Source organism: Crocuta crocuta, unplaced genomic scaffold (assembly GCF_008692635.1).
Source record: "Crocuta crocuta isolate KB4526 unplaced genomic scaffold, BGI_CrCroc_1.0 scaffold130, whole genome shotgun sequence".
NCBI lineage: Eukaryota > Metazoa > Chordata > Mammalia > Carnivora > Hyaenidae > Crocuta > Crocuta crocuta.
Window position 1 is genome coordinate 8,964,493 of NW_027527920.1, and position 143,370 is coordinate 9,107,862.

The 143,370-nt window shown below is 44.1% G+C and overlaps 4 protein-coding genes and 1 pseudogene across 6 annotated transcripts in view; 2 read left to right on the forward strand and 3 right to left on the reverse strand.

Moving 5' to 3' along the window:
- SLC51B (SLC51 subunit beta) overlaps window positions 1-2,287 on the reverse strand; it is a 4,074-nt gene extending 1,787 nt beyond the window's left edge. Inside the window, exons 1-2 of the mRNA XM_077748700.1 lie at window positions 2,197-2,287; window positions 1,084-1,174 (exon numbers count right to left, since the gene is read on the reverse strand). Of these exons, the coding sequence (XP_077604826.1) occupies window positions 1,084-1,174; window positions 2,197-2,287 (182 nt within the window). The remainder of the gene's footprint in view (window positions 1-1,083; window positions 1,175-2,196) is intronic.
- A 19,948-nt stretch (window positions 2,288-22,235) lies between these two features.
- On the forward strand, window positions 22,236-45,153 carry MTFMT (mitochondrial methionyl-tRNA formyltransferase). The gene is made up of 9 exons (XM_077747103.1): window positions 22,236-22,491; window positions 24,357-24,566; window positions 27,293-27,415; window positions 28,933-29,035; window positions 30,140-30,215; window positions 35,091-35,182; window positions 41,341-41,419; window positions 42,156-42,238; window positions 44,564-45,153. The coding sequence occupies exons 1-9, from the start codon at window positions 22,271-22,273 to the stop codon at window positions 44,759-44,761; spliced, it is 1,185 nt and encodes a 394-aa protein (XP_077603229.1). The 5' UTR covers window positions 22,236-22,270; the 3' UTR covers window positions 44,762-45,153.
- A 2,331-nt stretch (window positions 45,154-47,484) lies between these two features.
- On the reverse strand, window positions 47,485-48,843 carry LOC144218746 (keratin, type I cytoskeletal 18 pseudogene; annotated as a pseudogene).
- Window positions 48,844-52,816: 3,973 nt separating this feature from the next.
- SPG21 (SPG21 abhydrolase domain containing, maspardin) lies at window positions 52,817-73,322 on the forward strand. Of its 3 annotated transcripts, none has more exons than XM_077747123.1 (9): window positions 52,817-52,969; window positions 56,464-56,550; window positions 59,234-59,395; window positions 63,238-63,318; window positions 64,801-64,946; window positions 67,390-67,498; window positions 68,243-68,350; window positions 70,416-70,556; window positions 72,609-73,322. In XM_077747123.1, exons 2-9 carry the CDS (start codon window positions 56,488-56,490, stop codon window positions 72,723-72,725), a joined length of 927 nt encoding a protein of 308 aa, XP_077603249.1. In that variant the 5' UTR covers window positions 52,817-52,969; window positions 56,464-56,487; the 3' UTR covers window positions 72,726-73,322. The 3 variants fall into 3 exon arrangements, with proteins under 3 accessions (XP_077603249.1, XP_077603262.1, XP_077603256.1); XM_077747136.1 differs by lacking the exon at window positions 56,464-56,550 and adding an exon at window positions 58,799-58,937; XM_077747130.1 differs by lacking the exon at window positions 52,817-52,969 and adding an exon at window positions 53,213-53,232.
- A 4,557-nt stretch (window positions 73,323-77,879) lies between these two features.
- On the reverse strand, window positions 77,880-112,320 carry ANKDD1A (ankyrin repeat and death domain containing 1A). Its single transcript, XM_077747115.1, has 14 exons — window positions 112,231-112,320; window positions 108,595-108,698; window positions 106,210-106,308; window positions 102,917-103,015; window positions 98,055-98,159; window positions 97,233-97,331; window positions 93,627-93,725; window positions 93,133-93,231; window positions 91,053-91,151; window positions 86,382-86,480; window positions 85,014-85,112; window positions 83,921-84,016; window positions 81,277-81,481; window positions 77,880-78,958 (listed from the first exon to the last, which is right to left on the reverse strand). The coding sequence occupies exons 1-14, from the start codon at window positions 112,259-112,261 to the stop codon at window positions 78,681-78,683; spliced, it is 1,611 nt and encodes a 536-aa protein (XP_077603241.1). The 5' UTR covers window positions 112,262-112,320; the 3' UTR covers window positions 77,880-78,680.
- Window positions 112,321-143,370: the final 31,050 nt, after the last annotated feature.

The window sequence follows — 143,370 nt, forward strand, 5'->3', positions numbered from 1 at the left end:
TCTCTTTGCGCTGAAGGCCCCAGATCCCAGCACTGTGCTCCCACTGCACCCTATATGTCCCACACTGAGCATCTGTCACTCTCAATTACACTTGTCCCCCAGCCAAACTGTAAATTCTATAAGGCAGGGGCTGAATCCTTGCCTGTGACTGTGGCTCCCACTCACAGAACAGAGCTTGGCACAGAGCAGGTGCTCAGCTCTTACCTGCGGAATGACCAGTGAATGAGGCCACGATAGTTCATATGGACAAGTTCTCAATGTGAACAAAGGGCACTGGGCTTGTTTTTTTGTTTTTTGTTTTTTTTACTTTATAGCAGAAGTATGAAGAAAATTCATGCATGATATAAAATATAGCAAAGAAGGAAGAGCATACAAGTTAGGCCAGCACCTCCTTGGATCCTCAATGACCTTATTCTGTACAATGGAAATAACTTGTGCCTGTCCTACCTTACAGGGCTGTCTTGAGGATCAAATGAGGGAATGTAAAGGTACTTTTTAAATTGTAAAACATGATATGGATATGAGGGAGGGATTCTCATTATTTTTGTTTGAAAGTTACTGATAGTGATGACTTGTGGGTATATAGTAATTGTTGAAAGAGAAATGAAGGAAGGAGGAAAGGAGGGAAGGAAGGAGGATAGATGAGTGAGCCAAGCATTTATTAAATCATTTCTAGAACCAGACACTGTGACAGTCGCTTGGGGAAACGAGTCAGATGTGGCCTCTGTCCTCAGGGAGCTCTCAAAAGTCAGCCCTGGAACTTTCTCATCCAGGGAATTTAGCAGAATTCCAGTGACTACCCCAGACCCTTTGTGTTAGAATCTCTCACTCACTTGTAGGAATGGCAGAGCTGGGATTTAAACCCAGGCCTATGTGACTCCAGAGCCAGAGATCCTGACCTATGATTGCTGGCCAGGGACAGGGGCAGTAATCAGGGACAGTTGCTAACTTTTCAACAGCTCTGTGTTTTTAGTGGACCCCGAAAGCTGCATTTTGCTGTCCCAGAAGGTGGCTAGCCAAGTATGTGACCCCCTCCCTAGATTTCCCCACCCCCCAGAGACCACCCCCAGACCAGCTCCTCACCTGTTTGCCTGGATGCTCCTGCTCAGGAGGACGATGCTTACCACGACCACCACGCCCACCAGGGCAAACATGGAATAATTCCAAGGAGACGCTAGGGAAGGACACACAGAACGGAGCCTTGAGGAGAGGCTGGGTGCCCCTCAGGCCCATCCACATTTGGGGCTTGGGCTCAGCCTCAGCCTCGGCTCACAGCACTAATCACGAACCCTGCTGTAGGCCAGGTGTTGTAGAGAGACCCCTGCCCTGCAGGGACTCAGTTGTTGGGGAGAGAGATTGGGAGGCACGATTTCTGCTTTACAGGAGCCCTAATCTAATGAGGGACAGCACTGCAGTTGGATAGTAGTGTGGAAAGGGGGGTGTGGGTGGAAATAAACTTCACACTCTTCAGAGTTGTGCCAGAGGGCTGTGCAAGGAGAGGAAGGAGAAGAGGCTGGGGGTGGGAAGGAAGGGGTGGCAGTGAAACTTTGTTCCACAAGTGCCGAAAGAGAATACCTGAGGTGGCTAATCTGAATTTGGATAATAAGGTCTGTCCACATGGTGCCAAAGGAAGGCAGGGTCCAGCCTCAAAGCTATTGCATTAGCTGTTCCTCCTTCCTGGAATGTTCTTCCCACACATAATCTGCGTGGCTAATCATTTCATGTCCTGCAAGCCTTTATGCAAATGGCAGCATCTTAGTGAGGCCTTCCTTGACCATAGTACCTATGCTTCTATTCCCTTGCTGTGCTTAGTTTTTCTCCTTAGTATCACCAACATACTATGCATTTTAGTTGTGTGTCCGGTTTATTTTCTCTTTCATTAGAATGTATGCTCCATGAGGGCAGAGATGTTTGTGCTTTATTCACTACTGTAACCCCAGTGCTGAGAGCAGTGCCTGCTGCACAGAAGGAACTTAATAAATACTTGTGAGTGATCGAATATATGAGTGAATGAATGACCGCACCCTGAGAAGAGGAGGGTGCAGTTGGGCCAAATCCCTCTGGGAATTAAGACCCCTCAGCCTCAGTCCCCACCTTGGAGGACATGTGCAGCCTGCAGGAGGAGGCTGTGTCAGCCAGAGTCCACTCTATGTTAAGGAGCAGACCCCCACCCCCCACCAGTCCCCTACCACTTACCATCTTCTACCCGAAAAAACCAAAGCATTTCTTCTAGCAGTTCCTGAGGCACCACGGTGCTAGCTTGGATGACCCCGTCACTTTGGTCCATGCCCTTGCTCACAGTTGGAATACGTTTCTGCCAATGAAATAGGCCCCTTTGCTCCGCAGCTGCCCGCCTGGCCTTCTAGGTTCCAGCCCTTGAGCAAAGCCCTGAAGACCCCTGGAAACACAGCAGAGAGCATGACTGGATATCCAACCCCAGTTTGACCTCCCATACTGCCCTAACCCCGCTCTCCTCTGCGCAAAGTCAAGGGACTCGGGGCAGGCAGAGTCTGGAGAGGCAGAACCCATAGAAGTGGGAGACACTCAAATCTTTATTAAGACTCATCAGGTGTGGAGAGGAGCACTGACCTGGGAGTGAGGAGGATTGAGTCACTGGCAGGCTGTGGGATCCTTGTAGGGAACATTTTTCATCGCTGCCTGCCCAGTATCCTCATCCAACTTCTGCAGCCCAACACACTAGGTCACCCTGGTTCCTTCGCAAATGGTCCCACTTCTCACCATTGATGCCATGTGATAGTCTGTCACAGGCTCTTGTCTCCCCACAAAGCCTGGGCCAGTCAGTCTCTCTCCTGGAGACCTGAGACCCAGAGCTGAGAATAGGAAAAGGTGCCAGAGCAAGGTAGTCGCCAGCTCCTGCTACAGAGAGCTGGGCTCTCCTCTTCCTCCACCACCATTCCTAGGCCCGTCCATCAGTCCTCCACAAACTTCTGATAACCTTTTTTTAATTTTTTGGACGTGTTATCAGAATTGTTTTTCTGTCATTTGCAACAGAAGAACCTGAACTCATGCTCCCTGGATAAATCCCTTCCGCAATTTGAGCCTGTTTCCATCCTACAAAACAAAGCATATTAAGCTAACTGTGTTCACCAAACCTCAGTAGTCTCAAAACAGTCACACATCTGCACATATTCTTGTACTACCTGTGCTATTACAACTCATATAAAAATTTCTTCTCTCCAGATTAAAATGAAAAGAAATAGGAGCAATTAACTTTGACAATATATTTTGTTTAATCCAACAAATCCCAAATAGTATCATTTCAATGTAATCAATATAAAAACGGCTGAGATATTTTACATTTTTTGTGCCAGGTCTTTGCAACTGAGTGTCAATTTTACATTGATTGCATTTCTCAGTTCTGACTAGCCCCATTTCAAGTGCTCAGTGGCCACATGAGGCTACTGGATGACACAGCACAGGTCTGTGTCCAGGCCAGGGTTGGGCTGTGGCAGATGACTCTCCCAGCTGTTCTGGGCTCCTGACAGGAGGACCTCAGGCCATGGGAAGTGAGCCTTGAGCTCAGAGCCAAGGAAATGGCCCTTCATCTGGCTCTGCCTCTGGTTACTTTACCTAGGCACATCCCTGGGTCCTCTGAAGAACCAAAAAGGAAATAATAAAAATAGAGGCAGAAATCAATGATATCAAGGGGGAAAATTGACAAGATGAACGAAACCAAAAACCTGTTTTTAAAATATATATTAATAAATAAATCTCTGGCAAGATTGATCCAGAAAAAGAGAAAAGATACAAATAGAACCAAAGCTAGACCCAAGATTTTAATATAGAAATGTGTTTTGAACAGGGGGGCACCTGGGTGACTCAGCTAGCTGGTTAAGCGTCCAACTCTTGATTTTGGCTCAGGTCATGATCTCACAGTTCGTGAGCTCAAGCCCTGTTTGGGAGTCTGCGCTGACAATGCAGAGCCTGCTTGGGATTCTCTCTCCTCCTTTCTTTGCCCCTCACCTGTTCTCTCACTCTCAAATAAAAATTTTTTAAAAATGTATTTGAACTATATACTAATAAACTTGACAAAGTAGATGAAATGGATGAATTATGCATTATATTGCTATGGGTTATTTACTACTAGTTGCAAGTTTGTACCCTTAAATAATATAAAGCTTATCTCCATCCCCCCCACCCCCTGCCGCCCACCNTTACAAGTTTGACTTTTAAAAAATTTTTTATTTTTATTTATTTATTTTTAAAGTTATTTATTTTGAGAGGAAGAGAGAACATAAGCAAGTTGGGGCAGGGAGAGAAAGAGGGAGAGAGAAAATCCCAGGCAGAGTCCATGCCTAGCATGGAGTCCAACGCAGTACTCAATCTCATGAACTGTGAGATCATGACCTGAGCCAAAACCAAGAATCAGATGCTTAACTGATTGAGCCAGATAACTGACTGAGTCACCCAGGTGCCCCTGCCTTTTTTTTTTTTTTTTTTTTTAATGATTCCACATAAAAGTTATAGCATACAAGTTTCTAATGTCAAACTGTCCTTCCATTCCTGGTAGTAAGCTTCCTTGGTAATGATTTTCTTAATACATTGTTGAATTTGGGTAACTAATACTTTATTTAGGATTTTTGCATCTATTTTCATAAGTGAGTAGGCCTATCATCTTTTCTTCTTGCATGGTCCTTATCTAGTTTTGAAACCAGTGTTAAATGAACAGCCCCATTGGTGCTGTTTTCTTTGAGGGACAACTTATTTAAAATAAGTTTATTTTTCTCAGAGTTTCAAGTATCTTCCTTATCTAATTTTGACATTTTCTATTTTCTGTTAGAACTAATAGAAGCATTTAATAAAATTTCTGTATACAAGGTCAATAGTATTTCACACAATATTAATGAAACTGGAAAAATTAAATAAAAATAAGATGTTATTCATAATAGCACAAAGTCATAAAGCATCTGTATAAACTTTTCCAAGCATAGAAAAGAATTCTATGGAGAAAATTTTAAAAACTCTAAGACAAAAAAAGGATAGGTGGTCTGAATAAATGGAGAGACATCTATGATTTTGGATAGGATAAATATATTATAAAAAATGTCTATCAAAATGTGGGTGGCTCAGTCACTTGAGTGTCCACCTCTTGATTTTGGCTGAGGTCATGATCCAAGGGTCATGGGATGGATCCTGGCATCAAGCCCTGAGCTGAGTGTGGAGCCCATTTAAGATTCTCTTTCTCTCTCTCCCTCTGCCCCTCACCCCTGCTCATGTGCTCTGTCAATCTCTCTATAAAATAAAATAAAAAAAAATTTTTAATTTGGTTTTGACACAAGACCCAATCACTGTACCAAGGAGTCAGAACAGAGATTTCATAGAGACCTATGTACACATGGGAACTGAATATACTAACCAGTAGGGAAAGGAGGAATTGTTTAGTGGATGGTGTCAGGGAAACTAGCTACTGTATGAAGAAAAGGAAGACTAGGTGCACATCTAACAAACAGCAAACTGAAATAGACTCCAAAATTAAAGACCTAATTGAAAAGGAATAAATATAAATTAATAGAAGCAAGGTAGGACTTCTTAAACAAAACCTTAAAAGCTCAAATCTTCAATAACAAAAAACTGATGAATTTGATTATATCAAAAATAAGATTATCTGTTCGATGAAGAATACCATCAATAAAGTAGCAAACACATTTCTAGTTGGGATAAGATACGATGCTTAAAATCAAGAAAAGACTGGTAGCTAGAGTATACAAAGAATTCTTGCAAATTAACAAGAAAAAGATAGGAACCATAATAAAGGATATAAACAGGCAACTTACAAAATTGGAAACCCAAAAGGCTAGCAAGCATATGAAAAAAAATGATCAATCTGCTTGGTAAACAAAAGAATGAAAATTAAAACAAAAGTGAAATAGTACTTGATGTCTATCGGATGGACATAGTTTAAATGGTAGATAATGCTGTATGTTGGTAGAGTTCTGGGGCTATAGCCTTAGGCACGAACAGAGGGAGTGTAGACAGGCCGCCATCTAGAGAGCAAATCAGCCAAAGTAAGTGTACCTGACCCACGACACAGCAGTTCTGCTCCTGAGTATGTATACATCCCAAAGAAGTTATCCCTAACAGATAAGGGGGCATACCATACCATTTATGAAAATTCAAAATATATGCACACAAAACTACACGTTTTATAAAAACACTTTTTAAAAAAGATACACATTACACATAATAGGATAGTTATCTCTGGCGGAAGAGGAAAAAGGAAGGAATGGAAATAAAGGTAACTGAAGAAGGAAAAGAGGAGAAAGGTTTTGAACAGGCCCACTGTGAAAACGTCATGGGGCTAAGAACAACAAACACAGAGAACAGGAGGTCTCCGAGGCAATCTCAAGCACCCCTTCTCCGATACGGTTTTCTGTAATAGCTCATAGACGCTCAGCCAGGAACATCCAAAAACAGCTGGATGGCAAACACCAAACAGAAAAAGCAAAGTACTAGTAAAAAGATTGACATCAGGGTTTTTTTTCCAACTCTAAATGCTCTGAGAAAAATAAAGAAGCATCTACAGATGTTGAGGGGAAATATTTTGACACAAATATAATACTGAGCTAAGTTTGGGGCACCTGCGTGGCTCAGTCAGTTCAGCCTCCAACTTTAGCTCAGGTCGTGAGCTCAAGGTTCATGGGTTCGAGCCCAGTGTCAGACTCTGTGCTGACAGCTCAGAACCTGGAGCCTGCTTCGGATTCTGTGTCTCCCTCTGTCTCTACCCCTCCCCTGCTTGTGCTCTGTCTCTCAAAAATAATAAACTTAAATATTTTTAAATACTGAGCTAAGTTTTTCATATATGAATGATCATTTGTGTGTTAAGATAGAGATGAAAGTCAAGGAGAAAGAAAGATCTTTTTTTTTTAATTAAAAAATTTTTTTAAGTAGGCTCCATGCCCAGAGTGGAGCCCAACATGGGGCTCGAACTCACAACCCTAAGGTCAAGACCTGAGCTGAGATCAAGAGTCTGACACTTAACCAAGTGAGCCACCGAGGCACACCCAAGAAAGATCTTTTTCAGACTTTTCTGGACTTGGAGGCTTACTACCTACTTACTCATTACTTAGTGAATGTCCGTTGAATAAAGAAAAGACAAAGTTACAAGAATGGCTAATATATATGATTTGCTGTTCCAGCTCCAGCTGTCTGTCCAGAGCACTTACTAAGAAGGGGTGTGATTTTCTATCCAGTCTCAGATGCAGGAGTGTCTGGATTAACTAGCAACATTGGCCATAGGCTCCTGTCACATATGCAGACCCCCCAGACCCACAGAGAAAAGAGTGTGAAGGTCAAGATAGCCAGCACTTACTCTCTCTGGGGAAGTGGATGGGGCCTGGACACATGGGACATTCACTTTGAACATTTCTGTACTGTATACATTTCTCATGAGTACACACTACCTTCATGTAATTATATTTTTTTAATATATGTATTTTTGTATGTATATTTTAAGTATGTTTTTGGTGTATTTGTGTGTATTTTTTTAGTGTTTATATATATTATACGTTTTGAGACAATAGTTCCAATTTTGGATGTTTAATTAATGCAACTAATAAGATGTTAGTTCTTCCCAGCATGATCTATGGATTCAATGCAATACCAATCCAAGATCCCAGAAAGTTATTTTTATGAATACGGACAAACTGATTCTAAAGTTTATACAGAGGGGCAAGACCCAGAGTAGTCAACATAACATTGAAGGAGAAGAGCAACGTCAGAGGACTGATGTTACCCGACTTCAAGACTTACTGTAAAGCCACAGTGGACAAGACAGAGTGGTATTGGAACTAATCAGAGACGCGTACAAATCTGCACGTGGACGGATGTCCACAGTGGAATGTGTGTTTTAAATATGTACAATACTGTTACAATAAACGCATGCCAACAAACAAATGACACATATCACAAAAATGACAACATGAATACAAGCCTAGAACTGAGAGCCAGCCCTCCCTGCTTGTGTTAGAAGCCACAGGAACACATTTCCTTCAGAGCGCTTATCCAGTTTCCTTCTAGAGTAAGCATCATAATATACCTGCTTTTAAAAAATTATTAACTAAACTTCATGATTAATTTGGCTTTCATTTTTCTGTGAATGTCTTCTTTCCTATTCCAGGGTCCCATCCAGGATATCCCATTGCATTTAGTTGTCATGTCTCCTTAGGCCCCTCTGGGAGATTCCTGTCTTTTACACAGGGCTTAACTATCGGCCATGGGATGCTTATTCCCACCAAAGAGCCCGAGTCACCCATCCCCATGGGAGGTTGAAGACACTCACCTGGGATCTGGCTTCCTGGGCCTGCCTCGATCTGCTGCTGGGAGTGGGGCTGCTGTGTGTGTCCTCCCCTTACCGGAGCCCTGGATGGTCTCTGCACCTGAGCGCCCTGCACAGCTGTCACCTGGGGGGCAGTGCTGCAGAGCCTGTGGCAGTGGGGCCCAGCTGGTAGCTCTGCCCTTAGCACACGCCCAGGCCTGGAACCTCCTTTGTCACTCCAAGGTGAATGACCTCTTGAATGAGTGGCCTTGGATGACAAACAGGCTCCACCCCGACTTTCATTATCTACAAGAGCAAGCAGCCCCATGCTTTCCTTCCTATATCTTGACCTCAAGTAAAGAGAAAACATCTGGACTGTCTTGCTAGCCCAGTCAAGGGACTGGGGAAGACCCTCAGTCTGGGAATTCTGTCACTGCAGGGAGATATGTGGTATGCCCACCCAAGGCCTCCATTTCCTGCTCTCATCAATATTTAACCACAGAGCAGGGAGCCAAGCCTGGCCTTTTATAGCCTGTGCTTTCTCACAGTGAAGGTCATGGCCTTGTGTAAATTCCCTACAAGAAGCTGTAAAATAAGACCTTTGGAGGGCTAGGGATTGGGGGAGACCAGGCAAGTGAGGCTGTGTGAGCGAACTCCACAGGCTAGGTTGAACACCATCAAGCAGGAAGGACTTGGTGAGGAAGCAGAGCAAGGCCAGATCCATTTGATTCTGATGGTCAGTGGGCTCTGGGCTTTCCTATCCACTGGCTCCTTACATCTCCAGCAATCTTTGGAGTTGGCTCAGCAAGGGGTTCTCATTTCACAAATGAGCAAACAAGCTGGTGACAGGTCAGGTGACAGGTCCAAGTTCCTTTCTGAGTTAATACTGGTTGATGGTGTGGATGACGGCACAGTGCAGAGGAAAGGAGACCCACCAGGGAACCTAGTCCTACATGGAACTCCAGCTGCTCATCATTTTGTAACTCATTCATTCATTCATTCAATAACTATTACTTGAGCACCTCCTGCATGGATACATGGTAAACGGGACAAGCAAAGACAGCAAAGACTCTGCTCTCCTGGAGCTCACTCTCCGGGGGGAGGGGGAGGGGGATGGATGGACAAGCAATAAAAAAGTAAGCAAAAACATTAGATAATTTCAGCTAGTGACAATTTATGTGAACAATTTAAACAACAAAGTGATATAGAGAGAAATGGGGTGGGGGATATGTGACTCCTGTATAACTATGCTAAAAACTGAATGCCAAGGACCATACAAAGATCTGGGACAGCAGGTACAAAAGCACTGAAGAAATAATAAATGTAACAAGTTTGAGAGGAAAAGGGGAGGAGGGAGTAAAGGAGCTGAGAGATAGTGATAAGGGGAAGTGACAGGAGATAAAGTTAGATAGAAGCAGATCACGCAGAGCCTTGTAAAACAGGATAGGTTTGGATGTGATGAGAAATCACTAGACAGGAAGTAATCTGGTCTGACTGACATTTATCTAAGATCACTTGGCCTGTTGGGTGGAGAATGGATTGTAAAAGATCAAGAGAGAAGCTGGAAGGCCGTTGCATTCATCCAGGCGAGAGACAGTGGTGGTTTGGGTCAGGATGGTGACCACGGAAACAATAAGAAGTGCTCTGATTCAGGGTGCATTTTGAGGAGAAAGGCAGCTGACAGTTTTCATGAGAGAGGAGCTCAACACTAACTCTCTTAAGCGCTAAAGGAATTCAAAAGGAATTTATTGGCTCATATAACTGGGAAAGGCAGGGTGGAGCTGGCCTTAGGGAGAGCTGGAACCAAGAGCCTGAAGAGCCTTAGCTCTTTCTCTCTCCAGCTCTCTCCCTGCTTCTCTCTGGATATCAGGCTCATCATTCCCACAGGCTAGTCACCTCCAAGAACCTGGACTAGGCTGCAGGAAATCCAGGCTGTCATCCTTATATCTGGAGGGGAAGGGGTCCCTTTCCTCAGATCCTGTTTGAGAGTTCCTGGGAAAAGACTCTATTTGTCTGGCCCAGATCACGTACCCATGTTTTGGATCAGTATTTATGGCCAGGAGGTGAGGTACCTTGGATGGCTCAAGTCTCATGCCCATCGCATAACCATGGCTGTAAGCTAGATAGCTACTCCAGTGTGGGTCCCTGGAGTGACTCCTTGACCCCGGTCTTCCACGATTCTCCCTGTCTGCCTTGGAGGAATGTCATGAGGGCCTTAAGAACTAGAGCATTGACAGAACTCAGAAGCCTTCTTGTGTCCGCTTCTAGTCACTCTCCCCCACCAAGGCAACCACTCTTCTGACTTCTAATACCATAGATTAGTTTGGTTTATTTTTACACTTTATATAAATTGAATCAATCAATATGCAATCTTTTGTGTTTGGCTTCTTTGGCTCAACATTATATTTGTGGTATTCATCCATGTTATTGTGTATAGTTGTGGTTCCTTCATTCTCATCTACATAGTATTCCGTTATGTGACTATGTCACAATATTTTTTATCTATGGATCTTGTTTTCATAAGAAAAACTCAACCCATCTACTTCTTTCCATTGTCTGGAACACAGATACAATGGTGAAAAGGACATCCAAGGACAGAAGTCATTATACTAAAACCCATGAGCCAAATTTGACCTGTGGCCTATTTCTGTAAATAAAATTTTATTGGAACATGGCCATGATGCATTTGCTTACATAATGTCTATGGCTGCTTTCACACTACACTGGCACGATCAAGCCGTTGTGACAATGATTGTATGCCCTGCAAAGCCTAAATGTTTACTCTTTGGCCCCTTACACAGAGAAAGTTTGTGGACCCAGGCAACGAAACAAAGGAATATGGGTCCCTGAATGACCTCATGGAGCAGAGCAGCCTAACTGTCCTGGACCAACTGACTACCTTTGGAGTGTTCTATGCGAGAGAAGTAAACTTTGATATGATTCAAGGCACTGTGCTTGGGATCTTTCCATTACGAAAACCTAGCCAGTACTATAACTAATACATACATTATTTGTGGCTAATAACTGCTGAATAAGTGAATACCATAGCCTCAGAAAAACTAAGTTCTAATCCTGTTCATCCTTGCTACAACCAGCCATGCACCCCTGAGCTAGTCGCGTGGACCTCTTTTTCTTATCAAACTATATAAGCTTCAAAATGAAGTAAAAAGGAAAGGTATTTTAGAAATTATTGTCAGGAAGAGCCAATTATGTGATGACAAAACCCAGGCACTTTAAACTCAGGAGATTTCCCCCTAGGCCCAACCAGTTAGCTTTTCTGTTTTAAAACAAAAACAACAAAAAAGAGGGCCTCCTGGGTGGCTCAGTTGGTTGAGCATCTGACTCTTGATTTTGGCTCAGGTCATGATCTCACAGTTCATAGTTAGAGCCCCAAGTTGGGCTCTGCACTGAGTGTGGAGCCTGCCTGGAATTCTCTCTCTCTCTCTCTCTCTCAAATTAAAAAAAAGAGTTAAAAACACACCATGAAAAAGAACAATGGGTGGTGAAAATAGGAAAATACACACTGGACTGTCCAAGGTCTCGACCCCTCCACTCAGGGCACTTTAATCTCCGCCCAGAGTTAAGGTGCCATGTAGGGTTCTGCCCTGAACTCCAGGGTCTAAGGATAAGCATCTTCCTGCTCCTCAGCCTCCTGCCTCTCACACTGAAGATGCAATGTCCACTAGGCTGACAGCCAGCAGAAGCATCATGGTGGTGGAGACTGCTCTGTATTTCCAGGTCAGCCTGTTCTGCTTCTGGAGTGGGCCATCTACCATCAGCTGATGCCAGGAAGGGCGAACAAGCCTTTGTTTGTTTTTACCTTCATTTTCACAAGCATCACTTATACTCAGAAGCCAATTGAATAATTAAGTTTGAACAACAATTCTGGAAAGTCCCCAGTAGCAGCACATTCTCTTATCAGTAAAGAAAACTTCATGGAAAATAAAATGAAATCTAGGGACGCCTGCGTGGTTCAGCTGGTTAAGCAACGGACTTCTGATTTTGGTTCGGGTCATGATCTCATAGTAGTGAGATTAAGCCCTGCTTTGGGCATTGAACCTACTTAGGATTCTCTATCCCTCTGACCCTCTCCCATTCACACACAAGCTTGCTCTCTCTCTCTCTCTCTCTCAAAATAAAAATAAATAAGAAAGAAAGAAAGCAAAGGAAATCTAAAAGTAGTGATATAAGGAAATGACAACACACGGGAGCTGAGATAGATGGACAAGGATGAAATGTTCAAGAACTGGGAAAGAGGTTAAATTATGGTACCAACAGAACCACATATTTCTTCTAGGGGCCAATTTTTATATTAAACCTGGAGGAAGGAAACATAGTAGAATCAGTGGGGGCACTTTTTTTTGAAAAGGTAGGGCAATTAAGTCCAAAATTATTGGTGCTTAAGCACTGACTTGATGTCTCCATCGGCAAGAAGGTGGTTGAGAAGAGAAATGGGTATCCAAAGGGAAGCCATCTTTATGCTGAAGTAAAATGATCTCAGAGAGCAAATCGTCTTTCAACAGACCCATAACTTGCTGGAAGCATTTCAGGAACATTTGCAAAGTATTGGAAGTTTGGGCAGAGACTGGTGTATAGCACTGGAACAAAGTATGTACTTTCTCCAAGAAAGGATTCTGCACCCACCACTTTCATCTTAGCTCAGCATTTGAAACTTTCTATGTCGCTGACCCTTCTTTATAATCCTCACTTCTCTGTCTTTGACCCTTTGCTCCTGGTTACAGTCTAACCGATTATCTCCTTCAGTTCCTGACTAAATCAAAGTCCAAGAGTAGAATAAAATCAGTCTCTCAGCCTTTCATTTTAATTATATGAGACATGTGAAGTTCCATTTGCAACTATGTGGATGGAACTAGAGGGTTTTATGCTAAGCGAAATTAATCAGAGAAAGACAAATATCATAGGACTTCGCTCATATGAGGACTTTAAGACACAGAACAGATGAACACAAGGGAAGTAAAGATGGTATGGAAACAGGGAGGGGGACAAAACATAAAAGACTCTTAAAAATGGAGAACAAACAGAAGGTTCCTGGAGGGGTTGTGGGAGGGGGGATGGGCTACATGGGTAAGAGGCATTAAGGAATCTACTCCTGAAATCATTGTTGCACTATATGCTAACTAACGTGGATGTAAATTTAAAAAAAGAAGACATGTGAAGTTTAATCATTCACGTACACAGCCCTTTGAAGATGAATTGCTAAATAATGTGAGGAATGTCTAACCACTTGGTAAGAATAAATTGTGTATTAATCTGAATTTTGTTGCTATTAACTTTCACAAGCAAGTAGATATTCTTTCAGGGGAACTGCATAGCATACAGTTGACACCAGCATTAAAGGAAACACTGTTTTTTAATGCTTATTTATTTTTGAGAGAGAGAGAGAAAGAGTGAGTGCGTGCTCATGAGTAGGGGAGCAGCAGAAAGAGAAGCAGAGAGAATCCCAAGCAGGCTCTGCCTGTCGCAGTGCAGACGCAATGCAGGGCTCCAATTCATAAACCATGTATGAGATCATGACTTGAGCTGAGATCAAGAGTCAGGTGCTTAACTGACTGAGCCACCCACGTGCCCCAAAGAAAACACTTTTGACAATTTAGTTAGGACCATTTAAAGTTTTATTACAATTTTGCTATAAAGGAAAAGGCCTCTGGCACTACTAGTTTACAAATTCACCTTTGGTGAATGGTTAGATAATCATTGTTAGACTAGATTTTTTAAAAGAGAAGAAGAATGTTTGATAAAAGGTCACTAAGATTCTTGACTGCTGTCAGTTGGGTGGGTGGGTGACTCATTTTCTAGAACAAGTCCTAACTGACTTAAATTTAGCAGAAAATTTTCTAGGCAATTTTTTTTAAACCAGGAATCATAATTTCTTTCCAGAAGGAAGTTGTGAATTAAATCATTAAAAAAGGAAAAAAGTTCTGTCCTCAACCAGGTTTGGGGCAATTTTTTTTTAATGCCTCTCGTTTTGGCTCAGATTATTTTTAATGGTCTGTCTTGGTCAAAAAAAGGGCTGTCTCTATGTTAATTATATTTCTTACCTAGTTGATCACTTTTTACCTTTTTAAGAGTTTATTTATTTATTTTGAGAGAGAGAGAGCACAAGCAGGGGAGGGACAGAGAGAGGATCCTAAGCCGTTTCTGTGTTGTCAGGGCTGTGAGGTCATGACCTGAGCTGAAATCAAGAAGTCAGACATATAACTGACTGAGCCACCTGGGTACCCCTACATTTTTTAAAAATGGAGGCATGTAGGCATGCAAAACATACACAATCATTGTTGCCAGAAGTATTCATGATTGCATTAATATTCCTTTCAACCAGCTTCCAAGAGTCGGACACTTAACCAACTGAGCCATCCAGGCAGCCCCTCTATGTGCCATGTTTTGATTTAGAGGTCCAGCAAGAGGCATCAATTAATGCACAAAGACCTTGCTGAATGGTGAGCCAAATTAGAGCCATAAGATTAGAAGAAGAAAAATAACTCTTCCCTGTAAATTTTATAAAGCCTTGGGGTAAGTTTCCATTCTTTCCATGGTGCCAGAAATGGTGTCTACTGACCTTATCAGTGTGCTTGCTCTGTGGCCAGAAACCAACCACCACCTAATTCACCTCACTAGGTTTGGTCATCAGTTTCCAAATCTCTTCTTCAGCTCCCTAAAGTTTGTCAGTGTTTCTGGCCTGCCCAGAAAAGGCCGCTTTTACTACCTGTAGGGTTATAATTCCATAAGCCATTTCCTTGGAGGGCTTTGTAGTGTCATTTGTATATTTGCAATGAAGAATCTCTTATCATTCTGCTTGCTTATCGTTGTTTGCAGATTTTATATTTCCAAAAGCTTCATGAAAGTTAATGAATTCTTTTAGTAGTCTATGTTTTGGAAAGTATGACAAAAAAATTTCTGTCATCTATGCAAAGGAAAAATAAAAAAGTATATTCACTGCCTCACTGATCACTCATGGTCAGGTACGTGATCAGTGTACTAAGTTGTGTTATTAGTACTCAATTACATATAAGTGTCCCAATTACTTAATTAATTGATATATGTATTACATGTGTATTTCAAATAAGTCTACTAAATATACCTCACTAAGTATACTAATATGCCTCATTACATATGTATTTTAAATAAGTGTACTAAATAATGATAGGCACAATATTGTTTAGAGCTTTAAATTTTGGTTTAAAAAATAAAATTAGCCTTGTAAAGTATATCTTAAGACGCTTTTTACTGCATTAATTTTATTCTTGTAACTTGAATATGAGGGGAAAAGTACATTTCATACAGACAAGAGTACATGAAAACAACTTTTAAACAGTTTATTGATTTTTTTACATAGCATAGCATGATTTTTTACATAGCATACAATTGATTGGTTACTTATATAACATACAATTCACTCACTTAAAGTGTACTTCAGGGGCACCTGCAGGGCTCAGTCAGTTAAGCTTCCACCTCTTTTAAAAAAATGTTTATTTATTAAAAAAATGTTTTAATGTTTTTATTCATTTTTGAGAGACAGAGTACTAGCAGGGGAGGGGCAGAGAGAGAGGGAGACACAATGTGAAGCAGGCCCCAGGCTGTGAGGTGTCAGCACAGAGCCCAAAGTGGGGTTGGAACTCGTGAACCATCAGATCGTGACCTGAGCTGAAGTTGGATGCTTAACCAACTGAGCCAGCCAGGCGCCCCCAGCCTCTGGCTATTGATTTCAGCTCAGATCATGATCTCTGTTTGTGAGATCAAGCCCTGTGCTGTCAGCACGGAGCCTCCTTGGGGATTCTCTCTCTCTCTTTCTCTCTCTCTCTCTCTCATAATAAATAAACTTAAAAAAAAGAAAAGAAAGTGTACTTCGATGGCTTTTAGTATGTTCGTAGAGTCATGTAGCCATCACCAACAATAAATTTCAAAGCATTTCATCCACCCCAAAAGGAACCTTGTGCTGAGTGGCAGGCACCCCTCATTTCTACGAACACCTACCCCTGCCCTACTTTCTGTCTCTGTAGATTTCCCTGTTCTGGACATTTCACATAGATGGAATCTTACATTTATTGGGTCTTTGTGACTGGTTGTAAAATGCATTGTGCGGTCTCCAATTATTTGTATTGTCTCATGCTACTCCTTTTAATTACTTAATTTTCTCCAGATAACCAAAAAATCATTTATTAATTATTTTAGATTAATATGCCTATGCTCTTAAAGTTAATTGATTATCTTGGAATTATTACTTAAATTGACATTAACTAATAAATGAAGAGATGTTGGTATTAGATACACATGCAAAATATTACTCAGGTAATGCAAGTAAGGTAATTCTGTGGTTCCAGATGGTTTACAACATTGCCTGAGGTTTACATACTACATGAGTTACTATAATTAAATTTAATTGAGACCCCCATGGTTATATCTACATAGTCTTATATTTTTAGGGTTAACAATTTTAATGGCCTGTAAAACAAGTATACAGTATAAGGAATTTGGAAATTTCAAATAATTAGGCTTATCAGAATATAAATCCAATCCTTACATGAGCTAAAATGGGTTGTTTTTTTTTTTTTGGCATTTTACTCATATTGTGACAAAATCAGAGTCTTTTTAAAAATTGGAGTCTACTGTACACACAGAATCCGGAAGTCTCAAAAGCATACCTTGATGAATTTTCACAACTGTGCAATCAGCCCCCAGACCAAGAAACGGAGTGTGACAAGCCACCTGGGAGCCCTCTTGTGTTCCCTTCCCGTCACTGCTACCAACCTCCCTACCAGGATAACAACTATCTTGATTCTAACACTGGATTCGTTTGTGTGTTTTGAACCTCATGTAAGTGGAACCGCACAGAACAAAGCCTTTCGTGTCTGGCTTCTTTGCCTCAGTATTATGTTGGTGATATCTATCCATGTTGTTGCCCGTAGGGATAGCTGGCTCATCCTCAGGGCTGTACGGCATTCCAATTTTTGACAAGTCCATAAGTTATTTATCCATTTGACTGCTTCCAGTTTGGGGCTATTACGAAGAGTCAGCGATAGCATTTGTGAACTTGTCATTTGGTGAGCATGTGTACACGAGGAGTGGAATTGCTGGGTCACAGTATACACATATTTTCAACCTTAGTAGATACTGCCAAATGATCTTCCCGAGTTCTCCCACCAATACTGTATGAGAATTCCAATTGTTCTACATAGGCGCCAAATTTTGGTATTATCTTTTTTGGGTTTTGGCCATTCTGACAGTCATGTGTTTATATCTCATTGTAGTTTTAATTTTCATTTCCTTGATGACTAATAGGCTTATTGGCCCTTTGGATATCCTCTTTTGTAGAATGTCTAGCTTTTTTCCCCACTGGGTTACCTGCCTTTTAAAATTGATTTATGGAAATTCTTTAATATTCTGAGTATAAGCCCTTTTCTAGATAGATGCAGTGGATTTCTTTTAAACCATATTTAACACATATTTAAAACACATTTAACTTGTCCAAGTACTTACCATAATCAAGAGTATTTTTTTTTTAAGTAGAGCACAAGCGGGGGAGATGGACAGAGGGAAAGAGAGAGAATCTTAAGCAGGCTCCAGGCTCAGCACAGAGCCAAACATGAGGCTGGATCCTATAACCCTGAGATCATGACCTGAGCTGAAATCAAGAGTCAGATGCTTAACTGACTGAGCCATCCTGGTGCCTCACCATAATCAAGAGTATTAAGTGAAATTGTAATTTTATATAATCTGTTCTAATGTTTATCAGGTATTAATACAACTTTTAAAACGTTGGTTTAAAAGTCATATACAGAAAGATTTCTTTGGACTGGCCTAATATCTACTTGGGCATCTTTCATTTCCTATATTGTCTTAGTAATCAGACACCTTCTATTAACAAAAATTCCATTGTTCTCTTTTTCTTTCTTTTATTTTCCCAGCAGTTCCTGAGATCCTTATTTTAAATTTTTGTAAATGGTTACCAGTCTCTAGACCAGTCAAATTATGAATTCCATGAACTGTGAGAGGTATTACTATCTTGTCAATTCCTTGCCGAGTGAGGCAAATGTACTTTATAAAAAAAGAAATACTCCTTCCTCTTGTTAATATTGTACAGCTCTTTACCTGGGGCAGGTGGTGGTGGGGGACCAAAGATTTTAAGATTTGATATCTTTGTGTCTATTTTGGTGTTTCCCTTGGTTTACTAGGTTATCTCTCCAGCAGCAAAGGAAAACTTCCTTATCCTTAGGCTGCTCCTTATTCCTGTAGTACCACATCTGTCTTCCTTTCCTGGGACTCTGATACTCATCAAATGTCATTTGACCTCTCCAATCCCTCTCCTCAAGGACACCCAGGCCTGTGGGCCCACGCTGCCTCTTAAGCTCTCCCCTGGGACGGAAAGACACTCAGGCTCCTAGTGGGGGATAGTCTGTTGCATAGAACAGCCTCCTTACTATTTGTGTCATCATCTGTAAGAGGTGGGTGGGAAGGCCTATCCCTGTCTGTCCCCAGCAGGTGGCCCTGCAGCTCCAGTCCTGCTTTACCGAGCAGCTGGACAGCTTGAAGAGGGACATCTCCTGAGACTAAAGAGGGCAGTAACAACACTGACAGCCAATCTAAGTGAAAAGCATGGGAGCTTGTGAATCAATTGTCCAAGTCTGAACTACAGGAAAGGTTGGTGAATTCCCCTCGTGGAATTCTAATGCAACCACAGGCAGGAAGTGGTAATGACGGAACTTCTCACTTAGGGGCTGGGATTACAAAAGGCTTCACCAGGCTGCACCCTGTGGTTGGGTTCCCAGATGCCTGTGTATGGTAGACCTTCTCCTGGTCACATGTGGCATGCTCCTCCCAGGCCACATTCAGGAATTCTTGTGGATTCAGGAATTGGCCATTTTACCAGAGTTCTGACCATTTTCCTCCTTGTGCCCCTTCTCCATCTCTCCCAGAGCTATTGCTGTTCTGCTGTTCCTTCTTTTTGACTCTCAGTGCCAAATGGCTGATTACACACACACACACACACACAGAGAGAGAGAGAGAGAGAGAGAGAGAGAAATTTAATCTGTAACAGGCCTCCCTACTCCTCAGAAATCAGAAATCAGATATACATAGGGTGAAATGATGGGAAACAGGGAGAGGAGATGTTTCCTGCTTCCTCTCCAGATCCACTCTCTCACCCTCCAGACATTAAGGGCAACCCCACATTCTAGATTTCCACCAAACATCTCCACTTAATTGTCATCACTTCCATTCCAAAGCATTTGAAGCTGAACCGTCGTCACAGTTACCACTGGGTAGTCTTCCTGTTTGTCAATGACCCCGCTCTTGTCTTGTCACTCAGACTCAGAACATGTAGTAATTTCATTGATTCAGCATACATACATATTCTACTCATCCAAAGAGAGAACTTTCTGGAAACTGGAGCACCAGGGTAATATTATAGCCCAGTCCTCTTGGATGTGCTTTCTGGACATCTTAAGTTATTACCTAAAACTCCTTGCCATTAGAGACTGGCATTCTCATCTTCTCTGTGTGCTTGATTGTAGCTCCAGCAATGGATTTTTTCTGGGCTTGGAAGTGGACTTCCCCATACATTCCTAAGTTAGTACCATGACTTTCAGAAATATTTCCATTTTTGCATCCTGGGAAAACTTCAGCCATTACAATCATATCATGTTCAGTTTTTTAAAAAGAAGTTTGCTGGAAGTCAAAAGACCATTCACTAAAGGGGCGCGTGAGTGGCTCATTCGGTTAAGAATCCAACTTCGGTTCAGGTCATGATCTGCTGGTTGATGGGTTTAAGCCCTACGTTGCACCAACAGCTCAGGGCCTGGAGCCTGCTTCTGATTCTGTGTCTCCCTCTCTCTCTCTGCCCTTCCCCAGCTCAAGCTCTCTCTCTCTCTCTCTTTTTTTCTCTCTCTCTCAAAAGTAAATAAATAAACTTAAAAAAAAAACCATCCACTAGAAAATAAGATGTCAATGGCAGGAGACAACCCTGTAGGGAAAAGAAACCAGACTGGCCTTAGCTCCGCAGACCGAGCAGTCTCTCTGTGGTCGGCAGAGGGCGCTGTGAGCAGCTCCTGCAACCCTAGAGAACAGGCCTAGCTGTGGAGACCTTGGACAGCAGAAAATTAATTGTAGCATAATGCAGGCTAGCTCAAGGAGAGAGACAACATAAACACGGAGTCACACATTAGAAGTGCCTCGGTGGCTCAGTCAGTTAAGCGCCCAACTCTTTATTTCAGCTCAGGTTACGATTTCACAGTTCATGGGTTTGAGCCCCACATCGGGCTCAGTGCTGACAGCATGGATCCTGCTTGGGATTCTCTCTCTCCCTCTCCCTCTCTCTCTCAAAATAAATAAATAAACTTTAAAAAAAAAAGAGTCACACTTTAGGCAGCAGCCAGATTCTAGGGTGGAAACCCAAATGACTCTGTGGGTTGCATTTATAGGTCATGTTGTATGGAAAAAGACCATTTTTATATATTAGAATCATATTTTGCTTACTTGCAGAGGATACTGGAACAAAACTAGATTGAAGGAACAGAAGGTTTGGGGTCCCAGCTCACCCTCCTCATATATGATCAGGAGCAGAATCATTGGAAATACAGTCTCTCACTTCCTCTTTGCTTTTCTCTTTTCTATTCAACACACAGATGAATTTGTAAATGTTTAGTCATAATAAGACAACTTCCATCAATAATTTCAAACTGTGGTGAGAAGCAGTGGTTCCCTCAGAACATGAAGGAAGCACATGGAAAAGCACATTAAATCTGTGCAGGCAAGAGCTAGAGGCTTCTGGGAGGATATCTGAATGGCATTGAATAATGGATATCATTTAGAGAGGAAGTGATGTGAGGATGGCAGTCTAGAAAAAATAGCAATCCAAAGGTACCGAAGTAGAGATGTGCAGAACTCATAATTTAGGAAGAAGGACTGATACAGAGTCACTGGGTCTAAGACTGTGTGATGGGAAAAGGTGTTAAGAGTTAGATTAGGAAGGAATATAATCTCCATTCTATAGCCATATACAAGATGTGTGATCATACATGAGAAAGCCACTGTGTGGGCCTCCAGAATACAGAATCTAAGCATACAGAATACAGAATACAGGTCTTCTGGAGATAGCTTCCCTGCTTTTTTCCCCTGAGAATCTCCCCTATGGTATCCTTCTGTGTGGGAGGGAACTCAGGATAGGGGCAAGAGTGGGGCCTTGGATTGATTAGAATGTGAGCAAATAGCTGAGCCTCAGTTTCCTCAGATACAAAATGGGGACATTGACTTGCCTAGTACATAGGATTGTGATGAAGACCAAATGGTTAGGATCACAGGCTTTGACGAACTAGCTGTCAGGACCTTAGATAGGTAATTCTCTTAACTTCACTGAGCCTCGCCAGGCCTCAGCCACTGTCCTCCACTAGTGAGCCCCGCTCTCTATTCCCAGTTCCCCGAGAACAGCCGCCAGCGAGGACCACCAATGACAGAAAGAGGGAGAAGTGGGTCAGGCAGGTGACCAGGAATGGNTAAACACACAGAGCCCGAAGAAGGGGAGTCATCAGCCATGCTGGGGACGGGAGCAGGGATATTTACCTTGTATGCTTGATATGAAAATTTAACCGACAATATGGATATAAAATGCTTAGCCAAAACATGGCATACAATAAATACTCAGTAAATATTAATTATCATAATTACTTAATACATGATATTGTAGTGTCTGAAAACACATGGTTTGTTCCCAAAAGCAGTCTTTTGGGAAGTTCCCAAAAGCCAGCCTTAAGACTAGCTAAATGGTGCAAACAAATGCAACAAAAATCACGGGGAAGTACCAGCCAGTAAATTCCTAGATGAGCTCCGACACAGGCAGGCCACGCCTCCAACCGTGCAGGCCACGCCCCCAGTCGCTAGCAAACCCCGCCCTTCAGCTCTCCTCCCCGGCCCCTCCCCTCTGGCCTAGCACGCGCCTTCCCTCATTCCGTCGCGCCTGCGCAGGTTAGGCTGCCTCCGGAGGCTATGAGGGTTCTGGTGCGGCGCTGCTGGAGGTCACTGCCGGTGGGTGGAGGTCCGGACGTAAGGCCTAGTCCCCAGTGCCGAGTGCTGGCCGGGCTTGGCGCGTCCTCTGGCGAGGAAGACGGCAGGGGCGTCCGAGTCCGCGAGAAGCCGCCCTGGCGGGTGCTCTTCTTCGGTACGGACCAGTTTGCCCGCGAGGCGCTGCGGGCGCTGCACGCCGCCAGGTACCGGGGCCGGGGCATGGGGGGCCCGGCTGCCGAAGCCGCTGCTGTCGAGCCACTGCGGCCGGTTTCGAGGGCTTGGACTCCTCGTCAGGGATAGCAGCGGCGCCGGAAGGCCGGGCCCAGACCTTGGTGTCTCCGGGAGCCCGGAAGGTGCACCGCTCCCGCCTGGTCCCTCCGGTCTACACTCCCGCTCCCGGCTCTGTCTATCCGTTCTCCTAGCGCAACCCGGCGTTCCACGGGGCCAAGCCCACGCTAGTCCTCAGCCACCTCACGGTCCACAGCCACCGCTCCCTTGCCGCATTTGTGTGTAGGGAAGCCGGAGCTCCGAGAGGTTAAGCGATTACCCAGGATCATCAAATGAACTGGTCTGGCCTTGAAACGGGGTCTGACTTCAAAGTCCTCTCCGTTCCACTTCCTCCTTCTGCCTCCTATTCATCTAATTTGTACCCTCCAATCCTTTGGGCTTCTTACCAGGCACAGGCATACCCGCGTCTCACTTCCCTGCGCCCCATCTCCTCCCTGTATACAACGGGACCCAGTTTTCTGGGGGCCGAAATGAGGACAGAGTCCAAAACCGAACTATTTTCAACTGAATAAATTTATAAATCAGAACTCTTATACATTTAGTATTTCTAAAATTGAACAAATCTTATTTACTGGGGGAAAAAATTTAGGTCCATCCTGTTTTGAAAGTTCATGGTATATGTTTGCACGTATAGGAGGATTAGGAGGAAGTTAACGGAGGACCGTAGGGGAGAAGAAGGGGAAAAATAGTTGGGGAGAGGGAGGGAGGCAAACTCTTGAATCAGAAACTCTTGAATGCCGAGAACTGAGGGCTGATGGGAGGGGGGGGGGGAAGAGGAGTGATGGGCATGGAGGAGGGCACTTGTGGGGCACTCCTTTCTGTCTTCTCCACCAAATCTTCCCTGCAGATTCTTCACAGCAGCCCTCCTATGGACTCCCCCGTCAATCCCCTTGTATCATATCCCTCCCTCCAGCGCTCTGCCCTGGCACCCTGAAACACTCCCTTCACACATGTTCCCCTTGCACATCCTCCCTGATGTACTTTCAGCATGCTGCTTTCCCCAGATTGCCTCAGAATCTCACTGCTTTTGTGCTGACCTTTCTGCGATGTTTCACTTGGCCATTCCATTATCCCTGTGCTTTGTCACTATATACTCCTTTCCTTATTACTTCTCCATACCTGATGCAATACTTGCTAAATAATTAACCCCACCCCCAGGTACTGGAATACTATACAGCAGGTAAAAAGAAAGTAGTAAATGTATTGTTATGAAATGATGCCCGTGTGTGTGTGTGTATAAAGTATTTATTGTTTGACTAACACATGGTTGTGGTACAAAATTCAAAAGGTTCAAAGGATATACAGTGAAAAGTCAGTTTCTTCTGCCTCTATCATTTCCCAGTTCCTCTCTTCAGAGACAGCTACTGTTTTCAGTTTTTTATTTTAGAAATGTTTGACAGATATACTAGCAAGTGTATATTTAACCCACTTTTTAAAAAGACTCGTATAATAGTATATATAGTGTTAGGAGGAAAAAACCAAAATGCAGAACAATAGGTATAATGTTCTAGCTGTGTAAAATGTACTGTATGTGTTTCTGTATGCACAGGAAATTTCTAGAACCAGGCTATCCAAACAGTAGCCACTAGCCACATGCAGCTCTTTAAAAATAATTTAAAATAAATACAAAATAAAACCTCAGTCTGTCAGTTGTACTAGCTTTAATCACTTACCCTTAAATGTTTTGTGAATTTAACCATAAAAATATGGTGGAGGTATGGGAAGTAGTTTAGCTTTGAGTCATTTTCTTAACATTTTCTTCCAATCTTTCTTTTTGTAGGGAAAACAAAGAGGAAGATTTAATCGAAAAATTGGAAGTGGTCACAGTGCCCTCCCCATCCCCAAAAGGACTGCCAGTGAAGCAATACGCTGTCCAGTCTCAGCTTCCCGTGTATGAGTGGCCAGATGTGGGATCTGGAGACTATGATGTTGGAGTGGTAGCTTCATTTGGCCGACTTTTGAGTGAGGCTCTTATTCTTAAATTTCCCTAGTAAGTTTTTTTTAAGGAAATAAAGTATAGAGGCCTTGGTTTTTACATATGGGCCTGGTGTCTAAAGTGCAATGACTTGAATTCTAATTCTTCTGTCTTTAGTATTTTCTCTTAAGGTAAAAAAATTGTGTTTGTGTCACAAATAGCTGAAATATACGATGCTCTTGATCTGTGTGCTCTCATTCACCCTCATTTAAATTCCTAGTATATGGGGGCTCCTCGGTGGTTCAGTGGATTCAGCTTCTGACTTCAGCTGAGGTCTGATCTCACAGCTTATGAGTTTGAGCCCCCCATTGGGCTCTGCTCCTGTCAGCACACAGCCTGATTCCAGTCCTCTATCCCCCTCTCTGTGCCTCTTCTCTGCTTGCATCTCTCTCTCTCAAAAATAGATAAACATTAACAAGAATAATAAAATAAATTCCATGTATATGCTGACAGCTCCCAGATTTATCCCTCCAGTTCAGATTTCACCTTGAACTCCAGGCCCCTGATGCACACTGCCTCCTCCCTAGTTCTGCTTGGTTGTCTGGTTGGCACCTTACACATAAGATATCCTAAACTGCTTTCCTGAACTTGTGCCTCAAACCTGGTTCTCCCCAGATCTTCGTCTCCGTAAATGGCAACTCCACTCTTCTAGTTGTTAAGACTCAAAACCTTTCTGTCATTCTTACTGCTTATCTCGCCCCACATATCCGGTCCATCCGGAAATCCTATTGGCTGTACCTTCAAATTCTATCTAGAATCTGACTGGCTCTCTCAACACTTTTACTGCTACTGATCTCATGGTCATTCTGCAGTAGCCCCCTAACTGGTGTCTATTCCTGTCCTTGGCCTTCTCAGTCTTTTACCAACCCAGCAGCTGAGCAGGGCAGAGGCAGAGGGAGAGAGAGAATCCTTAAGCAGGTTCCACATCTGTCGTGGAGCATGACCTGAGCCAAAATCAAGAGTTAGATGCTAACTGACTGAGCCACCCAGTCACCCCAAAGTGATCCTTTTAAAGCAGAAGTTGGATCATGTCACTCTACTCAAAATTCTCTGGTGTTTTCCCATCTCAGAAGAAGTCAGAGTCCTTATATGAGCCTGTATGGACCTACCTACTGGCTTTGGTCCCTTCCTGGCTGTTTTAGTGTTATTCCTCAGGTTTACTCCACTCCAGCCACACTGGCCTCTCTGCAATTTTTGAACTTGCCCAGCATTTACCTTCTTCAAGACCTCTATGCTTATGTTCCCTCTGCCTGGAATGTTTGCATGTCTTTTTTTTTTAATGTTTTATTTATTTCTAGGAGAGAGAGAGAGAGAGAGCGCGAGCAGGGGAGGGTCAGAGAGAGAGGGAGTCACAGACTGAAACAGGCTCCACGCTCTGAGCTGGCAGTCAGCACAGAGCCCGACGCGGGGCTCGAACCCACAAACCGCGAGATCATGACCTAAGCGAAAGTCGGACGCTTAACCGACTAAGCCACCCAGGCGCCCCTATGTTTGCATGTCTTATTCCCTCATCTCTTCATGTCTTACTGGTAAAATTTTCTGTGACTCCTATTAAAATTGTAGTCTCCCACCTAATACTCCTACCCCTTCTCTGCTTTATTTTTGCCCACAGCCCTTATAGAACCATCTGGCAACCTTTTTACACTTTTTTCTTTATTGCTTATCTCTCACCTTTGCATGTAAGCTCCCTGAGGGCAGAGTTTTTTCTCCTTTGGTTCAATGTTGTTTATATCCCCAGCACTTAGAACCATGCCAGCACATGAACTGTGCTCAGTAAATATTTGTTGGATGAGTGAGATTGGTCTGAACAGAGCTTTGAATATAAGACTCTCGTCTCATAGACATACACTCCCAAGTGCATCTTCCTGCAGTGGAGACATCATTAAACTAAGACAACTTACTTAGTAGATGAGTTAAATTGCTCATCTATGGGTGATAGGTGTGTTAGGATAAAAAAATAGACCATTGGATGGGGAGTCAAGAAGCTTGGTTTAGGCATTCTTTATGCACATTAAGTGAAACAAGGGTAATTATGAAACTAAACTATAAATATTCACATTGTCCATGAGATGCACAGTAGCGTTTGAGTGGTTCTTCTCATACAGTATAAAAGGTATTTTTTGCTCTTATTGAAAAGAAAAACTCCCAGGGGCACCTGGCTGGCTCAGTCGGTGGAGCATGTGATTCTTGGTCTTGGGGTTGTGAGTTCAAGCCCCAAGTTGAGTGTAGAGATGTCTTAAAAAAAAAAATCTTTAAAAACTCCCAGACATCACAGACTGTTGTGGACCATCTTTGGAATAGTGAGTTTGTTCTTGTTCTGTTTTTAATTGAGTTTCATTGGCCTCTTATGGTAAGAGAGTAAACTTAATCTCTGGCTCCCTTTACCGATGGTATAAGACTAGATTTTTTTTTTTTAATTTATTGTTGAGAAAGAGGCACGAGAAGGGAAGGAGCAGAGAGAGAGAAGACATAGAATCCCAAGCAGGCTCTGCACTGTCAGTGGAGAGCCCAACACAGGGCTCAAACTCACGAATGGTGAGATCATGACCTGAGCTGAAATCAAGAGTCGGGCCCTTAACCAACTGAGCCACCCAGGCATCCCGGGTATAAGACTAGATCTAACTTTGTTTTTCAAGCTTTCTAGGGAAGTATAGTGATAAAAAGCAGCATATTTGTTTAGGGAGCAGGAACTAAATGGTAAAGCCCATTTGCACACTAATTTCTGCCTCTTTCTGACTCAGTGGCATTTTGAATGTCCATCCCAGTTGCCTCCCAAGGTGGCGTGGTCCAGCGCCTATAATCCATACCGTGCTTCATGGAGACACAGTTACTGGAGTGACAATTATGCAAATTAGACCTAAAAGGTAGAAGATATTTTCTTTTCTCTAGATTTTGTGATTTTGAATGTTGCTGTCAGTCTGTTTGGAGGGGACATGGAAGTGGATGAGTGGATGGTGCTAATTCTTCTAACTCCAGATTGCCTTCCCTTTCTGTCTTTACCTGGTTTCTAACACAAACTATATGTGGTTTTGTATTACGAAGTATCTCTTTAAAGTCCTTGTGAAATGTTTGACTTATTAATTGAAAGAAATTATACCATTAACAAGTGAATTTCTTTAAAAGACGTTGTATAACTGAGAGGTGGATTTTTGTATATTAGTTGTTATGAATCTCGGTTCTCTTGGCCTGGGTTTCTGTGGTCAAAAATTTTTGGAACCTAGAGTAAGACTATATTGTATGCCAATGTGTAATATAATTGTCTTAAACATTTAATTTTTTAAAAATCATACTATGGTTTAAGAAACAGGATTATATTAAGGTGCTATCTGTTATCACCTAGTGTCCCCATAGAAAATAATTCAAAAGTTCACAAGAACAGATGCATATCTGGGATTTGCTTTAACTAACTTCAGAAAAAGGGAGGGACAGATGAAACAAGTTGCAAAACTTTGATGATTCTAAAATCTGGGTGATGTTTTTTGGGGATTCAAGTGACTGTCCACTCTGGTTTTATGGATGTTTATAATTTTTTATAGTAAGAACTTTATTAAAGCTCTTAGAGTAGAAATTAGATTGAAATTAGAATTGAAATTAAATTGAAACTAGAATTAACAACCACAAAGTGAAATATTTAAAATCATGTTTCTAATAAAGTTGGTAGCCAGTATTTACAGACCTGGATGTAAAAATGTAAGACTATGGGAATGCAAATACACTTGTACCTACTTTTAATCACCAGTGATTATAATCCAGGCAAAATTCTTGTCCTTTGAGAAAGGAAACATAGGAAGAAATCATCATGAATTTAATTGTACTTCCTTGGAAAATCAATTTTTCGTTCTATGCCTTCGTTGTATAAATAGAAACTTTTAAAATACTATTTATTACTAAAGGTGAAATTATTATTATAATTTTTAATGTTTTTATTATTTATTTTTGAGAGAGAGACAGAGTGTGAGCAGGGGAGGGGCAGAGAGAGAAGGAGTCACAGAATCCAAAGCAGGCTCCAGGCTCTGAGCTGTTAGCACAGAGCCCGAAGCAGGGTTCGAACCCACGAACAGTGAGATCACAACCTGAGCTGAGGGATGGACGCTTAACAGCATCCTGAGCCACCCAGGAGCCCCAATGTGGAATTATTTGTAACTACAATTAAATCCCTCATGTGCACCTTCATACTTTTTGCCTTTGGGAAAACAGATTTAAAATCTAAGTACAGGTGAGATTTTGCTTCTTTCACACAGACATTTCTCTTTTGCTAATGGCTAACCATCAGATTCACAGCCATGGTTAAACTGTTCTTGTGGTGTGTAAATCATCATGTAGACAAACATACTGATCTTAAAAAGTAGTAATGTTATCATTTGCTTTTGCTTTTTGGTAGGTTTGATGTAGGCCCAATTCTCAAACAGGAAACAGTTCCTGTGCCACCTAACAGCACCGCAAAGGAACTGGAGGCAGTGCTGTCAAGACTGGGTGCCAACATGGTATGGTTCTCCCACATCCCACTGCTTTCTACTCTTTCAGCAGGTCTCCTGTTTATGATGAAAGAAACACTTCTGTGATGTGAAATTTTCAGCTTTTTTTCTTTTAATTGATTTCTGTCCCTGGCTTCCTAAAATTTAGGTTGGCATTTCTCATGTAAGTCTTTGAGAAATTTATAGAGTAAGTGCTTAATAAAGGCTCTCAAATGAAACACATGCCTTTCTGTGGTCCACCACACCACGTTTCAGTGAGGCCATTAGTCTTTCCCTCATTCTTATCGACTCACCTGGCGCCCCCGTCAGGCTGGCCAGTGGACATTCCCTCAGTGACTGGGCCCTTCTGTGCCTGCGTGGCTGCCATCGCCTCTACGTACACTGGAGCCCTGCGGACCCATATATGAGCTCTTCAGCTTTGTATAGCTTGAGTCTGCATGTAGTAGGTCTGAGTGAATACTTAATGACCACATTAATGATTTTCACCTGAACTAGTTAATTTTCTGTTTTCCCCCATTTAGATGGTGCTTTCTAATCTAGGCGCTCGCCTCGGAAGTGTTTTTGTAATAGGGCTCTCATTTATTGAGCACTGGTTCATGTGCCAGGACTATTCTAGAAACTCTGTGGAGCTTTTTTTTTTGAGGTAGCTGTTACTGTCACCTATTTTACAGATGATGATGTTGAAGGCCACACAAGTCCAAATAACTTTTCCACAATGACTCAGTAGTAGGTGGTGGAATCGGGATTTGAACCCAGAACTGTGTGACCCCAGAGTACATTCTCCTTCATTGAGGCTCCACTGCCTTCCCTCCCTCAGGGTCAGAGTGTGAATTCTGGAGCACATGCTATCTTGACACCAGAGCGTGCAGAGCCAGGCAAAGCTCAGCGTTCTCTAAAAGCAAAACATTGCCCCATACTCTGCTGAGAGCGACATCTACATTTGAACTCCACTGAGTAAACGTGTCATCACAGCTTAAGCCAGTTTATTGCCCTGCCACACAGCTCCTTCAAAACACCATGACCATGATAGTGTCATGGTACTAAATTATAATGTATTTCTGTTTTTTTCTTCTCATCTTGAATATGTTGCTCTCTCTCTTTTTTTTTTTTAAGCTTATTTCAGTTTTGAAAAATTTGCCTGAGAGTTTGAGCAATGGAAGGCAGCAGCCAACTGAGGGAGTGACACATGGTGAGTGAGGGCTGCGGAGACCCTTCCACCCTCCCTGAGGTTTTGTCTGTCATGATAGCACCCAAACGCTCCAACTTCTTCACTTGCGTTATTTCCCTTAATTTTGACTAACGGTTTAGTGCCCACTTGTATGTCCCTTTCCAAAAAATGGTTGGTATGGTTTCCCTTTCTCTCTTACCATGTAGCCTCCTGAAGGATTAGAAATTTTTTCCTACTTCTTCATATTGAAAAGTAGCCAACATAGAGAAGTTAAAAGATGGTGAATCCTGTTTTACCCAGCGTCAACAATTATTAATATTGTTAAAAATATTTCGCCATATTTTCTGTGTGCGTGTGTGTGTGTGTGTATTTAGTACATATTTAAAATTTTTTTTAATGTTTATTTTGTTTTTGAGAGAGACAGTGTGAGTGGGGTAGGGGCAGAGAGAGGGAGACACAGGATCTGAAGCAGGTTCTAGGCTCTGAGCTGTCAGCACAGAGCCTGATGCAGGGCTTTGAAGTCGTGAACTGTGAGATCATGACCTGAGCTGAAGTCTGACTCTTAACTGACTGAGCCACCCATGTGCCCCTATTTAGTACATATTTTAAAATTTCTGCTTAATTCTGTTTGTGTGTATGTGTGTTTATTTAATATATATATTTTTTATTTTTTTTAATGTTTTATTTACTTCTGAGAGAGAGAGAGAGAGAGCAGGGGAGGGTCAAAGAGAGAGGGAGACATAGAACCGAAGCAGGCTCCAGGCTCTGAGCTGGCTGTCAGCACAGAGCCTGACGTGGGGCTCAAACCCACGAACCATGAGATCATGACCTGAGCAGAAGTCAGACGCCCAACCGACTGAACCACCCAGGTGCCCCTATTTAGTATATATTTTTAAATTTCTGCTTAATCCTTTGGAAGTATGCATCATAACCTTTTAGCCCTAAATACTTTAGTATGCATCTCCTTTTTTTTTTTTTTTAATTATTTATTTCTAGGAGAGAGAGAGAGACAGCGTGAGCAGGGGAGGGTCAGAGAGAGAGGGAGACACAGACTCTGAAACAGGCTGCAGGCTCTGAGTTGGCAGTCAGCACAGAGCCCGACGCAGGGCTCGAACCCACGAACTGCGAGATCATGACCTAAGCGAAAGTCGGACGCTTAACCGACTAAGGCACCCAGGCGCCCCAGTATGCATCTCTTAAGAGAAACGAACAGTTCCCTAATAGCATCTAATACCCAATGCATATTTAAATGTTTCTAATTGTCTAAAAAGTTATTTTTTACATATATTTTTCAAAATAATATCTGATTGTAATTAGTTGATAGGTCTCTTTACTCTAGAGTAATTCCTCCACTATTTTTTTCCCTCCATGTCATTGACTTTTTGAAGAGACCAGGCTAGTCGTCTTTCCTTCCAGTGTTGCTTAATTTGTTTTTCTAGCCCTTAGATTTCTTGTGAATTGGAAGTTCTAAAGGCTTGAAGTTTTTGGAAAGAGTATTTCATAGATGATGTTGTTTTCCAATGATATTTGTTTCAGTTTAATTTTAATTTTAAGGATTCCCTTTTATTTTTATTTATGATATATTTCTTCAACATGTAAGACATTTACATGATTCAGAAGTCAAACTATTTAAAAGGATATACTCAGAGAAGTGTTGCCTCTGTCTACTCCAGTCTTTGGATGTCAGATCAGTGAGGCATAATACTAGGTTGTATCGAGGCTAGTGAGGTTATATTGGATCATTCGGTCGAATCCAGTACAAAGATTTGTTTCTCCCTTTGCAGTTGGCAGGTAATTTGTGGGGTAACGCCAATATTCTGTTCTCTAACAACCTTTCATATAATAATTTTGGGATGGGTTGATGCTTCTTCGTTAAATGAATTATATCATTAGGGATTGCAAAGTGGTGATTTTCCAATTCCTTTTACTTTTAATATTTGGCATTATCCTATAAAGAAGAGCTTTTCCTCATTAACTGAAGATGAATTTTTATTCATCCAAAAATGGTAGGATCAGTGCTTGATTCTTTCTCTACCAATTTTTAGAGGAAGAAGTTGGTGCCATAATCACCTTTGATTATGGTAGCTAATTAGGTTGGGTTTTTTTTTTTATGTTTTTTATTTATTTCTGAGAGAGAGAGAGAGACACAGCATGAACAGGGGAGGGTGAGAGAGGGAGACACAGAATCCAAAACAGGCTCCAGGCTCTGAGCTAGCTGTCAGCACAGAGCCTGACGCAGGGCTTGAACCCACGAACCATGAGATCATGACCTGAGCCGAAGTCAGATGCTTAACCGACTGAGCCACACAGGCGCCCTGCAAATTAGTTTTTTAAATTATCATTTGATTTGTGGATTTTCACTTATTGTGTTTTATTATTAATTTATAATTTTTTGTGCTGCTCAAGTCATCCCAGATTTGGCCAGTGGGAGCCCCTTAAAGTTGGGTCCTGTATCCTTTATTTTATTTTTATTAAAAATTTTTTTTTAATGTTTATTTGTTTTTGAGAGAGAGAGAAAGGACAGAGCACAAGCAGGGGAGGGGCAGAGAGAGAGGCAGACACAGATTCCAAAGCAGGTTCCAGGCTCTGAGCTGTCAGCAGAGAGCCGGACACTAGGCTTGAACTTGCTAACTGTAAGATTATGACCTGAGCCGAAGTTAGATGCTTAACTGAAGTTAGATGCCTGAGCCATGCAAGCACCCCTGGTTCTGTATCCTTTTGACAACCCCAGCTAGTTTTTTAGTGCTTCCTTTTCTAGGATGTCCCAGGCTCACCTTGTGAATTCTGTGTCCCATGTTGGAATCAGCCAGCTCTCCCTTGTTCATTTTAGCAGGGGGTGATATTTAGAAACTGGTACAACTGCGGTTCGAGGTTAAGATGTCAGTAAACAAGGTGAGACATTATATATATATTTTTAATGTTTGTTTATTTTTGAAAGAGAGAGAGAAAGACAGACAACATGAGCAGGGGAGGGGCAGAGAGAGACGGAAACACAGAATCTGAAATAGGCTCCAGGCTCTGAGCTGTCACCACTGTCACCACTGACGCAGGGCTCAAAGTCTGAACAGCTGGATCATGACCTGAGCTGAAGTCAGACACTTAACTGACTGAGCAACCCAGGGGCCCTCAGGAATTATGCTTTTTAAATAATTTTTGAGTTCATACTGTTACTGATTTAAATTTTAATTTCAGAATTTTTCTTATATTTTCTTTTAAACTGAGTATCTTTTCAGAAATTAACACTGACGTATTTATTTAATTGCTGGGCATAAAATAGTTTCAAAATTATAACACCAGTATGACTACAAACAGTGAAACTACTGAGTAATATTTCAGATTTCTCTGCAGGTTTTTTTTGTCCATAAACTATATCGTGCTAAGAGCAGGCAATCAGAGTACTGTGTTCAAAACTTACAGAAGATAATTACTTTTTCCATTTGGTTTTGTTATCTAGTTTGATATATAGTTAAATTTATTTGCTTCAGTTTGTTTTCAATTTTCAGAGTTGCTTTTTTTGCCTCTTTTTGATTAAATTTGATTTTTTGAATCATATAAAACATCTATAGGATTAAAAAATTTAAGCCATTTGAGAAATTAGAGAAGTTTCACTTCCATCCCTAGTTCCTCCTTCCGGTTTCCCTCCCTCTATGAGTAATTTTATGAGTTTCTGATTGAGCCTTCCAGTTGTTTCCTTTTATCAAAATAAGCAAAGCCATGTATTTTTTATTGATTTTTCCTCTTTTCTTTCACAAAAGGTGGCATAAAATATACACTCTTTTGTACCTCTGGGTTTTTGTTTTTGTTTTTTAACTTAGCAATGTACCCTGGAAACCCTTTCCTATCAGTAAGAAGAGATTTTCCTTGTTCCTTTTTATGGCAGCATGGTTCTCACGTGTGTGGATAGATCATAATTTATTCAACAGATCCCCTATTGATGGACACTTTGGTTATTTCCAAACTTTTGCTATTTCAAATAATGCCATTATAGATAACTTGGGGCATATTTTACTTCCTAATCAAATAAATGAGAAGCATCTTGGAGTAGTTTTAGTTTACATTACTTAGGTTTAAGGACTAATTGCATTTCTTTTTTCCGGGAAAGGACATTATATCTTTTGCCCTTTTTTCTATCACATTTTTGGTTTTTTTCTTCTTAGCTTTTAGGAGTACTTTACAGAATAGATTTAAACAAATTTTTTAAATGTTTATTTAATTTTGAGAGAGAGACAGAGCACAGAGGAGGGGCAGAGAGAGCAAGAGACACAGAACCTGAAGCAGGCTCCAGGCTCCAGGCCGTCAGCACAGAGCCTGATGTGGGGCTTGAACTCAGGAACTGTGAGATCATGACTTAAGCCAAAGGTGGACTTCGCTTAACTGACTGAGTCACCCAGGTGCCCCTATAAAATAGATTTAAATAAATCTATATGATATATAGTACTCCTAGATATATTAACATTATAATATTGCATAGATATAAATTAGCATATAATTTATATTTGTTATAAATAGATCTAAAGTATTGTGATAAAAATTACAGATACTTTCAGTTTGTCATTTGTCTTTTGATTTATGACCTTTCTTTTTGTCCTACAAAAGGTTATTTTATTAAAAGCTTATTTTTATGTAGTCATATTTATCATTCTTTAATTGCTTCTGGATTTTGAGTCATTGTTAAAAGGGCTTTTTCTACTCCCACGTTATAAAGAGTTCTACCCATTTTTCTTCTAGTATTTGTATAATTGATTTATTTTTACTTTATATTATGAAAAGTTTCAAACATATTCAAAAATTGAGAAAATTATGTAAGTTTTCTTTATCTATCACTTAGCATCAATAGTTATCAATTCGTGGCCCTAGAACCTGATATTTATTCTTGCTGTTGGCTTTATCTTGTAGCCCCTAAGATTTCTGCTGGTACCAGCTGTATAAAATGGGAGGAACAAACTTCAGAGCAAATATTCAGACTGTATCGTGCCATTGGAAATACAGTAAGTTGGAAGTCAGGTTGCAGTTTTACTTAATTGTCTGTGTGTGTGTGTGTGTGCGCGCGCGCGCGCACACTGTAAATATTTTTATTTAGGGATGAATCTCAAACCAAAAAAACCTGAAATTCATTTTATTTTTAAAACTTTTTAAATTTTTGGTAAAATATACATAAATTTACCATTTGAACAATTTCTTTAAGTGTATAAATCAGTAGCATTTACATTCATATCATTGTGCAAACCATTGCCACTGTCAGTCCCCAGAACTTGTTCATCATTCCATACTGAAACTCGGTACCCACTGAACACTGATTCTGCCATCTCCCCTTCCCACAGTCTCTGGTAACCACTGTCCTACTTTCTGTGTCTTAGAACTTGCTTATTCTAGGTACCTCATATAAATGGAGTCATACAGTATTTGTCCTTTTGTGTCTGGCTTGTTTCACTTAGCATAATGTCTTCAAGGTTCATCCATGTTGTAGCATGTATCAGAATGTCATTCCTTTAAGTTTTTATATGGGCCTTAGAATTACAAAGCACTTTCGAGAATATATATATATATATACACACACATATATATATGTTGCAGTTTCCCATAACCAAAGTTTATTACCAATTTCATGGATGAGGGGAATGATGACTGTCCTGTCACTAAATAATGAATCTAAATCTTCTCATTCCTAATCCAGTGCTTTTTCTAGTATGTCTTTCTGTCTGTAGCCAACTTTTTACAACTGAATTCTTAAATCCTCAGTTTCTACAGATGGTACACAAGATGGAGTTATAACTTTAAATTGTTTACTTATTACATAACTCTTTATGTATATGTATAGTATTTATTAAATACTTATTAAAATACCTGGGGCGCCAGGATGCCTCAATTAGTGGAGTATTTGACTCATTCTTGGGGTTGTGAGTTCAAACCCCACATTGAGGGTGTAGAGATTACTTAAAATCTTTTTTAAAAAATAAAAATAAATATTTATTAAAATACCTGAGTTAAATTCTCAGTTCTTTGAAAATTCACTGTTTTTCCCCCTCTTCATTTTGATAGCCTCTTGTGTTGTTTGAAATCTCGGCCTACCAAGTGTGGGATTTTTAATGGACTACCTGTTAGTAATGTTGGTTCAAAAGGAGAGCTGTGTCACTGAATAGCTCTAGCATGCCAAGTTCTTCAGTGAGGATCACAACCTCACATTATGGGTATTTTCTGATTTTAAGTTGATGAAATTGAGGCTTGAAGTAGAGAATGGATGGTTATTTAATGTTGCACAAGGTCACATTTTTAGTTAGTGAGAGTCAGATTATGAACCATATCTGTCTCACTGTAAACCTTGTACTTTCCCCATTGCAGCAGAATGGCATAGGGAAAGGACATGGACTTTAGAGCCAGACAGAGCTGACTTCCTTCTTGTCTCTGCCACTTCCTAGTTTGGTAGACTTGGGAAAGTAACTTAACCTCTGAGCTTTAGTTTGTTCATCTGAAAATTAGGGCTGATACAATGTATATAAAGCATCTAGTATAGTTTCTGGCAAAGAATAGGTACTCATTAAATGTTAACTGCTATTATTCATGCATTCATTAAACAAAATAGTTTTTGAAAGCCTACTATGTGTCAAGCATTGTTCTGGGTACTAGAGATACAGATGATGTGAGAAGATGGAAACAAATAAATAAATAAGAAAAATATCAGATGGTGTGATAAATTCTTTGATGAAAATTAAAACAAGATAATGTGATAGATTAACTGGAGGTTATTTTAGATTAGGTAGATGGAGAACGCATCTCTGAACTGACATTTAAGTTTCGATCTGAAAGACAGTAAGGAGCCAGTTATGCCAAAATCCGGAAAAGAGCATTCCAGGCAGAGGGAGCAGCTAGTATAAAACCTAAGGAAGCCTAACAAGATAAAGACCTCACAAGAAAAGAAAGCCACATGAATACAGTGGCTTCACAAAAAAAGACTTCACAAGAAAATAGGCTTCACAGGAATATAGACTTTATAAGAAAAGAAAACCACCTTATGAATGTAGCAGCAAAGGTCCTCAGCAGAATTACCAAGCTAAATCAAACAACTTATAAAAAAGGATTATATTCCACGACCAAGTGGGATTTATCTGAGGAATGCAAGGTTGAATCAACATACAAAACTCAGTCCATTAATACACCATATTAATAGAATAAAGGGCATATAACTTACTCAATAGAAGCAGAAAAAGCATTTGACAAAATCCCACACCATTTCAGGATAAAAATATTCAACAAACTAAGAATAGAAGGGAACTTCCTCAACCTGACAAAAACCCACAGCTAACATATTTAATGGTGAAAGCCTGAAAGATTTCCCTCTAAGATCAGGAATGAAACAAAAATTTCCACTCTTACTACTTCTATTCAACATTGTACTGGAGGTTCTAACCAAGGCTATCAGGCCAGAAAAAAGAAAATATGGAATCAGACTGGAAAGGAATAACTAAAGCTCTATGTACAGATGACATGATGTTATATATAGAAAATCATAAAAGAATCCACAAAAGAAACTTTTAGAGCTAATAAGCAGTAAAGAAGACCTAAGTAAATGGAGAGACCTTGTTGTTCATGGATTGGAAGACGTAATATTGTTAAGATGGCACTATTCCCCAATTGATCCACAGTTTCAACACAATTCCTATAAAAATCCCAGTTGATGTCTTTGCAGAAATTGACATGCTTATCCTAAAATTCATATGGGATCCCAAGAGACCCAGAATAGCCAAAAAAAATCTTGAACAAGAGGGACAGTGTTAAAGAACTCATCTTTCCTAATTTCATAACTTAGTACAAAGCTACAGTAATGAAGACAGTAGGGTACTGACATAAAAATAGACCTATTTCTCAATGGGACAGAATTGAGAGCCCAGAAATAAACCTTCACATTTATGGCTAATCGATTGTTGATAAGGGTACCACCATAATTTGGTAGGAAAAGAATAGTCTTTTTAAAAAATTTTTTTTAAAGTTTACTTATTTTGAGACAGAAAGTGCGAGCAGGGGAGGGGCAGAGAGAGAGAGAGAGAGGAAGAGAGCCCAGCAGGCTGTCTGCTGTCAGTGCAGAGCCTGATATGGCTCAAACTTGAGATCATGACCTGAGCTAAAACCAAGAGTCAGACACTTAACCAACTTATCCACCCAGGCATCCGGCAAAGAATAGTCTTTTTAACACATGGTACTCAGACAACTGGACATCCACATTCAAAAGAAATGAATTTGGATTCCTACCTCACACCATGTATAAAAATAAACTCCAAATGGATAAGAGACCTAAATATAAGAGCTGAAATTATAAGACTCTTAGAAGAAAACCTATGGGTAAATCTTCATGATCTCGAATTAGGCAATGGCTCTTAGATATGTTACCTAAAGCTTAAGTAACCAAACTAAAAATAGAGAAATTAGACTTTAAAATTAAAACCTATTGGGGCTTCAAAGAACACTATCAAGAATATGAAAAGACAGCTTATAGAGTGGAAGAAAATATTTGCAAATCACATATCTGATAATGGTCTAATATCAAGAATATATAAATATCTCTTACAACTCCACAACAAAAAGACAAACATCATGATTAGAAAATGGGCCAAGCATCTGAAAAGTTACTTCTTCCAAGAAGATCTGTAAATGGCCACTAAAACCATGAAAAGATGATCATTTTCATTAGTTGCTATAAGAATGAAATCAAAACTGTACAGAGATTCCGCTTCATACCCACTAGTATTGCTATAATTAAAAAAACACAATAACAAGTGTTGACGTGAATAGGGAGAAATTGGGAACCTTCATAAATTATTCATAGGAATATAAATGGGTACAAATGCTATGGAAAATATTTGACAGTTCCTTAAAAAATTAAACACAGTTACATTACTATATAATGGCCCTTATCTTCTGTAATTCACCTTTCCTCTCTACTTAGAACAAGCTTGTGCTATAACAGAATGAGAACTTAGGAGCCAGGGGGTGAAATTTGATTCCTAGAGCTGCCATTTGCTAACCAGGAGCAAAACTCAAATATTTTCTGGATTTCTGCTTTTTTACCTCTAATATGGGGTTAATAACCATGTCCATAACTGCCAAGATCAAAGAAGATAAACCTTGTGAAGTAAATCCGAGCAAACATATGATTTTGACAGTAATGATGGTGGATACTGAAATGACTATATTCTTACCATCCCTTTGCTTTCTGCAATCCTTTGATGATTAGGTGAAGATGACCTTAACCCTCCTCAAGAGGAAAAAGAATATCTTCTGAACAAGAACTATATGCCTAGCATGTTTATAACTCTCAGTAAACATATACCTTTTTTCAGTCAGCATGCTTCAAAAGTATTTTGAGTTCTTTGAAAGAAAAAGAGGTACACACATGAAAATTATTTCATAACTCTTACTGGAAGTGAGTGAAAAAAAAATAAGCCAGCAAATTTGAGAAGAGGATATTGTACCAGAGAGCCTCAGTCGGTTAAGTGTCTGACTGTTGATCTCAGCTTAGATATCGATCTCAGGGTTGTGAGATCAAGCCCCAAATTAGGCTCCACACTGGGCATGAAGCCTACTTAAAAAAAAATAAAATAAAAAATTGGGGCGCCTGGGTGGCTCAGTTGGTTGAGCGTCCAACTTTGGCTCGGGTCATGATCTCGCGCTTCATGGGTTCAAGCCCTATGCTGGGCTCTGTGCTGACAGCTAGCTCAGAGCTTGGAGCCTGTTTCGGATTCTGTGTCTCCCTCTCTCTCTCTGACCCTCCCCCACTCATTTTCTGTCTCTCTCTGTCTCAAAAATAAATAAGCTATAAAAAAATTTTTTTTAATTAAAAAAAGAGGATATTGTACTAAGATATGTCACATTGAAGATCATGAACACCTATGAATCAAATGTATTTAATTCTTTGATGCAATGTTCAAATCTTTGCAACAACCTAATTCTTCTGAAAATTAAATGTCCTCTTTAGGGGATGTCATAAAAAAGAGCATTGAGCTGAGAATGAGAAAGCACAGATTCCGGTCCTTGGCTCTACTAACTAACTGTGTCTAAACTTGGGAAAATAGCTGCATTTCTCTGGGCCTTACTTTCCTGATATGAAATGGAGTATTGAACTACAGTCTGAAAATCAATTTATTTACTTCAGAAATTTGAGAGAACTTATGTTCTGGTACGTGTTAATTTTTATGAGTCTAAAATCAAAATATAACAAAAGTGGCATTTCACATTGTGGGGAAGGGTGAGATGGATTGTCCAGTAAATAGGTTTGGGACAATTGAACTAATTAGCCATTAGAGGAGGAAGCCCTCAAATCCTGCCTTTCAGAGTCAACATAAAATGTAGATGGATCAAGCATTTAAATGTAAAAGAGTAAAGCCACAAAGTTGAATAATTTTATAATATTAGTAATCTTAAAGTGTGGGTTAGCCCTTTTAAGTTTGACATGAACCACTGGAGTCATGAGAGAAAAGACTGGCTAATATTACTACATAAAGCTAAAAAATTTACACACAGAAAAAAAATTACTATACCCAAGATTAAACATCCACACACTAGGAAAAAATTACTATTAAGAGTAAGAAACTGAAAATAATTGAAATGTCCATCATAAAGGTTTTGGTTGCATAAATTATGGTATAATCATAAAATGTAATATTGTACAGCAGATAAAGAGTGAAATAGACATACATGCACTGATGAAAGTTGCCCAAGCTTATAGTTAAACAAAAAAGTCCCTTGTAAAACAGTACGTTTTTTTATTTATTGACTTTGAGAGAGAGAGCAAGCTGGGAAGGGGCAGGGAGAGAGAGAGAGAGAGAGAGAGAGAGAGAGAGAGAATCCAAAGCAGGCTCTACACTGCCAACATGGAGATCGTGACCGGAGCCAAAATCCAGAGTTGGACGCTTAACCAACTGAGCCACCCAGGCACCCCTAAACACTGATTTTTAAGAGTGTTTAAGGTCTTAAAATCTTGGAGACTGATGTGGAGGGACACACCTGGGTTCTGTTTTCTAAGGTTCAGAGACTTAGCTCCCAATTTCTCTGTAATTGGGAGAGAAGTCAGACCAAATTAATATAAAATAGTAGTTGAAAAGGGTTTGGGGTTGAGTGTATTCCTTTATCATACCTTCTTTAATTTTATTTGCAGATTCCGTTGCAGACACTCTGGATGGATAATACCATTAAACTTCTGGAACTGGTAGAAGTTAATAGTTCAATCCTCACTGGTACTAACTTTTGAATAGCTGATGTGGAAAATTTTCACATTTGAAAATATGTCTTTTACCACAGGTTACAGTTAGTAAAAATAAGGGTTCTTTTAGTTTGTGTCAGTTCAATAATGATTATAATTTATATTCATTTACTGTCTTACTCTTTGCAGTGTCCATTCACAAGTATTTTTTCCATTCAGTCATCATAAGAATGTGGGAAGTAGGCAAAGCAGTGTTACTATCCTATTTTAAGCTCTGATTCCTTATACTAAGGTTTTCAGGGAGTGCAAAATGTCTTGGTTAGTTTCATTCTGGTGAGTATCTTAATGAGAATCCTAGGCCAGGGTATAGCATTTTATGACACAGTCTGTTCGTTCTAAAGCCTATCAGTGCCCTCCAAATGTGGACTGAAGGAGTGTGAGTCACAGAGGGAGCTGGCCAAGCTCAGAAAGAGTCACAGTTCCCCAGGAATCTAAGAATTGGGACTTGTGTGGTCATGGATGGAAGGGCCAGCTTAGATCCTAAGCTTCTTGTATACCTCTCCACTCGTAGCTAGTTATTTCCCCCAAATGGTCAAAACTCCTAAATTCAGCATTATGGCTCCATCATAAGTTTGGATTATAAAGTCAGGGCATCAGCAGGTATGCCCTCTCTAGTATTCGTACTGCCTCCTAGGATGCTCTTTTTTTTATTTTTCAGAAGCACCATGAAGTTACATAATTATTCTCTCCCCCCCACCCCCATCTTTTAGATCCAAAATTAACAGGACAACCTGTTATTCCAGGATCAGTAATATATCACAAACAGTCACAAATACTGCTGGTTTGTTGCAAGGTACGTTTTCCTTTAGTTTTATATTGTACTTGTTTTACTGAGTTTAATCATTTTTAGTTAAGATTTCAATCAACTGTTTATCCATCAGATTGAGCAGTGGCTCAATCTGGGCAGTTTAATTTTTCTTAAGAAATAGTAGAGTCTTAGGGCGCCTGGGTGGCTCAGTTGGTTAAGTGTCTGACTTCCGCTCAGATCATGATCTCACGGTTCATGGATTCGAGCCCCGCATCAGGCTCTGTGCTGACAGCTCAGAGCCTGGAGCCTGCCTTAGATTCTGTGTCTCCCTCTCTCTCTGACCCTCCCATGCTCATGTTGTCTCTCTTCTCTCTCTCTCTCAGAAATAAATAAAAACATTTAAAAAAAAATAGTCTCTAGTATAATTTTTTTTTAATGTTTTATTTATTTCTAGGAGAGAGAGAGACCGCGTGAGCAGGGGAGGGTCAGAGAGAGAGGGAGTGACAGACTCTGAAACAGGCTCCAGGCTCTGAGCTGGCAGTCAGCACAGAGCCCGACGCAGGGTTCGAACCCACGAACCGTGAGATCATGACCTAAGCGAAAGTCGGACGGTTAACCTACTAAGCCACCCAGGCGCCCCTCTAGTATAATTTTTTTTAAGTGTTTTACCAAAGCACTATTACTTGAAGATTTAGTAACCTTAGTGCTTTCTTAAAAGAAATTTGTATATTCTCACTAATCCAATTTAATTAACAAGTTCTTGTTAATAACTAACAAGTCTTGGGGCACCTGGGTGGATCATTTGGTTAAGTGACCAACTCTTGATTTCGGCTCAGGTCATGATCTCACAGCTTGTGAGTTTGAGCCCCACATTGGGCTCCGCATTGATGGTGCGGAGCCTACTTGGGACCCTCTCTCTGTCCCTCCTCTGTTCTCTCTCTCTCAAATAAATAAATAAACTTTAAAAAAAAAAACAAAAAACAAGTCTTGTTTAACTAGCAAGTCATCTTGCTAATATGATTATCACAGAAGACAGACATACCAAAGTATGTAGTTAAACGACCACAGTGCCGGTATTCTACTTGTTTTTAGTGTTCAACAGTGGTTAAAGAGGAGATTTCTTAACTATTTAAAATGACTTTAGGGGTACCTGGGTGGCTCAGTCAGTTGAGCATCTGACTTCAGCTCAGGTCATGATATCAGTGTTGGTGAGTTTGAGCTCCATGTCGGAGTGTGTCCAGACAGCTCACATCTCGGAGCCTGGAGCCTGCTTTGGATTCTGTGTATCCTTCTCTCTCTGCCCCTCCCCTGCTTGCTCTCTGTCCTTCTCTAAAAAATAAACAAACATTAAAAAATAAAAATAAAATGACTTTAGAACCATTATTATTTAATGACAGTGGCCTGAGAGCTGTTGCACATTTCTTCCATTTCCTGGTATTTTCCTTCATATGGTGTTTATGTGCAATGCTTCATGCTCAAGAGGCTGTGTTTAAAATGTGTGATAAGGGTGCCTGAGTGGCTCAGTTGGTTGTGTCCAACTCTTGGTTTCTGTTCAGGTCATATTTCATGGTTTGTGTGTTCAAGACCCACATTGGGCTCTGCGCTGACAGCAGAGAACCTGCTTGGGATTCTCTCTCTCACCCTCTTTCTGCCCTCCGCCACTTGTGCTCTTTCTCTCTTTCTAAAAATAAACATACATACATACATAACTTATGAATGAAAGAGTGGTAGAATGATCTGACCTACACAGACTATAGATACAGAGTTCCCACATCAGCCTCTTTTCATCTTTCTTCAACTTATTCTTGAACAATGTAGGGTGCATATGTTTGCTGTCCTGTCTGGGTCTTTATATATCTGTATTGCAAATCTGCAATTTGCTCTCATAGAAGGTGGGGTTGTTTGAACATGTGAGTTTGAGTCCCACCAGTTATGTCACATTGGACAAATCACTCACCTCTGGGCATCAGGTTTCTCTTCTAAAATCAATTTCCTCTGAGGATGATATTGGATCTGCCTTTTAGAGAACTACTTTTAGAGCAGTTCTATTTTTATGACTAGTCATAATAAGATACATGGACAAACTCTAAAAACTGTAAAGTACTATGCAACTATAACATACTCCTTTATTCTGCTCCCTTTATGTTTAAATAGGTTTAATTTATATAGGTCTATACATTTGTTATCACTCAGCAATAAACTCAGAGTCAAAGAATCATGGTATGTTACTTAGTAAAGTGCTATCTGCAGCTAGGCATTTGGTAAGATTTGTAGGTTTGTCTGTTCTCATGATAAAAGTTCTATAAACTAAAATTTACTGTGAATTTTGCTACCGTGAATTTTGTCTAGTCACTGTCTTTTGCTCTTTAGGATGGCTGGATTGGTGTTCGATCGGTGATGCTCAAGAAAACACTAACAGCTACTGATTTCTACAATGGATACCTGCACCCCTGGTACCAGAAAGATTCCCAAGCTCACCCAAGCCAGTGCAGATTTCAGACTCTCAGACTGCCAACAAAGAAGCAGCAGGAAAACAAAATTGTTGCTATGCAACAGTGCATTAAGTAGTTAGGAAGTAGATGGACAAGAATCTACTACATATTTGTAATTTATTAAAAGCCTTCTTTACAGGGAATTATGTTGACTTTCAAAGATGATACTGTTAGAGGGAAAGAAGATTATTGTCAAAAGATGAATTACCTCACTTCCCATTTTTTGTTTAACAGTAATTAAAGACCCTTTTTTGAATAACCAAAAAAATCTTTAAATAAAAGTTAATTAAAATAAAATTTTTATTTATAATGTGAAACTCAAGGAGATTTTATCTTTCTGTAAAAGCAAATGCAGCTGACGTGTGTGTGTGTGTGTGTGTGTGTGTATGCCCCCATTGATTATGCTATCATTTAAGCAGTATTTAATCTACATTTCTGATTTTCAACAAGCAGTAAAGTCAGCTCTTAAAAATTTATGTAACTTCTAGTTCCTACAACGTAGTAAACATATATAATATTTAATCATCTCTGTCACATGGTAGTATAAATTCATATTTAACATCTACGTTTTCTTAAAGTAGGAATATGCTAACATTTTTCAAGTTAATTGTGCAATAAAGGTTATTGAGCATCTAGTCTGTTGAAATTCATCTCTGTCTCCAAGAGAGTCAAGCACTTCTCGAATAGGAAAGAGCTACAGTAGCGAGCTGTTGAATTTTTAAAATCTTTACATACTTGCTTTTCCTGAAAATCTTCTTCCATTCATTAACCCATCCATGTCACATTGACAGAGTGATCATATAATTGGTCATTTACATTAGACACATTCCTGAGTAAAGGAAGCACTTAGAATAATTACTTGTGGACAACAAGCATAAACCAGGACTCTCCCAGGCAAACCAGGTTGTATGGACATATATTCTATTTACTGAACACTTACTGTGTTACCAGCCTTTATGCTGCTTGCTGGAGATTCAGAGATTAAATATTTGGAATCTTCAATCTACTGGGGGAGACAAACATGTAAGCAAATATAATACTGTTAGGAATGCCATAATGGAGGCATAATGGAAGCATTAAGTCTCTCTCGAGGGAGTCAGTGGAGGCTTTCTAGAAGAGGTAGAGCTGACCTGAGGTTCCAAATGATGATGAGTTCACCATACAGACTAAGGCATTCTAGCATGTGCGGAGGCACAGAGGCAGAAAAGAACATGATCTCATAGGGGGGTATGGAAATGTTCCTAACCGGATGGTGGGAACATGATAGCCTTTCATGATCATTCTCTAAACCATAAATTTATTATGCATGCTCTCCAGCGTATGAGTCAGTTATATATACTTACAGACATATACATCTAGTGGGGTATATGGAAGAGAAACAAATGACATGTTAAACATAGGATAAAGCACACTGTTTTGAAGAAACTGGAAGAACTGACATGAAAGGAAAAGGATGGATGGAGATGTGACTGGAAGAGTAAGTCAGGAGGGCCACTTCGCAGAGGGCTTTGAAAACCATGAGAATTTGGACCTCTGTCTTGCATGCAATAATCAAGGAGGTGACCAGATTTGCATTCTGGAAAGGTAACTTTGGTAGTGGGGTGGAAGGCAGAGTAGAGGTAAAACCTGTGGCAAGAAGATCTCTTGGGAGGTTAGAAGTGTGAAGAACTGAGCTATAGCAGCAGTTACAAGGGAGAGGAAAAGGATTTACGAGATTTTTGCTTATAGAAGTGAGAACGTAGTTATAGTTCGGGTATTATATTGGGTGATGGAGAGTTTTGGCTCCAACACTGATTAGCTTTTTGGTCTCTAACAAGTCCCGTAACATCACTTAACTTCAGTTTCCTCATATGTGAAATGAGGCTGAAGATTAAAAACAAAACAAAAAACCAAACCAAAACAGAAAAAAACACTACCCAAATAGTTTTGAGTCAAGGCCCAGCCCAGTCCAAAGATTTTACCTGCACAAAAAATACGGCCAAATGCTAAGTAGGGGGCTGTAGGTGAGGCTGTGTGAGCTGGAAAGGGAAGCTGGACATCATGATTGGCATAGTTGGTACACCATGAAATACCTTTCATACTAATGAAATCTTGAAGCGAGAGTGTAAGACACTTCTTACAGAGCCTATCCTAGGTCTGGAGGACAAACACCAAGTTTAGAAATGCCATCTGCAGTTGGCAGCCCATTTTAAAATGGTAAATGGTGAACATCCCAGATAGGCCTCAGGAAACTATATTTACAGTTTCATGCCCTCTATAGAAACCACAATCCAGTATGACTGAGTGGTGTTTCTCATCTAAGCCAGACTCACCTGGAGTGCCTGCTTAAAATGTAGATTCATGGGGCACCTGAGTGGCTCAGTACTTTAAGCGTCTGACTCTTGACCTTGACTCAGGTCATGATCTTATGGTTTGTGGGTTCAAGCCCCACATTGGGCTCTGTGATAACAACTCAGAATGCTTGGGATTTCCCCCCCGCCTTTCTCAAAAAAATAAAAATAAAATGTGGATTCCTGGGCCCAACTCCAGACCTTGAATCAGACTCTCTGGATATGGGGCTCTGCATTTTATCACACTCAACAAATAATTTTTATGCTAGAGTAGTAACAGCTTTAACTAGCTTATGAGGTGCACATGGAACTATGGGCTGACCCCTAGGTCCAGGGTCCTCCAGGGAAGGGTGGAACACAGCCTATTCTGTGCTCTGGCTGAAAGGATGGATTTGCGAAAACATTGCCTCCTTATGCAAGATGCTTTTATTTATTTATTTTTTTTGACCTCTGAACTTTTTATTGGCCTCCTGCTCCCCCAAGGGTACCCCGCTTCTGCTGCTTCAGCGCCTCAGGACTTTGGTGTCGTTCGTCTCAGACACCACTTTGCTATCCACGATCCTGTGGGTGGTGGTCTTCTGGATGGTTTGCAAGGAGTTGCTGGCATCCAGGGCGTCACCCAGACTGAAGTCCTCCCTGTCTTCCAGCAGGCGACGGTAGGTGGCGATCTCAGCCTCCAGCTTGACCTTGACATTGAGCAAAGCCTCGTACTCCTGGGCCTGCCGCTGCCCCTCTGTCCGGGTCTGGGCCAGCTCTGACTCTAGGTGCAGCAGGACCCCGTTAAGCTGCTCCATCTGCAACGCCTAGCGGGTCTCCACCTCCCTCAAGCTGTTCTCCAAGCTTGCCTTCAGGTTTCTCATGGAGTTCAGGTTGATCTCCAAGGACTGGGCCGTACATCTCAGCTCCGTGAGGGTCGTCTCAGCTGCTCCTATCTCAGCGGTCTGGGAGGTCACCACTGTGGTGCTTTCCTCAATCTTCTGGGACCAGTACTTGTCCAGCTCCTCTCGGTTCTTCGCCAGCTCGTCATACTGCGCCTGGGTGTCCGCCATGATCTTGCTGAGGTCCTGAGATTTGGGGGCATCCAACTCCACGGTCAACCCAGAGTTGGCGATTTGGTTTTGTAGACCCTTTACTTCCTCCTCATGGTTCTTCTTCATGAAGAGTAGCTCCTCCTTGAGAGCCTCGATCTCTGTCTCCAGCTGCAGCCGAGTGACATTGGTGTCATCAATGACCTTGCGGAGCCAGCCCATGGATGTCGCTCTCCACAGACTGGCGCATGGCCAACTCCGTCTCATACTTGACTCTGAAGTCGTTGGCAGCAAGACGGGGACTGTCAATCTGCAGAACGATGTGGGCATTGTCCACAGAATTTGCAAAGATCTGAGACCTCAGATCCTCGATGGTCTTGAAGTAATGCCCCCAGTCTCTGGCCTGGGGTCCCTTCTTCTCCAGGTGTTCCCGGATTTTGATCTCCAATCTCTGATTATCAGCCTCCAGGCTCCTCACCCTCTCTAGGTAGGAGGCCAGGCAGTCATTCAGGTCTTGCATGGTCTCCTTCTCGCCCTGGATGCCCCCTATGCCTGCCAGAGCCCCAGCCATCCCGGCAGCCATGCCCCTGAACCCCCAGCCTCCCCGGAAGCTAGAGGAGCGGGACACGGAGATCCGGGAGCCTGAGCCCCCGGCGCCTGCATAGACGCTGGCCACACTGCTGACCGGCTGGACCCGGTGGCTGGGCGACTGCACCGAGCCCACGGACCGGTAGTTGAGAAGGTGGAGTGGGTGGTGAAGCTCATGCTGTTCCAGGAGTAAGAGGAGAGGCCAGGACTCAGGCTCAGGCCACCTATGCAAGATGCTTCTGTTTGAGTTCTTGTCATTGCAGAAAAAAATCAGACTCAAAACAATTTACTTACTCATTACAAGTTGGGTGACCTTGGACAGTTACTTAAATTCTTTCAACTCTGATTTCTCAGTTTAAAACATGGGTAATACCTACCTTGCAGAATAGAAATACATATAGAATTTGCCCAGGGACGTGCCTGGCACATAGTAGGTACTCATTAAGTGCTAGCTATTACTGTCAGCACAGCCTAGTACTTCTATAATGCCTTCTTTGGGTCTGCAACAATATTTTCTCCTCTGGATGGCAGCAGTAGCTTGCTGAGATGCCTTTAGACCAACAGGAGGAAAAGAATTTTAGAGTGGGAAAGGTTATATAATTTAGTAACTCAAAATTTCATTTAAGAGGGACACCTGGGTGGCTTAGGTGGTTGAGCATCCAGCTCTTAATTTCAGCTTGGGTCATGATCCCAGGGTCGTAGGATTGAGCCCCGTGTCAGGCTCTGCACTGAGTGTGGAGCCTACTTAAAATTCTCTCTCTCTTCCTCTGCCCCTCTTCCCCACTCGCATGCTCTCTTTCTCTCTCTAAAACAAAACAAAGTAAAAATATTAAAAACATATAAAATAAAATCTCAGAATTGGAAAGAATTTAGAGATCAGTTCATCTAACCTTGGGACTCATTTAACTGAGAAGGAAACCACACTAGAGAAAAGAAATGTCTTGCCCAAGAATAGAACTCAGGTTTCTTAACTCCCAGATGATAATGAATTATTAATTATAAGTAACTGTATATAACTTGTTTGCTATGACCTTTGTTCATTAGGGAGCAAGCTATAGAGTAGACATGTCAGCATTTTTCTTGGGCAGTTCCAGAATCCCCATTCTATGTCTGATCCCCATAATTCAGTGTGGTGTATATCTGACACGGACTGGGTCTGGCGATAAGGAAACAGTATTCATTTTCAGTCTTGGATCTCAGCATAATTTGATATACAATGCTGACATATAATGTATCCTGGACAGCTTTAAAGGATGGTGTTCCAAGAACTGGTATTAGTATAAAAAACTAATTTGTTTCCTCTTTCACTTTTTCACACATCCATGGTTTCTGGGTAGAATAGAGGTAATTCACTCTGGTGGGTTAAGTGGATGAGGCATTCTAAGTGGAGGGAAAAGTATATAAACATCTAGAGGTTTGAGACCTCATTGGGTATTTGGGGCCCTTTGAGAGAGCCTGACCTTCTCTCGCCTGTGGACCTTGGACTTTAGTTTGAAGGCAGGAGGGAGCCATTAAAGGAAGAGCAGGGTTTAGGATATGAACATAGTTGCTTTTAATTATTATTCTTTTTTTATTTGAGAGAGAGAGGGAGGAACAACATGAGTGGAGAAGGGGCAGAGAGAGAGGAAGAGAGAGGATTCCAAGCAGGCTGCAGGCTCCCCAACATGGGGCTCGATCTCACGATGTTGAGATCATGACCTGAGCCAAAATCAAGAGTCAGACACTTAACCAACTGAGTCACCCAGGTGCCCCTTAATTATTTTTAAACCACACAATATGTGAATACATTCTTATATAATTTCAAACACTAAATCTAGGGATGCATGGGTGGCTCAGTCATTTAAGTGTCTAACTTGGGCTCAGGTCATGATCTCACGGTTCGTGGGTTCAAACCCCACATTGGGCTCTGCTGTCAATGCAGAGCCCACTTCAGATCCTCTGTCTCCCTCTTTCTTTGCCCCCCCCAACTTGCTCTCTCTCTCTCTCTCTCAAAAATCAAAATGAAAATGAAAACAAATACTAAATCTAAAGCCAAAGTTCTTTCCCACCCTTCCATCCTCTGGTTTTCCTCAGAGGTAACCACTATTCCATGTGGTGTATATACATACATGCATAGGAAATACAGCTAGGATTATTTTGCACAAGTGTTTTAAAACAAATACTATCCTACCAAAAGATCAATTTGAAGGACAGAGCTTGGATTTGGACAATTCTGAGAACCAGCTGGCCATCTGTTTACTTTGCTGGTGTTCACAGAGTATTTTGTGAACATTCCAGTTTTTAAGTGAGATTCTCACACAGGGATTGGTGTATGGGAACCATCTGGAAGACCCCAACTATGACAGCTGCAAACGCTCAAAGCCATATCCACTGGGTCTGCCTGCACTATGGCCTGCCCTGGGTCAAAAGTTTGCTCCCTGCAGTTGTGCAATTACAGGACAGCTGGAATTCACAGAGATTAAATGTTCTTTGTTCAGATTAGGGAATGGTTAATGTGCCTGCCATTTGTTATAGAACAACTGAATATCCAGACATGACCATGGGGTCCTTTTCTCAGGATAAAAAAACATTCATTACTTTGGGTTTGATCTTTTACACTGTAACAAAAGTTCACAGGCAACAAAAAAATCTACATAACGAAATGGCCTTTCATTATCAACAGTCAAGTTAAAAATTATTATCAAACTAACAGAATAAACACCTCTAATTAGGCATATCCATAGCTTAAATCAATTAGGGCTTTACTAAAGTGAGGTCTGGGGGTGTGGGACATAAGGAATCCAGTGTTAGTGATACGTGTGGATAGATTTATTTATTCTCTCATTAACTCACTGAATATACATTTAGTACCTACTATGAGCCAAATCACGTACTAAGACACTAGTTAGTCTGTTCCTTTTGCCCTAAAGTTCACGGCCCACCTGGGGAGAAGTAAGTAATGTAATGAGTACTCATAGTGGTCTTTACATGCAACTGGTGGTTTGCCAATTATTCCATTCATTAAACTATTCCAAAGTGTTGAAAAAGCCACAAGGTTAAAAATCTTCGATAGAAACATGCCCTATACACTTATGTGGTACTTATAATAAATGACCACTTGCTATGACTGACTAGAAATTCTGAAAATAGTGATGGGGTGGGGAGCCAGAGGCTAACAAGTTACCAGGCTCCTGGGGAATGCATCAAGATTTGTCGAAGTTCTAGACTAGGGCCCCAACACTCATGAGCAGGAAAGCAGAGGTCATGACTAAGGATGAAGTTTACTCAGATTCTCCCCTGACCTTAATCCCATAAATAGTTGCCTGGGTAAGGGCAAAAACCAAAGGCCTTTAAACAGGGTATAAGCTTTCCCTAAACAGATTAGGGCAGGCACTTTCAACAGGACCTTGTTGCAGGATCACAAAAAGACTTCAAACAAGATTTACATGTTATCCAACTTTATCATACATTCTTTCAGCAAACTGCAAACGTTTGTTTTACTGAGTAACCTCCGCCACATTTCGCTTAAGTAGAAAGTGTATAAATATATTAATATTCTCTATACTTTTAAAGGGAAGTGATGCAGGAGCTGGAGGCTTGATGGGAGAATGTCAGCACAAGTCTGCAAAGTGCTGTGAAGGGCGTCACAGCGGAGGACTACGGAGGGCGTCTATGGTTGTGCCAAGAGGAAAAAATCTTGCCAAGCAAAGAGAGTACACAGCGCTGTTTACTAAAGCAGTGACCCAGAGGGGGTCCCCTTAAAACTTCACGTGGCGGAGAGAAAATGGTCCGCACCTGCTTCACCTGCAGGCAGCAAACTGAAGGCAGGGGGAGATCCCAAGGGGGCAGGCGACCCCTTCTGCCACTCGCACAATCTCTCCCTCGGTGCCCACATCAAATGGGTGACTTAGAGCTGACCCAAAGGGCACTCGAACATCCTCCCCGCGCCCGCCACCACGTCCAGGGCGGACGCCGACTCCCAACCGGCAGGATGTACCGAGCCCGCTATGAGCCTCTCACCTCGGTCTCCATCCCGCCCTGTCGTCATGGTGACTGCCGGAGCCACGCAGCCCCGCCCCTTCCTCATGACGTGGCCCCGCCTCCTCCGAACCCGGAAGCGCGAGGCTCGCGCCCACTGAGCGAACCGTTCGGGAGAGGGGAGCGCGGCAGCAGAGGCTTGGCGGGGGGCGGGCCCCGCCNCCCGCCCTCCAGCTCGCCCCCACAACCCTGTGGGCCTGCGGGTACTGAGCGCTCCGGCAGTCGGTGACCCAGACTCAGCCGCCTCCCCGGCCCGTGCTCTACTGGAGGGAAGAGCCGCCTTGGAGAGGAGGCAAAGGGACGTGGGGGAGGCCACGGCAGGTGAGGGGTGGGCGAGGCCCTGGAAGCGGGGATGTGGGTGTGTGATGTGTATAGGTTTGCAGGTGGGTGTGTATGTACTGTGCGCGGCTGCCTCTGTCGGTATGACTTTGTTAGTGTGGCCCCTAGTGGGCCGGTCCATGTGATCATGCACGTGATCGCATGTCCATTTGTGTATGTGTGTCTGCCTATCTGTCTGAGGTCAAGTTTGACTTCCTGGGGTGGTCGCTATACCTGTGACCCTGCCTTTTTTGTGGCTTTCACAGGTGGGACTGGGAGAGGATGGGGTCTGTGTTTGGATCATCGGGGGGTGGGGGTGGGGGTGCGGGGCGCTTGACCAGGGCATACTGTTGTAATCTGGTCCTAGGGATACACTGCTGCAGCCCAGGAATATGTTTTTCAACTTTTAAGAACTCTGAGCAGAAGCTAGTTATTTTGGAGATTGCACCTCAGCCTGAAAGTGACAAATGTCTTTGTCATTGCTGAGTACCAGGTGTGAGACTTGTGAATGGGGGATGAAGAAAGTAGCAGGACTAGAGTGTTTTGCTTTTCCTCTTCTGGCTTTCCTGGGGAGTTATAAATTCTGCATTTATGCTGCTGCTTTGTCTCCTCGTACAATGTTCCAGCTCCAGTAATGATTCAAGAGACCGAGGAGTAACTTAATAGCTGTGTGCAAATTTCCAAGAGCTTTTATACCAAGACAGTGTAAGATGAGGTGTCACAGAAAAACTGTCAAGTAGGCAGCTTTTCCTCCCATGAGGTTTAGACAATAATGGAATAAATTCGTGAAGGAAAGAGGGATAAATGTTCCCCTAAAGAAATCTGAAGAAAGGATAGCTGTGTAGTGGTGTGGTGAGCTATTGAGACTTGCATTTAAAAAGCCAACTCCATCGCCTAGAGACTCTCAGGTTCTAATATTTAGTTACTGCTGGTCTGAATAATCACAGACCGTCCATATGTGGATCAACTACAGATTGAGATAAAGGATCCAAAAACCTCTTGACTAGTTAATCTGGTTATGTGGCTTAAACACTTTTAAAGATGATTTCATTGATTGTAAACTGGCAGCTTCTGTTGAATCCCTGAGGGGTAAGTGCATGTGATTGCTGATGCACACTCACAATTGGCAGTTTTATTGTCTAGCACCACAAAGGCCAGAGAGGACTGACTGTCCAAAGTACTCCCTGAGGAGGGATTTCTTTAGGCAAGATTAAGGCTGATCTCTGCAGCCCTTTTCCCACCAGCATGAACAGGTGCTTTTGTTTTTGTGAAGAATTGAATTGTGAGAAATCAAATCAGTCTTGAGCTCCTCCTCTGCATTCTTTCTTATTTAATACTGACCAGTCTGGTCACAATCTCAGTTAACCTTTTTTGCCATATATAGAATATTCCTCTTGTGACTTGGAAAATTATACCCCTTTAGTGAATGAAAGAGAGCCCGGAGAACAAACTTCCTTTTCATACCACTCACAGCTGCTTTCTCTTTGCAGCAGTGAGATTTTTCTTTTCTTTTAATCTTTTTTTTTTTTTAACTTAGTTGTCAGTTGGTCAGATGCAACATTTGGTATCTATCTTACCTTTCATGTACTGCCAAACTAGCACAAGTGTTAAAATCACTTGCCTCTACAGAAATTTCATCACAGTTGGGTGGAATCTCTCCATCCAGTGAGATTAGTTATAAAATGTTACACCGAGGTGGTTGTGAACAATACCGAGGACTGTGGTAAGGCACATCTTTTAACTTATTGCTGTGGGAAGAAGTGGATGTCAGTGAATGTGTGTGCCTGTGTATGATCTGTATGTCTGTGATAGTTTGGTTTGTACTTTGCAGCCGATTCCAAAACTGAATTAATTTATCCCAAGTTTGGCAAATCAAGAAGCTAACTTTCTGACTTTAAGTAGCTTAGGTATTTTATAAACCTACTGAGTAGATTCCAATGGCTTAGATTTTTTTAAACATGTTAATATTCATTAAGGGAAAATGGATATGCAAAGAACAGTTTTCTTTATTCCAGGATGAATTATAACTACATCTGTGCACACCGGTTTCAGCATAAGACTGGCTAATGATATTCTTGGTACTTTTGAGAACAGCTTATGATTTTAACGAACTTTTCTAAAATTACCATCCTAGCCTTGAGAGAGCAGACCATTATTGCAATGTCAAGGTTGTAAATCAAGTTTAATAATGGATGTCTACATCTCTCATCTTCTTGGGGTTTAGGAGCCCCCCCAAGATTAGAGGTAACTGTTATGACTGCTGAGTTCCCGGTACTCCTGAGTCGGCAGATGTGGAGGGCCAAAAGGGAGTCCCCAGCTCCTGGCCAGTCCAGAGAACCCCGCCCCATGACCAACCATTCAAAATAACAATTCAGAGTCAGCCCAGGAGTTAAGTCCAATGGTCTTGAATACATCCTAGCCCTATTAGGAAATCCAGACTTGCCCTGGTGGTAGAGGCCAGGATGTACAGCAAGTATTTGGATCCTTCCAAACCAGGGGGTGGAAGTTCCTCATTTGGCAATAAGAATCTGCAATAATTTCAGGTTCCTGTTATGACATAACACAGGAGGGGCAGCCTTTCCCTTGAAGATGCCCAGCCACTCCAAAGCTGTTCGATCCCTGGGTCAGAAGAGACAATAGGATTGCCTGATCCAGTCTCCTTAGGACAGTCATCCATGTAGTCAACAGATAATGCCTGTTCTGTGCCAAGCACTGTTCTAGGCTTTGGAAATACAGTGGTGAAATAGTCATAGATGAGAAAACAAGCCCAAGGAAGGTCAGTGACTTTTCCAAGGTCACTATAAAAGCTTAAAATCACTAATCTCACAACAAAAGACTGCATATTTCTTCTAAAGACACATGTTTTGTTGCTGGTTATAGTGCCTGGCATTTAATCATAGATCTTTCAGAGAAGGGCGTATCACATTTAATCACATCGAGAACTGTATTAAGAATTAGATGTGAGGTTCTGAAGTTATGTTCCACTAGAGTTAGATTTATGGCATTTTGTGACATGATCAGGAAGCAGGCTTCTGTTACCCCCTTTCTCTAGTATGGACTGTTCCCTGAAATTCTCTCATACATCTTTGTTAAAATGGATTCTTAAGCTAGTGTCTACACATAGGTGACGGTACTGCAGTTTGGAATCATTTACCTAGGACAGGCAGTCTGGTGTCAGAATACACTGTCCTGCCTCTGGTCCTAGCTCTGCAATAGCCATGAGATCGCTGGTAAGTCGTTTAAATTTTCTTGACCAGATTCTTCATCTGGAGGAACTAAGAAAGAGTAATTATCTCTCAGGGCCCCCTCCTGCTCTGTGACTATAGGATTTCACCAAATTGTTTTCTGTAGTTTAAGTATATACTGACAAGGTAAAATAGCCCATTTCCTTGGTTTTACTGTTTAAAGTATTGTTTTTATAGCTAGAGCAGACTCTACATTTGGTTCTGATGTAAACATGAATTCTTGACATGAAACATCACATGCTTTTATTTCAGGGTTAACCTCCATTTCAGCTAATCATGGGAGAGATTAAAGTCTCTCCTGATTATAACTGGTTTAGAAGTACAGTTCCCCTTAAAAAGGTATGTATGGTTTTACTACACCTCTTATTTGCAAAGTCTTGTATTGTTTTTGTTTGTGACTTAGATGTTATGCCTTAGCAGTGTTTGAGAGTAAAGGTTATTGCCAAATATCAGGAGTCTGGGTTGCAGGGCATAAAGTTCACCCCTTTTTTGTCAAGTGCAGTGAACTCTTGAGACACATTCGAGAGTAAAAGTGGGTATGATTATACTCATTTTATAATTGCTTTTGTGTATTCAAGCTAACAGGAAAATGTGTACTCCGTAGAGTTTAGTGGAAAGCTTGCAGCAAGAGCAACTATACACTAAGTGCAGTCAGATGCTATTATAAAGCCTTTTCCTGTTCCTCAGGTTTAAGATTTTCAATGGGTCACATTATAGGTCCTCTGTAATGGTAGTCCTCTTCAGGAAACCTTATTTGCCCGGGATGTCCAAAAATCCTGAGCGTTCACAGTGAAGTTTGACTGTTGGCTTTGAGTCCCTAATTAATCCCAAATGTTTGGGGATCACACTGGACAAAAGCTAGTTAAGTCACAGAGTCACAGAGCAAGGTCTTTGCTGATCCCTTTGAAGGCGTATGAGATGAAAATCATCTATGTCTCTGTTACAATCATTTTGTCAGGTAGGCATCTGTGGAAGTGCCGTGCAGGTTTGAATTAACAACAAAACTATGCTCCTTATAGAAATTTGAGATGCAGTCCTCCAGGTATAACCAGAGTATCTGCTAGACAATTGGCACTGTTGGAGGTCAGCAGATACCTTACTTAATTCTTCCAACAGTTTAACAAAGCTGGTAGTGATATACCTCTTTCGCAGATAAGAAACCCAAGGTCCAGAGAAGTTAACATGTTAAAGGTCCCTCAGCCTGGTAGAATCTGCATTAAAATCAAATTAATCTGGCTTCACAGTCAGAAGTACTTGACTGCTTACCAAAGAGAGCCACCCTTCCTTCTGCTCCCTGGGAAACTCCTGCCCATGCTAAATGTTAATTCGTTCTTGCCGTCCCTCTACCTCGTCCCTTCCCCTCAGATAATTCATGTGCGCTCATCGTGATGGACTCACTTTCTCAGCAAGCTAATCACCAGACTCCAAACAACCCAAACTTCTGTAAATATTCTTAGAAGTAGTTATAGGGTCGTTTCATTGTGTGATTTTCTCCAGTTGTGAGATCAGTTTGGTCCACAAGTCATGATAAGTTTGCTTGAAATCTCATGGTGCTAGATTTTAAATTATCAAATAGATATTACATCTTCTGAGGGAATTCTGACAAAATTGCCATTCAGAGAACTCTGAGAAAATTGAAGTGATAAACAACTTTTAAGTATCTATGGCTTATATTCAGAACATACTATGTGAATTATATCTCAGTAAAGGGGGGAGAGAACATGCTATTTCTGTTATTTTTCTTCCAAATGGATTATTATTCCTAGAAAATTTCAGAGACCTAAATATTCTTATCTCATATGAATTCTGTTATTACAAGATTGGGATTTACTGTGTGCGCTGCCAAAAGCCATTAAGAGATTTTTACCACAACCGTAGCCAATAAATAAATAAAATAAAATAAGAGCAAAATTGTGTGTGGCAAGATACAAAGGGCAGAACCATGAGTATGAGATATTACTGTCATCATCTGTGACCTGGGAAGTCTAAAAGGGAATTGTTAGGGTCCTCTGGATGTGCCTTGCCCCATTTGTCTGCTCCCAACGATGCCAATGATCCCAGTCAGTGTGTTACCATTTACAGTGACACCAGGGACCAGAAGATAGAGCCTGGAGGCCTTGAATTTTTTAGTGTAAAAGTAGGATAAATATTGATTTGCATTGGCAAAAGTTCAGGCAGTTTATGTACTCTTCCAAATACCACCAGAAAGTCAGCCACAGAAAACAAAAAGTAAACTATCATGCAGTGAATAATAGTAATATCTAACAGTCACTGTTTGCCAAACTCCGCACCGAGCGCATGATTGTCTCAGCTCACTTAATGCTCATCTTTTTTTCCTGTTGGGTTAAGAACCACTAATTCAAGAAGGTTTCTGATGCCCTTCCTCCTCCCAACCCGCTTTTCCCAAGAAAGCCAGTTTTTCCCTCTGCCCACTCCCTACACCTGACTGACTGGTTTGAAACATTCTTCCAGAACAGGGACACCTACAGCTTCTGTGTCCTTCCTCTTTTGCAAAAGTCCTCCCCTCAGAGATGTGGTGCACATGAGGTTCCAGAACCATCTCCTGAGTAGTACCATCTCTCCCTAGTTTGTCCGTAGGGCCTGGAGTCTTTCCTCCCCTCTGGGCAGCGCTGGAGAATGACTCTGCAAATTGCCTCCTACCCACACACAAAGCCAGAAGTATGGGGAAGAAATAAGATGCTGATTACGGAGTTTACTGTTTAATGGTAAACAAAATAGGCTTTATATAATCATGGATGGGAAGGAAAATTAAAAACTGATTTTAAAAAGATCTTTATACTCTTTGGAAGAGTATAAGGCAATTCTGTACAGTATGTTAGCACCTAGAAGGAAAAAGAGACCCAAGCAGTTTATTATACATGCTGGTCGGGTGTGATTCCTAGGGTACCTTGTAACACCCAAGGCAGTGGCATTAAAAGTGTCACAGAAATTATAGTGTAAAGTAACAATATCAAACCAAGTCCATAAGGTTTTCCATTTCTTCTTACATCATTCCCTCCAGATTATCGTGGATGATGATGATAGTAAAATATGGTCGCTGTATGATGCAGGCCCCAGAAATATCAGGTGTCCTCTGATATTTCTTCCCCCTGTCAGCGGAACTGCGGATGTATTTTTCCGGCAGATTTTGGCTTTGACTGGATGGGGTTACCGCGTTATAGCTGTAAGTATTATTGATTCAGTATTACAGTTCAAGTCCATATTTTGTGGGGTTTTTTGGTTTTGTTTTGTGTAGTTGGGTTTTTTTTTGTATGTGGGTGCTTCTGTTCCTGATTATAGTAATGGGCATTTTTTTTTTTTAGGTGAGGTAAGATTGTTTTCCTTTTTTAAAATGTGAAATGAAGCCTTTGGAAGGAAGGTGGTACAGTACATGGACATACAGAAATGCAGAGGGGACAGACTTCTGTTGAAACCTCTATGCCCAGCTTTTATATACATTCTCTTAAGTCTGAATGGTAGGAAGCATTGTCCTTGTTTATAGATGAGGAAATGGAGGTCTAGCCATTTTGGTGATTGTGGCGGGCCATGGCCACTAGGTGGTGGAAGTCTGAGTCTTCTGACTCCATTTCCACTTCTGGTTCATTACACCACTGCCTCCAGGGGAGCTGAATGTGCAGTATTATACGGCAGAGGGGTCTGTTGACATTCAGCTGACTGAAAGCTTGCTTTAATGTAAGTCTTTGACAGTTGAGATGGGGCTTATTAATTAGCCCATACACTCAGTATTTACTTAAGTTTTTTGTTTCTGTTATTTTATCACTGAATTTGATCTAAATCTAGTTTCCCATTGATCATACTTGAATCTCTTCTGAAAGAACAGGGTAGGTGAGGAAGGCACTGTTGTTCAGGATGCCTCGACTGTGTAACAACGGAGGCTGATCAGGGGCTCCTGGGTGGCTCAGTCGGTTGAGTGTACAATTCTTGATTTCTGCTCAGGTTTGTGAGATCGAGCCCCACACCAGGCTCTGCACTGACTGTGGAGCCTGGGTGGGATTCTCTCCCTCCCCTTCTCTCTCTGCCTCTCTCTTTCTCTCTCTCTCAATAATAAATAAATAAACTTTAAAAACAAAAAACAATGGAGGCTTCTTCTCAGGAAGGAGAAACTCTTGGGCTTTGGAGTTGGCACTGGTTTTAGGAGCTGGAATAGTAACATGTAAACGGGTCTCCCTGTGGGAGTATTACTTACTCTGTGAAAGAGAGAAAGTATGGACCAGAGCTCTTCTCTCGGAAGGTAACTAAAAATTCTACTAGGTTTACCACCCTTTAGGCCACGTGGAACAAATCCCGTTCTTCCTCCTGACAGCCCTTCTCGAGAAAACTAGTTATTGTCAGCCTGCTGCCTTCCCCCAGGTCTTTTCTTCTCAGGAGAAATTCTCCACATTCTTTGGTCATTCCTCATATGACATGTTTTGAGTCTCTGCAACATAATCCTCCCTTGTTCTGGGTTTCCATAATTCCTCTTGGTGGACGGCATTTCAGGAAAGCGGGCTGGCAAGCACGCTTATCCCGGCCCTCCACAGCCTAAGACACCACAGTACCTTTCCTGGTGGCCACTGTCGATCAGTCAGGGAGGGGAAACTGAGCTGCCACAGGCATCTCTCCCAGTTCAGAGCAGTGTCTGAAGCTGACTGTGTGTTTTTTTGCTCCAAGCTGGCAGGTCACGATTGTTTTGCCTTCTGGTTAGATATTTCTTCTTGCCCCCAAGCTTCTTGATGTGGGGTTTCCTTATTTCATTAGCTAGATAATGAATCAAGAAAGGGCCAGGGGCGCCTGGCTGGCTCAGTTGATGGAGCATGCAACTCTTGATCTCAGGGTTGCGGGTTTGAGCCCCATATTGGGTATAGAGATTACTTAAAAATAAAAAAAGAAAAGAAAGAAAAGGCTAGTTGTGTCTTCAAAGTTTCTTTGTCCTTATGTGCCTAACCCCACGAGGTTGTTTTATTTATGTATTTATGTATTAAAACTTATTTATTTTTGAGAGAGAATCCCAAGCAGGCTCCACAGTCTCAGTGAGGAGCTGAACGAGGGGCTTGAACCCGTGAACCATGAGATCATGACCATAGCCTGAACAGATGCTTAACAAACTGAGCCACTCAGGCAGCCCTACCTCATGAAGTTTTAAAACTTACTACATAATTGTTAGTATCTAGCAATTGAAAGATACAGGTACTTTTGTCCTTTATATTTTTATTGAGATAATTACAGGTTCGCCTGTAGTTGTCAGAAATGATACAGAGATATCCCTTTTATAATTTGCCCAGTTCCTCTCAATGGTAACATTTTACAAAACTATAGTAGGATATCATAACCAGGGTATTGATATTAATACAATCCACCAATTTTATTCAGATTTCCAGTTTTACTTGTACTCAGTTATGTGTGTATATTGTATACAATTTTATCACTTGTCTTGGGTATTGACATTTTTTTTGGGGGGGTATAGATATTTTTAAATTAAAGGCTTCATAAAAGTATCTTTTTATAATATAATAGCTTTCTTTTCTTTGTGTGTGTGTGTTTATTTTTGAGAGAGAGAGACAGAGCACAAATGGGGGTGGGGGCAGAGAGAGAGGGAGACACAGAATCTAAAGAAGGCTCCAGGCTCCAACCTATCAGAGTAGAGCCTGACGCGGGGCTCTGTCCCCTGAACTGTGATATCATGCATGACCTGAGCCAAAGTCAGACACTTAACTGACTGAGCCACCCAGGCGCCCCATAATAGCTTTCTTTTCTATCATCTGACTCCAATTCTCAATTATCTACTAGGGAGCGGCTGTTCTTCATTCTGTCAGAATAGTGAAATCTTATCCACAAATGAAATTTTTATTAGTAAAATAACAGAATTACATCAAATCTAAAATTATCCTGTTACATACATCATAGTATCAATTCCAGCAACTTGTTAATGACAAAATGAATCTAAGTACTTAAAACAACTAACTTGTCAGTCAGGTTTTGCTTATTATGAAAGAGAGTGGAATTCTTTGGTGACAAGCTGGAGTCCCATAGAAAGGAGGTAGCGACTTGTATTTCTTTTTCTCCTCCACATCAGCTTTTATAGGCTACCTAAGGTCCAGCACCATACTTTTTCGGTCACAAATAAAAGTACAAGAAATCAGATATAATGCCTAAGTTAAATAAGAAAAGAGGAACAACTTATGTTTAATACTCCCTTCAAACAATGCTGCCAAGAAGAGAGGGAATTCTCCTTAGACAGGATTTTATTTCGAGTTCTCCAGAGCTATACTTTTAGAATTAAATTGGATTAAAGGGAAAACATTTTTTTACTTGGAAGGGTTCTGCTCTATTCACCCTTGAACCTTAGAGTTTCTTAGCTATTTGGAAAGGAAACAGGTGTGAATTGAAATTATTATTCACATAATATCTCTTATGTGCTATTCTTTTTTTAAATTGGTCTGTTAGGGGGCCACCTGAGTGGCTCAGTTGGTTGAATGTCAGTCTGTCTTCAGCTCGAGTCATGATCTGACGGTTCTGAATTCGAGCCCCACATCAGGCTTGCTGCTGTCAGTGTGGAGCCTGCTTCAGATCCTCTGTCCCTCACTCTCTCTGCCCCTCCCCTGCTTACCCTCTCTCAAAAAATAAATAAAACATTGAAAAAAATAATAAAATAAATTGGTCTATTAGGTAAAGTGTGAATTTTACAGTTTAAGAGAAGGTGAGAGCTAATTTCACATAGTATGAATAAGGAGCAGAGCTTAAGCAAATAAATGCTATTATGGGAGTCCTAAATTTTGCATATATATATATTTTTTTAATTTTTAATGTTTATATATTTTTGAGAGATAGAGTGCAAGTGGGGTGGGACAGAAAGAGGGAGACACAGAATCTGAAGCAGATTCCAGGCTACGAGTTGTCAGCACAGTGCCTGACGTGGGGCTCAAACTCATAAGTCATGAGATCTTGACCTGAACTGAAGTCGAATGCTTAACTGACTGAGCCACCCAGGCACCCCTATATTTATTATTAATAATGTTATTATTTCAGTTGCAGTATCCAGTTTACTGGGACCATCTTGAATTCTGTGATGGATTCAGAAAACTTTTAGACCATTTACAACTGGATAAAGTGAGTACCCTAAAGCTGAATATGTACAGGTGATTTTAATGCAGCATTTACGTTGTAAAGCCTGGTGTTGTCTTTATTTTGTTCTTATATGATACTTCTTTTGATATATAATTCACATACCATACAATTTGCCCTTTTAAAGTGTGTGAGTATGGTTTTTATTATATTCACAGATAGGTATAATATATATTTATATATAAACATAAATATATTTTGTATATAAATACATATGTAATATATCTAATATATTCACAGATAGGGTCAAGTTTAGGATATTTTATTTTCAACACAAAAAGAAACCCCATATTTATTAGCAGTGACTCCTCACCCTTTCTCCCCTAGCCCTGACAGCTTAATCTCCTTTCTGCCTGTGTAAATGTACCCATTCTGGGTATTTTGGATAACTGGAATCATGCAATATTCCTCTTTTCTAACTGACCTCTTTCACTTAGCATAACGTTTGCAAGGCCTGTCCATGTTGTAGCGTGTATCAGTACTCCATGCCTTTTTATTGTCAAATAACATCCCACCATATAGGTGTGCCCCATTTTATTTATCCATTCGTCCATTGATGCACATTTGGATTGTTGTCATTGTTTAGCTATTAGAAATAACACTGCTATGGGGCGCCTGGGTGGCTCAGTCGGTTAAACATGACTTCGGCTCAGGTCATGATCTCACAGTTTGTGAGTTTGAGCCCCACATCAGGCTCTGTGCTAACAGCTCAGAGCCTGGAACCTGCTTCAGATTCTGTGTCTTTGTCTCTCTGCCCCTCCTCCGCTCACACTCTGTCTCTCTCTCTCTCTCAAAAATAAATAATAAAACATTAAAAAAAATAAATAACACTGCTGTGAACATTCGTGGATACATGAATGTGGACATGTGTTTCTGGTTCTCTTGAGTTTGTACCTGGAGGTAGAATTACCAAATCATAGTTTTTTTTTTAATTTTTAAAAATATTTTTATTTATTTCTGAGAGAGAGAGAGACAGAGACAGAGACAGCATGAGCAGGGGAGGGTCAGAGAGAGAGGGAGACACAGAATCTGAAACAGGCTCCCGGCTCTGAGCTGTCAGCACAGAGTCCAACACGGGGCTGGAACCCACTAACCGTGAGATCACGACCTGAGCCGAAGTCGGACGCTTGACCAACTGAGCCACCAAGGCGCACCCCAAATCATAGTTTTCTTAAACATAAATTACAAGTTGTTTCATTTTCTGGTATAATCTGTGGATAATATTTTCTTACCTTGTATTTGCATGCATGAATTGTTTTCTTGATGGGATGTGTAAGTTGTACTTATTAAATGCATTGTTTCCTAAATGTCTAACTGCTATTGATATTTTCATCTAAGGACTAGTGATGACATTTTATTCTGTGGTTGGTGAGAAGTAAAATAACTTTTTTTTGCGGGGTGTGGGGCAGATTTATGTTCCAGAGTGATCATTGTTGTAGTATCCTTCTTGTGTTTGTTTGCAATTAGGTTCACCTGTTTGGGGCTTCTTTGGGAGGCTTTCTGGCCCAGAAATTTGCTGAATACACACACACATCCCCCAGAGTCCATTCCCTCATCCTCTGCAATTCGTTCAGCGACACCTCCATCTTCAACCAAACTTGGACTGCAAACAGGTAAGCACGTGAACATTTGGCCAAAATTCTTAGGATTTTCATTCAGTGGAATCTCGAAAATGTTGGCTTTTGGGGTTTGTTGTTATTGTTACACTAAGCAAGTGGGGAGGGGTTGTATCTACCTCTGTCTTTTGAAACTGCCCTGGCTTTTAAAATTAGAAACAATCACCTTTGCCAAAGAAAAGAATGGAATGAGCTCTGAATTTAGCTATTTCTGTTACTCTGAATTATGAGTTAGCTTTGTTTAGTATACATTCCTGTGCTCCTAACAGTTCCTCTTCAGCTGCACATGTAACTAATATAGTGTCCTGTTTGTTCTTCTTACTATGTTGTTAAACAGTTCTATATATTGACTGACACCGTGTCTTTAGGCATCTGGCTTCCCCCAGTTTTTCATTATGTTCTACTGCAAATCTTTGTACAAATTGCTTTTTTCCTTACCTTTCTGGGTTATCTCCTTGAAATGTCTTTCCAAAAACAGAGAGAATACATTTTGTCACATACCAGCACATGTTTTGCACATCATGACACTTTAGCGTTAGTCTACTTTGAGAGAGATGGAAATGGTGGCCTGCTTCGTGGGGCCACCCATGGGGCGCTTGTTTCCTCTGAGCCCTCCTTTCATTGAAGATTCCATTTTAGGGGCGCCTGGGTGCCTCAGTCGGTTGAGCATCTGACTCTTGATTTTGACTCAGGTCATGATCTCATAGTTCATAGGATTGAGTCCCATGTCAGGCTCCGCTCTGACAATGTGGATCCAGCTTGGGATTCTTTTTCTCTTCCTCTCCCTCTCCCTGCTGGGGAAAAAAAAGAAAAAGAAAGAAATGTTATTGAAGATAACATTTTATTTATTTATTTTTAATTTTTTTTCAATGTTTATTCATTTTTTTGAGAGACAGAAAGAGACCGAGCACAAGCCTGGGAGGGGCAGAGAGAGGGAGACACAGAATCCAAGGCAGGCTCCAGGCTCTGAGCTGTCAGCGCAGAGCCTGATATGGGGCTCAAACCCACGAGCCTCAAGATGGTGACCTGAGCTGAAGTTGGACACTTAACCAACTGAGCCACCCAGGCACCCTGAAGATAACATTTTAGGTAGTTTGATAAGTATCTAATAGTACCTTAAAGCTAACTTAATGTGATTTTTTTTTCATTGCTAGCAAGACTAGACTCTACCCTAAAAGAAAAAGCCCTGTGAGTAAACATACCTGTATGATCAGGTTGATTTTCACAGAATGCTCTAGGTAAACACTGTTTTCATGATTTTCACATTTCTTTAAAATTACAGGTAGAGCATGAGACCCTTGATCTCTGGATCATGAGTTTGAGCCCCACATTGGGCAAATAGCTTACTTAAAAACAAACTGTACTCTGTTCTTCTTAAAAGCTTTTTCTGATGTTATCTCGGTAGTTTACTCAGCATTTGTACAAAAATTTCTTACATGCATTAGCTACAAATAGTTCACGTCCAGACAGTGCACTAAAGCTCATTGATTATTTTTGATGATTTTTAATGTTGTTTTTACTGTCACAAGCCAAGACTGCCCCTACTTTGTTTGTGCCCGTGCATATGAGCTACATTTTGCCAAATATCTGAGTGCCTACTATGTGCCACCCATTGAGGCTACAGGAGCAAGCAAAGCCAACAAGGTCTATGCCTGGCAGAGGGTACCTAGGCGACATCGCCTTGAGAAAATAAGGAAACCCTACGGGTGGGATGGAGAAAGGTAACAGAAAGAGGGCCAACTGGCCTTGTGAGGGAGGCTCAACTTCCAACAAGCCAGTCCACTGAGAACATGTGTCAGAAGGTGGTCTGCACCTTTTATAAGTTATTTTCACCATAGGTTTAGAGAAAGTAGTGTTTACTCTATAGAATGGCTCTCAACACTTCTAATTAATGGAATAAATATCAACTAAAAATCACATACAGAAATCCATAGATTGAATTGCCTTGAATTAGCCCAATTGGATCTACTAGTAACAAACTTTGGAGGTATAACAGCTCTTTCATTTTGCTATTTTGAAATATCAATCAATCAAAACATGATATAAACCTGAAGGTTGAAGTCTCAGTTTTTCCATTTTCTAAAGGAAATAGTTTAGCCATTGGAAATAAGGCCAAATAGTAAATAATAATAATAATGATGATGATAAATACACAGAATTATCAAAATGTCTACCTTGTGTAAAGGTACTTGAAATACCACCTATAATTATTCTAAATCTTCAAATAAAACTTTAATCATATTAAACCATAACTCTTTGAGAGCTCAGGAGAATGTATATAAAAACAAGATTCTTTAAAACTAGTTCTTTGGAAGAAGAGACAGGTCTTTTTTTCTCGAGATCCCAAGAACCTGGCTAATAAAAAGTCTCAATATTGAATAAATATTTGCTACTTTTGTGTAATCTTGCAAACTTAAATTATCAGGTCCTTGTTTTACAGCTTTTGGCTGATGCCATCATTTATGCTCAAAAAAATAGTTCTTGGAAACTTTTCATCTGGCCCAGTGGACCCTATGATGGCTGATGCTATTGATTTCATGGTGGACAGGGTAAGGATCATGGCATTGGGGTGGGGACACCTTGTACTAGGAATTTTCGTGTCTCCTTGGTTCCTGACGACATATCTGTCGCATTTAGTATAAGAGATGTTTGCTAGACAGTCTTCCATATTAACTTTAACTCACCCATACAGATATGAATGTTGGTAAGTAATTCATCAGAATCACTTGGGGGGAGCTTTTAAAAATACAGATTCCAGGGGCACCTGACTGGCTCAGTCAGGATAGCATGGAACTCTTGCTCTAGGGGTCATGAGTTCGAGCCCCACGTTGGGCATGGAGCCTACTTAAAAAAAAAAAAAATACAGATTCTAAGGCCTCTCTGGCCCATTGAACTGGAATCCCTGGGTGTGGGATCTGGGAACCTATATTTTTACTCTGTTCCCCCTCTTTCTCCTTGAGGTGAGTCTAAAGTAGCAGACTTGCATTTTAGGGACTACAGGGCTAGTGACGTCTGTCTGTCACTTTTGAGTTCTAGGAAGTGGCTTGCTGCCCACAGGCGCCTGGTTGAAGAAGCAGTTCAGATTGAGGGCTATGGATGCCAGGTTCCCAGAATAGAAAAATGCCACCACGTGGGAGGCCCAGTGGATGGTCTTGCAGATACATTGTATTTCCTCCTTGGTGATCTTTCTGGACACACGATACCACCTTTGTAAGCACAAAGATTATCTGTGGACTTAATAAAAATGTTAGAAACAAAATTAATTCAAAAACTGTGTGTGTTTTATCCTACAGCTGGAAAGTTTGGGTCAGAGTGAACTGGCTTCAAGATTAACCCTGAATTGTCAAAATTCTTATGTGGAACCTCATAAAATTCGGGACATCCCTGTAACCATTATGGATGTAAGCTTCCTTTTAAGTCAAATAGATGCTTTACCCTTTTAAATGTATATATATCAAAATCCTCATAAGTATTTTGTAATTGTTCAGTGTGCCTCTTCAAATGCTGCCTTGGATTTTTCTTTTATACCCTTCCCCCACCCACTTTTTCAGTTCTAAAACAATTAGTGTATTGTTTATCCTTTTTTTTTTCCTGATAGGAATAACATCATTAAAGTAGGAATAAACATAAGCAAACATGAGAGTCCTTACCCATTCTGATACAGTTTTACTATTTTCACCAACAGATACTGTACTTTAGATATTACACATCCATGAAGCAAAGAAAAGTTGCCTCGTGGGGGCAGAGAATCAAGAATTCCATAAAATCAAATTAGCACAAAAGCTTGCTTCTTTTGTGCTCTAGTTGTGATAAAATATATGTAACAAAATCTACCATTTTAACAATTTTTAAGTGTATAGTTCAGTGGCATTAAGTATATTTACAGTGTTGTGTGACTGTCACCATCGTCCACTTTCAGAACTTTCATCATCCCAAACTGAAGCTCTGAACCTATTAAACACTAGTTCACCATCCACCCCCCCCTTCCAGACCCTGGGACCCAACATTATGCTTTCTGTCTCTATGTATTTGACTATTCTATGTACCTCACATAAGGTACATAGACTATAAAGAATCACATAATATGGGTACTTCTGTGTCTGGCTGAATTTACTTAACAGAATGTCTTCAAGGTTTATTCATCTCGTAGGTGTATTAAATGCTGAATAATATTCTCTTGTATGCATATACCACATTTTGTTTATCCAGCCATCTGTTGATGGACATTTGGGTTATTCTCCATCTTGGCTATTGTAAATAATGCTGCTGTGAGCATTTGTGTACAGATATCTGTTTGAGTACCTACTTTCACATCTTTTGGGTATAGACAGAAGTGGAATTGCTGAGCCATATGTAATTCTGTGTTCACCTTTTTGGGAAACCGTGATATCATCTTCCACAGTGGTTGTACCATTTTACATTCCCACCAGCAGCGCACAAGGGTTTGAATTGTTCCACATCCTCCCTAACACTCATTATTTTCTGTTTTTTGATAATGGCGATTTTAATGGATGGGAAGTGGTATTTAATTGTGGTTTGGGCTTATTTTTTAAAATCATATAACTATTTTGCCTCACAAATTGATTTATTCCTAAATTCAGATGACGTATTTTTAAGAATTGATTTTTGTCCAGAAATTATCCATTACAAGCATGTAAATAATAACTTTTCATTCTTCACTGTAATCTTTACATTCCAACATTGACCATGACACAGAGAGAACTTTTTAGTACTGTTGGTAAAATATTCAGTACTCCCAGTACATTTGCTCTGTTTGCCCATCTTTCAAAGCTGAGCTCATGTACCCAAAGCTTGGGTCACTAAAAACCGTGTATAAGCTTTAGGCAAGTTGGAGATGTTTTGTGTGTGTGTGTGTGTGTGTGTGTGTGTGTGTACGCGTGTACACGCTCATTAAAAAAATTGCTTTTTGAAAACTTGTTTGAATGTGTGTGTGTAAACATAAGTTTATTTTGGCAGTAAAAGATGTCTAGAATCATACACTCCAAATTGCATGGTGGTTCCCTCAGGAAAGGATCTGGACTTTTTCTTATACTCAAACTTTTGGTGTGTGTGTGTGTGTGTTTTTTCCACTGAGCATATGCTACTTACGTAACTGTTTTTAAGTAGTAATAAAATGTAAAAGTTCTTTTGGGATTTCAGTGATCTTTCTGAAATTAACTGGCATTTTCAATAATGATTGTTCACTATTAATATTCTTTTAATTCAGTTAACTCTGTTTGAAAAAATTCATGGTAGACTTTTCCCCCAAAGAATGCAACGACAAAATCTGTAGCTTATGTTAGAGATAGAAGTCACCAGGGACCAGTAGGAGGAGATGGCCCAGGCTGGCCAGGGTTCAGCAGTGTCTCTTCACAAGAAAGAAGTGCTTTGGGAAGCACTTTCCATGATATGGAAAGAACATATTAAAATACCAGCAGGTTTCAGCCTTGTGTTTTTTTTAAAAAGGTATTTGACCAGAGTGCACTTTCAACCGAAGCTAAGGAAGAAATGTACAAACTGTATCCTAATGCCCGGAGGGCTCACCTTAAAACAGGAGGCAATTTCCCATACCTGTGCAGAAGTGCAGAGGTGAATCTTTATGTACAGGTAAGTCCCAGCTTGGAAGCCAGGGCACTTTGAACCCTCAGTGTACAGTTTGAAACACAAAACTTTTTTTTTTTTTTTTTGATGGTGGAATGAAAGAACTACAGAATTCTCTGTAGGAATGAGACATTTGTGGGGCATCTGGGTGGCTCAGTCGGTTTAAGCGTCTGACTTCAGCTCAGGTCATGATCTCACAGTTCGTGGGTTCGAGCCCCGCGTTGGGCTCTATGCTGACAGCTCAGAGCCTGGACGCTGTTTCAGATTCTGTGTCTCCCTTTCTCTCTGCCCCTCCCCTGCTCACACTGTCTCTCTCTCTCTCTCTCTCTCTCTGAAATAAGTAAAACATTTAAAAAAATTTTTTTAAAAAGGAATGAGACATTTGCTTGATAAAGTGGTTTACATTAATAATTTATAGCAGACTTCAAGCAGGTATATTAGAGACAGTCAGGTAACTCTCTACCTACCATCTCTTTTCTAAGAATAGCAGGACTATATCCACACACCCAGAAGTAGCCATTTGGTATGATGTGACCTTGCCTTCTGGGTACAATGAATTCAATCAGAACAGGATACCAGATTCATAAAGCAACTTCCTGATCCATTTTTAATGCATTAAAAAACACACACACAAAAACTAACAAAAACTGCCACTTTGCCCTCTACCTTAACTGGATATATATTTTTTTTAATGTTTGATTTATTTCTGAGAGAGAGAGACACACACAGCATGAGCAAAAGAGGGTCAGAGAGAGAGGGAGATACAGAATCTGAAGCAGGCTCCAGGCTCTGAGCTAGCTGTCAGCACAGAACCCAACGCGGGGCTTGAACCCATGAACTGTGAGATCATGACCTGAGTCGAAGTCAGACACTTAACCAACTGAGCCACCCACGTGCCCCATAAATGGATCTTGAAATAACAGTGAGAGGTGCGTGGGTGGCTCAGTTGGCTAATCTTCCAACTTGGGCTTAGGTCATGATCTCATGGTTTGTGGGTTCAAACCCTGCATCAGGCTCTGTGCTAACAGCTTGGAGCCTCGAGCCTGTTTCACATTCTGTGTCTCCCTCTCTCTCTGCCCCTCCCCCACTTGTGCTCTGTCTCTCTCAAAAACAAACGTTTTATTTATTTATTTTCATTTTTGTTTATTTTTGAGAGAGAGAGAGACAGAGCATGAGCTGGTGAGGACCAGGGAGAAAGGGAGACCCAGAATCTGAAGCAGGCTCCAGGCTCTGAGCTGCCAGCACAGAGCCTGACGTGGGGCTCCAACTCACAAACTGCGAGATCACGACCTGAGCTGAAGTCAGACGCTGACTTGGACACTTAACTGACTGAGCCACCCAGGTGCCCCTAAATTAAGATTTTTTAAAAATTAAAAATAGCAGTGAGAAATTACTGCTTTGGCAATTTGGCAAGAAGTATCAAGAATTTCAAAGAACAGTCACATCCTTTGGTCCTGTCATCTACTTGTGGCAATGGATCCTAAGTAGAGGACCCTAAATTCAGAAAAACTCGATGCCTAGAACCCTTCATCATAATATTATTGCGAACAGCAGAGGACTCATAAACTTACTGAGTCACAGCAGCAAGACAGGAGGGTAAACAACTACTTACAGAGCAGTGTGCCACCATTTAAGATGTTGATGAAATTTATAGGAACTTGGGAGAGACCTGTTACATATTAAATAAGGAGCAAAGATCCCAAATTGTGGGTTTTTAAAAAAAATGTTTATTTCTTTTGAGAGACCGAGTGAGAGGAGGAGGGGCAGAGAGACAGGAAGAAAGAATCCCAGGCAGGCTCTGCACTGTCAGAACAACCCAATGTGGACCTTGAACTCAGAAACTGCGAGACCATGACTCAGGGCAAAATCGAGAGTCAGACGCCTAACTGACTGAGCCACCCAGGCGTCCCTCAAATTGTGGTTTTTAAAAATACTTCTTTGACTTTTCTGTGTTTTCCAGTTTTTCCCTTATTAGTACGTATTACTCTGTAATTTTAGAAGCATAAAATATTTATATGCCATAGTGACATTTAAAAGAATGATTCTGTGTTTCTACAGATACATTTGCTACAATTCCATGGAACCAAATATGCGGCCATTGACCCTTCGATGGTCAGCGCTGAGGAACTCGAGGTGCAGAAAGGCAGCCTCAGCGTCAGTCAGGAGGAGCAGTAGTTGTGGTGTTGGCTGTTAATGCTGTGTGATCCAGAGAGTTCTCATACAATCATGGCGTCAGTGCCCACCCGGTGGCCTCTCCATCTGGCTGTCAGGTTCACCGGTTATCACTGTGTTTGGAAGTAGGACTGATTGTCGTCTTTGTGACAGGCGGCAGCTCTTCTAAGCCAGTGTAACTGTTCCCTCTTCGGTTTTTTTAGCTTTCAAATTTGAGGAAGTACTTTTGAAGACTCCCATTTTAAGAATTGTGAAAATTTTGCTACCAAAAGTCATCACCACTGTGTTCTTAAGCGAATATTAATTTCTGAGGTTTGGGATTTTGTTTTTTTTGTTTTTTTTACCTTTTTTCTTTTCTTTCCTCCTTTCTTTCTTTTTATGTTATTTGCTGTAAATGCTGCACATACAGATTGTGTATCAGAAGGACTTCGGTTATTTTTATGCTTTCTTGGTTATCAAGTGCCAAGCTGTCACCCCGCCGTGTGCTCTCCTGCAACATCAACTACTTCTAATTTCCAGTTACACAGAATCATTTTCAGTTTTATCTGTTGCCTTTCTAGCCATTACAGTTATTTGGAATAAAAATTCAATTTCACTGAATGGCTTTGGTGATTATTGTAGCTGCCCAGCTGGGCTACATAGGTGTAGGACTTTCTGAGAAACAGAGCGTGGTGGTGGTGGCCAATTCCATGTAACATTAGGTAAGTTACATAATCTCTCTAAAGTGCAGTTTGCTCATTGTAAAGTAACAGCAGGTCTCACTTACTGAGGTGTTACCATGTGCCAGGTACTTTTCATACCATTTTTCCCCCTCAATGGGAATGTCTCTTAAATCTCTTTTAAATTTTTTTTTAAGTAGGCTCCATGCCTAACATGGGGTTTGAACTCATGACCCCGAGATCAAGAGCTGCATGCTCTACCTACTGAGCCAGCCAGGTGCCCCAAATCTCTTTTAAACTGTATATTTTTCTTTCTTGCCATTAATTTATTGAAGAAACAGGCTCATTTGCTCTATAGAATCCCCACGATCTAGATTTGGCTGATTGCAGCCTCATGGTGTCCTTTAACTTGTTTCTGTGTCCCTGGTATTTCCCATAAACTTGTACATACATCTAGAATTCAGACTCAAATTCAGTCTTTTTGGCCGGAACGTTTCATAGGCAAGGCTGTGTGCTTCTCTTTATGTCACATCAGGAGGCACATAACATCCGATGGTTTCTCAGTGGTTAAGATTGCTGGGTGGGTTCAGACATCGACAGCTGGATCCAGTCATTGGGAAATTCCACTGATGGTTTAGCTGCCCCAGCTGATCACAGCACAGATGTGTTTTCATTAGAGGGTGCAGAACAGTGAAGATAACTCTAATTTTTGTCATTCCATTTATTAACTAGAGTTCTCTGATTTAAAACAACAACAAAAATCTACCCCTCATCAACGATTTGGTTTCTCTGAGGTACAACTGAGACAAGAAAAGCATCATTGATGCTTCTTTCCCTTTAAGTTTTCAGAATATTGAGTTAGCCATCCTATTTCTGACTTAATCCCCACCACCACCCTGATTAAACTGATTTTACAGGTGAGGTCATGGGCACTGGGAAGAGCCAAGAGACTTGCTCAGCATCACACAGGAAAGGGCAGAGCAGGGATGTTAACTTGGGTCTGACCATCCCTAAAACCAGCGATCTTTCCACATAGGCCAGTGTCTGCTCTGTCTTGTGACTCGAGAACCGTCCTGAGTTATGGGAAGCACCTGGGAAACCATGAGGGTAGAGCTTAATGTTTTTAACTGTTAGCATCTGAGGCTACTTCCCAACCAACAGGAGCTCCTGTGGGCAGAGCCAGGCCACACATGGTCAGCAGCCCCTTCCTCTCCTGGCACAGCAATGAACTGTGAGACTGCCCTCTGCTTTCTTTTCACATTCTCCCCGTGGGAGCCATTTTTCCCTAACAGCTTTAACTACTCCCTGGTTCTATGTCCTGAGGAATGCCATTTCCAGTCCCGACGGATTTTGAGCTGGCCTTGAATGCCTGTACAGCCCGGTCCATCAGGCCAGCCCTCTACAAGCACACCAGACTCTACCTGGCAAAAGCCACACCCATGACCCCCTGCCCAAATCTGCCCTTTTGCTCTAAACCCATCACCCCAACTCCCAGCATCACTGTTCCTCAGATGCCCCAGCTAGAAACAGCCATCTTGGACCCCAACTCCAACCCCATGTCTCAAGCTGAAGCAGATACCAAGATGAAACTTTGGGAGCAAGATAGTTATTTAGGGTCAAAGAGAAGAGGTTGTGAAGGGAAGTGGGTTGGGCAGAGAAGAAACTGAGCTGTGAATGAGGCCTCCCCAAGCACCGGCTGACCACATAGAGGGCTCTGGAGCTAGGAGTGCCCATTGGAATAGTCTCATCAGGGGCTGAAATAGCCGGGCCCTCCTGCCTTTCCAGCTCTTCTCTCCTCTTTCCATGCTTCCTGTGTTCCAACCACACCATCCCCCAGATAGATAACATCACACCTCCATGCCATTGCGCAGACTGTATTTTTTATTGGAATGTGCTTTCCCCACTTCTGCCATCTCTATGAGCTTCTCAGACCCTCCTCTCCTTTCCCTTCCCCTTCTCCTTCCTCTTTCCCTTTCTCTTCCCCTTTCTCCTCCCCAAGGAAGAACAAATCCCATAGTTCTCTGTACACACCCGATACATGATAGTACATTATTGTTGTCCCAGCCCCTCCACCCCCCACATCACAAGCTTCCAGAAGGCAGGAATCATGGCTACTCGGCTCTGCAGCCTGGCTCCCAGCAGTCTGCCCGGCATGGAACACACTCAGTAAATACGGACTGGTGGTAGTGAGTGGAGTGGTGTGGTTACACAGAGCCAGTCCACAACAGCTTGTCTGACTTGAAATTTTGCCATACTTCTCCCAAACAAAAGAAACATATTGAACGTAAAAGATATATTTCAACATTTCAATTTTATTTTCTTGAAGAACTCGCTTTTTTGTCTCAAAAGGAAAAAATCCATTTCACAAAATTCATCCAGATAAATCGTCTAAGTCCTATGTGGTACAAAATACATTTCCTAACTGGAATAAAGAGAAGAGAAGGTTTTTCCCCCTCCACACAGAACTTGAAGAGGAAGGGCATAGAGGCCACATGCTGCACTGGGGGTCCAAATCCAGCTGTGACTGTGTGGCCTCAGTCTTACAAGTGACTGTGTATAAAATAGGTTGGTGTCAAAGCCTCTTTTTCTTTCTTTTCATAAGTTCCAGGTATTTTTAAAAAATTGTTAATATGTTTTATTTTTAAAAATAGTTACAAATAAAACCTAAGCAGGGGTGCCTGGGTGGCTCAGTCAGTTAAGTTTCCAACTTTGGCTCAGGTCTTGCTCTCATGGTTTGTGGGCTCGAGCCTCGCGTCAGGCTCCGTGCTGACAGCTGAGAGCCTGAAGCCTGCTTCAGATTCTGTGTCTTCTTCTCTCTTTGCCCTCCCTCACTCACACTCTGTCTCTCAAAAATGAATAAATGTCAAAAATAAAAATAAAAACCTGAACATATAACAGATTTCCCATACACCCCCTTGCATGGCAGTGTCTGCCATATTAACTTGCATCGGTCTTGGTATAATGTTTGCAGGTTTATCTGTAGGATAAATCCCTCCACATGGGATCGCTGGGTCAAAGGGCAAGTGCATTTGTAATTTTGGTAGATGTAATGCTAGCTGCCTTTCACAGCATTGTTCCACGGTGTGCTCCCACTGGCCATGTGTGACAGTTGAAGCCCCTTTCAGCTCTAACAATTTTTATTCTATATCTCCCTCCTGAGACTTAGGCCCAGTGGATACCTCTGTGGGGAGTTTTTCTAAGATGTGGCCCCTGGGGCACCTGGGTGGCTCAGTCGATTAAGCATCCAACTCTTGATCTCAGCTCAGGTCTTGAAGTCACGAGTTCAGGCTCTGTGCTGAAGGTGTGGAGCCTGCTTGGAATCCTGTATCTCCCTCTCTTCTGCTCCTCCCGCCCTTGTGCATGAGCACCTCTCTGTTTCTCAAAATAAATAAAGTTAAAATTAAAAAATAAAAAAGAATGACAACTTAATGCAAGGTGTGATCCTGGATTGGATCCTGGTCCAGAAGAAGGACATGAGTGGCTCAACTAACAAAACTGGAATAGGTCTGAAGGTGAGTTAGTGGTATCAGTGTTAATTTCCTGGTTTGAACATTATACTGTGATTATGTAAGATGAGAATATTTGGGGAAGCTGTATTGTAAAGTGTATTCAGAAATTCTTTATACTGTTTCTGCAATGTTTTTGTAAGTCTGAAATGGTTTCAAAATAAAAATTTTAAATTATTTATTCTAGGGGTGCCTGGGTGGCTTAGTCCGCTAAGCATCCAACTCTTGATTTCAGCTCAGATCATAATCCCACAGTCATAGAATTGAGTCCCGCATGGGGCTCTGCACTAAGTATGGAACCCGGTTGGGATTTTCTCTTTCCTTCTCTCTCTGCCTCTCTCCCATGTGTGCTCCCCCTCTCAAAAAAATAATTAAAAATTTTTAAATTAAATTTCTAAACAAAAGGGGAAAAAAGAATGTGCACCTCTTGGAACTGCCAAAGCACACAAATAAGCTTGTGAACAGAAACACTGTGGAGTAAGCACAGCATTCATTAAAAGCCAATGAATGAGTCAAAGGAAGTCAATTTTGTAAGTGACAGTTGGAGCCCTTCTGCCAGGCTGGGGAGACAGGGATGCTGGGTTTGGCACCTGACCTCAACTCTGAGCTTCAGTGTACTCTCTGAAAAGATGGCCCTTGCATCTCAGGGGACTGCTGTGAAGCTCCAAGAGCTGCAAAGGACTGCACCTGTGGGAAGGGATTACCTGCAAAACCTGAACTGTCCCCAAGCCTTGTGAAAGAGATTACAAACAGAGCCTGCTAGTCCGGCACGGCTGGGTGTTTTAGTACAAGCAGCTGGAGGTCTATTAACAGTGATTTTGTAAAAGCCCTTAAATGGTGGTCCTCTTCCGCTCAGTGGCGCCCATTCTGAGTCTCCATGCCCCTGAAGGTCTGGCCCCTCCAGCTACATGGCCGTACACCTCCTGGGGGCAGCCGGGGCAGCATTTGCTTTCTTCCTGATGCTTTCTGCAAGACAGAAGAATCCTACTGCTTCATGTTGCCTAAGCTCTGCCTCACAGAGCTGCTTTTAAACATGTTTGAATTGCCTGCCGGAATTTGTGTTTAAAAAAATAGAGCAATAATATTTAAGACTGTTTTGGAAAAAGAAAAAAGTCATCCCTAGTTCCTCCACTCTAAAGTGACTGTTTCCCTACTTTGTCTGCAGCAGCTGTGAGATGCTACAAAGGGGGACTTTCCTTTTTGCTGTGAGATCCTTTTTCCTCTAACATGCTACCCATGTTTTTACTGTCGGTACGTGATGAACCTAGCCTTCATTACTATTGGTGACTGCCTACTACCCTGTCCTGTGGTGGCCCCGTAATGCACCATGCCAGGGACGTGTATTATAGAATTTAAGGTTCTTTCATCATGAGCTGATTTGGTTTTTAATGAGGGATTAGTACCGAACCTTTTATCTTGCTTGCCTGATGATTCCATGGGGTGCCCTGAATCTCAAACTAGGCTTTTGGAACTGACAGACTCAAAAGGTTGTGATGGCCTCAGATATTTTGTTTATTTGACCAGTTCTGACTGGTTCAACTCACATTAAGCTGGTTCTGTCCTACATATGTTACTGCTTGTGAAAAAAGAAGTCTATAGGCTGTTCCAGCCTTATTTCAAACTAGAAAAAAAAAAAGTACAGAGGGCCAGAGAAGAGATAACATTAGTGGCTTTGGGGCTGTAAAGGTGCCAGCATCATCTGAGCCAACACCCTCATGGGCACAGATGGGGAAATGGGGGCCAGGAGGTACTGTGGTTTGCTCAGGGCTCTACCTGAATTCCAGCAGACAAGGCTAGGACCAGGAATCTGGAAGGTTCAGAACCAGCCCCACAGCATTATGGTCTGGGCAGAGCTTCGGGGGCCCTGTCACATGCCAGGGTGGGCCATGTAGCTCTGACTCTGGGGCCCAGTGTTGCCCTGAGCAGAGGACACTCTTACCAGCCAGGTCCCTCCTGCCAATGGTCACGAGGCCCTCAAACAGTGCTTTGCTGGGGTTCTCACCGGCTGTGGCCACACCATGCAGCCAGATAAGCAGCATCCGGTGGCCGTGCTCTTGGTAGCTCTTGATGCCTGAGGACCATAAGGAGAGAAAGAGAAGGAGCCAACCAAGCCTGTCTGAACAGGTATCTGTGGTGCACATGCCCAGATGGGAAAGAGCCAAGAGGCCCTTCTCCAAGCTCCGGTGGAGCTCAGCCCAGAGATGGGAGAGGAGGGAAGAGACAGCCTCAGATGGGGTGACGTTAGAGGTTTTGTGTCGGGGACTCTAGAACGTCCCCAGCCCCAGGCTTTCTCCTGAGCATCCACCATGCATCCTGTTGGTGTTGCTCTGAAAAGAGAAAGAATTGGCACTCATTGTTGTGATTCCATGATGCCCATGACTGTTCCCTTCATCTCTGGCTGCTCCTCCGTGCCTTGCACGCTAGCGGCCCTATTTTACAGATGACAAAGCCGGCTTAGTGAGAAACACAGGTGGCCGTGTTCTCTCCCCTGCACCAGTGGTTCTTCACTGTAACTGCTCATTGGAAACCCCTGGGAAGTCTTAGAAAACAGTGACACCTGGGTTCCATTAACCTCCCGAGAGTTTCCAACCTACTTGGGTTTGGGTGCAGTCTGGGCACTGAGCGGTGTTATGTCCAATGTATAGCCACATTTGAAAATAACTGCCCGCGCTCTTCAGTGCGGGAGGAGGGCATTCACTTGTTACTAAACTCTGTGACTAGGTGTGCTCTCCCAGCCGGGGACACATGTGCTTGGGCACAGCCTTCGGGGCCAAGTTAGTCCATTCAGTCCATCCTCTAATTTTCTGCCCCCCTCTGGGCCCTTAGCAAGCACTTCCTCATGATGCCGTCCTTGGTGTAGTTGTTTCATTTGACCCGATTTTTCACTCTTCCTTGCTCCGGCCCCATAATTTACAGTGCTCCTTTATCATCTATGAAAGTTCTTTCTTACCTGTCATAGAGGTTGCTTTTGGACTCCCGGCTCTATTTCACTAATTGGTGTGAGTATTTTTATGTCAGGTATCACTCTATGCTAATTATTTGAGCTTTAGGAAAGGTTGAGTCAGGTTGGATTAAACCTTCTTCACTTCCCCCCCAAAATATTTACTTAAATATTCCCTCTTTATTCTCTCAAGTGAACTCTAGACTCCTTTAGTAAAGTTTCAAAAACTTCCTATTTTGATTTGATTAAAAGTGAATCAAATTTGGGGGCACCTGGGTGGCTCAGTCAGTTAAGCGTCTGATTTTGGCTCAGGTCATGATCTCACAGTTCGTGAGTTTGAACCCTGCTCTCTGCTTTGGACTCTCTGCAGAGTCTGCTTTGGATCTTGTCTCCTTCTCTCACTCTCTGCCCCTCCTTCACTCACACTTGCTCGCTCTACCCTCCTCTCTCAAAAATAAACAAACATAGGGGGGCCTGGGTGGTTCTGTTGGTTAAGCGTCTGACTCTTGATTTCGGCTCAGGTCATGATATCATGGTTTGTGAGTTCAAGCCCCGTATCAGGCTCTGTGCTGATAGTGCAGAGCCTGTTGGGATTTCCTCTCCCTTCTCTCTCTCTTCCCCTATCCGGCTTGCTATCTCTCTCAAAATAAATAAACCTAATATAAAACATTTTTAATAAAAAATAAACAAAAATACTTAATCAAATTTGGGAAAATTAATGTCTTCATGATACTTTTTCTAGCCAAGAATACAGAATGTCATTCCATTTACCCAAATCTTTTTAATAGTTGAACTATCCTGTGTGTGAATGATGGGTATCAGCTAATTCACAATGAATGTAAAGTTTTATTGTTTTACTCCTATGCCATTCATACTTCTTTTTAGAAACCCTATTGTAAATGGAGTATCTTTTCAAAAATACTGCTATATATTTCCCCACTTACTGATGGTACATAGGAATACCATGGTGTTTGTATATTTTATATAGTTAGCTACTTCACTGAATTTTAAGTTTTTCAGTTGATTCTTCTGGAATTCTTATGTATAGGATTATAGCACCTGAAGTTAGGAAATCTCTCTTCCTTTATAATATTTTCAGTCCTTATTTCTGTTTCTGTTTTCTCCCTTAGTACCAGGACCAACATTTCCAAGTAGAAGTTAATTAATAGTGGCAAGAGCTGATCCTCTCCTTTCTATAGGGAGTGCCGTTAGTTTGTGTGAATGATGGGTATCAGCTAATTCACGAAGACTGTGAAGTTCACAGGTCAATGGGGAGGGAGAGGCAGAGGGCCCAGCCTGAGCAAAGGCCTGGAAGGATGGAGGAGCACACAGGATGTGGCAGTGGCACGTGGCTTCCACAGCTGGGATGCAGGTTGCACAGGCTTCCCCCTCCCCCTCCACCCTCCACACCNCTGGTTGCTCTGGGGTGGGGAGAGGCAAGGTGGTACCTGTCCACTGCTGCTCGATGGCATGGACATGGGCCTCGGTGAACTCCCAGCAATAGGCGAGCTTCTTCCACTCTTGAGGCCGCAGGTGCCTGGAAGCCAGTCGCCATAGCATAGAGTGGAATTGCTGTGTTTCCTGCCGATGGTCCTGCTTAAAGGTCAAGTTCCTCCCAGAGGGATCTCTGGGGTCCCTGCACAAGACGTGATCCTGTGGGGCAAATCCCAAAAGTGCAGCTGCCACCTTGGGGGGAAATCCCTGTCAGGCTCTCCCTCCGGAGCCTGGAGAGGGTACTGGCATCATCACAGGCCTGGGGTTTCTCACTCTATGCCTTGCTTTGACCTCCTGAACCCCAGCTGTTCACATTGTTCCTCTATCCAGAACTCCTTTTCTCACCTCCCTGTCCCTCAACCCCATTGTCACAGTCAAGAGACCATTTACATGCTACCTCTTCCAGGAAGCCTTCCCAGTTCCTCTCTTTTCCCTGTGTTCTCACAACACAAGTGCCAGCAGAAGGACTCAGCAGCTGTGCCTAACACCAGTCAAGCCAAGGATCGGGCACTAACTAGATTTGCGGAATTCCAACAAGTAGTGAAGGGCGGGGTTACAGAATTCGTTCTGTGCAAAGGAGGTGATAAAATGAGAAATTATAAAAATTATGTGATGGCATCAGTTAAACCCACAAAAGCCTAAGTAAGCCCCTCTAAAGTATGTAAATACAGAGTTCCGGTTGTTAAAAAGCTCAGGTGAGTTCTGGCGTCTGCAGCTACAAATCTTACATCCTGGTCAACAATGTCTGACCAGTCACCTGTGACATGGCGACCGGGGAGACTAACTCTCACGTGAGGTAGTTCCTCAGAGCAGTGTTCTCAGCCACATCTGTACATTGGGATCATCTGGGAGCTTTACCAACTACTGATGCTTGGTCCCCACACCAGAGATTCTGATTAAATGGGCCTGAGGGTGAGAGGTGGGGGGGGGGGGTTGTGATTCTAACTGCCCCCGCCACTTTAGTGTTGAAAACTTTTAAAGTCTGAGGTTTTAGAATTAAACACAGAGATGAATCAGTTCATCACATCCTTGGTATCAATATTCTAGGGTTACACTGAGACATGACCTGTGGTACGTAAAGGGGCTGTAATGTTTCTGAGAATCTAGCATGTCCATGAAAGAGAATATCTTATGATTCCTATTGAAATATATCATTAACTAATTGATTTTGGAATAGTGTTTTTTTTTAATTTGAGTGGTATAAGTTTACTCAGTTTGCAAACCATATTGAAATGTTTAAGATATTTGAGACTATTTATAGGTTGAATTTACTGGATATACTAGGACAATTTAAGAATTTAGGAAGCATTCAAGATACTTTTTAAAATCTACTAAACTTATTCACTCAGCTTAAAATGTTTAAGATAATTTAATTAACTAAGTTTAAACATGGGTCCAAACATTAATCAAAAGGCTTCCCTGAAAGTGGAAATTCCTAAAATTCATAAAATATAGTATTGTATAAGTGGAATAAGATTTATAAAATGACTTCAAAAGTTAAAAGAAAACTAGGTTTTAAAATTTGTAGTAAATTTAGTATTAATTCTTAAAACTGAAGTAAATGCAAAATTTATCTTCTGTATACAAAAACAACTTTCAAAGACATCAAAAAACTCCCCACTCCAGCCCCATTTGCTGAGGACTGGAACAGCATGGCCTTACGCTTGATACTCTTCTTCCCCAATTTTTCAGCAGATATCACTAATCAATCCCAGCACACTCTCCTCCTGGGCTCAGAAAGTTGCCTGAATAGAACACGCCAAATTCCAATCACCTGAAGATGGCAGTTAGCTGAAACCAACTTGCCATCTCTTTATTCACGCATGCCGGCATGCACACATGCCGGCGTGCACACATGCATCCATCACCCAGGAGCTGTAACATTGTCCAGTAATATCTCCACACTGGCATGGACCTCAGTCTGCCTTGTTTCAGTGTGGTTTTGGTGCTCACTCATCTCCAGATGCTCACAAACAACCCCGGTGTTAGGTAAGGCAGGGATTATCACCTCCTCGGAAACTGAGGCTGGCCCTGAATTGCTCAGGGCTGGAGTTCAAAGCAAGCGCCGCCTAGAACCAAGCCCACACACTCCCTTTGGAACATGGAGAGACCAAGCACAGGGTCTCAGTACCTTCTCCCATTTGTAGAGGCGATCAGCTTTTATGATCATGTCCACCAGGTTAATGTGGTTGCTGCGGGCGGCCACTGCCAGGGCAGTTTTCCCTTGCTGCAAGTAAGAAGTAAGAATGGAAGCCAGAGTTGCTATAGGTGGGGTGTAGGGTACCCTCTAGAACTGACTGCAAACATCCCTGCCCAAAGAAAGCAGTTTCCAGGAGTCTACATGGGAGAGCAGAAAAGTTTTCTGGGCACGAGGAGGGATTGAATGAGGCAATAATGATAATTCCAGCAACCACCTCTTGTTTCTTTAGAATTTAGTGAGTCTTAGAGCTTATGAAACTCAGCCTGCACAACCCCTCAACATTATCTTNAGGCTGGCCCTGAATTGCTCAGGGCTGGAGTTCAAAGCCAGCGCCGCCTAGAACCAAGCCCACACACTCCCTTTGGAACATGGAGAGACCAAGCACAGGGTCTCAGTACCTTCTCCCATTTGTAGAGGCGATCAGCTTTTATGATCATGTCCACCAGGTTAATGTGGTTGCTGCGGGCGGCCACTGCCAGGGCAGTTTTCCCTTGCTGCAAGTAAGAAGTAAGAATGGAAGCCAGAGTTGCTATAGGTGGGGTGTAGGGTACCCTCTAGAACTGACTGCAAACATCCCTGCCCAAAGAAAGCAGTTTCCAGGAGTCTACATGGGAGAGCAGAAAAGTTTTCTGGGCACGAGGAGGGATTGAATGAGGCAATAATGATAATTCCAGCAACCACCTCTTGTTTCTTTAGAATTTAGTGAGTCTTAGAGCTTATGAAACTCAGCCTGCACAACCCCTCAACATTATCTTTGAAACAGCAATTACCTGCCCCACTTCTCAGATGAAACCAGAGCCTAGAGAAGGGGACAGGGTTCATTAGGTCACGCTTGCCCTCCCCACCTCATGCTCCCGACCTCCCACACAGGGCTGGCCTCCATCATTCTGGGAACCTGCAGGGAGATGGCCAGCTGCCCTAGGTCCCAGCTCAAAGCAGGGAGCCCCTCCCAGATGCAGCCTCAGGGCCCATTTCTGCCCCCAACTCTTCCCCACACCATACTGGGCCACAGGTGCAAGCCCTGTCTCGTCATGAGCCCGTGACATTCTCGGCCTCAGACCAAATCTTCAGCTGGTCTGAAACCTCCAGCCACCTGAGGAAGTAGCCAGCCCAGAGGCACGAAGAGCCAGGTAGCTTTCTCACCCCTGTCCTACATGTAGGGGGTTGTGGGACCGTGCTCCTCTACACCCTCTCCCCCTCCCCACCAGGCGACTCAAGGAGCTCAGAGTCTGAGGGGCCATGAAACAGAAGAAGACCGCATCACAGTTCTAGACCAGGAGAAGGGCAGGCCGAGTCCTGAGGGACCTCAGAGGAGGAAGGGGAATGTGATGGAGTGGCAGGAAGGCTTCCCAGAGGAGGCTGCATTTGAGCCAGTATATAAAGGATGGAAAGCCTTGAATAGTCTGAGAGCAGGAGGCATTTTTAACAGGGTCTCTGGCAAAGAGGGAGCCCTGAAAGCTTGAAAGGGAGGCTGGTTGGGAGTAGAGGTACCTTATCTCTCAGGTTTAAGTTAACCCCCGCGACGAGGAGCATCTCTGCTATGTCCGGCCTGGCGTGCTCAGCAGCAAGGTGGAGGGGCGTCTGCTGCCTCTGGAGAAGCCAAAGGAACAGGGGAGTAGAAAAGCATGTCCGAGTGGCCCAAGGCTCCAAGACGGGACAGTTACAAGGTGGGTACACTCTTATCTGGGCCTTAAAAACTTTCTCTAAGAAGCTATGGGAGAGGGTAAGCTGGGTTTAGTCATAAACCTAATACCAGAGAAAACTTGGTAAAAACAAAAAAGCAGAAAGAACAAAGGAAAAACTACCACCTGTTGGCTCACTGAGTCCATCTCTGTAGCGATCCTAATTCATTTCGTCTAGTCTTTAATGCAGAATGCTTTTGGTTTACTGATTTTACATGAGATAATCCCATATATACATTTTGCATCCATTTTTCTACCTAACATAACATTTCCACATATTATAAACTCTGATAACACTGTTTTTAACAGCTCCACAGTCGTCTACATCTATACCGTGACCTACCTGACCACTTCTCTTTCTCTTTTAGTAAATATTTGGGCCATTTTCATGTTGAAGATTGATAAGCAATGCTACAATAAATATCTTTGAGTATGAGCTTTTAATATACTTTTTGAAGCTCAATTCAGTGAAGTGCAAATACTAATTTTGAAGGTATATGATCTATCCTGCAAAGCTGCTTTCCACCACTAGGGGCTGTACTTGCTGGCACTGAGGACTAGGTGGTCAGGGGGAGGGTTGTGGGGATAGGGAATTAAAAGGGTTCCTGACTGAGCACAACTTCAGGACTCAGGGGCTTCTTGTTACACAAGACTGCCCCACTCATCCCCATCCTGGGAATCTTCCTGAAGGGAAAAGAAAATTATTGAAAGTAAATGGTTGAATCTAAGAAGATGTTTACTGCGGTGTTACACAGACCATGGCAATAGCCTAGAAACCACGGAAATGTTCAAAGTAGAGGAATGGTTGATAAAATGGTGTTCCCTTCAACAAATATTCAAACATATTTTTACAAGCTCGAAAAGTTGGGGTGTCTGGGTGGCTCAGTCGGTTGAGCAGCCGGCTTCAGTTCAGGTCATGATCTCACAGTTTGTGGGTTGGAGCCCTGCATCAGGCTCTGTGCTGGAGCCTGCTTCAGATTCTGTGTCTCCCTCTCTCTCTGACCCTCCCCTGCTCACGCTGCCTCTCTCTCTCAGAAATAAATAAAAACATTTTAAAAAGTTGGAAAAGTCAATCCCTCAACTCCGGGCCATGCTAGGAGATTATAGCCAAGCCCTGCCGACCTGGGAGGGTGCCCAAAGGCTTCCTGGGGCTCAGAGGGTTTCTGCAACCACTTACATTGTCAGTGGCATCCAGGTCACTGCCCGCATCAATGAGGAGCTGGACCAAGGCAGGGAAGTTGTGCCTCACAGCGAGGTGCATAGGTGAGGCACCCTGCTGGGGGAGGAGACACATGAATCAATTGATGGGTCCTTCCCAAGACTGTCCAGCATAGCTTGGTGCTGGGGGATGGAAGAAGGGAGGGGTTTATAGATATATAGTGTTTCTAGGTTTGTCCCTTCTTGTTCCTCAGAGGACATGGGTGGCTCGAGGAATCTATAACCCTCAAGGCTGAATCCCTGGAGCCCAAAACTGCTCCTCAAAGAGGGTGGGAACCTGAAGACCCAAGTTTGAGACCTTGCTATGCCAGGAACTCACTATGGAACTGTGGGCAAGTCATTTCCCTTCTCTGCTCCTCTTCATCTAGCAAGTAATGCTTGCTGAGTTCCCCTCTAGCAACAACACTTAAAATTCTCTAATATCTCATTGAATCCACACACGAACCTGGGAAGTTTATATAGGAATGGTGTTATTAGTATTTTCCACTTACAGGTGGGAACACCAACGTTCAGAAGATGTAAGTGACGTGCTGAATCACTAATAGGAACCTTGTGTTCCTGGAGTTTCTCCCCTCAACACCCAGGTAGGTGCCTGATTACTGTTTATGCACGGAAGGAAGGAAGGAATGAGAGAGCCAGCCAAGACTAGAATAGAGACCTCACTCAAAAGCAATACACATCCAAGGCCTCACTCAAGGCTGGAAGACTCCATCAGTGGTCCCCTCTGCTGCCTGACCACATGACAAAGTGGAGATACTGCAACAGCATCCTTCCCTCTAGGTGATTATAGCGACACATAGTGGATGAGTACAAAGCCACAAAATCGATGGTGAAAAAACAGGCTCACATTTTAAGTATAAGAAGATTACAGAATAGAGTACACACACACACACACACAAAATGTCCACTACCAATGTCTATTAGTAGTTTAGGCCAGAAAATTTTAAATAGGTTTATTGGTATTGGAAAAGAATATATAAACTATACAATTATTTATGCACAGTGTGATTGTATATATAGACAGGTAAAAAAAAAAAAGCTATTACCCCCTAAAAAAGCCCCTAGTAAAATTAAAAGTCATAGAGCATTCCTGTATTGAATGCCTACAAGAAATGACATAATTTAAAAAAAATATTCACAACAGTCAGAAAATATCAAGTATTTACATCGCGTATAATTGGAAATGGACATATCAAAGGCAAACTAAAATCTATATAACATCACTGAAGGATAGAAAAGAAGGCCTAAAGAGATGGCAAGGCTTCATGCTCCTAGTGAAAAAATATTACAGAGGCTCCTGGGCGGCTCAGTCAGTTAAATGTCTAACTTCAGCTCAGGCCATGATCTCACAGTTTGTGAGTTTGAGCCCCGCATTGGGCTCTGTGCTGACAGCTCAGAGCCTGGAGCCTGCTTTGGATTCTGTTTCTCCCCTCTTTCTGCCCCTCCCCTGCTCACACTCTGTCTCTCGAAAATAACATTGAAAACAAATTCTAAAAAATATATAAAGATGACCTTTTTCTCTTATATTATTTATAAGCTTAATGTAATCCCAAACCCAAATTTCAATAAGTACCAAAAGGTATCCTGAAACACACCTAGAAAAAAATTTGAACCCAGGTAAAAACTACCATAAGAATTTCAACAACGTCCTCAGATCACTGCCAGATAACAGAAATTAAAATGAGGCCCAAAAAAGGTCTGCTGTGACAGTGAATGGGCAGAGACTAGAAACGGGCTCAAATGCACAACTCAGGTGAGCATGGAAATTTGTCAGAACTACAGGCTTTCCAGGAAGCAGGAGGCTATGGAGATAAAATAACCAAATACACTGGATATAGCCTCGGTTGTCCTGGAAACCCATCTGAGGCAATGTGGTCAGAAAGGGGAGTGGAAAGAGAGTAAGTATGGCTTTTGGTTGTTTTACATTTTGTTTCTAAAAACCAAAAGAACCAAAAAGTACACAGATATCTAGTGAAAAGCTTTCTTCTACCCTCATTCACTTACCTGCTCATACTCCCTTCTCCTAAACCCCATCTGTAACCTTGATCCCTGCTTTTATGTGTATCTTTCCAGAGATTTTTTTTATTTTTTTAAAGAAGCAGAACTTTCTGTTTTTGTTTTGAAATAATTATAGATTTTCATGCAATTAAGAAATAATACAGAGAGCTCTAGGGTATCCTTCATCCACTTGCCCCCAGTGGGAAAACGCTTTGGCTATTCAGGGTCTTCTGTGGTCCCACACAAATTTTGGGATTATTTGTTCTGGTTCTGTAAAAAATACTGTCAGTATTTTGATAGGGATTGCATTAAATCTGTAGATTGCTTTGGGTAATATGGACATCTTAACAATATTTGTTCTTCCAACCCATGAGCATGGAATTCCATTTCTTTGCATTGTCTTGAATTTCTTTCATCAGTGTTTTATAGCTTTCAGAGTACAGATCTTTCATCTCTTTGATTAAGTTGGTTTCTAGATATTTTACTGTTTTTAGTGCAATTGTAGATGGGATTTTTTTCTTAGTTTCACTTTCTGAAAGTGAAACTAAGTTTCATTTTTAGTTTCATTATTAGTGTGTAGGAATGCAAAGGATTTCTGCACGTTGATTTTGTATCTTGTGACTTTAACGAATTCATTTATCAACTCTAGTAGTTTTTTTTGCTGGAGTCTTTTGGGTTTTCTATATGTAGTATCATGTCATCTGCAGATAATGAGGGTTTTACTTCTTCCTCACCAATTTGGATGCCTTTTATTTCTTTATGTTGCCTAATTGCTAGGGCTAGGACTTCAGTACTAAGTTGAATAAAAGTGAGAACGGATATCCTTGTCTTGTTCCTGACCTTAGTGGAAAAGCTCTATTTTTCACCATTCAGTATGATGTTGGCTGTGGGTTCTTTATATAAAGCCTTTTATTATGTTGAGATATGTTCCCTCTAGACCTACTTGGCAGAAGGTTTTTATCATGAATGGATCTTGTACTTTGTCAAATGCTTTTTCTGCGTCTACTGAAATGATCATATGGTTTTTATCCTTTCTCTTATTGATGTGATATGGGATTGTTTTCCTAATTTCACCCTGCTGTTTCATTATGAGTGTACAGGCATGCAACAGACTTCTGTACATTGATTTTGTATCCTTAAGTTGAATTTTTTAATTGAAAAAAAAAATACTTTAAATTTCAGCTGGGGAAAAAAACTTTTGAGAATTAAAAGGATAAAAAATTATACTAAGAGACAAGGATAATTAAGGGAGACTAGCTTTATATGGCTTTAAAATATAAGGCAATAATAATTAAAATACGGTACCAGCTCAAGACTAAATATACACCTTGCCGAAAGAGAATCACTTGCCCAGATACAAAGCCTATCATATATCAAAATGCAAATATGTGATAAAGGAAAGAATGAAAAAGCACTAAGAATGTTAGAATTATTTAATAAATTCACTTGACACAGAAGGATTAAAAAATTGGAGGGGAAATCTATAGAGTACCACACCATATAAAAAATACATTTTAGGAGAATTAAAGAGTTAAACACCAAAAATCAAATCATAACTAGAAGATGCTGAGTCCTGCTTCTTAAGCTGGTGAGCTCAAGCCCCGATTTGGGTGAGCCCCACTTCTTTCTCTCTCTCTACCACTCACGGAATTCTCTCTCTCTCCAGCCTTGCTCACTTGCACCCTCTCTCTCAAAAAAATTTTTTTTTCATAAAATCATTATTTACCCTGAAAAAGTTAGAAACAACTTAAATACCAAACAGGAGGAACTGTTAAGTGTGCTGTGATCACTGAACTACACTTAGCATTAAAAATGGTTGCTAGAAAAACTAGTAACATTTGATACCTGAGCTGGATAGTCTCCACTGGACTGGAATCAAAATTCTGATATCTTAATGGGTAGAAACAAATAAGCATCCCCATTTCCAGAATTCTCCCTTAGCCCAGCTTATTTCCAGATGGAGGTGCTACCACACATATGAGGAAAACTGGAAGGGAATAAGGAAAAGTCATTGCTTTACTAGGGTGCTGGGATTAGGGATCTCTATATTCTGAAGAATTGTGTTATATTGCTTTTATAGTAATTTTAAACATAGTGTTCTTTCAACTAGAAGATGACCTCTTTCTAATCTAAACAACAGATAGTTCCTCATTTATATAATGGGAATAATAAGATCGATAAAGAAACAAAGGCCCAGGGAGATCAAAGCAACTTGTCTAAGGTCATTCAGTGAATGGCAGTGGCAGGCCTCAAAGCCAGGTTGTCTAACAAAGTCCATGTCTTACCCACAAGGATATCCTGTCCCCTGTGAGTATAGCACATGACATAACTGGAAAAAATGAACAGCCAATAGGCTAGATCTGTACTATAAAAGATCATCACTAAATTCCAATGGATAAATGAGTGGAGAACTCAAGCAGATATTTAACTTGGGAGGAAATGCAGCTTGGTCCTAACCGTGTTCTAGCTAGGAGCTTATCTGGCCTACCCTGTGCGTCCAGGCCCCCCAGTCCTGGCCTCCATCCCAACCCCAACGGCCTAAAGTGCCCATCTCTGCCTGCTGTGCTTCACCAGTGAGATCATGGAGACTTTGCAGTGGGGACCCCTCCTCAACCCAAGCCCCCACACTTACACGATCAGCTATGTTGGTGTGGACTCCTGCACGGATGAGGGCCCGGGCCACATCCTCAGAGCCACCAAGGGCTGCGTAGTGGAGGCAGCTCTGCTTTTTCTAGAGGGAAACAAGCATCAGTGCAATGTCCAGTGCAATGTCTAGTGGGGCCTTGGGATCCATTATTCTATTTGTGTCTCACCACCGTGGGACTATTACCCCACTAAACCCTGAAGCTGGAGAAATCAATGCCTTCCCCAGGCCTGGTGACTAGTAAGAGGAGCTCACTGTGGTCTGAGCTTTTCCATGCCTCCTTTCACAAACTTCAGAATGTACATCAAAGAGGAGAACAAGTAAGATTTGCCAGTGCAGAGTAAACCCCAGCTGGTGCGCACTGGCCTGCTGGAGCCGGCCTCAGCATGCCCAGTGCTAGGGCTTCACCTTCATGGGCCTTCTAATTACTCTTCAATCAGAGCGCAACCCTGACCAAACGATGCTCTCACGTGAGATACCCCTCTACTCCACTGGGCAGACCCCTCTAGGTGGTCAACTGTTGCAGACTGTCCAGACTGTTCCCCAGGATTTTTCCTTTCAAAGCCAGGACAATATGGAGCAAAGTAGGATGAGCTGGTCACCCTCCCAAAGTCCTGTAGGAGCTGAGTGCACAGGGTGAATGGGAACCAATCCACTTCCCAATGGGAAATATCACTTTGGGTTAGCCCCCTCCTCAGAGAGCCTGCGAGGGCTGGAGGTGTCCAAATAGAATGTGCCCTCTGCCATGCTGGAGAATGGCCAAGGCTGGAGTACAAGGCCCAGTGCAGTGGGCAGAGCCAGCCCTGCCAATGACCACTGGCTGGACACGACCTCTCCAGTCTCTCAGCTCCTACACTGCTACTGCTGAGGAAATAGCCTTGATATTTCACTTCTTTTGCTCCCTCCTAGTACTGAGCACTGTGCTGGGCACAGAGAAGGGGAAGCTGACCAAAGAGCATCAGGCAGATGGAAGGACATAGTTGGGTGCCCTGGGGCAGCTATTTTCCCTCTCTGGGTGGGCCTTGGTGTTACCCCAACACCCTGGGGCAGAGGGTGCTACCTGTTAGGGAAGTTCTGCAAATTAAGTGTTTTGTGACTTTTAAGCATTATTCACATTCAGGGGAGTTTAACATTGATATCATTATTAAATTTACATTTGCCACTTTGCTACTTATTTTCTATATGTCTTCTGTCTTCTTTGTTCTTCTGTTTCTCCTTCACTGCCTTCTTTTGTATTCAACATTTTTAGAATATTAATTCTTCTGCTTTTTAAACTATTTTTGCTATTATATTTTATTATTATTATTAATTATTATTGCCTTATTATTGAAATTTAGAACAAATAGAGAATTCCAGATCCTGAAGCCATTCAATCAGCCAAGAAAGATTATTTGTCATTGATCTAAAAATAAAAAGCAAAAACAACACAAAACAAAAACGCCAACTCCCTACCTAAAGAAAGACCGCAGCCCCCCTTTCCAGGGCACAGAGGAGAAATTCCAATGGCTGACTTAAGAAGGACAGTAGTGAGAGAAGAGGCCTCTCCCAGGCTCCAGCTCTGCGGGCTGGTGTGGCCCCTGCACACACAGGGCAAATCTTCCAGGCCATGAGCTCTGGAGTGAGGGGAATAGGCTTTTCAGACCCAGCTTTGTTTCTTACCGCAAAAGTCACTGAATCTCTCTAAAGCGTCAGTTTCTTCATAGGTAAACCAGAGAAAATTTTTCCCAAGTAACAGTTATAAAGGGGACTCGTGAACTACCAAATACCCAGCAATAAGAAGACACCAACAGGTGTTGGGCTTCTAAGACATGGCAGGCACCATGAGGGGTATTTACTCCTCAGTAGCAATGTAGAAAATTAACTACCTAGCATCCCCATTTTACAGTTGGGAAATGAGGCTCAGAGAATGTAAGTAACTTGCACTCTGTCACAGAGCTGAGTAGTGGAGAAGCCACACTACACCCTGTGCCTGGCACCTCAGGGCTTCTATTCGCACATGGTTAGGATTAGGGCCCAGGCTCAGTAGCCAAGGACAGACATCAGTCCTGGGGTCTGAGTCCTCACCAACCTGGGTGAGGGCGTTCACGCTGCTCCCAGCCTCAAGGAGCAGCTGCACACAGTCGGGGTGGATGCCTTCAACCGCTGCGTGTAGGGCAGTCAGACCTTCCTGAAACACATGGTCAGAGGTATGAGGATGGCAGGGAGGCTGAGGCCAGACCCTGAGATGAGAAGGCCCCACTTGCACCACAGCTCCAGGGCTCCTGAAGCTCTCCAGCGCCGTGCTACTGAGGACAATAACCTGGCTTATTGCTTGTGGTTCCCTGAGCCCCATACCTGATTTTCTCACCTTGAGGAGCATGTGATATATTCACTCCTGCCTCCACACCCCTGCTCATGTTCTCATCCTCCAGGCTGCCTCACCCCCTGCCCTCTGTCTATTCCCTCTTACTCCAGGAAGCCTCTAGCGGGGGAAAATCAGGCTGCACCACAGGCTGTGGTTTCCTCGAAAGCAGGGAGCGGGCAAGCGTCATGCATCTCTGCATCTTCTGGGTGGTGACTCACCGCATTCTGCTCCTCCAGGTCCAGCCTGATGTCCACGAGTCGCTGCAACACAGTCAGGTGGCCATGGCTAGCAGCCAGGTGAAGAGCTGTATTCCCCTCCTGCAGGCAGAAGGGCTCCTGAGGGACCAGTAGAATCAGAGGCCCTTGAAGGCCCTGGGGACCTGCTGGAACCACCCTCATTTTATAGACATGGAAGCTGAGTTCCAAAGAGGGAAGTGACTTATCTAGGGTCACAGAGCAAGTCTATAACAAACTGCAGCCCTGAACACTGGGCCAGTATCTCCCTGCCCCTGAGATGTGTGCCTCAAACTACAACCAGAGGCACTTACAAGGCCAAGTCCTGGTTTTTCCTTACATGTACGTCAAGGCAGACACATTACTTGGAAAAAAAAACACCCAAGAACCCTACTTTCCATGCTCCTGTCTAAAGCTCCTCCCTCCTAGGTCCATCCCCTCCCCTGCTCAAGGCCAAGGCTCTCCTCTGCACTCAAGCTGTGCTCAAGCAGCCAGCCACATGGTCCAGTTCAAGATGCGAGCTTCTCACCGAATAGTGTGGCCACACTGACCACACTATTTAAAATCGTAGCTCCCACCCCCTGTCCTCCTGATCCCCTGATCCTTCTCGACTCTTCTTTCCCTCTTCTCTCAGAGCACTGATAACCTAACACACTATAATTTTCTTCTATACTTTGCTTATTGTTTATTGTCTGACTCTTCCTGATAGAACATAAATACCTCAAAGGCAGGGATTTCTGCCTACTTTGTTCCCCAATGTTTGGGGCCTGGGGCAGGTGGCAGACATTCAGTAAAATATTTGTTCAATGAGTAATTACTGTGATGGAAAGACTGACATGTATCTCCCAGAACTTGAGAGCCACAGAGCTGGTACTTGTCTCACACTTGAGAAGTCTAAAGGTGACAGCAACAGAGCCAAGCGAGGTTGTGCCATTGGGTGGGGCAAAGGCCCCCCAACTTCTTTGTATCAGAATTGGCTCCTGTCAAGGGTAGTCGGGTGGGGTTGTCCTTTTTAAAAAATGTTTTAAAAATATTTGTTTATTTTTGAGGGAGAGAGAGCAAGTGAGCGGGGGAGTGGGGGAGGGGCAGAGAGAGAGAAAGAGAGAGACACAGAATCCAAAGCAGGCTCTAGGCTGTTAGCACAGAGTCCAACACGGGTCATCAACCCACCAACTGTGAGATCATGACCTGAGCCAAACTCAGATGCTTAACCAACTAAGCCATTCAGGTGCCCCTGGTGGAGTTGTCCTTAAAAGGATCTTTCTGCGCAGGGCAAGTGGATGGCAAAAGGGCCCCAGCAAGGAGAAGAGCTGGAAGGGGTCAGCCAGAGAAGAAGTATGTCCTTAAGGAAGAACCACAGATGGAGGACCAGAGCAGTGGCCCCTGAGGGAACCCATAATGGCATCAGAAGGGACAATCCAGCTTTAGCCATTCATCACACCTATAAGGGCTCTGGGACATATCTAGATCTACCAGTCCTGGGGGCTTCTAGCTCAAGGTCTTCTCCTCAGCCCTGACCTGCCTCAGCACCTTCCTGAGGAAGGAATCAAGATATTCACGTTAGGCACAGAACTCTTTTTGAAAAATAAACTTTTTTTTTAATGTTTCATTTATTTTTGAGAGAGAGAGAGAGACAGAGTACGAGCTGACAGGGGCAGAGAGAGAGAGAGGGCCTCCGAAGTAGGCTTGAGGCTCTGAGCTATCAGCACAGAGCCCAATGGTGGGCTTGAACTCACAAACCATAAGATCATGACCTGAGCTGAAGTCAGACGCTTGACCAACTTAGCCACCCTGGAGCCCAGAGGCACAGGACTCTTAAGGGCCCAATGAGGGTGTGAACATATACCGATGCCAGAGGGGTACTTAAAACAGATATAGATATGCTTTCCCTCATGATAAGTCCACACATACATAAAACAACCATCACTATCCTGTGGACTGCAAGATGAAACATTTAAATTTCTTCTATGATCATTACCATATTGTATTAATAATAAAAGTTAAGTTTAAGACACCCTCTCAACAACAACGAAATATCCCCTGGACGGCTCGGTTTGCTCCTTTCTCACTTTCTCCACAGAGGTGCGCACAGCTGCCTGGCTGCCACAAGCAAGGACCAGGCTGTGGGAAGGCGGCTGCGAAGTCTGTGTTCAAAGCGACACTAAGGAAGCGGTGAACTGTGGGGGGCCAACATGTGTTCCCCCCACACACACCCGTAGCAGGACTGTGGAGAGTTTTGTCCTCCTTCTGGGTTATAAATACCCACATCGTGCTCTTTGAAGGTGCAGGTGGCACAGACCCCCAACAGAGCACTCAGCACTCTATCTGAGCAGGGCAGGGGGCTCAGAGGCAGGGGAGCTGGGCAGAAGGAGGCCATGGCTTCGGGCCCAGTCCTCTCCTGTCCTCCTGTGAGGATGCCCAGCCTCTCCATCTCTGGCAAGTCTTGTCAGCAGCTCTTCCATGATCACAGTGGAACTAATCGCTCTCTCTGGGCTCTCAAAGCCTCCCTATCACAATGCTTGTGGTGTGCCCTGTGTTGCTGGTGAGGGGGGAGGGTGGCGAGGGGGGAGGGGNGTGGCCCAGAGCCTTGAAAAGCTTACTATGCCTCCTCATGAAAAAAAATTCAAAATAAAAACACTTTTCGGCTGAAAATACAAAACCTAACAGGGGTATGCAATTTTAAAGCTTTCTAGAATTTTCTATGGCGAGATTTCCATGGTAAGCTCACCAAAGCTGGGCTTTGCTTGGTTTCCAGGTTTGGTGCTCCTGCCTTCCTGGCACCTTGAGCACAATCATGTTTTTGCCTCCTGGGCAGATGAGTCCTGCAGGGGCTGTTCTTTACTCCCATCTGTACTCCCAGTTCCTGGCCCACAGCCTAGTCCAGAGCATGACCTGCTCAGCCCATGTTTCCAGAATGAAGGAAATCAGCCTGATCTGATTCTCAGGACCAAAAGGATGAGTGTGGACAGCTGGATTTGGCGCAGACCCCAAGGGCTTAGTGCCCCGTGAGGCAACTTGAAGAGAGGGAGCAGCCCAGGGTTGGGCATCAGGTTACTAATTCCAAACCCAGCTCAACCTTTGTCTTGCTGTGTGACCTTGGCTAAAGCATCCCCTTCTCTGGACCTTAGTTCCCACATCTATAAAATGAGAATGTTGAATTGGGCCTTAATGAAGAATGCTTCCAGTTCTAAGACCCTGTGGCGCATTTGTCTGTGAGCTCTCCATCACTAACTTATAAACAGAACTCCTTTATCCTGGCCAAGTACATTAATCAGAAGATTAATAATGAAGTCTGTCCTAGGGCACCTGGGTGGCTCAGTCAGTTAAGCATCCGACTCTTGATTTCAGTTCAGGTCATGATCTCATGGTTCATGGGTTGAAGCCCTGTGTTGACAGTGAGGGGCCTGCTTGGGATTGTCTCTCTCCCTCTCCCCAGCTTGCACACATTCACATGCGTGATCTCTCACGCTCTCTCTCAAATAAATAAACTGAAAAAAAAAAAAAGAAGAAGAAGTGGGCACAGGTAAGTGGCTAGTGCCACATTGGTCAGGAGTCCAGAGCCTGGACCTCCCCGGGACCCAGTTACGGTACCTTGTCTTTCACGCTGTGCTCACAGCCAGAGCCCACTAGGAAGTCCAGAGCGTCCAGCTGCCCATGTTCAGCAGCCCGGTGAAACGCAGTCCTTCCCAGCTGACGGGGGAGGGTAAGAAAGTGACCCTTCTGCACCCTGCAGTGGGCGCACACACCCTGGCCACCTAGCCAACCACTCTGGTCTTTCAGGGGCCTCTCCTGACCCAGAAACTCTCCCCTCCCCTCACCCTACATGTTTTCCAGGGAAAGCCCAGACTGAACTTTCCATTAAGATCCCACTGGGTGGGATTCCTCTCCCACTGAAATCCTTCTGGGGCTCCCTGCTGTCTACTGAATAAAGGACAGGTTTCTGAGGCTTGAAGTCAGTGGAGATTTCCATGAGGGGCTCCCAACAAGCCCCCTGGCTCTCCTTCCCCAAATCCCAAACCATCTGAACTCACACGCAAAGGGCCCTTCTCCACTTTTAAAGCTTTTGCAATGCTTTCCTCTCTCTTTATAAAACCTCCCTGCTTTCCCATATTACCAACAAAATCCAGTTCATTCACCAAATGCCACCTCCTCCAGGAAGCAGAAAGCAGTGGCTCCTGTATCTAATCTACCTAATTAGTCCTTATCAGAACCTCTCTGAGGGAACTGACCATGTTTCCCCTGTATCTGACTCATTTGTGTCCTAATGCCCCTGTTAGACCCGCAGTTCCCTGAGGCAGGGTCCAGTCTGCAATACCCATAGCTCAAAGGATGCACTCAAGGAATGGGCAGGATTGGTACCAGGAGCCCCAAGCTCAACAGGAAGGACAAACAAGACCTTGAGGCCACTCTCACCTTGTCAACTTGGTCCAGAGGCACATCCTCCAGGTCTTCCATTATGAACTCCAGCACTGGCACGTGGCCTTTTTGGGCTGCACAGTGTAGTAAGGTCAGGCCGTCCTGGAAACAAGCCCAGGGTGGTCCCTCCAGTCTATGAAGGGGCCCTTGCTCACCCACTGGCTGTCTCCCAAATGGTGAATGTTTGCAACCTAGAACACAGCCTTACCATGGAAACAACACAATATGTAAATGGGGAAAACCACAAGTGCCCACTCAGCCCCACAAGGCCTGGTAGGAATTGGGATGTCAGAGTTCAAATCCCAGCTCCAGCATTTATCAGCAATGCAGCCTGGTCTTGCAGGTTATCTGTACCTCTATGAGCCTCCATTTTCTCATAGGTCAAATCAGGATAATAACCCCTGACTGCCTCAGTGGGTGGCTGAGGGAGTTGGACAGCATCCTCAACAGCAAGTTTTTTTAGATGCTGAAAAATAATTCAGGATATAAGGTGAGGTTTTTAGCACTAACAGTCCCCACAATACTAACCCCCACAGGACGTTGTTATAAGGTTCTAGCATCTGCTTACCTTGATACAGCCCCAGATGAAGAAGGAGGTGACTAAGTGCTCAGTGTCTGTCTCTAGGTGGTAACTTCCTAACCTTCTGGGAAGGAGTGAGAGCTGATAGGGTCTGCAAGGACTAGGAGGTGTTAAAAAGGAGAAAATAAACCCAAAATGGAGTTACCTGTCCTAAGGGCCACCCATCACCAAACCCAGACTTAATACCTAACCTAACTGCAGCTTCAGCATCTCGCAGATAAGTCATCTTAGCCAGTCAGTCTGGATCTTCCTGGTCAACAATAGGAAGGAAATCTACCTGACAGGGGCACCTGGGTGGCTCAGTCAGGTAACTGTCTCATAGTTCATGAGTTGGAGCCCCTGCATTGGGCTCTGCACTGACAATGCAGAGCCTGCTTGGGACTCTCTCCTTCCCTCTCTCTGTCACTCCTCCACTTTACAAGTAAATAAATAAACTCAAAAAAAAAAAAAAAAAAACCACCTGATAGACCACCCCCACTGTCCCCTAAAGGAAGGTGATCTTGCCTAAAAGAATCCACTCTTTGCTAGAATAACTTCCTTGCCCCACTTCCTTTTGCCTATAGAAGTCTTTCATTTTATACAGCTCCCTGGAGCTCCTTTCTCTTTGCTAGATGGGATGTTGCCCAATTCATGAATCATTGAATAAAGCCAATTAGATCTTTAAATTTACTCACTTGAATTTTTTTCTTTAATAGAGAGTAGTGGCCACGGTGGGAAAAGGTGTAAGCAGAAAGACGGTCTCTTGGCTCCAGAAGCAATATTTAAGTGAGGGAGGTTTGCAAATATTGTTTATAGCCCAGAGCTTCTACCAAGGCTTTGCATTATAGCTAGATTGTTTGGAGGACTGTTTTTCAAATAGATTGCAACCATCGATGGATCGTAAAAATCAATAGAATGATGTTGTACATCTTGACAGTAATTTGGATTACACTGAAGTGAAATTGGTCAAATCCCAGTGAATATAAACTTAAGATTTATGTATTTTGTTTTAAGTAAAGAAAGTGAATTCTAGTGAATGTTATGCATACGGAAGTATTTAGAGGGAAGTACAGTGATGTCTGTAATTGATTTTGAAATGCTTCCAAAATTTATAAAGAAGTCTAAAAACTTATCGATGAGATATTAAACAACCCAATTAAAAAGTCATTTGGACACAAAGAAGATATATAGTGCAAAGAAGCACATGAAAAAATATCTAACATCATTAGTCATCATTGATATGCAAATTAAAACCACAAAGCATTTCTGACAATAGAGTTTGGAAAGGAAAAAATACTAATATTCCAGTGGAGAAACCCAGTTGACACCACTTTAACCACGTGATCAAGAGTGAAATTATGGTTTATAATAAGAAATATATATTTGGGCTTCCTCCTGCTTCTGGCATAGAGCCCCTAAAACCTTTGGAATTTTCTAAGTGTACAGAGAGGTTAAAATGTCTATTGCTATGTTTGGTGACACAGAGAAGCCTCAAGATAACCTGAAGATTGAAGAGTTGGGGGCCTGATTGCCTGGAGAACCAACTTGATTAGAGGGTTAGATCTTTCAGCCCTACCCCCTGACCCCCAGGGATGGGAGAGAGGCTGGAGGTTGAGTCAATAACCAATGGCCAAGGATTTAATCTATCCTGTCTATGAAATGAAGCCTCCATAAAAACAGGAAAGGACAGGGTTTAGAGAACTTCCAGGTTGGTGAACTCAAGAACACATCCACGTACCAGGTCCCACACGCCACAAGGACAGAAGTTCCTCTGTTCAGGACCTCACCCTATGTATCTCTTCATCTGGCTATTGATTTGTATCCTTTAATATCCTTTGCAATAAATTTACGATCTAGTGAGTAAACTAGTTTCCTAGTTCTGTGAGCGGCTCTAGCAAATTAATCAAACCTAAGGAGTGGGTGGTAGGAACCTCTGATTTATAGCTAATCGGTCAGAAACCCAGATAACAGTGGACTTGGGATTGGCTTCTGAAATGGGAGTCGTCTTGGGGGTCTAAGCCCTTAACTAGTGGAATCTGACACTATCTTTAGGCAGATAGTATTGGAATTGAGTTAAGTTTGTGGGATGCCCAGTCAGTGTCCATGGAGAATTGACTTAATTGCTTGGTGGTGTAGAAAAAAAGCACACACATTGGAATTGGTGTCAGATTTGGATCAAGGTAACATCACTAGTGACAGACCACATTGGTATTGATAAAGTTAATTCTTATATTGAGGCCTACAAAACGGAGGCTGCCCCAGTGACCTGGCCCGGGTCACAAATCTAAATCTACCTCAGCCTGCACTTACAGGAAACCTAACGTACACCAACGACAACCTAACATACACTCAGCTGTACTAGCTCCCCTGACCCTTGAAAGCAGGACCCACTAGTCTCACAAGGAAATCCCCTAGCAGCCAATCCTGCCATTTCTGTGTTGCTGCTCCTGGGGCTCTATAACATTTGCTCTTGCCCAAAATCTCTCCAGAAGAGTGTTCAATTGCTGTGAAGAGCTGTACTCCCCCAATACAGGGACTGTTTTCTTTTGAATAAAGGACATCAAACTCACTACCAACCTGTCTTTTGGGGGCACCTGGCTCGCTCAGTTTATAGACCATGTGAGTCTTGATCTTGGGGTTAGGAGTTCGAGCCCCACACTTGGCAGAGAGTTTATTTAAATGAATTGTTTTTGTTTTGTCACTGGATGGTATCATATGCCCCCGATAGGAGGCAATGAAGGGCATGTAACCTCTGTGATTTTCTTCCCCAAATTCCATAGCCCGAATCTAATCATGAGGAAAATATCAGACAAACCCAAATTAAAGGATATGCTACATAATACCTAACCAGTGCTATTCTAAAGTGTCAAGGTCATGAAAAACAAGGAAAGACTGAGAAATTGTCACAAGATTGGAGGAGACTAAGGAGACGAGATGATTAAATACTTTGTAGGACATTAGCAGAAAAACTGCTGACATTTTACTATAGCCTATAGTTTAGTAAAGGTCTAGATATCGCCAGTGCCTGGCAAAGTAGAGCCAGGTAAACAGAAGGGGGAAAGAAAACTCCAGGGCCAAACGGAGTGTGGAGCAGTCATAGCCTGGCAAAGGCTCCTCTACAGGTGAGCTAAGTACCTCCAGGGAGGTCCTTGAACAAGGAATAGAAAGGTAGTCGGTGGGACTGCTTGCGAAGATGGACACAACTATTCCTCACACCTCTGGAAACACCCAAAGCAATGGGATTGTGTACTTTTCTCATTAAGGGGGAGAATCCAATATTCTCTATCCTCTGGATCCAGGCTGGTCTTGCAATGGGCTTTGAGCAATAGAATATGGTGGAAGTGGTATCATGTGACTTCCCAGCCTTGGCCTCAAAAGACCATGCCACTTCCACTCTTGCATTCCCTCCTCATTGCAACAAATGCTAAACCTTTAAATAGAAGTCTGTGGAAAAAAAAGTCCCCTTTTTTTCCCACCCTGAGTTCTAAGAATCCCCAGATTGAGAACCTCTGGCTGACAGCATTTGGTCCAGAAATGTTTGCATTTTCATAAGATCCACTGACCCCCTAAAAGGTGAGATGCCAGTGCAGAGACCCCTGGCCCTCTGACTCGCTGGGGCCCTGCTCCCTCATACCACAGAGCACACCAATGAGCAGCGAGGGACTGCCAGGTTCCCTAATGTGCCAGGCACTGAGCCAGGTACTTTACACATAGCACTGAGCTTCTCCCTCAGCTCAGAGGTGGGTACTAGCATCCCCATTTCTGCAGTGTGAAAACTGAGGCTCAGGATGCTGAAGTCATTTGCCCAAGATCCAGGGTTTGGTAACTGGAACTTGGCTCCTTCCACCCCATCATGCCACAAGGGAGGCAGGGCCCAGCGGAAGAGGGGAGGAGGCCCCTACCTCTCTCTCATTAAATCTTCCTAACCACCCTCTGAGGGTGTTACTTTGACTCCTCTTGTGTGAATAAAGAGGCTGCCCAGAGGGCTAGGGACTGTTCCAACATGGCAGAGTGGTAAAGAGTCAGGGGGCACTAGAGGAAAGAGGCTTTTGATGCTGATAGAAGAGCCACCCCAGCAACTTGTCCCAGCCCCAGTGGAAACAGCAAGCATCCCAGCTTCACAGGGCTGAGCTCAGCTGGGATTTCCGGAAGGTTCTCAGAAGGCAAAGGCAAGCTGGGGTGGCAGAGCCACCGGGGGAGGAGGAGGGGGCAGAGGTGGGGGCAGACCTGGGCAGCAGAGGCAGGGGCACAGAGGCGGCAGAGACTCTGGGAGCAAGGGGGCTGCCATGTGAGGCCTTACCTTGTTCTTGCAGTGGATCTTAGCCCCAGAGTTGACCAAGATCTGCAGGATCTGTAAGTGGCCGAACCAGGCAGACAGGAGAAGCGAGTTCATACCAAACTGGGGGAGAGGACATGGGGAGGCGGTAAGAAGAATGTAAGCAGGTGTGGCTGTGCCACCTGGGCCCATGTCTGCACTGAAAATCATACAACCATAAGGGACTATAAACCCAGGATGGGGAGCACCAAGCTTTAGGAATATAAAAACCATGGCATTTTTTTTTAAAAAACAGAGGCTGAGACACTACTGAAACTTGTGTTTTTGCTAAATAAAATTTAAAAATAAAGCAGCTACCATCTATTCTTCCCATCAAGTAACAAAGAAGGAACATTTTAGGGGTGCCTGGGTGTCTCGGTCAGGTGAGCATCCAACTTAAGATCAGGTTATGATCTCACAATTCATGAGTTCGGGACCCACACTGGGCTTGCTGCTGTCAGCACGGAGCCTGGTTTGGATCCTCCGTTCTCCTATCTGCCCTTCCTCCCCCACCTCAAAAATGAATAAACATTTTTAAAAGTTCTTTTAAAAAAAAGCAGGAACATTTTAATGCAAAAAATTGGGGAGAAACTAATTAGAGAATATGCTCTTTCCAAATACAGCTTCATGAAAAACACACTACATTGTTCTTCTTTTCTGATTTGCTAGGACTAATAAAGACCTCACCCTGGACTGGTGTTTGAGAACCAACTGTTGGAATCTCCTACAGGATGTCCTCCGGCAGATAGCTTAAGCCAGCAGGCACCTCACTGCCTCACAAAGACATCCACTGCACCGACAAACACTGCTCACTGTTGGGAAGTCCCTCTCTCCGCTGTACTAAAGTCTGAATCCCTGTGCCTTCCACCCAACCAGCTCTTTGGAGCAACTGAGACTATGTCTGGGTCCTTTTTTGATGGCCGCTCAGCACCTGTTGGCAGGATGTTCTTCCCCAACATCTGTGAAGCGCTCCAGGATCACTGGAGCCCCTTCACTGACCTCTGCCCTATGGGGTTATGCACAAGACCCAGCACAGGTAGAATATCAGTAATTGTGGGCTGGCTGGCTGAGAGAGAGAATGTATACTCACAGGGCAGAGTCCTTGGTTGGGGGGGGGGGCGCGGATAGGAACCTGGGAATTGAAAGGATCAAGCCTCAGACCTGGGGGAGGAAAGTCATGAGAGCCAGAGCCTCCCATCACTGGGAACCCCAGAGATACTTCTGGGTCCTAGTTGCAAGAACTGTTCAGGACAGAGCCCTATGGCATATCCCTAGAGACCTTCCCCCCAACAGCAGGATTTCCCTTTCTCATCTCATCCACCCTTCTGTTACTAAATTAGGCATACCCATCAGCTTTCTTAGTTTTCAAAATATATTTATTACTATTTGCAAAGAAAGTAGAGAAGATTTATAAAAGCACTCTCTCTTACTCTTCTTCCCCATACCTTCTTTTCTCACTCATTCCCTCAAGGAAGAAATAACAGAGCACAGTGGTGATAGTTGGGGGGGACTTTGCAGGCAAAGGCCTGTTGCATGACATTCCAGTATTTTATTGGGAAACTCAAACTAAGATATTCTCCTTTTAGAGTAGGCTCTAAAATGAGGCCTAAGCAAATGCAGAGAGGAGATGGGGCAGGAGCAGGGAAGTAGGTGTTGCTGCCCCACCCCCCTGCCCCAGTTTGAAATCAAGCGCCCCCTCGTGCTGGGGCCTGGGAGCAGAGAGAGGCCAGGGCAAAGAAAAGTATTTCTGTAAAAGATAAATCTCTGCAGGGAAGTTTATAATGCCTTAAAATTTATGTATGTATTTATTGGGGCGCCTGGGTGGCTTAGTCGGCTAAGCATCTGACTTTCTCTAAGGTCATGATCTCGCGGTTCGTGGGTTCGAGCCCCGTGTCGGTCTCTGTGCTGACTGCCAACTCAGAGGCTGGAGCCTATTTCAGAGTCTGTATCTCCCTCTCTCTCTGACCCTCCCCTGCTCACGCTGTCTCTCTCTCTCTCTCTCCCCTAGAAATAACTAAAAATATTAAAAAAAAATTATGTATTTATTTACTAGGTTTATTTATTTATTTTGTGAGAGACAAGGAGAATGTGAGTGGAGGAGGGGCAAAGAGAGAGGGAGAGAATCCCAAGCAAGCTCTAACATCGTAAGCACGGAACCCAACACAGGGCTCAAACTCACAAACTGTGAGATCATAACCTGAGCTGAAATCAAGAGTCAGAGGCTGAGACTAAGGTACCCAAGCACCCCTAATTCTTTTTTATTTTAGAGTGTGAGAGAGAGAGTAAGCGGGGGAGAGGGGCACAGGGAGAGAAAGTGAGAATCTTAAGCAGTCTCCACACTCAGCTTGGAGCCCGACATGGGGCTCGATCCCACAGCCCTGGGATTATGACCTGAGCCTAAATCAAGAGCTGGATGCTCAGGGGTACCTGGTGGCTCAGTTGGTTGAGCGTCCGACTTCGGCTCAAGTCACGATCTCTTCGTTCCTGAGTTCAAGCCCCGCATCGGGCTCTGTGCTGACAGCTCAGAGCCTGGAACCTGCTTCAGATTCTATGTCTCCCTCTCTCTCTTCCCATCCCCCACTCACACTCTGACTCTGTCTCACTGTCTCAAAAAAAAACATTTAAAAAATTTTTTAAAAATGCATTAAGAATTGGACATTCAACCCACTAAGCTACCCAGATGCCCCTAAGTTTAGATTCTTAAATGTATCCCTGTCAAATGTCATTGTCAGACCCAGCCCCTTCCTCAAACCTATAGACATGATTTAGTAGAGCCTGTTCTCCAGCGCTCTCTCTCAGCAATGTGCTGCCTGCCAACTTGTTAGGGACATTGTTAGTCTTCATTCCAGTCTCTGGTTAAAGTGTTGGCCAGAGCAGAGTCCTGTGGCAAATCAGGAGAGACCTACCTCCTGATTATTTTGCTAACAAGTCCTTTATCAATCCACCCAATTATTTGTTCTACAGCCCTCTCTCTCCCTGTTCACATGGTATCATGAGGGATGGAAAAGGCTCTCTGAGAACTAAAAAGCTCTTAAAAATGGAGAGGTCTTTATGGCTGTCGAGGGGAAAACTGGGTTCAGTGTGGTGTCACTGGCCCCTGAAGACTGAGTCCCTGTCCACCTTGCACCTGTGGATTTGTGAATCAGAGGCAACTTCCACAGTGACTGCTGGCTCACAGACCTAGAGAGAGCTCTGGTGCTCCTTCCTCCTCTTCCCCCCAAGACAGGCAAACAGACAGACGCGTGCACACAGAGGCGCCTATAGGAGGGGTCCCCTACCGCATCCTCATCGTCCACAGCAACCTCGTGTTCCAGGAGCAGCCGCACAGCTTGCTCGTGCCCCGCACCCGCAGCCCAGTGCAGGGGTACCCTGCCCACCTGCCCAGAGGGAGAGAAGAGCTGTGAGGCACCGCTGCCTGCCTGGTCTACCTCCCACCCCCTCCCCACCTCCTTAGCTGAAGTTCAGCTGGTCTGCGGGGTGCAAGGGCCTTTGCTGGCTCTGGTGACAAGCGGGCAGGGCCCCAGCCCCACTCGGGCCCCCTCCTCCTCCTCCACATGGTAGCAGCTGAAATGAACATAGTCAAACACAAGGACTAGACCCATCTGTCCCCCACCTAAAACTGCACAGCTTCCCAGTGCTTTGGGGACAAACTCCTAACCCTGGGCCCCGTGAGGCCCTGCCTGCCACGGCTTAGAAATGCCACACTAGGGGGGGCACCTGGGTGGCTCAGTCAGTTAAGCGTCTGACTTCAGCTCAGGTCATGATCTCACAGTTTGTGGGTTCGAGCCCTACATCGGGCTCTGTGCTGACAGCTAGCTCAGAGCCTGGGGCCTGTTTCAGATTCTGTATCTCTCTCTCTCTGACCCTCCCCTGCTTGCACTGTCTCTTTCTGACTCTCAAAAAAATAAAATGCCAAAGTACTCTCCATGGCCTGTCTTCGTTCCTGCTGCTCCCTCTGCTGGACAGCCGCCGGTCAGAGGATTATTGTCCTAGTCCCTGAGGGCCCCTGACTACCTGGATTCTGTCCCCTCCTTCCTTCAGAACTGGCTGAAGGGGCGTGGTCTCCCACCCCTTTGTCAGACTACCTGGAAGTTCATCAAGGTCTTTGGCCTCAGCACATCTGAGCAGGACTGGGGGAATCGCCCTTCCTCCAGCTCATGACCTGCAGTTTTTAGCTTATAAAGGGACAACAAACGGAAACACTAATTTACTGTGTGGTTTTCCTTCCTCAGGGCTTCTGCCCACACTGTCCCTTCTTCCTGTTTTCACCCTGGCTCCTGCAAAAATGCCACTTCCTCAAGAAGCCTTACTTGATTGCTACAGGTAGGATGGGCCCCCTCAGACCCCCACATCTCTCAACTTATCACAGCAGGAATGAACTGTTCATGAGACACACTGTTTAATGTCTGTTCTCCCCACCCAGACTATCAGCTCTGAAAGGACAGGGACCCCATCCGCACAGGTTCTGCTCTGTCCCCAGCACCTAGCACAATGCCGGCACAGAGTAAGCCCTTCAGAAACACTGATGGATTGAATGAATAAATGAGCAAATGAATGAATCTGGCATTAGCGTCCTAGCATTCTACAAGTCCATGCTTCCTTGTGTTTATCTAGGAGTTAAGACTGAGGCTCCAATTATCAATAAAATGTTGTGTGACCTGAGGTGACTTGCTACCCGTCTATGCCTGCCTTGATCTAAAAATAGGACTAATCCTTCCTGCTCTCCTCACCTCTCCAGGGGTGAGTGACGACCACCAGGAAATAGGTGGATGAGTCCACCAGACATCCCTGAGAATTCCTGTTACTATTACTGAGCCCCAGGCAGGCCCTGAAGACTCAGGTCACACCCATATCCTGTCACCCCAGACAAAGCAGCCTCTGCTGCAGGCAGCAGTCCTACATCCAACCCTTTCAGACTCTGCTGACCTCCCACCCAGGCTGGCATCCCCTTAAGACAAGCCCAGCAGCCAGAAGCCCCAAGGTAAGGAGAAGCTATCCTGAGTGGCATCCAGGCCTATCCCCAGTGCTCCCCATCAGAAGGAATGGCTTTTCTCTGTCTCCTCCCCGAGCAGGGCTATAGATGAACCCATCGGCAGCATTCCCTAAGGACTGATCAGTGGGCTAGGTCTGCCTCCCTGTCTGGTCTTTGAGCCCCCGAGGGCCTGCCTGGACCCACAGCAGTTTTACATACTCAGTGGGCGTTCAGAGATCTCAACTAAATTGCTTCCTCACACATGCTCAGCCTCTCTCGGTCTGGCCTTTCATGGTCTTGAATTCCTGGACTTCTGACTATAGACATCATTCCATCTTTCTCCCTCCAGGCTTCTGGGGCTATCTGTCTATCTGTCAGTCTCTGACTCCTGACTGTCAACCCCTGCCCTCCTGACTCTAACCTTTGTTCCTTGTGTGTGCCTTTCAGATGGGGGTAGAGATTGAGCGCGTGAGCTCTCAAATTGCCCAAGCCTGGCTAGGAAATCCAACCCTGACTTTAGAGAGGCCTCTGGGACCTTGAGACAAGGTAGACACTCAGCTTCCCCCACATTCACATATGCAAAGGCTCCTCCTGCCTCGGGCTCCTGGAACTGTTTCTCCGTGTGGAGGTGTCCCACGGCAGGCACTACCCCCATCCAGCCACCCCGATTTGGAAGAGCCCCTTTACGAACATGGTTTCTGGCCCTGACGTTGACTTTTCTCTCGATCAGTTCCTTCATCCTCCCGATGCTGTTTCGACGCGCGGCTTCATGGAGCTGCCTCTCCAGAGGAAGCACTAGGGGCAGAAAAGGGGATGTAGAATGAGGGGAAGAGCCCCCCCCATACAAAGGAGAGGTAAACAGCTCCTCCCTGGCCCTGAACGTGTCCCAGACAGAGGGTCTTCCAGCTGGGAATGGTGGCAGGGATGCCTTTGCCCCCCTTTCAAGGGACTTCCCCAGAAAAACTGCTTTTCTTCACTAACTCAGCCCATGTCCATGTGACCAGGACTCAGCCAAACCCTAAAGATGGGACAGCACAGCAAGACCATCCACAGGAGCCGGGTGTGTGCCTGTCATGGCTCAGAGGTGTCCCATCATCCAGTTTTGATAACCCTAAGAGCAGCTTTTGAGGAAGGGAATGGAATACATTCCCACTGGAGTTGATGACTACCTTTCCCTGGCTTTGTCCAGTGAAGCAGGCTGCCAGGATTTACTGAGCCACCTACTTCATCAGGCTGGGGCAAGGCCAGAGGCCTATCACCTGGCTTCTCTGTCCTTGTCCCTCCATCTCTTCTCTCTTCATCCCCAGTCCGAACCAGCTGTCGCCTCCCCATTGTGGGGCCCACTCTGATTTGCCTTCTTTCAGGGCTCCTCTTGCCTCAATGCTGCACCATTATCTCAGACTGGAGGCAGCCTCAGAGCTCCCCCTGCTGGCCTCCTGCCATTGGCAGCAGTGGGCTGGGCTCAGAGGGGTGGTGGCCAAGCCAGGAGGACCCGGGTCTGGTGACCTGGTCCAGGGCTCATCTGGACCCCACACTGCTGTCATCCTGACTGGTCTTGTTCTGTGAGGATATCTGGTGTCCCCGGCTGGACGGCAAGCTCCTTGGCGGCCCTGGCCACATATGACCCTTGCTGATACACCTCCAGCTTACGGCAGGCCCAAAGCTGGGCATAAGGAAGAACTCATAAGATTCTGCTTCTATGAGTGACACAAAAATCCTCAGGCTACTAGATGCCTGTCTCACCTCCAGAAAGGTTTAGACACTCTAGCACAAGGCACAAATACTTGCTGGGCCTTTTGCACAGTCATAACAGGGCAGGTAATCTGTGGTTTGACTGCTACCAAACCCACATCCTACATGTTTGATCCAATGTGAATGTCCAGATGCAGCCCATTGGTGTATCCAGGGACAGGTGGCCAGTGACTTGTCAGAGAAAGCTGGGATGCACTGAGGTGACAGACAGGCCTGCCATCAATTTGCTTTCCAGATACGGGTCTTGTGCTTCCCGGGGCCTCATAGATACAACCTAGGGACCTCAGAGCTGCTGCCCTAGGGCAATCACATGGCCCTAGGTTCAGCTTTGTTTTTTTTTTTTTTTACATTTTAAAAAAAAATTTTTTTTAATTTATTATTTCTAGGAGAGAGAGAGACAGCGTGAGCAGGGGAGGGTCAGAGAGAGAGGGAGTCACAGACTGAAACAGGCTCCAGGCTCCGAGCTGGCAGTCAGCACAGAGCCCGACGCGGGGCTCGAACCCACAAACGTGAGATCATGACCTAAGCGAAAGTCGGACGCTTAACCGACTAAGCCACCCAGGCGCCCCCCCCAGGTTCAGCTTTGGCTGAGTCACTTCCCAGCCATGTGACTGGCTGTGCCTCAATTATCCTGTGCCTCAGTTTCCCTCATTTGCAAAATGGGGAATGTGTGCCACCCTGTAGGGTTATTGTAATGATTAGATATAAGATATGAAAAGCCCCTAGCATGGTATCTGGCAAATAGTGCCATCATCATCATCATCACTATTATCCCTCCAAGGCAAAGGGTCAGAGAATAAATTCTGGTGGCCAAAGACATGGAGGTGGTAGTGCCTCCTTCACTCAGGGCCCTCTAAGCCTGTGAAATCCCAACCAAAGAGAGCACCTTCCCTACCCATTTCCCTGCATTTTTTTTTTCTCGATAACACCCCTCACCACAGATATATGCTATACTTACATATTGATGAGGTCTATTGTCTGATGAGGTCTAATGTTCCCCCATTATAAGCCCACGGCAGGGGAGATTTTTGTCTGATTTGTTAACTGCTGAATCCCCAAATTCAGGCCCTGGAACATTTGTTGAATGAATGAGTGACATACAAATCATGAAATCTCTTCAGAGGCATTTGAACCATAAGATGCTGTTGCAATTAAGACTCATTATGGGGCACCTGGGTGGCTCAGTCGGTTAAGCATCCGACTTGGGCTCAGGTCATGATCTCACAGTTTGTGGGTTCAAGCCCCACATCGGGCTCTGTGCTGACAGCTAGTTCAGAGCCTGGAGCCTGTTTCGGATTCTGTGTCTCCTCTCTCTGATCCTCCCTTGCTCATGCTGTCTGTCTCTCCCTCAGAAATAAATAAAACATTAAAAAAAAAAAAAAAGACTCATCAGTCCCCTAGAAAGTCAAACCACAAGCTCAAGTAAATGGCAGGAAAGAGGCTTTGAGGGGGAGTCAGCTTCAGGTCAATATTGCAGGGGAGTGGGGAAAACACCATCTTCCCAGTGCGGTCTCCACTGCTAGCTCCACCCTTTCCCACCCCAAAGGGGATGCCTTTCTTAGAGGTGAGGAGAGGGCTCTTCTGGAAGAACCCTTCTCAGATATCAAACACCTCCAAAAGCACTGAGTCCCGAGCTTTTGTTTCCTTAACCTCTTGGCTGAACAATACCACGATCCAGGTTCAGGCAAAGAGCTGGCACTTCAAGTGAGAGTTTATGGAAACTGGACCCTAGTACCTACTCTGCTACTTTCTAGTAGCAGGTTCCTCAGGCTAGCCATGTGCCCCTCTGAGGCCTCAGTTTCTCCAGTTGTAAAACTTCAGGAGGGTGAAAAAAGTTATCTGTAGAAATCCCTTCCAGCTCCGACTCCCTTTCTCTAAGTGAAAGCCTACAGGTGGCTTTTAGTGGCCTGTTTGTATCAGCAAACAGCCAAGAGTCCTAATGGGAGCAAGCAGACCCTGCATGGCGCCAGTGAAATCAAGCCTTATCTCTTCTCTTCCATCCACTCCAACCCATGTATCCTCTTTCTGGCCACATCAACTGTACCCTGGCCTAGGAGACCTTCCCCATGATGTGTCCTCTGCCCAGAATTCCCTCCCACACTCCCTAATGCTCCATTGCTGCATATTCTTTAAGGGCTGGCTCAAGGGATCTTCTGACCCAGGCAGAACCCTGCACCCTTTGAAACAGCACCTTTACAGAACCTCTTAACCCAGTGTGAGAACATTGGCACAATCTTTCTCTCCCCCTCCCCGTCCCACGGAGTGCAGCCAAAGCCTCCCAGGCTGGCTGATGCCCACATGAATGCTGCTGCCCAGGCCAGAGACCCGGGCACATTCCTTGAGGAAGACTCTCAGGTGCCCTCATCCCACCCGCCGCACACCACGGCTCCCCTCCCGTGGGTTTCAGTTTCCCTGTCTGCTGCGGTCTTCATTCCACAACCAATCTCAACATTCGGGCACAGCTGGGGCCTTCGGCATTTCTGCCACTTAAAGGCTGTGTGACCTTGGGTAACTTATTTAATCACCCTGGGCCTCAGCTTCTCTTCTGCAAAATGGCAATAACAATATGCCTTACCCACAGGGCCTCTGTGAAGATCAAATGACATGCCTGTCCTGGCTTCTCCCGGCACACAAAGTAAGTACTCGATAAAGGATCACATAACCATCTTCTTTCTAGCTAATGTCTCCGCCGCAGCAGCTCCCTGCTCTCAAGACCGATGGCGCCGCCACGTCCCAGACGCGCAAAGTCCCCCCACCCCCCACCCTCTCACGCCCCGGTGCGCGTTCCTCCGGGCGCCACAAAGAAGCCCACGACCGAGGTGGCCACGAGGACAGCGCCAATCGCAGGCTTGGTCGCTCCCCGCGGGGGCTCGGGGATCCTTTGGGCTCTGCCCGCCCCCGGGCCCTGCGGCGCGGCGGGACTCACGGCCGTCGCTCTCCCACGCCGGGGGCTCCTCCATGCCGCCGCCCCGCAGCTTGGCTGCGCGCTTCTGCCCCCCCCCCCGCCGCGCNAGCCGAGGGGAGGGGGTGCTGTGTTGGGGTCCAAGGGCTGGGGTTCCCAGGAGCGCCAGGGTGCCCGTGGCAGCCGCTTCTCCAGACCCCTCGGTCTCGCCGGGGCCCTTAAGCATGATGTGGGCGCAGCTGCACATCACCTACCCCCACCCCCATCCCCGACCAGGCTGCGGGTGCCTCCTGGAGCTTCTTCGACTTGCTCGTGGCTCCGCGCCTTTCACCTCCAAGACTGGGGGGCCGGGGCCACTCTGGGCTCTGCAGGTCCCCGTGGACCGGGCTCCTACAGGAGCTGTCCCAGCCACCGGGCCCGGACATTCGCGCAAGGCCTCCAGGCAGCCCCATCCTCAAGACTCCGGAGCCTGCTCAGCCACCCCGAGAAGCTAAAAGACTCCAAGAGCTTAGGTAGGCATTTAAGGAACAGACACCCCAGCAAACCTGTAACCATATGAAGAGACGGTCAGATTTATTTGTGATCAGAAAAATACAAGTTAAAATGACAATGAAATAGAACACCGATTAGACTGGCAAAATTAGAAAGGTAGAAAATGCCTTATGTTGGTAGGGAATGAGGAGCTGTGACAGCCAGGTGGGCTGCTGGTGGGAGTAGTCTGGGGCAGCCATTCTGGAAAACAGTCTGACGGTAATGAGGGAAACTAAACACAGAGAACTTTGACCCTAAAATGCAGCTTTTTCTCTTACAGTCTCAGAAAAGGACATGTAAAAGGGTGTACTTTGCTGCGTTATTGTTTTGGGGTTGCTGGGAGTCGGAAGTGACCTGTCAGCGCCAAGGGAGTGGATGGGTAAAATGTGTGCAACCAGAGGGGCCAGTGTGGGGCCTCGGGATTGGGTGGGGGCTGGAGGCCCAGGCCATGAAAGAATTCACTCAAGGCAGAACAAAAGAGATAGAAGTTTGTTGGATACACTGCAAGGGGGGAGCGGGGGGCAGGACAGCAAAGGAGAGATTGCAGCAAGGTGGTGGGGCAGGGACGGGTATAGTTATAGGGTGGAGTGAGGGAGTATGGGGATATATGGAATTTTCCCTTTTTTGGTAACTGTGCCTGATTGTATACAAGTAGCTCAGTGGTCAGTTACTATTTCGAAGTGGGTCACTTAATGAGCCTGTTTGCATTCAGCCTGGTGGTCAGTGTGAGTCCTTTTGCCTTGCTCAAGTTTCCATTGCTCAAGCCTTTTACCTAAAAGTGCCCTCTGCAACCAGGTGTATTCACAGCCATGGGGATTCAAGCACCCAGTGCTAAGCTGAAGAAGTGGAACAACCCAGTGAGACCCATAACACAATACCAATAAATGCATGCACACAAGACAACACAGATTGAAAAGGCACAAACCAAAAAAATCCACATTAAACATTAGAATGGGTTGCATGTCAAATCTGTGGGGGCTGTTTATGTCTTCTCTTCCTTGCCTTTTTGGCTTTAAAGCATTTATAGCCCCTTTAGATTTAGGGATAGTGGAGTCCCAGGCATCTCTACCCCAAGGCAAATAGCTGTTACTAGTTCTGGGATCAGAGAAGGAAGAATATTTTTTAGTCATTAGTGTAATTCAGGAAGGCTTCTTGGAGGAGGAAGCATTGTGGATGGGTTTTGAAAAATAACGTAATGAAAATAGCTAATAATTAATGAGCCTCAAGCTAAGCACTTTGTGTGGATTATCTCATTATGTCTCCCAAACCACCTTATATGAAATGGGCATCACCATTTTATAGAGGAGAAACTGAAGCGCAAGAGGGTAAATAACTCTCCCTACTTCACATGGGTAAGTGCTGAAGCCAGGGTGGTCTGATTCAAGAGCCAGAGCAGGAGCATCTGGCAGGTGGAGAGGACTCTGATGTAGTCAAAGCACAGACAGCAGGCAGTCTCGCTAAGCCCTGGCCTCCCAGATGGATACAGAGGTGCCAGGGAGCAGTTGGCTGGCATAACTGCCCACCTGCCATCTATGATATCCACTGCCCTGGGCCAGCAGAAAGAAGGGGCTGCTGCTTTCTATATCTCAAACAAGGATGGTCGTATCTTGAGATCCACAGTGGTGAATGAAGGGCACAGGAAACCAGTCAGAACTTCAATTTTACATGATGCTTGGGAGGAGGTAGAAAAGTTTCATTTTTATTAAAACAACCATGACTGGGCGGCTCAGTTGGTAAAGTGTCTGACGTTGACTCAGGTCATGATCTCACATTTCATGAATTTAAGCCCTGCATCCGGCTCTCTGCTATCAGTGCAGAGCCATCTTCTGTCCCGAGCTCTCTCTACCCCTCCCCCACTGGTGTGTGTGCACAGGCGAGTGTGCTTTCTCTCTCAAAACTAAATAAATAAACATTAAAAAAATTTTTAAACAACCAAGGTTATATGAGCAAGAGAGTAAGATGCAAAATCCAGGGCCACTTTGGACAAGGGCCCCAGAGTCTTTGCTCTATCTTTGGGGATATTTGGAGGCAGATATTTGGGGGAACTAAACCGTGGCTCTGCCTTTTTCCTGTCCCTGAAGGTATGCAGAGTCCATTTTCACTCAGCTTCTCCAGCCTTCAACCTAACCCCCCACCCCTCCACCCTCACTCCCTCACTCAACTCTGGTGACCCCTAGGTCATTCTCAAAGAAGACAGTACCCAATCACACACACACACACACACACACACACACACACACACACACACACACGCTGCCTCCATCCCTTTAGCATTAGGGACTGCGGGGTCAGGGGACAAAAGGTAAACCAGAGACCGTCACAGTTGACAGGGATGGAGAGAGATTCTGAGAACACAGTTGCTGGGGCTGGGGGTAGGGCATGTGGGGTGGCTCCAGGACCTGTGAGAGTGTGTGTGACAGAACGACATGATTGACCTTAACACTGACTAGAAATAACGAGGAAATATCAAAGCGAAGAAACACAGATGGAAAACTTGGTTTGACTGTGGGAAAATAATGTCAATTATAGTCCTTTATGAGCTCTACATATCGTTTTAGCCTATTTGTAGCTTAGTAATGACCCACATCGTTTCAAATATCTTTTTTTTTTTTTCAATCCTCATGGAACGGAAGCACAGTGGTGCAAAAGCACATGGCTCCAGCGGTCGCAAACAGACCAGTTCTGGCCACTGGCTGCTGACAAAATCCAAAGGCAGAGGGACGAGCAGTGGTGGAACAAGAAAAATACTTGTAGGACTGTATAAGGAAAATGTGAGACAAAGATCGGTGGGTACGTGCAGGTGGGCAGTACAGGTCAGGTCCATCATTGTCCTGGGGTCAGTCAGGCTAGCTTCAAGGCAGTCCCTGTTGCTTGAGGGGGTAGTTTTGGTTCACAGGATGCTTTGCCTGAAGAGTGTTTTGCCTGAGTTAAGAGATAAACTGGAAAGAAGAACTTAATCAACAAATCAATCAATCAATCAAGAATAGATGGAATCCGAGGGAGGTAGCTGAAGTCCTCTTTCACTGGGGGAGGAAGAAAACAATTAAACTTGCTACAGTTCCTTCAGTACGATGAAATTTTCTCTGCCCTGCCTCAGGAGCTTTGCACTTGCCATTTCTTTTTACTTGGAACACTTCTTCCCCATTCCTTTTCCATGACTAGCTCTTTGTAATTTTTTGGCTGGCCTAAGTGTCAATTTCCCAATGTTAGTTGTGCCACCACTACCCTCACTGTCCCTCTCATAGCAGCCTTTTCCTCCAGGACACAGCTACAATTTGTAATTCTGTGACACACAAATAACACTGGGATGGGGTGCCTGGGTGGTGCAATCAATTAAGCATCTGACTTCAGTCAGGTGATGATCTCACAGCTCATGAGTTGAAGCCCTTCCTTGGGCTCTGTGCTGACAGCTCAGAGCCTGGAGCCTGTTTTGGATTCTGTCTCCCTCTCTCTCTGCCCCTCCCCCATTCAGGCTCAGTCTGTTTCTCAAAAATAAATAAAAAACATCAAAACAAAACAAAGCACACTGGGTCTACCTGCTCAGAGTTCACTGCCTTGTCATTTCATGCTCAAAAGAGACAATAGTCTGGTCCAAAGCCTTGAAAAATAATACAAGTCATTATTCTTAAAGTGGCAGGGAATTCAGGACAGTTCAGACTATTAAAAAGAAAACCACAGGTCCAAGACAGTGTCACTTATGCTAGGCCAAGTTTGGCCAAGCTCACTAAACCAGAGCTTAATACCTAAGTGCAGTTTTGACCTCCTCCAGAAACATAGTCTTAACTGGTCAGCCAGGAATTTTCTGGTCAGCACCAGCTAGGTAATCTGTCACAGGGGCCCTCTCCTCGCCTGGAACAATCCTTTCTTTTCTTTTGCTAATAATTCCTTGTCCCACCCTCCTTCCTATAAAAACCTTCCCTTTTGTACCACTCCTCAGGAGCTCCCCTCTATGTGATAGATGAGCTACTGTCTGATTCTTGAATAATTTAATAAAGTCAATTAGATCTTAAAATTTACTCAGTTGATTTTTCATTAAAAAAAAATTTTTTTTTAACATTTATTCATTTTTTTTCTGAGAGAGAAAGAGAGAGAGAGAGGGAGAGAGAGACAGCATGAGCAGGGGAGGGTCAGAGAGAGGGGGAGACACAGTATCAGAAGCAGGCTACAGGCTCTGAGCTGTCAGCACAGAGCCCGAGGCAGGGCTTGAACCCACAAACCATGAGGTCATGACCTGAACCGAAGTCAGACGTTTAATCGACTGGGCCACCCAGGCGCCCCGATTTTTCATTTTTTTAATAAGACACAGACAAACTTCCTGAAAGCCATATTTCAGTATCTCTTTCCCCAAAGGTCTACTGATTCCAGTGGGGCCCCCATTTCTCTCAAATCTCTGCTTCTTTTCTAATCAGACTCTGTTTGTAATGCCCAAATGTTCACTGCACAGCCTGATTTTTCATATAGAATAATTTTGTCTGCTCACCCTTCCCACCACTGGGATTTCCTCCATCACCCCAGCAGCCTGATGGAGTGTCCACAGCAGCCAGTCACCTCCTTCAGAGGCTGTAAAGACTTACCGTTTAATACTTTCAAACATGCCGTGTGAATATTTGTCTACTTGCTTGTTATTTACTCCCCCCTTTTTTTAAGTAATCTCTACACCTTAAGTGGGGCTCCACTGACTGAGCAAGCCAGATGCCCCCTCCCCTACTTCTTTAAATACTTCTAGTCACCATTACATCACAAGGAGAAAGAGAAGGGCCATGAGAGGCTCAGTAGAAGGCAAGTCTTAACAGCGCATGACTCCCCTAGTTGATGGAGCCCTGACACGTAGGTTTGAAGTTCTAAGTGCCCCAAGCAACATTCAGAAAGAGTCCAGAGACTCCTAGATTTTACTCCTTACTCTGACCTTACTGGGTTTGGGGGCTGCTCCATTTGGGGGTCTGTGGCCATAAGACTTCTCTCAGTCCCAAAGAACTGCTCAGAGTGGTTCCTGGGCGCCAGAGGTCTGAGCTGTGAGGCCTTCAGCTGAGACAAAAGGATCAAGACAAAGAGATATTTTTCTCTTCATGTTTTACTTAGAAAAATTTCAAGCCTACAGAAGAGTTGAAGGAATAGTACCATGAGGCACCTGGGTGGTTCAGTGGGTTGAGCGTCCGACTTTGGCTCAGGTCATGATCTCACGGTTCGTGGGTTTGGGCTCTGTGCTGGCAGCCAGCTCAGAGCCTGGAGCCTGTTTTGGATTCTGTGTCTCCCTCTCTCTCTGACCCTCCCCTGCTCTCTCTCTCTCTCTCTCTCAGAAATAAAAACAATTTAAAAATTTTTTAAAAAGGAATAGAACCACATATTAATATTTTGACATATTTGCCTTATCTAAGAAACAGGAGTTTTGTAAACAAAAAAAGAAAACCCAAACAAACAAAAATTTACTACAGAAAATTTCAAATACACATGAAAGTAGAGAGAATGATATAATGATCCTCATATACCTATTATCCAGATATAGCTGTTAACAATTCTAACTAACTTCCTCCTCTCTCCTGCATTATTTTGAATTTTTTTAACATTTATTTATTTTTGAGAGACAGAGGGAAACAGAGCATGAGCAGGGGAGGTCAGAGAGACACAGATTCCGAAGCAGTCTCCAGGCTCTGAGCTGTCAGCACAGAGCCAGATGCAGGGCTCGAACTCGCGAATGGTGAGATCATGACCTGAGCCGAAGTTGGACACTTGACTGACTGATCTGCCCAGGTGCCCTCCCCTGCATTATTTTGAAGCAAATTCATATTCAACCATATTCAATGTGTTTTATCCACTGAAATTATGTTCCTTATTGATGCTCAAATTATGTCCTCTTTGGTCACCTGGCACCTAAACCTTTTTACTCCAACCACAGTCAGCTTCCCTGCTTCTGGTGTGACAAGACTCCAGATTCATCTAGCACATTCCTCACACCAGACCTAGAATCAGCCTTTTCTCTAAGGAGTCTTGGGTCCTTTAATGGGAAAGATGTTTAGAGACCACAGTCTGGGCTCTAGGGATGGTCACTGCTACTGGGTTGGTCTTATTTCTAGGACCTTTCAGTGGATAGAGCTAGGAAATTTCATTTGTTTCCTGATAAAATGCATCATTTCTCATTCCTGATGAAATGCATTCATACTCATGACTGAATATGAGCTCAAATTCAAGACAACAGGGTCTTACCTAACATTATCAAAATTACATCTGTATTTTCTTTCTCCCATGTTGGAAGTCTCACTTCTTGGTGACTCCAACATAATTCCTCACTCACTTTACCCATAAAGTACTCACAACTGTCTGAGAATAACAATTCCAGCATAGAAAACAACAACAGGATTCCTAAAAAATGTTTAAATATTTTTAAAAGTTTGTCTTGTTGGGGCGCCTGGTAGAGCATGCCACTCTTGGTCTTGAGGTTGTGAGTTTGAGCCCCATGGTGAGTGTAGAGATGACTTACAAATTAAAAAAAAATGTAAAAGTTTGTCTTGTCATTTGGATATATCCCACTATATATATAGTTTCAAAGTCAAGTCTGTGAAGGTTGTCATGGTCAGTTGCCATAGACCAGCAGCTTCCAGCTGTTTCTTGCTCTCCTTCATTCACGTCTATGCTGTGCTGGCACCTTCCCACCTGATGACCCTACTGACCACAGTGGCCCCAGGCCACCACAGATGCTCAGAAGCAGACCCAGAGGCATCCTCTATTGAGGAAAGAACTTCCTAGAGACCTCCCTACAGCTGCCGCTGAAACCATTTGGGCAGCTGGACATGCTTGGTTTCTCAGCTTGACTTGCTAGTGACTCCTCTGATTCCCCAACTTCCCTTGGAGTCACTGTCTTTGCCAGTTCCTTCCACAACTGTGCAAAGCAAATTACTATAAGAAAGCCCCCATCCTAAAAAGAGAGAGAGAGAAAGGAAAGCCCATATCCTGTAACCTCAGAGTGATTCTGCTCTCCAACTGAATCCTGACGGACTACAGAAAACTTTTTTTATTGTTGTTGCTTACCCTTATATTGTTTAGTTCAATCGTATGTATGTATATACAATAGCACATAGACATATATTTTTCTCCCTTTCCTACAATAGCATGCTATATACAATTGTCTCACCTTACCTTTTTTTGAACAGCTTTATTGAGATATAAGACAGCATACAAGTCACCCATTTAAGTGTTCAATCCAATGGGTTTTAGTATTGTTCAGAGTTGTATTATCATCACCATTCAATTTTAGAACATTTTCATCACTCAAAAAAAGAAATCCCGTACCTTTTAGCTCTTGCTATCCCACCTTTGCCACTGCCACCACGGCCCCTGGCAACTGCTAGCCTACTTTCTGTCTCTACAGATTTGCCTACTGTGGACACCCACATTTCTTTATTCATAGAATCCACCAGGGCGATCTCTCTGCAGTGGTGTGTCGCAATCTTCCTCATTCTTTTTGCAGCCTCAGAGTGTGGCTTTGTTGTGCGGCTTAGTCAACCAGTCCCTGCTGATGAACACGTGTCCTGTTTGCGATCTTTGCTATTACAGTAGTTATAAATCAATAACCTCATGCGTGTATCATTTGGCATTTATTTTCACCAGTGCATCTATGGGATCTATTCTTAGAAGTGGGGTTGCTATGTTAAAGGGTAAATGCACAAGTGATTTTGCTAGCAATTGCCAAATCCCCTCCACGGAATCTGTACTATTTTGCATTCCATCAGCAATGTATGAGAATGCCTGTTTCCTCACAGTTTTCCCAACAGAACATGTTGTCAAACTCAGATTTTTGCCAAGCTGATAGGTAAAAAATGGTAACTCTGTGTAATTTTAATCTGTGTTTCTGTCATTATGAGCAAAGTTGGTTATCTTGTCTATGTTTAAGAACCATTTTCATTTTTTTTTCTGAGAACAATCTGTTCTTTTTTTAAAAAAATTATTTTAACGTTTATTTATTTTTGAGAGAGACAGAGTGTGAGCAGGGAAAGGGCACAGAGAGAGGAAGACACAGTATCCAAGGCAGGCTCCAGGCTCTGAGCTGTCAGCACAGAGCCCGGCTTGGAGCTCGAACCCACAAACTGTGAGATCATGATCTAAGTTGGAGTCAGACACCCAACCAACTGAACCACGCAGGCACCCCAAGAACAATCTGTTCTTATTTCTAGCTCATTTTCTTTATGATTGTTGCCCTTTTCTTAGAAGAATTTTAAAACAATTTTTACTTCTTGTCTTATTAATGAGGTAATGTTTGTGCATTATCAAAGAAAATTTAAAGTATCAACAAGAAAAACTATACCCACATGTCATATGCCCAAACATGACACTAAGAATCACTTGCTACATATTATGCTAGCCCCTTTCTTTCTCCTTCTTTTCTTTCCTTTCTTTTCTTTCTTTCTTTCTTTCTTTCTTTCTTTCTTTCTTTCTTTCTTTCTTTCTTTCTTTCTTTCTTTTTTCTGAGTATAGTTTAGTTGACACACAATGTTACATTAGTTTCAGATGTACATCATAATTGGACAAGTTTAGAGAAGTTTATTTTTTAATAAAAAGGATTTTTTAATGTTTATTTATTTTTGAGAGAGAGAGAAAGCACATGAGTGGGGAAGGGGCAGAGAGAGAGGGAGACACAGAATCCAGAGCAGGCTCCAGGCTCTGAGCTGTCAGCACAGAGCCTGATGTGAACACACGAACTGCGAGATCATGACCTGAGCTGAAGTCAGACACTTAACCGACTGAGCCATCGAAGTCAGATGCTTAACTGACTGAGCCATCCAGGCACCCCTAGACACGTTTATAAGTTATGCTATGCTTGCCATAAGTGTTGCAACCATAGCTACCTCCATTCCAACAAAAGAAAGAAGATACGCACAGGCACACACACACACACACACACACACACACACATGCATGCACGCATGCATACGCATTGGCAAAATATTTACTGGTCATGTGGCAGCATGTAGAAGCCAGAGGCTGCACCGGTCTCACTGCTTAGAGCATCAGCCTTGTTAGGGGAAAGAAGCCTGGGATGCCTGGAGAAGGGACAGAAGAGTGATGGCAGACGGTTCTGACCAAGTAGGGTCAGGAGTGCCCAGTGGGCAGCTCCTGGAGAGGTGCCAGTACTGAGTGGGTAGTTTGAGTATTGCTCTCCCAGAAAGGAAGGGCAGGGTGAGGCAGTACAAGGCTAGAACTGGGCTCCAGTGCTGTTCTGCAGTGCCCATCCATGTGACCCTGGAAAATTCTCCCCCGTCTCTTCATAAGGAAATAGACCTGGATGGTCTTTTAGTTCCCTGCTCATGCAAGCATTATACTAAGATGGGATGAATAATTCATTAGAAGAAGAAAGCATTGATTAATGACCCAAAGGAAGACAGGGCTGTTTTATTTTTCAGGCTCCTGGGCAGCCCCTCAACTTACAAACCTTGGACCCCACCCACACTTCCCAACATTTGTGTACCCCTGTCTTCCCGAGGCTAGTCCCAGCTCTGCCTCTCTCTAGCTGTGGACCTTGGGCAAATCACTACATCTCAGTTTCTTCCCTCAGTTTCTTCATCTGGATAATACTTTTTCATAGGGTCATTTCAATCATTTCAAACTGCCTAAAGCAGTCCCCAACACACAGTGAGTAACTCATTATCGTGGTAATTATTATCTCCCTGCTTTCTACCTGCCACTTCATCACACTGAATCATCCTGACAATTCTGTGAGACAAGAACTAGTAGATCTAAGCTCCATTTTACAGACAAGGCAAGTGAAGTTCAGAGAGGTTAATGACTCGCCCAGGGACACACTGTGAACAGGCGAGTTGAGCGCGGAATCCAGGCGTGCCTCTACCCGAAGGCCAACTCCGGTCCACAGGGCACTGCAGCCTCCAAGCGAGGCCAAGAACGTCTCTTCGGTCTGCGTTCCCAGGGGCGCCCCGACTCTAGGGGGCGCTGTCTCGCGGGGGAGGTAAGCGTTTTTGCAGGCAGGTACTCGGGTGCGGAGGAGCCCGACTGAGAAGCACGCGGAGGACGCACGCGTCGCCTCTCCAGCTGCGCAGCTTGCAGTCGCTGTGGTCTGCACGCGGGACGCCCAGAGCCGTCCAAGAGCTGCCGGCGGTATATACTTTCATTCCGTCAGGTGTGCGCACCCTAATGGGTCCCCACCGCGGCCACGAGCGTGACGGAAGCCAGGGGAGCGTGAGGAGGGAGCTGCCGGGGATTACGGACGGTAGTCGGACCTGAAGTTGGCTGGGTTCGCCCGCCAAGGAGGACGCTCCGCGCAGAAGCGGGGCCTCGCCCGCCGCCCGCCGGCTTTCCCCAGAATCGAAGTGCTGGTCCTCCAACAAGTACCCAAGTACGCACTTGGCCCTTGGGGGCGGGGTGAAAGGGGGCAGAGTTGCAGGGCCATAAGGACCCTCGGTGAATTGCCTGTTTAATTCCCACTCCCCTAACGTAGCCCTTCGCGAACGGCCTCTCAAGAGAGCTTCAGGCCTTCGTTAACCTGGGCGAAAGGATACAGATACAATGACGTTGTTCACATAGGAAGTTCGGCAATTGACTGTGGCTCCTCCCAGAGTAATGTGCGTTTAAAACACTGCAGCATGGAGCAAATGCTTACCCAGAAGAACTTGTACAGGCCCAGTTTCCGAGAGGTCTTCCCTGGAGGAGGGCCCGGACGATTTGGTGTTGCGTGCTGGCAAGTGAGGCAGCAGCGCGGTGTGATACGGGGTGCAGGGTGGGACAGCGTGGCACCTGGACACATGGGGTCTGCGTCTCGGCCTCTGTAAGAAGGTCACCCAACCACGGGCAGTGTTCAGGAGCAGTGCTTACGGCCGAGGGCCCTGCCTGCCCGGCCAGCATGGCTCAGAGTTGGGGCAGGAGAGGCTGTGGTTTGTGGAATGATAGGAGAAGCACAGCGGAAAGAGCGGAAAAGGAAAGTTTAGAGCTCAGAGGCTGGAGTTGGGCAAGACTTTCATTCTCCAGGCCTCAGTTTCCTTACCTGGAAGATGGAGATAATAATACTACCTAATGCTAAGGGCTACTGTGAGCATTCAATGAGTTTGTGCTCTAGAAAATGCTCTGTAACCAGTGCAAAGGCTAGGTAGGAAACTTCTTCCATGGAGGCCTCCCTGATTGCTTCAGACCCTGAATGCTGCTCTTTCTTGGGGGCTCCCACAGTGCATGGTCCAAACTTCCATACCAGCCCCATAGCCTTGTTGGGGTGACTGTTTATTTTACAGCTACCACCCTCTCACTATACCGCTTTTACCCCCCGCCCACATCCCTGCCGGACTGAATTTCTCAAGGCACACACGGTGGCTGATTCATCCCTGAACTAATTCAAAAATAAGGCCAGATGATACTTTGCAAAATGGTACTAAAGTTCATATAAAAAAAAAGTACAGAGAGACAGCAGAGTTGTGAAAACAAATGCAGTGGGGATGGGGGATGGGACCAGATATTGAGACAATTTGAAAGAGAGCTATCAGGATTTTTTTTAAGTGTACATATACTTTATGCTCTACAACTCCATTTTGAAGAATCTCCGCCACACAAATACTAGCAGTGATAGGGCCAAGATAAATGGGCAAAGGCATTTGCTGCAGTATTGTTTGTAACTGCGGGAAAGAACTGGAAATAACCCACGAGTCCACCAGTAGGGGTTGGTGATCATTTTATAATATATGTAAATCAAACCATTACACTGTCTGCCTTAAACTTATACAGTGATATGTCAATTAATTCTCAGTAAATCTGGAAAAAAAATAGAGGATGGTCAAATAAATGGAGTTGCAGCCACACAGTGCAATACTGAGCAGTTGTTAAAAAGAAATGAATGGATCTGTAAGTGCTGAGGTAGGAAGAATGTCTAAGAGACAGCAAGAAACAGAACAGGAAGTATAGTCTGTGTCCATTTCTTTAAAAACATTCTCCCACCACTGCCTTCAAGTTGTCACATCTCCCTCGCCCATCTCAGGATGGCAGTCTGGCAGATCCTTTGCATTGTGGTCCCTTAAGGAACATCAAAAGTCAGGTCCAACCCAGTTTAAATTCAAGCTCTTTGCATCTTCAGAGTACATATAGCACCGATCCATCCTGGGCTTATCATTTCCACACATTTCCCACAACAGCCCTCTGAAATAGGTACTATGAGTACCATCCTCAATTTACAGATGAAGAAATTATAGGATAGGTAGATTAAACAATTTTCCCAAAGTCACACAGATCACAGATTGCAAACCAGTGTTTACAGTTTCAGAATCTATGCCCTTAACCACTCTGTTAATGTTACTCTAGGCTCATTGGCCACAAATGAGCCAACCTTTTCTTGGTTCAGGCTTTCCACAGGTATGGTGTATATCATTAAGTAGATATACCAGCCTTTCCTCTAATGAGGACAGATTGATTTTTTCCAGTCTGGTCCTATCTATCACAAACATTGCGGCAATGAACTTCCTTGGTCAGGTGCTTTTGTGCTCTTATGCAAACATTTTGGTAGGTTAGATTCATAGAAGTGACATTGCCAGGTCAAGGGTAAATTTAAATTTGGATAGCTGTTGTAGATACCTATTGCTGTATGACAAACCACCCCCAAACTCAATGCTTAATACCACCATTTTATTTTATTCATAATTTTGTAGGTGAGGAATTCAGGAAGGGCTCAACTGGACGGTTTCTATTTGTTTCTGTGCCATGCTGGCTTCATCACTCAGGACGAAGTCTCAGTGCTTGTTGACTTCTCTCTCCAAGTGATGTCATACCCTCCAGGGCTCCCCCACATGGTTTGGGCTTCTCACAGCATGGTGATGTCAGGCCATTGCAGTTCAGGTAAGAGGCAGGACATGGAACCTGCTGGGAAAATTAAGGGATATGCTTCAAACTAAAACAGTATCACTTTTGCTACATTTTATTGGTCAGAGAACTTACAGACCAGCCCAATTCAAGGGAAGGGGACACTGACCCCATCTCTTTATTGGCAAAGTGTCAAAGAATTTGTGCCCATCTTTACTCCACCATGGTAGCTATTCCCAAATTGCCCTCTCAAATGCTGGTCAGTTTACATTCCCACAGTGTTTGGGTCTGTCTTGCCGTCACCAACACTATACATTGTAAAACATTTCTCTGGTGCTAATCTGGCAGTTGAAAATGGCATTTCACTGTTATTTGTTATGTTTCTTTTATTATGCGTGAAGGTGGGCATCTTTTCATGTATTTATTGTTCATCTGAAATGTTTCTTCCCTTGTGAATTGCCCATTTTAAAATTTGGGTACCCCTTTTTCATATTAATTTCTAAAATGTGTATGCTGAGGAAATTAGTTCTTTAGTCAACACTATGTTATGAATAGTTTTCCCACTGTGCAGCCTTTTAACTTTGTTTTTTGATAATTTTCTGCATTTGGGTTTCTAAATTATTTTTACATGTTCAAATGGTCAGTCTTTTATTTTGAGATTTCTGGGTTTTGTGTGGTGTGTTCCTTTCCTTTTTCAGAGTTTTTCTGCTCATTTCAAATGTTTATTTTTCCAGAGGAAGATTAATATCATTTTCTGAGTTTCCTTCCCCCATCTTGTTGGTATTTGGATTGAAATGACTTTCACTTGATAAACCCCTTAGAGAAAATGCACAACTTTACAGTTGGAGGGCAGGGCTGGTCGTCACCTTGTTTTGAGTCTTCTTTTCTGTAGGACATTGAGGCGTATTGAGGGAGTGACAGTGCCATCTCAGGAATGCCCCAGTACCCTGGGCACCTCAGGAGAGGGAGCCCAAGAGCCCAGTAAGGGCAGCCCTGGGGTCAGGCAGGTCCCTGCTCCCTGGGTACCCAAGGCTTGGCCAAGGGAGGCTTAGAATAAAACCCCAAACTACAACTCTGGACCTCCATGCAGGGTGAGTTCAGGCCTCATTAAAGGAAACATTCCTTCGAGGCCCAGGAGAGGGGCCAGATGTTTCCTCAAAGAGCTGATTCATGAGGTAGGAGATTTCACAGAGCGGTGCCTTGTTGAAGAAACCAAGTGGTAAAGCCTTTGCCAAGGACAATCCTACTGGTCTCCACATCCCAGCCTTGGGGAGAGGCAGGGAACCACTCCGGGAACCACTGGTACACGTGGCTGCTCTGAACCGAGGCTTTCAGGCTTGCCTTCCCAGCCCTACTGGGCTCCACTGGCCTCTCTCCAATCCCTGAGCCTCAGACAGCAGCATCCACCCCCTCCTTACCCAGGCAGGGGCCCAAAGGCTTTCCCAGAGGCATCCAAGGAGACTGGGTGGGCACTCATTTATTCAGGGATCATTTGTTGAGTGCCTGCTGTGAGCCAGTTCATGTTCTTAGGATGCAGTAGACCAAAATCCCTGCCGCTGTGGAGCTTACACACATAAAATAACTATGGCAAAATGTAAAATATCAGGAGATAAGTGCCATGGAAGACAATAGGGTAAGAGGCCTTGGGGTTTGGGGTGGGAGCAGCAGAGAAGGCAGTCAGTGTTGCTGAGGAACATCCATTTGTCCTACAGCCTGGTCCACAGTGGGGAACCCATGCAGGAAAGCCAAGAAGAAGACAAAAGTGCTCACTTCCTTGACTCCCTCCCTGCAGGGTCTCAGCTCCTGTCAGGTGGGCCTCTCCCACATTGCTCTCCTTCCTATTTTCAGCAGCTGCTTCCTTCCCTCACCCTCAAGCCTGGGAGTAGTAAGGTGCCCCATGCTCCTGGGCCTGGGCATTGCACTCTCCCTTGGGGCTTCCTTACATCCACTTACATCTTTGTGAATAGTCATCAAATAATCCTAATTTGAGTTCTATATTCTGCAGGAACACCGGGAAATACAGTGGCATTTGAGCAGGCTGGAAGGCAGGGAGGTGGTTTGCCATGGGGAAGAGTGTTCTGGGCAGAAGGAACTGTCAGTGCAAAGGCCTGGAAAGGGGGCATGTCTGAACGTTTTGAAGAAATGCAAGAAGCCAGGGTGGCTGGAGCAGAGGGAAGGGGAGAGGAGTGGGACATGGTATCAAAGAGGTGTGTGTTGGGAGGAAGAGCCATTGGAGGCCCTGACAGAAGTGACACTGATCTTTAACACTATCATTCTGGCTGCGGGGGGGAAAACCAACTGTGAGAGTTCAAGGGTGGAAACAGGGAGGCCAGTGAAGGGGCTGTTGCAGTATCCCCAGTGGCTCAGATGGCAGCAGGGAAGGAAGGAACGAGTCCCCAGGATTTGCTAAAGGGTTGGATGTGGGGTGCGAGAGAAAGGAGGCAAGGATGCTTCAAGGTTTCTGGCCTGTTGGATTTAGCAGGGCTGCTAGGTTTCTTGTGGTTTTCCTGCGTCCACCCTGCCTGCGCCTTCACACCCCATCCCTCCTGGTGCCGCAGACCCATCTCTTCTCTGAGAGGCCTGCCAGCCGTTGTCACAGGAGGGGTCCTTGAACAAGTCGCAGCCCCCTCTACTTGGGACCATCTCTCTGCCAGTCCTTGGTCCAGCATTAGGAATGGATTCTGCCCCTGGGGCACTGGGAACAGAGGCTAAGCCAGATCCCAAGAGGCAGCCCCAGTGAGTTGACTGTTGCCACTTCAGTGACCTGCTTTATGAGATATTCCCAGATCCACGCTCTTCAGCCTGGGCCCTGTGGGTCAGCCAGACACAATATGACCTGCTTCTTCTTCCATCACTGTCTTGGCTGGCTTCCCCTCAGGCTCCAAGTCTCTGTGGGGCCATCTGAGGCCACAAGTGAAGAGCCTGCCCATGGCTGGCCCAACCCTTCCTCAGGGACTTGGTGAGCCTTGGCCCCTCCTGCTGGACATGGTCTTTCAGAATTCCGGTTTGGAGGGCCTCCTCCCACAGCATCCTGTAGGGTCACTTGGCGTGGCTCTCCCTGCCCCAGCCACTGGATACCAGCTGAGTGCCTCCTGGGCCAGCTAGGCCTGGCCTCCATTGATAACAGAACTACCATCTAGACTTCCCCTGAGGCGGCGCCATGCTGAGCTCTCCTCAGGCCTGTCCACCCAAGTCCACTGGGGTGCATGCAGCACAGAGGGCTGGTTATAAGAGTGGGTTCTGGGGTCCATACTGTGCCACTCATCTGCATATGAGCTTGGACAGTCACCTAACTCCAAGCCTCCATTTCCTCAGCTGACCTCCTGGTGCCCCTCCCACATTGGAGACACTCATAAGCACTTTCTGAATAAGTCACTGAATGCAATATGCTTAACACAGTGCTTGACCCATAGTGCATATTCAATAAAAGTTAGCTATTTAAATCATCCCCATCTCCAGATGAAGAAACTGAGGCTCAGAGAGGAATGGAACTTATGCAAGGTCACAAGGCTGGGAAATAGTGGAACCGGTTTCCCCTGTCCCCTGACCCATCAGTCTACCCCCCACCCCTGCATTTGTCCCCTGCCTCTATGAGGCCAGCAGAGGGCAGGTGTCAGCGCACGAGGAGGGAAATGGAGAAGCCAGATGCTTACACTCTGCGAATCCCTAGGGAGGGGAAGACACCTGTCATCATGTGAGATAGAAAGGTGAATTAAACAGTCTCGGCTCACAAGGGGCTGCCCAGTCTGGAGCTGGGAGTCACAGAGCTCCAGGAGCGGCATCCTTCCCTACAAAGAGGATCCAGGAAACCTCCAGGGAGATGTGACACCTGAGTTTCTAGGACACAGTTTGCTCATTGAAGCACACAGGTCATAAGAAATGGTGACTACACAATCTGAATTTTTTTAAGACTGTCCAGGTTTTAACCATTCTATCCCATTGGTGGATAAAGTGCCCCAAAGAATCCAATATGGTGGCACCCAAAAGACCTCTCACTATCAGGTCACAAAATTCCAAGTTCCTTCACATGTCTTCAGCTTAACTTGGGGAAATACACACAGATGCTACTTGTCCCAGCTTCATGGGTGTGTGTATGTCCACACAGACACTAACACCAGCCAAAGCTAAGGGTCATCCTCTCTGGAGTCATTAAGTGACTCATTGGCTTGGGTAAGCACCCTCTCCCCACTCCAGCAATGATCCTAACCCCAGTGCTTGGCACTGTAATATCTAGAGGGGCTATTTGAATCTTCAGAGAAAACAGACTCTTGCCTTGCATACTTCTTGTCAGGATGAGAGGCAAGGCATGGCATAGGCATCACAAGGTTGTGGCTAGAGTGTCTCTGACCGGAACTGCTGCCCAGATACAGCGGTTTTGCTCCCTCGGCACAGCTTTGCAACCTTAGCATTTTGCTGCAGACCTGCCTTTCACATGGACTCCTGCCAGGACTTTTGGTTTCAGTTTCTGAGAGTCGTAACAAGTCCTGCCCGTTCCCTCTGCTGCCCCTCACACTGTCCTTCCTCTTCCTCTGTCTCTGCCGTTCCTTCCCTCTCCCTCCCTGGTCAGAAATGGCCCCCTGGTCCCTGGCTCTGTGGGGGAAGGATAAGGAAAAGAGAGGAGGGGATAGAGAAGTGAAGAGAATTGCCAGAGACCTCACTCCATTTCCAAGGCCACTCATGATAGTGCAGACTGTGCACTGTACAACTCTAGGGGGCGCAGTCCCCTCAGTGCCACCAAAGTTTGCATTATTAGCAAAAGTTTCAGGAAGATCACAGTAAAGTATCCTGAGAAGAGGCATTTTTTTCCTGAATTGTCTGAGGTGCTTCAAGTGGGATGAAGGGGCCAAGTGGGTTTTGGCTCTGATTGGAAGCCCCATGCTGTCCCCTGTTGCACAACCCTCTATTCCAAGTCCTTGCATTCTAACCCACTTGTCCCTCACTCCTCAACTTCTCAGCTGGACTAGAGCTCCAGTGAGAGACTGGTTAAGAATAGGCTGGCCAATCACCTCTAGGGCAATTCATGACACCTCAAACAGGGGTTTTCCTTTCTAGGCCTCACTTTCCCCATCTGTAATATGTATAGTGGACAAAATGATCACTAAGGGGCCCTCCAGATTGAGTTTGTGCTGAGGGTGCCTAGGAAGCAAATAAGTTATAGTTGAATTCAGCGGCAAGGTCTCTTTTACCCTGAAGGAAGGAAGTGGTTGTTCCTGTGATGGCAAGCAGGGCACAGGAGGATTCTTTTGTTGTGGAATGATGGTGGGAGTCCCATGAAGTCACCCAGAGAGGCTGTGTGACCTGGGGCAGGTCCCCTAAAGTCTCTAAACCTCAGTTTCCTCCCCCACTGAAGTGGGGGTGTTAATACTCACCTTGAAAGTATCTCTGTGGAATAAAGGGAATACTGTGTGCAGCCACGGTGGCACAGAGAAGGTGCTCAGAGGGTAGAGGAGAGGCCCCCTGCAAGACTCAAGGAGCCAAGCCCTAGAGCCCAACTCAGGCTGGGCCTTTGGAGCACAGCAGAACCATCAGGCCTGGCCACTGTCTGAGCTCATGCTCCAGGGCAGGAAACCTACCTAGTTTCCTTTGGGCCTGACAGGCCACCCCCTATCACTCCCCTCGCTGTGGACTACCCCACCCCCTGTTTGCATGACTGCACTTCCGGCAGTAGCCTAGGGACTGCATAGCTCTGCAGGAACCCCGGAAGGCCCAAACCCTTTAGCCTGACAATCAAGCCCCACACTCTGCCCTACCACTCCTGCTGTTCTCTGGCGACATTGAGTCACCTGACACCCCAAACAAGCCAGGCATTGTCACACCTCCGTGCCTTTGCCATGCTCTATCCCTTCTGTGTCACATGCCCAGCCTTCTCTCCTCTCCCTGCCTCACAAGAGAGCTAAATCCCACTTATTGTTTAGAGGCCAGCTCAAATGTCACCTTCTCTGGGAAGCCTTTCCCTGTCCTTCCAGTAAAGAAAAATAATCACCCTTCCTGTTGGCTCCATCAACTCAGGGCTTACAGTGAAGAGTGCTGTGGGGCTGAGTCAGTCATGTCCCCCTCAGGCCTCAGTGCCTTGACCTATGAAATGGAGGCAAATCACCTGTTTTTCAGGGGGACGGTGTTCAAAGACTTCAATAAAAGGGGAAACATGAAGCCCCTGAGCATAGTGTGGGCATGCAGTCCATGCCCAGTAAACCCTAGCTGAATCTTTGATTCCAGCCAGCCAACCCTGCAGGGAGCAGGAAGGGTGGATCAGGCATCCTTTCCATCCATTTATTCCAGCTCTTTTCAATGGATCCTCAGGTTCCCACCCCCAAACACTGCCATCCCACTGCTCATTGGAGACCAACAATGATTGACAGCCTACAAATGCAGTGATTGACATAGTCTTTCCTGGAGCAAGTGGGCCACTCCACTTCCCTTTTTGGAGCCTCTCTCTGAGGAAGGCAGAGGCAAGGAGTAATTTTGGGAAGATAGGTCTGATTTTCATGGGCAGCCTTGTGACAGCCTGTGCAGCCTGACCACCCCACTGATGACTCAGGTCTACTCTCCACCCTTCCCCTTCAGGAAGAGGCCATGTCATAATCGCAATTGTGCTACCTAAAAATAGCTTTACTTCACAGACACTACATGATCACCAGGCCTTTCCACTCAGTGAAGAGGAAGGACATTTCCCCAATGCATTCCCCCTCAGCCCCTCCTCAGAAGTGGATCTGCTGGGGTGGAGTCTTAACACTTCTCTGCAGATGGCTTCAGCAACTGCTTCTTCCCCTGTTTTGGCGTAGAAGGCATTTTGCTGCTTTGCAATCAGCTTCTCACAGGTTCTTATTTGTCCTTTATGCCAAAGATACAGGGCAGAGCAGCAGAAGTTATTGTGCCCATTTTGCAGATGCAGAAACCCAGACCAAGAGAAGGGAGGTGACTTGCCCAAGATCACACAGTGAGCTGGTTGTAGAGGTGAGGTGTTGGCACCTGACTCCTCCTGCAGTGTTCTTTCTCCTGTAGCATGTATTTCCTCCTTGGAAAATGCTGTGGTCGTAGCCAAGGCAAAAAAGAGAAAGGGGAGGAGAGAAAGGTTGGACAGAGTATAGATTTGAAGACCAAGACATTCATGCAACAAACATTTATCAAGCTCCTACTATGTACCAGGCACCACACTGGACACTAGAGATTTAGCAGGAAGAAAAAAGTCCACTCCCTGCCCCCATGGAGCTTTGCAATTAAATGGAATGAGAATTAACTTTTATTGGGCATTTTTTAAAAATTTATTTATTTTTAGAGAGAACGAGCACACCTGTGTGCTCACACATGCTTGAGAATGAGCAGGGGAGGGGCAGAGAGAGGGAGAGAGAGAATCCCAAGCAGGCTCCTTGGGCTCCATCTCACTGTGAGAATGTGGCCAGAGTCAAAATGGAGAGTTGGACACATAACCAACCGAGCCACCCAGGCGCCCCTGGCATGTTCTTTATACCAGATGCTTTACAAAGCACTTTTACATGGAATATTAACTTAATTCTCGCCAGCATCCCCATAAGGTAGCATATTGGACATTTATCATTTGTGCTGGCCACCCAGGACCTGAAATCCTTTCCTATGTGTGGGAGTATTCTTCCATTAAGAGGAAGAGCCCATCTTCCACTACTGAGACCATGAATGCCAGATACTCCATTTCCCAGCCTCCCATGCAGCTTGAGGCTGGGCGTGTGATCAACCTTGGCCAATTAGCACAACCACTCCAAACTCTGTGTTGAGGCAGTAACTGTACTGATTCATTGTGGCAGTCATTTAAGGACAACAGGAGCCCCATCTGGCTTCCAGAGGCACCAACAGCCATTCATAGGGACAGAGTCTCTCATTCACTGCTGGTAGAGCCAATGTCTGTGTCCCTCCTGCTCTGCGGAGAGATTGAACATTGGAGCCAGTGGAGAAAGGAGAAAATTCTGCCCTGCCTGCAGGTGGGGATTCCTGCTGCTTTGCCCCAGAGGAAGTGGGTAGATGGGTAGAACCGAGAAATGGCAGGGGGTCTGGGATGATGGTGAGACTTTCTCTACAGCCTTCCAGCCTGAGCCCAGTGGCGTAGGCTAGGGTTGATTTGGGCACTGGGTGGTCTCAGAAAACTCCATCTTGTGGCTGCATAATCATCTGTGCCTGAATCCCAGGAGAGCTCCTGTCTGTTCTCAGGCTGTCTCTTTTCTCCCAGGCACCCTCCTCTCCATCCTACTGATCCAGGCCTGGTTCTAGCCCCATGACGTCTGCTTGGACACCTGTAGCAGCTTCTCAGTCCCCCTGCCTCAGCTTTGCGTCCTTGCATCCGCTCACTACTGTCCTTCATCCTAGAGTCAGGGTGAACCTCTGGGACACAGACTAATGGAGTCACACCTTTCCTTAAGCACTTTCCAGGATATCCTCACCCACAAATTCCATGCCTGGCACTCAAGGCCCTTAAACCCCCATGATTTTGCACGTCCAGCCCTGTCCCAGAGCTCTGGCCCCACTCCTTTGTCCAGTCTCCCCTACTCCATTGCCACTGTGCCTTGCCTTGCGCCTCACACTTTCTTGCACTGCCTTTGCTTGTGCTCTTCCCTCTGCTAGGAATGCCCTTCCCCATCCCTTCTACTCTTCTTTCTAATAAAGTCTCATTCATTCTTTCAAAAATTTTTTTAAATGTTTATTTATTTTGAGGTAGAGAGAGCACGAGGTGGGTAAGGGACAAAGAGAGAGGGAGAGAGAATACCAAGGAAGTTCTGCACTGCCAATGCAAAGCCCAGTGCAGAGCTCAAACCACAACTTCTGAACTGTGAGATCATGACCTGAGCCAAAACCAAGAGACAGTTGTTTAACTGACTGAGCCACCCAGATGCCCCAAAATCCTTAAAGTAGCTTCGAATGCCAACTCATCCATGAAGTTCCTTCAACCCCACCTACGCTAGTACTATTATTGATTCCTTTATTTTGTCGTTGAGAGTTTCTGTGGTATTTTATAGGTACACAAGTTTGCCATTGCCTGGATCAGGTACTTTGTTATGAGGAAAATTTGCTTATGGGACCAAGAACATGGGCTCTTGATCAGATAGACCCAGGTTCAAATCTAGACTTTGCATTTACATGCTGGGCCATTGTGAGCAAGTCAGTTAACCTTTTTGATGCCTCATTTCTTTTCTTTTCTTTTTTTTAAGTTTATTTATGTATTTTGAGAGAGAGTGCACATGTGAACGCACCTATGCATGAGTGGGAGAGGGCCAGAGAGCAAAGGAAAGAGAAAGAATCCCAAGCAGACTCTGCACAGAGCCCGACACAGTGCCCAAACCCATGAACCATGAGATCGTGACCTGAGCCGAAATCAAGTTGGAAGCTTAACTGACTGAGCCACCCAGGCACCCCTCCAATGCACCATTTCTCCAGCATCATTGGGCCCCTATGACAAATTGGTGGTTTCCCTGTCAGTCTGCCATGTGAACCACAAGCAGCCCCTCTAGGCCTAGGATTGTCTGGGGCATGAGGGCCTTTGCTACCCACTGAAGCTCTGCCTGGTCTTCATGTCTCAGCTCTTCCCCTCTCAAATCTACTTTCCACTATGGAAGCATGAGGCAGGTCAGAGGGGACAAGATTGTAGCCTCCAGTTTGGCATCTCGTGGCACCCAGGAAGAGGTGCATAGGTGTGTCCCATCTGTGTGCCTAAATGCTGATGAGTATGAGCCAGGTGGCTCTGTGTATATGCAGCTATGTACAAATTTGGGGGTGTGTGTGAGTGTGTCTATGTGGGGGCACGTGTGCTTGTCTGTGTGTATGTGTGTAGCTGCTGTGGTTGTCAACTCAGAGCAAAAAAGCCCACACTTCCTGTTAAGAATCAGTTAGAGCATTTTTATAGAAGCCCCACGTCTCCCTGGAAGTGTCGTCAGAGTTGGGGGAAGAGAGGTGGGAAGGCAGGGCGGGAGGATGGGAGCAGAGGGCAGGACTCCTAGGTTCTTGTCCCATTCTGCTGCCAAGTCATTGCATGACCCTAAACAAATCACTGTCCCTCTCTGGGCCTCAGTTTCCCTTTCTGTAAAAGGATAGGGGATTAGACTGGGTGATCTCTGAACTCTCCTACTCCCTCATTTTTGGAGACACAGATTAGTATCCAGAAGAGTATATTCTTCAGAGGGAGACACCACTCACAATCCAGATATCCCACCAACTGTATCCCTCATTCAGTTGACCTAACCCTTCTCAGGCCCTCCTTGGAAACACCTAGACTCTTCCTTGTGGTTTTATAGGGGAGGGGATAGGAAGGAAGTTTCTACTGGGAAGGGCTTGGTGGCAGCCAGTCTCCCACCCTCATCAGTAACTTCCTCTCCGCCCCCATCCCCACCCTGCCCTGCTCCCTCCCAGTTCCCACATCCTCAACCAGAAGAGAAACAAATTAGTTCCTCAGTAGGAAAAGGCAAGGAGTCCCTGCCACTTCCACCCACCCCGTCCTCAGTGGGTGAGAATACACAGGGAAGAGTCTAGTTTCACAGTCAAAGCTAGCCCCCTCATTTTACAGATGAGAAAACTCATAGAACAGAGAGGGCCAATGACTTGCCAAGACACACAGTTGAGATGGTGGCAGTGCCAGAATTGAGCCCAACTTCCCACAGGCTTGTGCATACCACCAGACTGCCCCTCCATGAAGAAGGCTCCCTAGCTAATTCTCATTTCCACTGAGGGTGGAACATAAGAACAGGAACTGACATTGCAGCATGGTGACGTGGAGTAAATGCCAGGAAGCACTTATCTACCTAGGATCTGTAGACTTGGACAGGTGCCAAGGGAACACCTCCTCCCAGACGTGTCTTTAGAGTAGGATACACTGGAATGCAGTAGCTCCTTGTGGTCAGGAAGATGGCTGGAGAGACCAGGTTTCCTGCTTAAGTTATCTCGCAGGGAAGGGGGCAAGATTTCAGGAGGAGGAAGAAAGCTACTTTGGTTAAGCCCCATGTTCAGTACTCACACCTATGCCCATGACAGCTCTAGGAGACAGGATTCCTATTTTATGGATGAGGAAGCTCTAGGAGACAGGATTCCTATTTTATGGATGAGGAAACTGAAGCTCAGAGAGGTTAAGTGAGTTTCCCAGGGTCACACAGCCAAAAAGTACACCTGATCCTTGAACAACTTAGAGGTTAGGGGTGCTGACCATCCTCTCACAGTTGAAAATCCAAGTATAACTTTTGATTCCTCCAAAACTTAACTACTGATAGTGTATTGTTGATCTGAAGCCTTACTGATACCATAAATAGTTGATTAACATGTATTTGGTAGTTTTTTGTTTGTTTAGGTTCTTTTTATTAACATGTATTTTGTATGTTGTATGTATTATATACTGTAGTCTATTATAAGCTAGATGAAAGAAAATGTTGTTAAGAAAATCAGAAGAGGGGTGCCTGGGTGGCTCAGTCAGTTAAGTATCTGACTCTTGATTTCGGCTCAGGTCATGTACTCACAGTTTGTATGTTTGAGCCCCACATCGGGCTCTGCGCTGGCAGCATGCAGCCTGTTTAGGATTCTCTCTTTCTCCTCTTCTCTCTCTGCCCTTCTCCACTTGCACGGTCTCTGTCTCTCAAAATAAATAAATAAATAAATTTTTGTAATTAAAAAAAAAAGAAAGAGAAAATACACTTATAGTCCTATACTGTGTAAAACAAAAAATCTGCATGGAAGCAGACCTGCATAGTTCAAACCCAGGTTGTTCAAGGGTCATCTGTTGTAGGACCTATGTGGTACGACCCCAAAATCTTTGTTCTTTCCACTAAATGACTTCCCAAAATATGGACCACAAGATGAATTTTAAAACATGGCCCATTAGATGAGTTTAGGTAATAGGTGTGTGAACTCTTTTTTTTTTTTTNTGAGCTAGCTGTCAGCCCGATGCAGGGCTTAAACCCACGAAGTGTGAGATCATGACCTGAGCCAAAGTCGGACGCTTAACCGACTGAGCCACCCAGGCACCCCTGTGAGTTCTTTATATACTTTATTTATTTATTTATTTATTTATTTATTTTAATGATTACTTTTCTGAGAGAGAGAGAGAGAGAGAGAGCTTGTGCACAAGAACGGGGTAGGGACAGAGAGAGGGAGTCAGAGGATCTGAACCAGGCTCTGCGCTGACAGCACAGAGCCCACCAGTACGGGTTCAAACTCACCAATTGTGAGATCATGACCTGAGCTGAAGTTGGATACTTAACCAACTAAGCCACCCAGGCACCCCATATATTTTAGATACTAATCCCTTATCAGATAAATTATTGGCAAATATTTTCTCCTATTCAGGGCTTTGCCTTTTTACGTTGTTGATGGTTTCCTTTGCTGTGCAGACGGTTTTCAGTTAGATGTAGTCCTCCTTGTTTATTTTTCCTTTTGTAACTTTCAGTGTCAGATTCAAAACACCATCACCAAGACCTATGTCAAGGGGTCTGCCTTCTATGTTTTCTTTTTTAAATCTTTTTAAATGTTTACTTTTGAGAGAGACAGCGTGAGTGGGGTAGGACAGAAAGAGAGACACAGACTCTGAAGCAGGGGCTCAAACCCATGAACAATGAGATCATGACCTGAGCCGAAGTCAGACGCTTAATCGACTGAGCCACCCAGGCGCCCGAACCTCCTGTGTTTTCTTGTAGGAATTTTATGGTTTCAGGTCTTACATTAAAGTCTTTAATCTATTTTGAGCTAATTTTTGTATGTACTATAAGATACGGGTCCAGCTCCATTCTTTTGTCCAGTTTCTCTGACACCACTTATTAAGGAGACTATCCTTTTCCCATTGTATATTCTTGCCTCCTTTACTGAGAATTAATTGACCATATATGCATGGGCTTATTTCTGAGCTCTCTATTCTCTTCCAATATCTGTTTGTTTTTATGCCAAGACTGTACTGTTTTAATTACTATAGCTTTGTAATAGAGATTAAAATCAGGGAGCATGATACCTACAGCTTTGTTCTTCTTTCTCTGAACTAAGTTTTAAAAAAGAGTTCATTCAAAGAAAAATATTAAATGGATAATAATTTAGGTAGCAAAAATCTGGAAAATGATGAGTGAATGGCTGGAGGATTAGAAATAGTGCTTGAAACTACCTGGTCAGAGGCCTATGGGTCTTTGCCCGGCCACCCTGGTTGGCAAATACCTAAGTGATTCCTAGGCGTGCTCCCCCACCCCCACCCCATCCAGTCCTTTGGGCCATGCAGCCCTGGGCTCAGGTGTGAGTGTGGAGGGGGCAGTTCATCCTGGGTAATGCCAGTCCCAGGGAGATATGAGATGGGGGAGGGGATGTGCCCAGCTCCTGGGGAAGGAGGCCCTTTGCAGGAAGCAGGGCAGGCCTGTGGGGGCTCAGAAGTATGAGATGTAGCCACAGAGCACCTGCAGTCAGCTCTGAGGAGAGGCTGAAGCTCTCCACTTGGCCTGCCCTGTGTGGGTGTCCTTCCTCCCTCAGTTTTAGGTCCTCGTTTTTGAGTCCTAGTTCCTATTCTCCTCTGTCCATGTATCAATTTCAGCCTTGCTCATTGTCTGAGGAGCCATGCAGGCAAGAGGGAAGCTCTGGGCCTCCCTCAGGAGGCAACTCCATTCCTGGGCCCTCCCTCCTGGGCCTGGCCACGCCAAACAGCAGGCCTGGCAGCTGGCCAGCCTCCTGGACCCAGGGGACTGAGGGAGGATGCAGATCCCAGCAAGGGCCTGCCTGTCTGACCCTGAAGTCTGAGGGTCAGTCCCTCAGGGGCAGGTCATCAAGGAGGTCGAGTGTCTCACTCCAAAGCTAACACAGAAGAGCCCCCGGGGCAGCAAGACAGCATCTTCCCTGTTCAGTAGGAAGCTGTGTTGTGGGGGATGAGGAGGCGCTCCATTTCTCCTTAAGCCCCCTCTAGCCCTCGTACCTGCCCAGTCTGCCTTAATCACTTACGGCCTATTCATCCACCCAGGATTGGAATACTGAATAATCATATTTCAGAGAAGTTAACTGTCTTGCCCAAGGCAAGACATAAGGCAAGAAAGAGCTAGGATTCAATCTGATTCTAAATCTCTGCTGTTTCCCCCATCCCTGTGAAAGGAGAGCTCCCCATTGGAAAAGAAGTTGGTCCTTCAACTTAGACTTGACCTCCAATTTAAAGTCATGTTTTATGTTGTTTTGTTTTGTTTTGTTTTGTTTTGTTTTGAAAGAGAGAGAACAAGGGAGGGACAGAGAGAGAGAGAATCCCCAGCAGGCTCTGCACTGCCAGCACAGAGCATGATGTGGGACTTGAACCCATGAACCGTGAGATCATTACCTGAACCGAAATCAAGACAGATGCTTAACTGCTTAACCAGCTGAGCCACCCAGGCACCCCACTTGATCCCCAGTTTAAATACAAAGCCCACCCACTGGGAAAAGCCACCCTTGAAGCTTTATCACTTTCCTCTACCTTAGTGTGAGTTGATGACCATTGTGACCTTAGTACCATAAATGTTTTCTCACCATTTCATTTAGTCCATGCCAACAAGAGCAGATAGAATGCCCATTTTACAGCTGAGGAAACCAAGACCCAGGAAAGTGGTGATGGGTCCTGCAGTGCCCTGGCCAGTAGTACAACCCTCCCCTCTGTTGGGTCTGCCCCTCCATCCACACCACCAGCCCCTCTCTCTCTCTGGACCTTTCTCCCAGAGCACATTTTGATAGGAGAGAGAGGAGCCAGCAGGAGGGCCCAGGGCCCAGGGTGGGAGGGGACAAGTGGGCTGTAAGGAGAGAACAGAGACTATCTGGATATTTGGGCCGTCCTGAATTTTAAACCTAGCGCCCTGCCTAGGCTACCAGAGGGACCTGCAAGAATGGAAGGACCACCCTTTGTGAAAGCAAAACAGCTGTCCTGTGCCCTGTTCCCCCACCAGCTCTCCCACTGTCAGCCTGTTTTCTAGCCCAAAGACCTCCAGTTCCTTGACCTTAACCTCTTAGGATATTGTCTCATTATGTGTACATATAAAGGAGGAAAAATGTACAGAAGATTCAAGGCTGTTTCAGTGAAGTTAAACAATGTAAATGCATGTTTGGGGGAAAGATTTTGCTGCTTATGGACTATTAGAAGCATTCAACTGGCGACCTGTGGATTGCTCACTGTCCATTGACGGTGAGGAGTTGAATTTCCCTTGATTAAGTAAAATACCCAGACCAGTGTTCAACTGGAAAATAATCTTCAAAAAAATTGGGATCCACTTTTTAAATGTGGATGTCTCCCAAATATTGCAGGGCAGTCCTACATCAGGGGCCCATACTCTTTGTGTGTGAATGTGCCATAGCCTCCCTTGTCCTCTGGTGAAACCTATAGACCCCATTTCAGAATGTAATGCACACAATAAAATAACACAGGCTGATAAAGGAAACCAACTATATTAAAACGTATTTATCAAAAATTAAAAAAAAAATTGCTGTAGTAACAGTGCTTCCTAATTGATGTACAAAATACCAAGATCTAGCAATAGGTCTGATAACTACTATAATTTTGAAATAATGATGAACGTAAACCATATTGTGAAATACCTGAAAAAGCCATAATGGTGATTTGAAAATATCTGTAATTCTATCAGCAACACTGTCCCAGGTCCTGCCTAGAGTGCTGTTTGTTACCACATCATTGAAGAGAAAAAATTCAGGTAGAGGTCAGTAAAAATAGAGACGTATATTATTTTTTCTCTTCCAAACTTTTAGAGTCCTTGAATTCTATTCTCAGATCTTTGAGGATCCCACAGACCTCAGATTAAGAACTCCTGGCTAGCTCTAGCTTTTATTTTATAGCATGTATGTGTAATTGTATCATAGGGTTTTTTTTTTTTTTTAAGTTTATTTATTTAGAGAGAGAAAGAGGTAATGAGTTAGGGAGGGCCAGGGAGAGGGGGACAGAGGATCTGAAGCAGGCTCTGTGCTGACAGTAGAGAGCCCAATGTGGGGTTTGAACTCACAAACTGTGAGTTCATGACCTGAGCCAAAGTTGGACACTTAACCGGCTGAGCCACCTAGATATCCCTATATCATAGTTCTTAAAATCTGATTAAATTTACAAATAAAGTGCCTGGCAGATAGTAGGTTTCAATAACTGAGGCTCTCCTCAGTTCTCTGGCTTCTGCTGTGGTTACTCCACTCAGCATTCTTCTGGGGAAAATGGACTCCTAGGCTACATTGAAGCGCTGTGCCCCAGATGCCCACAGACTGCTCAGCCTGGAGCCAGGCCTTCCTCCACCAGAGTGGCTTATGTGCCCCTTCTCACACTGATGCCACTCAGCAGGAGAGGAGTCAAGTTAGGTCTGGAGTTATTTTGATTGGCCCTCAACTCTAGGAGAAGGGTGACTACACAGCCTGGTCCTGGGAACCTCTAGCCTCCCAGGCACTCTGAGGCCTCTCAAGGCCTTTTGCACCCAGGGCCCAGAGCTCCCTGCATCACGGGAATCCCCCGGAAGCCTTTAAGCTTCTATTTCCCCTCTTGACTCATTTGCGTGCAGGAGGAGCACGGTCACGAGCCAGCATGACTAGGTCAGCGCTGACAGGCTCACAAGACACTTGGCTTAGAATCAGGCCACAGACATTGGCGGTGAGCTGGGAGGCCCACAGAGCCCAGGGAACAAACGGAAGCCTAGAGGAGAGGTCCACTTTGGCCCCTCAGGCCTCAGGAAGTGGCTCAGCCAGAACTCAAGGCTCTGACTCCCCAGAGCTCATCCCCCACTCTTCCTTTGCAGCCTCCTACCCACTGCCCAGCCACTCTTCCCCATGACTGCATTGTCAGTGCCCTGGGGACTTGTGCCTGTCAGTGTGACCCAGGTCCCCCGCCATCCTTGCTTGCTCCAGAACATTTTTCCTTCATCCTTTCCTTACTGCTTTCTTATCAAAACCCACCTGTTCAAATGATGAAAAATAAAAACAGTTGTTTTGTGTCCCTTCAGCCCCTGCTCTCCAGGACAATTCCCAGTTATGTGAGGCACATGGAATTTGGAATTAAAGATCATATTCAAGTATTGGCTCTGATTAACTACAAAGTTTACTGCCTCTTGGATCTTTGTTCAGTGTCCTCATCTATTGCATGGACAAGTTTTAAATTGTTGCCCATGTTTAAATTCGTAGCTGTTAACAAAAATCAAAAACATTTTTAGATGTGAAATCACTTTATAAACTGTAAAGCACTTTCATGGCTGACAAGTTCAATTAGCAGTGCCCTTCTGGAGAAATGACACAAACGAATGGTGTTTCAGGTGGGTGGTAGGGAGATCCGTCTAATATAAGGGCCCTGGCACATATTCCTACCCTGCCCTGAATTCCTATCTCCACACATGCACTTGTAGGCAATTTGGTCTTGAATATGGGTAGGAATTTGAAAACTCCCAAAGAATGACCATCACCACCTCCAACCTAAAACAGGAAATTGACGGAGTAGATACTGGAGTTGATACAGACTTGCCTTTGCTTTAGATGTGATTCACCCAGCTTGTCTCAACCATTGTTGAAGGGAGAGACAATGGAAGGATGAAACATCTGTTTCTG

Coding starts and splice junctions, on each gene's coding strand:
- SPG21 (XM_077747123.1), top strand. CDS start 56,488: ATGGGAGAGATTAAAGTCTCTCCTGATTATAACTGGTTTAGAAGTACA. Junction 64,947..67,389: donor CAAACTTGGACTGCAAACAG/GTAAGCACGTGA, acceptor CTTGTTTTACAG/CTTTTGGCTGATGCCATCAT. Junction 68,351..70,415: donor TCCCTGTAACCATTATGGAT/GTAAGCTTCCTT, acceptor TTTTTTAAAAAG/GTATTTGACCAGAGTGCACT.
- MTFMT (XM_077747103.1), top strand. CDS start 22,271: ATGAGGGTTCTGGTGCGGCGCTGCTGGAGGTCACTGCCGGTGGGTGGA. Junction 24,567..27,292: donor CTTATTCTTAAATTTCCCTA/GTAAGTTTTTTT, acceptor TTTCTGACTCAG/TGGCATTTTGAATGTCCATC. Junction 35,183..41,340: donor ATCGTGCCATTGGAAATACA/GTAAGTTGGAAG, acceptor TTTTATTTGCAG/ATTCCGTTGCAGACACTCTG.
- ANKDD1A (XM_077747115.1), bottom strand. CDS start 112,261: ATGTCATTTGATCTTCACAGAGGCCCTGTGG. Junction 97,332..98,054: donor CTCTGGACCAAGTTGACAAG/GTGAGAGTGGCC, acceptor CTCCCCCGTCAG/CTGGGAAGGACTGCGTTTCA. Junction 93,232..93,626: donor ACCTGGAGGAGCAGAATGCG/GTGAGTCACCAC, acceptor CATGTGTTTCAG/GAAGGTCTGACTGCCCTACA.